Raw genomic sequence first — 144,179 nt, 5'->3', positions numbered from 1 at the left:
TATGGCACATATGCATTTAAAATGTTTCATCCATAACTATTAAACAGTGTACGGTACAGTATTGAGTAAAGCAAATACATGCTCCACGAACTGTTGTTCAAGGCACTCATACAGCATGTGGGAGATCCCATGTGATACAACTGTTAAATCGGAGACTCTCACAGAAGACACGAACACGCCAGGCTGCAGGTAAATTGTTATTCCAACACAGCTTTTTCTATCCACTCACACACACACGCACGCGCACACACTGCTCACATGCATACACACAAACACACAACTTTAACCCCTCATGGTTATCACAGCAACCAAACACAGTGCAGTAAATAGCAAACTGTTTACAAGCTGCCAATGTTATCACATGAAAAGCACAGTGCAACCTGAATCCCAGCAGTCGTGGTGATAGGGCTGTGAGTTTGGGGTTATGTTGCAACTGAGCCCCTCACAGACAAGAAACAGGCCTGCTCTTTGTGTTTTCCCAATGAAGTGAGGAAGAAAAGCAATCACAAGTCAGAAAACATACACCACGGAAAATCAGCATCAGACCTGGAGAATTTATCACAAACGTATTAACTTTTTTCAGGGTCTTAAATTGAAACCAGTCCAATCATCAGGTTTCAGAGGTGCTGAGTGCTCGAAGTGACAGAATTATATTAATTTAAAAAGATAGCTTGCAGGATTGGAGGCAGGGATTTAAACAGGGACATTGTGCCAGAAACGAAACTAAATTATACTGCATGACAGCTTTTAACTCTAATGCTAGTATAAATGCATAATGTAACTATGGAACTAAATGGAGGTTCTTGAGAAATTCTGTGCAGTAACGCTTTCTATTTTGCAAAACTGGGTCCATTTCATGATCTTCAGTAGTATTACGATACATACATGTATACACCCACAGATAAACACCCATTACTCATACACACACAGGTGCAAATATATATGTGGCTTCAAATAATTGTTTTTATACTGGTATACGAATTCCCTGAGATGCTGTAAGCTATTGTGAACACTGGCTCAATATACAGTAGTATGAGTCTGTGGCATCTGGGCAGAATTATTGTAGTGTACTTTAAATCTTAAGCCACCACACTATAAATATGCTTCTATAGAAATACAGCTGTTTACTGAATACAATCTCTGTTATTACTGTTCTCTGAGGAATATTGCATCCACAGTCTGAATGTGACCAATACTTAATTTGCTTCACTTTCATTCGTCTTTTCGCAAGTGTATTCTCACCTAGATGCACCGCGTACTGTATTACAAATCCGTTAAAAATTCTGTCTCAGGTCCTTTGAAAAATTGATGCTAAATTGTTGCTAAATGTAAGAAATTCAGTTTTCTTTATTTACAGCTGTGTGGAAGTGAAAGTGACAAAAGCAGCAAAAACATAAAGCATTTCTGCTTTTAATTACTTTGAGAAACCAGTGACTAATACAGTATATATATATAAATAGTATAAAAAAAAAAAAAGTTTATTACTTATTGATCTCTACTTAATCTGGTACTCTACATGTGTGCATTAATTGAACACTAAACCACCCCTTGGGAAAACAGCACCAGGCTGTATACAGGCTCAGCAGTGTCAATACAATAAAGCAGACCCCAACTTTACTGTTATTTGCATGCGTATTGAAATCACTTGTGAGTAACTTTGCTACAATGTGTATTGTACAGCAGAGGATCAGAGTCCTTGTAACTGGAATCACCCCTGAAGTGAAGCATTTCTATGATTTGCACTGTCTCTCTGGTTTAAAGAGGCCGGGTCAGCATATCAGCTAGCGTAGTCGGTTCACTGCAAAGGCTTCCACGTCGCTGTATGAGTTACACTCCTAATTGGAAATGCAGTTCTGTAGGTTCCAGGCTGGAGTGCTTTTGTGAATCAGCCCCCGATGCAGGAGCAAATTGGAATGTTGTATTGATAGAATGCGTTTCTTTGTGTTTAAAAATGTGTTGTTTCTTTGCAACAAAATCAAAAAAAAAATACATAGTTTTCCATAATGGTATGTGCATATGTGCATATTTAATAATAAACTGGCTGCATGAGCCAGCTACATGACATAAAAAGCAATGCTTACTTAAATCTATCAAAGGGGGTATCTTCACATGAGTTCATATTTAGGCAAAAATTGCATTTTGCATTGCTTTTTCCATATAAGTTTCAGTGATTTTGTTTTAAATAACATTGAGTTAATGAAGACTCCAGGCTCATCTCAACACTGGTAGCAATGAGAAAGCATGAGTAAACTAGACAGATCCCCTGATTTATATGATCTAATTAGGCTGGCGTATTTTATTGATCTGGTTCTCTCTGCCATGCTTCATGCACTCCCCTTTGTTGTGACCATATTGGGAGCTGCTTTAAATCACTGTGCTGACGTTTGCTTAATGTCTAATTAGCCATGGGTGGGCATGTGCTTTGATTATAGGAAGTCCTCGAGGCTACGGGCTGCAGAGTTTTGACAAAGCATTCTAGACTTATCAATCATGGCCTGACAGATAGTTTAGTCCTGGTTTTGTTGCATCATGTATTACAGATATTTGTCTTTTAAAAAAAAAAAAAAAAAAAAAAAAAAAATAAGTTAAAATCGTTGATGCAGCCTTAAATTGATGATCGTCTCATTTAGGTTTTTCAGCACTTTAAAACTATGGTCACTGATTCATCTCCACTCTAATAGAATTCCACTGGAATAGCATCTGGTCACCTTCTGTTTTCCTGTTATTTTTATAATTCATCTTCTAACTTTTTTTAAATGGCTACATGTTTTTAACTAGTTCATCTGGTACACTGGTAGATAGTCAATTGTAATTCATTTTCATCTTCTTACAGAGCAATTAAGTTGTTAATACCAAATGCGTTATATCTTCTAACTAATACCAGATATTTACCAACCATGTGCCTTCCAAATTTGAGAACCATATCTACATATACATATATAGGGCGGCACAGTGGAGTAGTGGTAGCACTGCTGCATCATAGCGTCAGGGTCCTAGGTTCGAATCCAGCCTAGGGTACTGTCTGTGTGGAGTTTGCATGTTCTCCCCGTGTTCGCGTGGGTTTTCTCCTGGTACTCCAGTTTCCTCCCACAGTCCAAAGACATGCTGTCCAGGTTGATTGGTTACTCTAAATTGCCCTCTGTGTGTGTGTGTGCGGTGCCCTGCGATGGACTGGCGTCCCGTCCAGGGTATAGTCTTGCCTTGTGCCCTGTGTATGCCGGGTTAGGCTCCAGCTCACTGCGACCTGTAAAGGAGTAAGCGGTTAATGATGATAGATGGATATATATATATATATATATATATATATATATATATATATATATATATATATATACACACACACACACACCTTTCTACTGAAGAGCAGACAGACAGGAGTGTTTTTTCTGTTCTATATTTCTGTGCTCAGAAGGTCACATAGCATGGTCTTGAATATGGATACAGCATTTGTACCTTGGATTAAAACTACCAAACGATCTTCAACCACTTCACTTTTTAAACTGAAACACCCTTTATTTTCCCAAAAGGATGCTAAAGCAATGCCTTTACAAAATTGCTGTTCCTTTATACAAAATACCAATAATTATTAAATAAAAAATATACATGATTTTCTTTTATATTGTTTTATGTTGAAATAATAATAATAATAATAATAATAATGATAATAATAATAATAATAATAATTTATCATGCTTTTTTTTTTTTTTTAGGTTAAAAAATGTACCAGTATATAATTTTGGGATAAAAAACCTGGTAAAACCTTGCTGGCCAGTCTCTTCAGTGATAATTCCTTTGTCACAGAAATTCTACATTTATTGGGTCCCGCCTGAAGTCTGTTTAACTTGAGCTCACTTTGGCTTTTGTCATGCCTGGAGGCTTCAGGATATAGGAGTGAAAATGAATGACTTCTCTTCGATTTTATTAAACTTGAAGGATTTCTTTTTTTTCCTTTTAGTAAAACCAACTTAAACACAGGCCAGATGGCGGAAGGTTTACTTTTGTTTAAACCTTCTTTCCTTCTTTTTTTAAATTTTTTTTATTAAGTAGGTCCTGTGATTCCTTCACCCACAGACACTTCGGCTCAGTGACAATACCAAAATAACACAGTGCTGATGGGCGAGCAGGGGGGATTAGGGAGTCTTGCATTGTCTGATAGGCTTGCTAAAGTTTTAATCTCAGCGAAGACTCGACCTATAACATTTATTTCTATTTTCTAAATTAATTTTCTTCACAGTGCTTGTGAATTTATGTGCTCATGAGGGGCAATACCAATTGCACCATGGTATTGTCACACTATATTATGCACTACTGTCTAAGTTGAAACCACTAAGCAGTATTTTTTTAGCTTATAACCTACATTTTAACTGGAGCTGCCTCTGTGACACTCCTGTCTCAACCAACTCTAAGAATTCGAACAGCAGCTGTTATTTTCACCGCATGTGGTTTATTTTCACTTTTCTAAAACGACAACTAAAACAGTTATATGTAACGGCCATCACTGAACGACCTGCACACAAATTCAGGTTAATCACGGAAGGTTTGTTTTCTGTCAAATTGACACCTTTTTCGGCGACACTAAATTAATTTATGTACACAATAAAAAAATTAAAAAATGCATTGGAGAATATCTGCTTCCCTGTTTCCTATGCGCAGTGGGATCTCCCAGGGCTAGCAAAAGGTTCAAAAACCAGATTCTCCTGGGCCATCTGGAGGCCACCAGGAGAACTGTCGCTTTCTCTCTCCTGACCTTTTCCAGAAAGGCAGGGAGCACCGGTATCGGCGGAAAAGTGTATAAAAGCGATTTGGGCCATTCGTTGGCTAGGGTGTCGATGCCTAGTTGACCGCCGCAACTGTGGAGGGAGAACTACAGGGGGCAATGGGCCATCTCTGCCGAGGCAAAGAGATCGACCTGGGCTTCCCTGAAGCGATCCCAAATGCACTGCACCACCTGAGGGTGGAGTTGCCATTTTGATGGGTGAGGAAGGTAAACAGCCTGAAGGGACAATAAATGCTTTTGTGCCCAGATCAGCAGCCAAAAGGCTACACGGTGTAACCCCAACAGCGCCATTTTATCCGCATCGGGGACCCTCACCTGTGACAGCCATAGCTGTCTGCAAGCCATCACCAGGCTTGCCAGGCTCCGGCCCAGGGCTTGCCCTTGAAGGCTGGAGAATTGGAGCAGCGTGCCTGAAAGGAGTAATTCGGAAGCCAACGGCTCAGGCAGCGGGGCTTCCCATAGTATACCATCCAAATAGGTGGTCAGGATACTCGCTGTATTCGCCAGGCGAGTCACCTGTGCTTCAGCTGTGTAAACCCACTTCAAATGCGTCTCCGTGACCCTGCATTGCAGGTTCGGGGATGCAGGGTACTTGGGCAAGCCCCCCACCGGCGGAGCCTTAACCAAGGCTGCAATGGTGGAGTCCATTGGGGGAAAACCCGCCAGGCCCAGCTTGTCCGTGCCCTCTAATGAAGCGAGAAGGGCTGCCTGAACACGGACCGGCGTAGCTCAGCTGCTGTCGCCCAAGGGACTTGCAGAAAGTTTGCAGTACGTCCCACTAGGGCTGACATGGAGCTCGAAAATGGAGGCGCACTAGCTTCCGAGACAACTTCCATTTCAGTGGTTAAGGAATCCTCATTCCCGGAGGCTGCTATAGAGAGCGTGTCCTCCTCCTCTGCCGTCCACGTCAACAATTCTAGCTCATCCTGAACTCCCTTGGGGGAGACAGGGGCTGGTATTGGCGAGACAGGGAGCGGCTGCGAGAGAGTGATGGCTGAACCTGTGCACAGGGGATACTCTGCGAGGGGCTCTGGGACAGTTTGAGGAGGGGGGGAACCGGGGCTCCTAGGGCCTCAGATGGCTAAATCATAGGGGATGAAGATTTGATCCCCATGGCCCTGTTAAGTCTTCTGTGAAGCACCCAGGGCTGGAAAGCCGCACAGATGTTGCAGAACCTCTTGTCCCCTAGGGCTGAAGTGGTGTGCTGGACACCCAAGCACCGCGCACACAATGTATGCCCATCCTCCTGGGGCATATTTGCCCTGCAGGACGTATAAGCATGGAACCAAGACATTCCTGGCACTGCACACCATTTTGCACTTAGTGTAAGTATGGGAGCGCCTAAGCACTGCATGTACCGAGGTACCAAGCACCGTGGGTACCCCGCGTATCAAGCACCGTGCTCGCCAAGTGCACCGTGTGCATCGAGCGTGCTGAATGCCTTGTATACTGATTATCGCGTGCACCGAGTGCCCCAAGTATGGTGTGCATCGAGTGCAGTAAGCACTGAATGCACCGAGCACCGCGTGCGTTGTGCACCAAGGTGCTAAGTATGCCGAGGCACCACAGTACTGTGCGCACTGATCACCGTGCTCACCAAGTACCTTGCACAGCGAGTGCACGGGCACCGTGTGCAGCGAGTGCACTGTGTGCACCGAGCACAGAGGCACTATGTGCATCAAGGCACCAAGTGCACAGAGCACCGTGCGCACCGAGGCACTGAAGTACCAAGGGCTGAGCATGCACTGAGGTACCGAAGCACCGGGGCAGGTAATGCAGTGGTGCCTACCCTAACCGCGTGTAGTCAGCCATCTGGTCAGCGCGCAGCATGCACCAGTGGAGACACACAGGCCGATGCTGCAGCGGATGAGAGCTCAGTTAGTTTGAAAAAGAACAGAGAAGAAGGGAGAACACTTTTTTTTTATGGCCCAAAGCACCCGAGGCGGGGCAGGCTAAAGCCACGATGGAGGAACACACGGCAGACTTTTTTTTTTGCCCAAGCAGCTGACAGAGTCACTCAACGACGTGGAGGCAAGTCGAGCCCCGGCGGAGGAATGGTGTTCTCCCTGAAGGTGTAGGCTGAAAGACAACACATGCACACACCAATACTGCACAGGCAGTCACACTCATACGACGGACAGCCGAGAAAAGACACTCAAAATGGAGCGGCTGATTCCATGAGAGCGGCAAGCCGGCCCTCACCATGAATGCAAGGGAATTGCAGTCAACTCAGAAGAGCTATTTTCGAAAAACACTCTGGTTAGTGACACAGTAGCGTACCTTACCATAGGTGAGAGGTAAAAGAGGAAGTGAGCTCCGCGGAACGACTACTTATTCCCTCGGCACACGGGACCGAGGACGTCATTCCACGGAGGGGCTCAGCGAATACCTATCTAAGGCAGGCATATCCCAAAAGTATTGGTTGGTGGTCGTCTTCGAATTGAAAGGGAACTGTATTTATACCGATAACGAAAGGTTTCAAGGGCATAAAGTACAAACTGCATTTACCAGTGCAAGCTCTCTCTAGTTAGAACTAACTGTGTCCTGATGTTCTGTCAACTGTTTTCATCATCTGTGCTCTTAGAAGTCACATGAGGCTGTGTGTCGACAGAGTGATGCTATTATTATGCATCTTATTAGATTTTGAGGTTAAAGGTTACAAAACAATCAAGATAAAATTGTGTTATGTGGCATACCTCAGCTTTCATTATAGTTAATAACAGGTTTGGGTCTATTTCCACTATCTTGCCATTCTAGGATATTTTGGGAAAACGTACTTCTGATGCAAATGTAATTTACCACTTTTTGTTTGTTTAGAAGTTTAGTATAATATTGCATACTTTTAAGAGTCAGTAATTGGAATCAAAATTGAATCTACATCAAGGATAGTTGGAGGTTAATATGTTAAATACAATGTAATAAAGAGTGCAGAATGTATCACAGATTGATGGATTGTTTATATTACAGGACTCCAATAAGAAGATGTGGTAGGTCACTTATAATTGCATTTGATGTACTGGCACTTGATGGTACCAGAAAGTCTATTAAAATCATATTGTTTGTACTTTGGATATAGATTCCCTGATCCATACAAGTCACACCCTCACCCCCACCCACTGCATACAAAGCATGGTTCCTCCTTCAATAACCTCTTGGCCGCAGGTCCCTACTTCTTCCACCCCTTGAATAGAAAGTAGCCAGCACTTTAATTTTTCAATACATGGAATTCCTCAAAGGGAAACTGAGTACAGATCAGTAACAATGGGAAGGGTGTTGGGGGAATAGGACAAAATGGCCATTTAACAGGTGTGCCAATGTGGCTTCTCGCTGTTCCCACACATATCATTCAGCCCTAGCCAGCGCCCGGGGGAGTACCGCTGAATTGTCATTAAAGATCAGGTATCGATCAATTAAAAGGCGAAGAGAACAAGGGGGCTCATGATCCTGCCATGCAGGCAATTTCCCCCCCTCTTCCACAAAAACGCTCATTTGCAACTTTATCTGTGCTGTTACTTCTAATTATTGTGTTCAGGCAGGACTGGAGATGCTATCTGGTGCAACTGTGAGAAACTGGGACGATATTTAACTGCCTTTTGTTAGAGGTAATCGGGGATGTCAGGTATAAAATCACTCGGCTGTTCAGCTCAGGTCACTAATGAAATGGGTGACATCGCAGCTCAGCCCTTAGTGGACAGTAGTCTGACTCCGTGCCACAAAGTGACCCCCCCATTGGGCACAGTCTTTGCTAATGAAGCCCAAGATCGAATAATAGGGAGGGTGGTTGTTCAGGGCAGGATTATTGCGTATTAGGGAAGCTCACATAGCTATTGTCCCCCACCTTTAATGAGCACCAAAGGAAATAAAGAAAAAAATTAGCTTGAGCAGTTCAGAAGCCTTGCTGCAGAAAGATGGCTGATGTTGCTAAGCAACAACTTAATCTTAGCCTCAAGTTTATCTACATAGGTCAAAGTGGACGGGAGACAGCTGAAATTGAGAACTCCAACGGTAAGCTTAAATAATGCCCCACAGTAGAGAGTGGGGGGTATTAATGTTAAAGAATGAAAGATAGACTTACTTAATCAACAGAGACAAAGCCTGGTGCTGAGTACCAAGCAGTTACAATTAGACGGGTTGAAGGTTAAGGCTCATCAGAACACATCATGAATGTAACTTTTGTTAAAACAAATAGACTGTACAGTAGTAATATCTCATGCTAAAAGAAGGTTATATTAAACATACTGTATAACAGCTTCATACTGTAACGAGCAACATTTTCACTTTTAGATTTGGACCAGAAATCAAAGTCTTGACTCAAATTAAAATAAACCATGAATAACCAATACGGTCATTTGAAATCACAGAGGTTAGTTGCATGAATTTCTAACATCCCTCAAAATGTTCCTCAGTCTAAAACTCATTGAATTCTAGGCTGAGTTTAATTTATCTAACATGATGTAATGGTGTGTGTACCATGGTCACAAGACAGAATAGAGTAGCTAATCTTTTGTTCTGGTTTATCATTCATAGGCAGCTCAGTTGCCCTGAAATGTATCAGGTATTCAATGCAAGAAAAGGGACTTCTTGGGTGTGGAAAGAGTTAAAGCTAGAGGAATGCAGAAACGTATTTTAATGACATTTCCTGGCTCCACTAAGCTGAAAGACTGCTGTCCGCTTTCAGTCTGCGTTGTAAACATTTACCTGGAACTGGAAAGCATGCTGACAGTCCCAGCTCAAGTCTGTTTGAGTTAGTTTTGATTTTCAAAGGATATCTGGGTAAAATAAATCTAGGTAATCTAGCCTGAAATAAAATCAACAAATACATACAAATTAATTTTAAAAACAATCATAACATTGCTGCTTTGGCATGTAATTGGTTGTTTGTAGATTTTTATTATTATTATTATTATTATTATTATTATTATTATTATTATTATTATTATTATTATTACAGATTACAGTAATCTATCGAATTTACAAATCAATTATTTTATCACAGTGCGTTAGGAAAGCTTTGACAATATAAGACAACTTTTTTTTTTTTTTTTTTTTTTTTTTTTGTGGGGTGGAGAACCTATGATCACCTTTCCAGTCAAATGATTAAAGAACTGCAGCCTTAGGAATGTATTGGGGACACATTTAACCCTTTCCTCTTTGTTGGCAGTTTTTTAAGTGAGTGAAAAGGAACCCATAATTAATCTTGACAAGACAGCCTACAAATTAACCTGTAATTACATCAAATGGTGCTACAAAGCAGGGAACAAAGAGACCCTGAGACAGTTAAGAAACAGCGCAGGTATATCAGAAGAGGCATTGTATCTGTCAGCAAGGGAGAGCTCATTTTTCTTTGCAGCAGGGTCTATATTTCAAAGAGTTGAACATTGTTAAAGGCATGTGCTACAGTACTGGTTTGAAAACAACAGAACTACCCAAGGCAAGAATCACAATAATCTTAACCCTAGACACAGCCTCTGCCGTGGAGCTCAGCTGTGACAGGGCATATATTTCCTCTTTGTCTCTCTATCACAAAACCGCAATCTTATTATATTGATGGCCCCTGATGAAGGGCCTAGCTCATATATTGATGGCCTTTCTGTCAGCGAAGAAACAGATTTTTAAATCTCAATATATAACCTTTATAAAGAAATGAAGGCTTTTCGATTTCTTTAAATAAAACATCACTTTATTAACTATTATTATTATTATTATTATTATTATTATTATTATTATTATTTGATCATTTAAATACCATTTTGACACAATTTTCCTCAAATTCATTTTTTCTCCCACAGATGATGATGTGTAAAATTGGAGCATATTGTCAAAAGGTGTGATCCAGTCCTTTTTTTTGAAAAGTTTATTTGACAAAATTAGAATCAAATGACCAGCACGTTTGCAAATATAATTATCATTGACGCGAGTTGTAATTGATTGTGCATTATTTGGGTAGTGTAGATAGGGTATAACAATATAATCGAAGGTCTCTTAAACACTCAGGTCAGATTTAATACAGTAAAAAGTGTGGATTTAGCATACAAGTTACCTAAAGCATGCTTGAGCAGTGGAAAGATAGATGTATCAGAGATGTTTTTACTCCATGTAGAACATAAGTGTGTTTTTAGTCCCTTCACTCAGTTTCGTCTGTAAAGGAAGATCAGTAGCTTAAAAAATATCTATTGTATATGTATTTTTAAAATACATTTATTTAACTCAATGTTTTCCTTTTGGGAGTAACCCCATTTTTGCAGTTAATTTCAATTTATAAGAATCACCCGAATGGAAAATTATTTCTTTTTTTGTTTTATTTTTTTTATTTTGGTGGGGGCAGTTTTATGGCTACAAAAACAGAATTTGTGGTTTTGACGGTTAAGGTTTGATGCAAACGGCTGTGGAACCTTTTACGCAACCTGGCGTCCTGGAGACTTATGAAAATATTTAGCTTTCCACCCTTTTGAGCCATTTAGCCTCTGCTAAGGGAAAAGCGCGTGCTTGAAAACCGCACATAGAAAAAAAAAAATCCACAAGGTCAAATGTCCTGAATAGGCTGGGTGCCATGTCTTAAGAGAAAATGAGCACAAACACTGACGGTCCAGTAAATGTAACAAGGTCTCTTACTGAGACAAACTGAGATCTCCCAAGAAGATTAGGTTCTTGCTGTAGGTTTTTTTTATCTTTTAATAAGACAGGGAATGTTGGAAATGATAAAAAAAGGAAAACAAAATGTGTGGTCTCAGGTTATTAGGATTTAGCAAATAATGTGTAAACAAAGTCTATCCAGATGCCTGTAGAGGCAGCATTGTCAAGTCTTTATCAACTTTTGTAAGATGAGCAGGCATTAGTTTAATCTTTGTTGCATTTTTTGGAAACTAAGAAATTATAAAACTGTCCAATAAAGTATTTATTGTGCATTGCAAAGTTAACAAGTAGCACAAAGGAAATATAGTTTTTAACTGATGCATTGAGACAATGGGAACAATTGATCAAAGTCTACATAAAAGTTTTTGGAACGTATAATAAAACATTGTATTGTTTCAAAAGTTTACATTTTTTATATATATACCCTTATTAGAAATTTTAAAACAGTTTGTGTGAACTCTGGAGTTTGAGGAATTGTCATAATTTTGAAAAAAATCATTCTGCATTATAAAATAGATACATAGATAGGAAACTTAACATGGTACAAATTTGCACACAGTGACTGAAGGGAATATACTGTATGTATCAGTCACACTTATTTTTTATCTTTCACTATAAAATAAAGCACATGGCATATAAACCTTTCAGTGTTTTGCTTTGGGCTGTCGATTTGCTATTGCAAAATAGTTTTAGGGTGGTTGTGTAAGTTATACAGTACAAAAGAAAAGAAACCTGAATATACAAACACAGTGTTATTGCAGGTGTATGTGGAATTCATTGGAATTATGTGAAACCTTGCCCCAAAACAAGAAAAACAGGAACTAATTCAGTATGTGGCAATACATTTAGAAGATGTGCCCACTGTTTAGATGAAAAGTCATGAGCTTATGTTTAAACAGTTCAATGTCTACACCACATACTGACTAGAGGTAATCAGCTTAACTTGTTTTGTTTGGGGTTTTTGGCATTGTTTTAAAGGATGCTAACAAACATCACTTCAATGTAAAATAAAAGTCTATTTACGTTAATGTAACCTACATAAATCTGTTTATGCCACATAAATAGCCATTGTTATTGATCTTTTTCTGCTTTAATACACTTCTACCAAAAAATCTCTAGCTTGTAGTCCATCATATAGTGCAATGGCACTCAGCTCTAGATAAACAGCACTGTCACTGCACAGAACTAGTAAGTTAATAGTTTTTTTAAAAAAACAAACTTAAATAAAAAAGTAAAAACAAACCAAACAACAAAAAACAAACATTTTAGTAATACAGAAGAACAAAGTAAAATAAATGGATAAATATACTCAATACCAAGATGCCCGAAGGGTTAAATAGGAATGAATGGCAGAGTGTTGTAGCATTATAACTATGTAGTAAATTACATCACAAACACATTAATAGATTTAAATAGAAATAAGGGAATGTAGTTACCGTGGCATCAAAAGCCTATAAGTAGCTCCACTGTTTGTTTTCAAGCATACTTCCCTTTGACAAAGGTATGTTAAACATACCGAGACATTGGGAAGCTGGGTCTTATGAGTAAGGACATCCTCCAAAGGTGAATCATTACATATTCTGTTATACCACAAGTATATTTTTAAAATAAATAACAATACAATGTATACATATTAAATCAGTTTATTCAAGGATTATTTTACCTGGTTGAATTGCTTTAAAATACAAAAATAGCACAAATTATGTCATTACATGTATGGTTCATAGGTCCTAGTTTTTGCACTCTTTTAAGGATATATATCTCTGTTTTTTTGTATTCAGCTGATGAAGGACTTGTAGTCCGAAACATCTTGATAATTGATTTGTAATCAATTATTCTACCTTTTTAAGTACCTTTTTTCTTTTTTCTTATTGATCATTTTGGTACACAGCAGTTTTCCTTTCCTCAAACTATATATATATATCTATATATATATATATATATATATATATATATATATATATTAGTCAATTTAATATAAAATCAATTAGAAAGTATATTTTCTTACAAACGTATATTACATTTATGAGTAGAAATATGAAGCAGAATATATAATGTAATTGCCGATATTTTTAATATAGTTTCCTTTCCAATTGGCAGATATTGTGCAACCTGAATTACTGACACTTCTAAACTGTCACACATTCAATTCTTCCCAGTTCTAGTTTCTTACCAACAGTTATCTCTGAGAATGGTATTTATTTATATCTATGTTTCCTTAATTACAATGACATCAACTCTGCAAACCAACAGGTACTCTGCTTCATTGCACATAACAAAAACAGGAGCTGACCACATACATGGAGCAGGAGGGGGCTGGAATCGTTTTCTCACAGCCCAGCTGCCACATGAACAGGATATCCTCGCTCTGTGTATGTTTTAGGATTCCAGTGTATCATGCAGCCAATCAGATTGGGTGACAGTGAGCACAAAAACAGAACAAAAATAAATTACTAAACAAAAATGGGGCATTACAATAAAAAACAGTTTTTATAAATGGGATGGACCCTCATCAATAAGAAATATATACCTCTAACTTGCCTGAAGAGTAGTAAGAACAAGATGGGTTCACAATCAGAATTACTCTCAAACCACACTTATACCCAATTCACACTAACACAAGCAAGAATATTATTCACTTCAATCCTGTTTTTTTAACATGTGTTCATCACTCATTATCTAGGTAGTGCGAATAGCGTATTAATGAACAGAAGTTTAACAATACTGTAAATGTAGATAGACTGTTAACAGCTACAATAGTTGTTATTTAATGCTAACAGCTAAAAAATACAGTAGATTCCAACAAAAAGCTTTATTCCCTGCCAGAAATTCCTGCAACTGCTGGTGACAATGGATCTATTTTATTCTTGGACCATCTTAACCATAAGCAAGTATTCTGAACCAGCAAGACACATTGAAAACCTGCAAACCACCAGTTCCGACCAGCATACACCAGCGCTGGTCATTAATGAAATTTCCATCAGGGATCTCCTTGCGGACATCTCAATATGCATTTCCCCTGATGAGAAACTGATGAGAGACCTATAGTACTTTTTCTTTTTTTGAGGTGGCTACACAATGAATGATGTTCAATCTGTACTTTATTGCCAGACAAGTCTACTGGGGCACATTTCTTATGTACATGGAAAGCTCCATCCTAGACATGGATGACGGGCTGGGCAGACTCATAAACACAATAGCTTGTTCCGCGCACTTACTTATTCTCTCTCTGCTGATGTGCTCGAGTGTCATCCAGCAGGTACTCTGCCTCATTAGCACATTCACACGTTGCAGGGGAATTCCTGGCACTGCGTGTTGTTTTTACAGCAGATTCCTCATCACTATTCCCGTCGTAAACGCTCCAGCAGCAGCAGCACCCTGTCTCTGATTACAGTGTCAGCTGTGACTCAGCTGTGTGAGGTTCGTCCAGCGGCGCCCACACTGCCAACCAGATGGTGAGACTGAGATTCAGTGATCAGAGTTATCAAAATGTATTAAATTCCTGTACGGGAACGTTCCCTTCATTGGATACGTAGAAAGTTGGGATTAAGATGTGCGCTCACTTCCTGGCCACACTGTGTGCTATGTTGCAATACTACAGAAACACCAGTTGACTTGGCCACTGGTCAGAGCTGATCCACTGGTGAGAACTGATATACTTTATTCTGTTTGTAGTCTATCTGTCAATAAATCTATTCATTTCAGTCATCAAATAATTAGTATGCTTGTCCTTTGAGAACTTATGATATTTTGTGGGACTCTTGCGCCTACAGTTTTGGGAACTGTTCATTTCAGTAGTAGTGCAGTAATTTTATTCATTAAATAAGAAGTTTATTTAATTTGAAAATGTGTTTACACCTGAGGTAAAGCTGTTTTCAGGAGGGCCCTGAGGTATATTTCCGCTACCACCACCACACTGACTTTCAAGAAAGTTCTTATGAAAATCGAATGTTTTTTTAAAGCCTTTGTTATTAAGGCATTTATAACAAAATAAGATGTAAAGATAGATTTATTGTCTTGAATTAATAAATAAATCTGAAAATGTTCTGAAGCTTATTTGTTTTTCATTAAAAGTGTGTAATGACGAGTTGAAGCACCACACATCTGCTCTGCATCCCTGAGACAAGGTTTCACCACAGCTTCTTTCAGCATGGCCGGAGCGCTGGCTACTGTTCACCTGCACCTGTCATTTCATGGTAGTTAGAGATAGAAAGAGCCCAGTAATTACACAGAGACATGTCAACACCGGGCCACGGAGAAGCGCTTTTGTCTTTTTCTCCTCTTGAATGATCACAGGTGATGGCCGCTCAGAGCCCATGGCTGAAGGGGTTTGGGGGGTTGGAGTTTGTTGAAGTTTGTTTTTTGCAATCAGTTTCTATTAGCTCTGGGAAACAGCCTTTAAAGGTACAGTCTGCGTAATTACAGTAAGTAACAGGTAACATGAGTTTTGCATCCTGCTCCACTTCCTACAAATTGACAGCCTAAAGCACAACAGATCTCAGGAGCCTGGACTGCTAAAGTTAAAATTACCGAACATTGTAACCAAGCTGCTTCTGATAGTCACTATAGTCTCTAAAATATTAGATGCAATTATTTTTGCAGGTTGTGCTTTACATACAACCTGTTAGAGAGCAGTACAAATGTTTGTTGTTTTTCTCAAAGACATGTTTTTTCTTTAGGCAATTTAAATGGGCATCATGTGCTTATTGACAGTGCAGCAGAGTAAGGTACATAATTCTAAAAACATTTTATATTAATAAGATTTCTACTAAGCATTTGAGTACAAAAAGCAAGTTTAAAAAAAAAAAAAAAACACATGTAAAATGTAGATTAGTGCACGACCCATCCCCTTCTTCCTTTTCATTGTATTGAACAGCACATAACATAAAATATACCAAATGAACACCTAAATACATAGAGTACTACAGAATAATTAATAATATCTTATGCTGATTATTAATGATGATTTGAAGAGATTATTATTATTATTATTATTATTATTATTATTATTATTATTATTATTATTATTATTATATTGAGCAGTATATTGAGCCAGCCGATAGTAACAGGAAGCAAAAAAAATGCAATCCAAAATCGTTACAGACCAATGAAATACCTTTAAACAATTTTTTTTTTTTTTTGCCTTCTTTATAATTCTCATTTTTAACAAGGTCTAGAAGCAGCTCGGCACCATGTGTTTCTCTGCACTTTACTCCGGCAGCTGTTCCTGTCCCTAGAGACACAAGTGGAACTCATCAATTCATGGATGTGCCTGAAGGCAGAGTGCAGGCCCCAGGCAGTCTCCTCTGAACAGTCATGGAGTCATTTGGAGCAGCCTATAGCAGTGCCTTGCAGTAATTAACCCTGTTAGAAATTCCAGCAGTGGATGGTACTGGGTTAGAGCTAATCAGAATTGATAGTTGTGCAGGCTTCCAGCTAGTCATGCTGGTTTTGGAGATTTGCTCAAGAGCTGGTTTGTGGTCTAATGTGGTTTAATTGCTCGCTTTGTCCTAAATGAATATATAAAGACTTTATCAGCCCTTAACTACTGGGGTAGAAGGCATGAATACCAACAGTTAAAATGTTTAAGGCAGTTTTGGTAGTTTTGTAATAGGTAGGTTCTGTTTAAACGCTACACTTTAGGTGTTTTTAGCAACTTGTTTCGTTTAATTATATTGATCGATAATACCCGTCTGAAAGATTTTGACCAAACAATCAATATTCTTGTGAATAATAAGAGTATACTGTACTGCACAGAAATGTGAAAGGAGCGTACTGAAAAAAGAAATATAAATTGAACATGAATATTTTGGACCTTTCCCTCTCCTATTTCTCAACACATCTCTTCACTAACATGTACTTGTCATTTCTTTCTTAGCAACATTTCTAGAATCCGCCCTTTTCTATCTACCTATTCCACTCAACTCCTGGTCCAAGCTCTTGTTCTTTCTAGATTGGATTATGGCAACTCTCTCCTAGCTGGTCTCCCTGCTTCGGCTATTTGTCCTCTTCAACTTATTCAGAATTCTGCTGCTCATCTAGTATTCTCCCAACCCCGCCACTGTCACGCTACCCCTCTGCTTCGCACACTCCCCTGGCTACCTATCTGTGCTCGAATCCAATTTAAGATCCTTGCTCTTGCCTACCGCTCTACTCATCATACTGCCCCTTCCTATCTCCAATCCCTTGTGTCTCCTTGTATTCCCTCTCGCCCTCTCTGCTCATCCTCTAGTGACCGACTTGTTATGCTTTCTCGCTCTTCGCTCTCCTTCCTCCCGTGCTTGCTCCTTCTCCTTGTCCCCCTGTAGTGGAACCATCTACTGGTTATCCTCAGGACTGTTCCGCCGTCTTCTCAAAGTACACTTATTCAACCTTTATTTGTAAATTCCTATTTATATATCTTTTTGTATTTTCCTTTATTTATATTTATTTTGTATATATTGTATATATTGTGCTTGTTTTGCATTTTTATTGCCTGTAAGTTATTTACTTTTATATTGTGTTTAATTTCGCTTTGGATAAAAGCGTCTGCTAAATAATGAAATAATAATAATAATAATAATAATAATAATAATAATAATAATAATAATAATAATAATAACATGTTTCATTTAGGAAAGATATTAGGTTAAGCGGCATTTCATTGTCCAGGTGTTTAAATTGTCAGTCAGAGCTCTGTTTTAAGCAGAATCTCATGTTAATGAAATGTACCATAATCGATAACATAAAGAGATAGCCTTTAAAAAAAATGTAATTGGTGAACTGTGCTGCTATAAGTATCTTACCACCATACAGTTGGTATGTTTATTGTGCCCCTTTTTTTACTTGTAGTTGACAAAATGTTATGTGCCTGTTTTTGATTATAGGAATCATTGCAACTTGAAGAAATCTTAGCTGTAGCCAGTTGAAGCCCACTTCAGTCAGTGAGTGCGTTAACATCCTTTGCGCTTTAAAGGTTCAGATTTTAAAGGAAAAATCCTTTAGCTGTCTGTGCCTTTCTCATATAGAGTAGCTGAATGCTTCAGTGCCTGTTACGCAATTAAGATGGCTCACATAAGCACATTAGAATGATTAGTTACTAATTGCGGTATTTAAAAGCCTGAAAGCAGCATGGCGCACAGAAGGTGGCTCAGCCTCAGCTGTGAATTTACCTCCAAGGTAGGACTGAGTTCTGCTGGAATCTCATCAGCGTCTAGACTGTTGAAGAACCACTTAAAAAGGAGACCTCCCGGGGACTGGAGGTTGAAATCAAAGAAGAGTGTCCGCAGGACACTCACTTAATAACCTTCTCTACCACCAGCTTCCCAGCAAGGTGATGGGTTCCAACTGATCTCTCTTTAGCAGTCCTTGTCACTCCTTTCTTTTATACTGGTCAGGGTTAAAATTAATAAGCATTGCCAAAGCAACACACAGGCATTTTTTCTGTTTTTCTTACGAGCAATCAACTGACCTGAAGGTCGTAAAATAAGTGCCTCCAGATTGTAATGTCATGGGACTAATGTCCAGTTACGGTTGACTGACTCTATCCATATGTTAATTTAAAATAAAACTCTGGGGTAGGTAGGTAGGTAGGTTGGACCTTGTTGTGAAGGGTGATATGCCAAAACCTGGTGAGAATACCCGTCTTAAATTAGGCTTCTCCCTTTGCTAGAAATCCATAGTTCATTCTAGCTGGGTCCTACTTGTATTTTGTCTGTGTGTTCCAATTGAAATATTTTGTTGCAACAGTACGGAATGTCCTTGACACTCTTGAAAAAGATATCTTGGAATCATGTGGAAGGCTTTCCTGATTCATTTAAAATAAAATAGGGATCCTGCTTAGTGAAACCCTAGGCGCTAGTGCTGTCTATGCAATAATTCTGCTGCTTGTTCTCCCATTGGAACTCAGCATGTGATTCAGCCTTGAGCCGAAAACATTTAGGAAAAAAAAGACCTGGAAGGGTTTTCCTCGGAATCACATTTGTATGCATTCCAAAACAGAATGCATTCAATGAAAAGACTGGCTATAAATCAAATGGTAGTACATGTAAAGGGGGATATCGGTGAGGTTCTGAGACTTGTAAAAAAATAACCTTAAATCGCGCTCGCTACAACACACATGGCGCTGTCAAAAAAACAGTGCCCTCATGTCGGTCGTTAATTCCTTGGTTAAATGGGCTGTGTCTCTCACTGGCAGACAAAAAAGTGAAGATGTATAGACTGCACATCTGACTTCTCCCCAGCAACTGGACCAACAAAAAGGTGGTTGCCACTACACAGTGCGCTGGGATGATCATTAATATGTGGTGGTTACTGCAATATCTACATGCCTATGAGGTTTCTGTATGTAAAATGCTGTAGTCTTTACACACAAACATCCACCAAGAATGAAGTGTAAATGGTTTAAACTAGTATATACATGTTATTTGCTATTCATAACCAGCAATATACATTAATAAGGTTTCATACAAGACATGCAGTTTAATAAACTGCTTAACGTTTTATGTGAGAGATGTAATTTCCTCTGGAGTGTAAACCCAGGCTACTAATGTTAACTAATAAATATGGATATGACTTTACAGTGTAAATCTGTTTCAATAAATGGCCTGTAGCCATATAATCCAATAAATGGCCTGTAGCCATATAATCTTGGATTGAAGTTAAGCAACGTTTGTCCTGGTCAGTACACAGGAGAATGCCAAATGCGTCAAACAGGGGTGTTGGTGGTTTTGTTAGGGAAGATTTTAAATTACTGTCCTGGCAACTTTGCGGATGGTCATTGTAATGGGCAGTGGTTGTGTGATGCAATGCCATAACTGATTCAGACCGCTCTAGGTGAAATGAGGTTCAAAGCTGTAGAACTGCCCACTGTGGATGTGCCCACTACACTGTGGATGTGCCCATCTACAACGTACATTTCAAATGAAAAGAAGAGAGTTAAATCACTTGTATTATAGCTGGCAAACCTTAACTTTATAGCCAAGCCTTTTATTAGGTTAGTTGTGTATATGATTAGACAGGATATATATATATATATATATATATATATATATATATATATATATATATATATATATATAGAGAGAGAGAGAGAGAGAGAGAGAGAGAGAGAGAGAGAGAGAGAGAGAGAGGCAATTGAGATATGCAAATGTCAGCATATCACGATTACCCATAATTCAAGAGTTACTGCTTTCTCCCACCTTAACTCGAAAGCTACTTGCTTCTAAAGCTACTATTTATGTATATATGTGTGTGTGTGTGTGTGTGTGTGTGTGTGTGTGTGTGTGTGTGTGTGTGTGTGCGTGTGCGTGTGCGTGTGCGTGTGCGCTCTCTTAAGGGCAACAGCCAAAAACACAACAAATACTAAAAATAATTACTGTACTAAAAAATAACCTTATAGGATCTGATCTTTGCTGTGTAAATAAACATGCTTGGCTTGGATGATCTTTCCATAGACTGACCGTTTATCATCAGTGTCTTTGGATTGAAACGGCTGGCTTTGATCAGTAGCCAGGGTTTACTTAACCTAGATGTAGGACTAAAATGGGACCGAATGGCCAACTGCCTAGGTGGTTGGTAAATCCAACTGCCTTCATAAAGAAGGCTTCGCTGGGACCGGTCACGCTTTTGGTCCTCTAGATATTGATGAATAAGCCTATTGAAGACCAAGTGGCATAAGCGCATAGAAACCCACCATGCGGTTTAGCCCAGAGCTAGTAATGAAATGGTGGTTGGTACTTCAACCACACAGCAGCACAGTCTCTGGAAAACACCCTTTGTAAAATCCAGTTTTGCATCTAACTGTTGCTTATAAACTAATCTGTACTTCACCTATCTTGGTCTATCTAATACAATTAGATAGATTAATTACGGCTAGTCCTTCATCTTTATTTAAAGGAGAAGAGGAGGAACATTTATCTCATGCATCTGTAAGCAGTTTATCCTAATTTCAAAGTCTCATAAAAAGATAGATCAAAACAGATGGACTTTGACATGTGGTTGCAAGCAGCAATTTAGATAGGCTGCCATAGAAATATGTATTTTTTATTATCAAAGTATAAGAGGACAAATCGTCTGTGAATGCTGAAAAATGAATTAGGCTAATTCATTTGATTGTCAAGTAGGCTTCCTGTAACCAAAGACACTTTTTAACGCAATTAAACAATACAGTATTATTCACGAATGATCCATTATAAAACCAAGATGATGCCAGATGAAAACAGTTATCTTTATCATAGTAGTTTGTTTTGTTATGTTAAAGCCCTATAAGGATAGCAGCACCATCATTAAAACAAAAAATAAATCAGCATGCTAGTGCATGTACAAACATATACAGTATGAGCCTTTTACACGGTGGTTGTGGTTCTTGCTTGGGGCCTGTGAGGTAGGTGGTTTGTCCCCATTTGGCCTGATACACACTAAACAAAACCTTTCATTAATAAATTGCCTTTCATGTGAAGCATTCCAGGTGCTACACACAGCAGCTTTAAATATAAACCCAGCATCTTGGGCTAATGCTTGCAAGCCTTTCCTCAGCTCTTTAGATATTGACAGGCTTGATGTCCTTGATGTCACCTGATAGAAGAATCCAGCAGTGGAAAACCAGGGATGATAATAGCAAATCCTATTTATCTCTTGCTGGGCGAGATGAAATACTGTACCTGGGGGCTCATCTACTCTCATTACCAGCCTCAGATCATATACTTGCCAAAGGGGTTAGTAGTAAAAATCGTTTTAATGGTTAACATTCTCCAATCACCCCCCTACTGGGTGAAGTTAAACTTCTGTTGGCTATAATTCAGGCTATTGCTCCTCGCAGCCTCAGGTATTCAACCCCACTGCACTGTTGATCACTATACTGACCCTCAGGGCTGTAGTGGAGGGTCCTTGGCAGAATGAGCAGGACTCATTATCCAGACAGTAAAAAAAATGTGACTTTTCTAGCAGTACTGCTTTACTCTAATGGAGCACCATCTTGTTTACAAAATACTCTACAACATTATAATCTATAAATACAAAGTCCAGGTTCATGTAGCTGAAGTATGATGAATACATGGAAATAAGGGTCATTTTATATTAAATAAGTATGATAATATATGTACATTTGACATATTGTAATTGGGTTAATAGACTGCCAACAATGGGACTGTGTAAGTTGTATTAGGAACTAGTATCACTAGTTGATCAGGTCCCGGAGGCACTGTACACCTTTGCAAGTCTAATTGCTGCAGCTATGAGTGCTGGCACACCCCTCCATTTCACTGTTCCTGCATTAACTGCTACTGAAATTATAAAAGCAAATATTAATTCAGATTTGGGCTGAGCCCTAATCCAGACACAACAGCCTGCACTGGTTTTAGGTTCCCTCTTCTGGATTTTTAAAAGCAGACCACAGTGATCTCTCCATAAGAAGGAGGTGGCTGTTTGTGATGTGCAGCTTAAAGTAAACTTTGAATCAAATACATTTGCAGCAGTAAAAGCAGCTACTTATTTGGATTAGCAACAAACAAAATCAATGCTGAGCAATTTAGACAGAACAAAGAGGCATAAAAGCTGTTCAAGATGGGGCTGTTTCCAGGGTTTGTCCCCTGCAACCCCATTGCTGTGGGATGATAAAGGAGAGCCACATTTGGAAACATTTATAGAATCAAAAACAATTTGAATGTGTTGAGAGACATATGCGTCGGCGCCCCATACATAAAGTGGATGCAATATTCAGAGATTGAAAGGAACTGTAAATCATTTGAGTTTGGTGGGTGTTGGGAACACTTAGGAAATAACTGGAATTTCAAGGGGAGGTATCATGTTGACAGGGGGTAAATTGAGCTGAAAAGATATATTCAAAGGGGTAGAGGTGTCAACTCTAAAGCCCTAGTTCTAGATATAGGCATATGAGAAATGAGTTTGGGGGTCTCAATGCAACCCACAGTGGACATAAATCCAGAGTCAGTGTTGGAATTTAGCCAGGACAGCGGGGGTATACACCCTGCTATTCTTTGAAAGATGCAATAGGTTCTTTATTGTCTACAGAATATGACCCAATACTGTACATTGTATCACAAGGAAAGCTCCTCATGCCATGCTGGGACATTGGTTGAGTTGTAGCTCCAGAGAGTGTACCCACTGAGCTACCTACCGCATGACCTGGTGTGTGAAGGCGGCACGGTTGCCATATGGGGAAAAAAGCATTGAAAATAAAGTCACATTTCACTATGATGTTATACATTTCAGAAAGCAACACATGTATCAACAACAGCACATTTTAATGATAAACCTTAAACAATGTAAGGTGACAGAATATTCATGGTCACTGAGGTTAGATACATTAGACAGAGTGGTTGTATATACTGTAGTACTGCAACACTGACCAACTCACATGGCTCCAAGGCAAAGCTGAACCTTGAAATTACACCAGCAGGCCTGGTGAGGAGAGGAGAGGAGAGGAGAGGAGAGGAGAAGAGCAGGCAGTGGTGTGAATCATTGAGAGCAGCAATTAAAGCTCCATGCTCCACTGCTGTAAAATAGAAGCCTGCTGGGGAAACAGGCTCCTGTCAGGGAATCCTGCCTGCCTGTCTGCAGAGCATGGAGTCTAGGCTGAAAGTACTGGTTTGAACGACTTGGAAAGGAGGGGAGTAGCTAATGATAATAAGCAGTCAGCTAATGAACGAACATTGCTTAATTGTGTTAATTTCCACATATTTTACATTTACTGTGGAGCTTGCAGGACTAGTAATTACCACAGTAATTACCAGCTACACAGTAAAGGAAAACTGGGCCAACGCAGTTAAGGTTTTAGGGCAGCGCTTTTTTTCTCTTATTTATAATAATTAGAAAGACCAATTTCAATGACAAGCATGCATGCTCAGTATGATTGTGCACTTACTTTGTGTAATAGCTTTGATTGTGAAATTGCAGGGCACACTGCCTTTCTTTCATCATGGGTATTTTTCTATGCTGCAAGAATGTCCATAAGTTATTTGGTCATATTCTATTTTATTGGACCATCACATTAACAAATAGTAACTCACTTTGTGATAGCAGTTTTTATAAACCAATTTATAAACTATAAAAAGGTATAATATAAAGCCTACAACAACATCTTTAAAAGTGCCTTCAAACAAATTGCATTGGAGTAGGGATCTGATATTTGCTGAACCTTTTTATGCTATAGAATACCGCTATGGATATGTAGTTTCAAAATAGATACAGATACATGTATAGACCCCCGTTAAGTTCCATTGTAGAAACCAGCAGTACTTGAAATTTGGATAAAAAGTGCCATATTTATATAGCTTTAATAGTACCAGGTTAATAACAAAATGTGGCTGGGTTGGCCTTTTAAAAACACACAGTAAAAGCATAGCAAAGTGTAGGAAAGCACAGCAAAAGCATTTTAGCAAAGCATTTTCAATCATAGCGAAGCATCGTAACACATAGTACAAAATAATAATAATAATAATAATGATATATATATATATATATATATATATATATATACATATATATATATATATATATATATATATATATATAGCCATGAGAGCAAGATAAACTGCAAAATTGTCACACAAAATGTAAAGTGGTAACCTTTTCTTAGGGGTGGAGCTCCAATGCAGAATACACCATTGTTATCAAGGCACAGTTGTTGCTCTTCTATCTAAATCAAGTGTCAACACCAGCACCTGTTGATAATACAGAACCGGTAATATCTCCAGTATATTGGCCTTTCCTACTGACCCAGTAACCAAGTCCAGTATAGCCCTGGAGGGATGGCTCGTCTTTTGACAGGAAGCTAATGATCTTAATTGTGTGTGTCGCATGCATAATGTATTAGCTTGCATAATGCAAACAGGATGCAGCAGGAGTGGATCCAGCAAGCACCTGTGGGACACAAAGATTTCTTTTTAGCTCGATGCGGCTTGCTCCCCTTTGTCGTGCGGGCTGGCTGTTCCCAGCTGCACAGTATTCAGACTTGCATTATGTTCCATAAATCTGATGTTTTAACAGGGCCAAAAAGTGACTGCCCCAATAAAAAGGTCTTTATTTGATTATAAATGATAGCGAGCAAGCTGTGTAGAAATGTGTAGAAATGAGTTTATTATTGGACCTCCTGCTCCCCCTACCTCACCCTGAGACAGTTTTGTTTTAATTCAGGGAGGCACATTCCTTAGATGAAGCCAACTGGTTGTGCAGGCAATGATAGAATATTTTGTATGTGTATTGTTTTAGGTTATATTGTTACATTGTTCTTTTGTCACATGCTGTCAGGTTTGCTGGATCTCATTCAAAGATAGCACAGGTCAGCTTGTAACCTTGTATGTTTTACATGGAGAAAGCTCTCACTGCATTGACATGACAGATGATACAGTTTCCATGCACACAGTCCTAGAATACCCAACCAGCTGTAGAGAATAGGAGAGCAAATTGGTTTTTTTCTTTATTATTTTGTGAGAAATCAATTATATGTAAGATCAATCTTTAAGTGATACAATATTTTATATAATATAATTATTATTATTATTATTATTATTATTATTATTATTATTATTATTATTATTATTATTATTATTATTTATTTCTTAGCAGACACCCTTATCCAGGGCGACTTACAATCGTAAGCAAATACATTTCAAGTGTTACAGTACAAGTAATACAATAAGAGCAAGATAAATACAATGACTTTGGTTCAAGCAAGTACAAGTGTGACAAAATACAATTCAATAACACAGCAGATAACAGTGACAGTGATAGTTACATCAAGATATGATTAAATACAAAATACTACAGAATAAACACTTGGCAGATTACAGTACTCTGAAGTACAGGATTAAATGCAGTAAAATAGGGGGCAGATAAGAGCAAATAAAGCACATTTAAGGAAGGATGATAGTGTCCCAGGGGAAAAACAGAGGAGTTCTACAGGTGCTGTCTGAAGAGGTGAGTCTTAAGGAAGCGCCGGAATGTGGTCAGGGACTGGGCGGTCCTGACATCTGTAGGTAGGTCATTCCACCACTGCGGAGCGAGGGTGGAGAAGGAGCGGGCTCTGGAGGCAGGGGAGCGTAGAGGAGGTAGAGCCAGTCTTCTAGTGCAGGCGGAGCGGAGAGGTCGAGTGGGGGTGTAGGGAGAGATGAGGGTCTGGAGGTAGCTGGGTGCAGTCTGGTCAAGGCATATAAGGTCCTTATATGTGCACCAATATAAGGTCCTTTGTGCACCAAAAAGACACATTATTATATTTTTTTGTGAAAATACTTTTAAATCTAAATGTATTGAATGATCCGATAGAAAACTACATTGCTATCAGATGCATCACATTTCTGTTACATAAGTGCGACATTTTCTTACCTCTTATTATCACTAGCAATATTATCAGGGCCCCCTTTTCTTCTGATAAATATATTTTTGACTGAAACAGAAACCATGATGCAGCAGTTTCGTCATTGTTTCTATTTTAAATAATCGCACGCCCTGAATAACCCTAAATAATTATAGAAAAGATTCCCTGTGTAATGAAAGTGGGACCACAAACAGTAAAACTCAAAATGGGGTTTAAAACATTGGTTAGAATGCAGAGATACGGATACCAAGGAGTTACATTCAAGTATAAAATTATTAAACTACAAGCCGCAGCTGTAGCATTTCCTGCAGGGGATCACCTCATCACACCTTCTTCAGGAATTTCCAATGCTCAGACCACCAGCTGCATTGCTGTGGAAGAACAAAACCATCCCAGCTGCACTGATTACCATCTCCTATCAACCCCCACTGCCCCTCACCCTTGTTCTTCTGCACATCACATAGCTGGAAGGGCATCATGGATGCTGTTGTTATGCTAATGACTTGGCCCTGTAGAAAGAAGAGATGTTACCAGTCGCATCCAAGCAAAAGAAGCTGGGACACAAAGGGGTACAAATTAAAAGAATCCTAATTAATTACAGAATTTTCATTCCACAAAGCGTTTTTTTTTTTTTTTTTTTCCCCAGCTGTCAGCTGCACAGTGCTGTTGCTGTGCGTTCCCACAAGGAGACATCAGTGCTGGGTGAAATCTGTGCCTTGCATAACTCAGTGAGGTGGGGAAGCATATCAGTGTTGCACAATTCTTCGTCTGTGGGCTTTACAGAGCAGCGCTTATATGCTTCCCCACAGTCAGCCTTCAGGAGTTCTTTTAGAATACTTTTTTGTTGGAATAGTCAGTAATGATTGCAAACATGTCTTCAGCAGAAACAAACAACCAGAACACACATCATAGGATATTAAACAGGTATGAAATTAAAGATTATGAAAATCACTAAACATGAATTGCTCAAAAAAGTTGTACAATGGAAGCGACGTGGTAGCAGTTACGGTTTCTTTTCTTCAGTTTTTCTTCCCTCTGTTTCTCCTTCATAAAAATAAAGTTTTGTGGACCTTTACAAAACAAAGCTGGCGCGGTTGGCAGGTTAGTTATGAAAAAATAAATAATAAACAGAAGCAGCTGTGGGTATCATTTCTATTGACTACCAGTGAAAATGAAGAAAAAACAAAACACAATATATTCTACATGAAGATATAAGCAAAAGTGCTTGCCAATAAAATACGTAGTTTTTTTTATCTCAGGCCCACAGAGAAAGTGGCTTCAAAATATCCTTTTTGGCACTGTTCAGCTCTGTTGTGTTTTTCATGAAGCTTGCTGAAGACAATCAATCCACAGTATGGGCATGGATGCATTGTTTAGGACATGATGTCAAACATTATGAACAAAACACTCCAGAGAAACAATAAAATCACAACAGAGCAGGCAGACCACAGTTCTTTTTTTTAATAGGAAATAATCCAGTTGTTTTAAAATCCTCTTGGTTCTTTTTCTAATGATGACAAAATAGTTTGATACATAAAATCATGAACCATAACAAATCACTTCGATCAGTTTAAACTAATATACCATTTCACATTTCTGAAAGACTGCAAATTGTTTTTTTCTGTATAGTTTTTTGTATCATTTCGTGACATATACAGTATTTTCAGGATGTCCATTAGGTATACCAGACATTAATAATTACAACAGCTTGCTGGCTGTTATCAAAACCATCCATATTGTTTTAGTAAATCAGATTTAAAAACATAAACCATTTTACTAAAATAACTATAGCATAATATATCAGTACACTTTTCCCGCCCCTTTTAACAAGACTCAATGTAGAATAATATAGAATAATATTTTTTTTTCGGGGTTAAATAAAGCATGTGTCAGCTTCGTCTCCCATTGCAGTTCCAGCGCAGATCTATGAAGCAGATTACATGTGATATTAAACATATGGCAACACTTATGAGAAAATGAGTTAGGAGATCCAAATGTAGATTTATTAGATATCAAGTTTTTCTAGACTGTGACAAACTACAGTATCTAACCTTAAACATAAGTCTGTAATACGGGCAGCAAGCGGTAAGATCAACATTTTTCTGCCATGCGTTCAAAATTATATATATTACATACATCCCATCTTGACTATTTTGTCTGGCTGTAGAAATCATTATTGGACCACTTCATGCAGAGTCACTGGAGCCCAATTTGTGCATGTATAATAGCATGTGTGAGGGCTTGCATTCTGGAAATAAAGATCTGGATATGCTCACAAGCAGAATGAAACTGGGAAAGGTAGTTATTCAGGCATTTTTTAAATTATTATTATTATTATTATTATTATTATTATTATTATTATTATTATTATTATTATTATTATTTTAAAGAGTTAATATCATTACTGGTCAATACAACCATCATTTTGGTGTCTGTTGGTCAGTTTTACAAAACATTTTTCCAAGGATTCAAATTATCAAGTGTATGAAAACATAAATTCCTGGAGAGAATGTACTGCAAGGGGAAAAAAATCTCTAACCTTAAGAGCAATTTAATCTGGACTGAACAGATCCTTGATCAATCAAAATGATATAAACCCATAGATATAAACTATTTAATTTACTATGCTTAAAGCAGCAACAAAGTTTAATGCAAAATATATAAATGCAGCTTCTCTATGGCACAAATACTGAAACAAAAGCTTGTACAGGTGATTCAAATGATATAACACCCTACGGTTTGTGCTTTACTTAGGAGCTTAAATGCTGGATGTAGTTTTAAGGGAACGTCCTTGCATGTTCACTTTAGGAGATTTAGGCTTTTCCTTGAGGAAAGATAGCCCTGGCACCCAACAAGGGCAGGGTATTGGTGTCGAAGCTTCCATACTGCCAGGATTAAGAATGCCCATTAAGTGCCTTTCCTACTGTGCCACAACATGTAAGCTTTGCTTTGGATCTCTGGGCATGGTACAAACCCAAGAGCTAAACCCACTTAAGATGCCTTATGGGAAGTTTTGGGGTACATTTCTGTATATGTATCTATATATAACTTACCTAGTCTTATTATAGGGAACTATAAACAAGGTGTTTCAGCTTATATTTCCTCTGGTGGCAGAGGGATAGTTCTTTTTTATGCTGCTACAGTAGTTCTTGGAATTCTTAAACCAGTTTATACAGTGGATTTGTACTGTACAGTGCAGTATGAATCTAACCAGCAGTAGACTAGCATTCAGTCGAGCTTGACAGAGCTTGTCAGGTCCCATGCAGGAGTTGCATGTCTTACCAGGTGCTGACCACATGATCTCTGATTAGGGACATTTGAAAGCTATCTAGGTTTAGTGATTCATCCAAGCAAGGACAAGCCTGCCCAGTGTTTTGTATCCTTTTCCAGCAGGACAGCATCCTGCCATGGCCATCTCTTAATTTGTTCCCAATTGAAGACTAGTGAGACGAGCATTTAATAAGCTATGGAGCCATCTTCTTACTCAATGAGCTGTTGCACAAACGCAATACAGGACTTCCTCATCAACGTTCAAGGCCATTGCATGGCCTAGCAACGGCCCACAGGTGTGACTGTCTTTGTCACTCTCTGTTAAACATGGTCAGCAGTGGAAATACATAGCTTGTGAAGAATTCATGTTTTTACCTAAAATGTGATAGTCACTTAATAAAACAAACAGAAAGCAAGTGTTGCTAAACTATATATTTATATACACAGCGTATGAGTGTGTAGCATGTATATAAAACATACATATTCCTCCCAGACGTGAGTAAAGCTTTCCTAATTGTGAAGTCTGAATTGAAGGCCCCGGGGGAGGTATATTGCCTCTGCTTTAAGTCTGTATAAATCAGCCTGTAATAACCTACACCCTTCCCTCCTCAGCAGAGTATAAATAGCTTGATTGCGAAATGGAATCCAGGTTAGGTGTCCCGTTAGGTCTTTATGAGGTCACCATCAAACCCAACCCCTGACAATTCCCATTGCCAATCTCCTTGTTCTTGACACGCAGTACAGTTTCTTTGTCAGACAGGAAAATAAAGAGTTTGAGGTAAAAATAAAAATCAAGTTGAGCCATGTTTTGACCACTGCCTTCATCAGTGTTATGAAGACATTGTAAATAGTTGATGTGTGGAATAGTTTACCATGTGAAGTTGTAACAGATTACCAACTGCTCCTTGTTCTCATCATTTTATTATGTTCTTAATTTGCAAGAAGAAAAAAAAACTAGGCCTCAGCCTGGTAGAAAAGGTCTATCAAAGGAGTTCACTGGACCATGGCAAAGGTATAGTATTTTCCGTGGCATCTAAGCAAGTCCATGAAAAATGTGCTGAATAATGCTACAGTACATCTGTTACCACATTACCAAATATCAGCATTGTGGGCTATTGTTTTACTTAAAAAAAATATATATATATTTACAGATTAGAACCATATTAAATGCTTAAACTATGGAAACAAAATCCTACAGTGTTATTGTATTATTTGCATGGGTCCACTGCTTCTAATAAGTCTTTGTGCCAGAGGCTTCATACTGTATTTGCAATGTTTTATTACTCCGTGTTGATACTTAATTTCGAGATGAACAGGAAAACTATGAACCTATAGCTAATTCAAATGTGGCCTCACTGGTGCAACCCACTTTAACAATCAGCAGCGCTGAAGATCAATGGGCAACCTCCATTCCAGCTGCCAAGCCAAATGCATCTTTTCACCCGCCGAATTTAAACAATAGTGCTACCAAGTTACTGAACAAGTTTCTGGGCTCATGCGGCACCTGAAACGTGACGTGGTCACGATTTCACCACCTTTAACCCCAGACGACTTAACTCCTCAAGGCCATTGCAAGAACTTTAATAGGGACCAATGTGCTAAAAATATTTAAAACAGCGAATCAATGAAAAACATGTTAGAGTAAAGTGCAGTGCAGTTTACTGTCAACATGATCTAACCGTTAAATAAACTGTTAGCTATTGATGGAGCGATGTATTGTCTACAGTTAATGTACTAGTACTTTTAAACAGATGCACTTTCTGTATAACAACCTGTGCAATATTTTTTAGTTAGTTGGGTAAGTAGCACATTTTTGTTGCAATTGACAGATTGTCTAAGCAAACTAATACAAACCAAATCTTCAAACCTGCTTGCTTTCCATAGCTTTTAATAGGCTTGGTAAGGTGCTGTATAAACAAAAATGTCTTGTTGTTTAAGCACAGCTATTGATAGAGAGAAGACAGGTGCCTACAGCGAGGGGAAAAAAACCCAGAGAAACTCAACTAAGCCCCTCTGCAAGTCATGTTCTACTGTAATTTAACCAAGAAAGCATGTGTCTGTTTATCCTCTGAAGTGACCAGCTTATTCAAAGAATGTAAGATTTGCAGCTCCCAATAATTCTTAAAGGGTTCCATATGTAACCATAAAGATTGGTTGTTTCTGTTATTTTCTCTTTCCTTTCTGTTTATTGGTTTTGACAGAGAAGAAAGACTTTAATGATGACCACCAAACAAGAGCAGAAAATGACCCTGAGATGTCAGTTTTCTTTCTTTTTTTTTTGAAAATCTAAATTAATGTGGTTGTAATGGTGGCTTATATGAAAGTTCGTTTACTGAATATTGTCCCTGTGTCTTCCTGTTTTTGCGACTATAATTTGTGCATGTCATTTAAAATGAAAGGGGTGTCTTTGTTTTGTCGCAGGGGAACATATTTCCAAATCGTTTACTTCTATCCTTTGAATGGAGAACATTTAATGTTACTGTTTCAAAACTAAGAGGCAAACAACTTGAAAGTGCTTAAGTGACCTTATACTACTTAATTTCTTGGTTTGAAAATGTCTCAGAGCGTATTACTTACTTGAGTATAGTCTAAGTGTATTTGCCAGTTTTGCAATAGTAACATTACAGGTGGAAATGCTTGGCTTTTGCATCATTATCTTGCCTTTCACAATATTTAGTATTTTTTACTCTTCTCTTTACCATGCAATCATTTCAATGTGTCTTTAAGCATGATAATGTCTTGGATTTTCCCTTACATTCAAGGAGCTGTTAGCTGACTGCAAGAGCCTGCCTCTGCTCCCCCAGCATAGGGTCAAATTTAAGCCCTAACATACTCACTGGTTGCTGCTGTATAAGAGTCCAGGAGAAAAGTTTAATTATACATTTATTTTTGCTTGCTCTGAAATCTGTCCCATTGAGTTTTCCTGTTACAGAGCTTCACATAGCTGTGTGCTGCTACACAGTATGGAAATGGATATTCAGCTAGTTGTCTGTGCTCATGAAACTTTGTCTGTGCTCATGAAACTGAAACTGGGGTTTTTCAGTGCCAGGATAAAGGTTTGCACTACTGTACTGGCTCACTGAAATCTATTTGCAGAAAAGAAGAAAAAAAATCCTCAAGAGACTCTTCTTAAACCTAAAGCTTCTAAAGACCCATTTTGTTTGTTTTTGGCAAACCTGACATTGTTCATCACTTCATTCCATTCATCACTCCACCACCATCTCAACCGAATCAAATGATCGTTTTCCGTCGGGCCATAATAATTTAGTCAAGAAACAAACTCCTGCCTGTGAAAAATATTTTATCAGCATCGGGGGAAAAAAAAAAAAAAATCTTTTTTTTGCCGCGCCTCTTGCCAATATCCACAAACCCCCTTCCAAAAAGGCACTCATTTACACGTCTATTTATTTGATTTACATGGCTGTCTGAACATTGTCCTTTGTTGCCTCTGTGATAGCTTTATTTCTGCACAACGGAAAAAGTCTCAACCTTTCTAATCCCTGCTAGGCTGGGGTGCAGTATACTATACTTATGAGGCCGGGTGCAGTCTGCACATTGAAAATGTCCACTGCTTCCAAAAATGTCCACAATTAAGTAGTTAGTGAAGCACATTCTGCTGCAATCAAGTCGGTATTGGTTTGCACCACTATATACTGACACCCATAAACCTGCCTCAGACCTTTTTGCTACTTTGTAGATCCTTAAAGTACATATTTACAAATCGAAATGTTCTTCTTGATGCCTGCTGTGCTTGCAGTCTCTGGTCTAGGGTCTGTAGAGTACTGCACAGGTGAGGTGCCTCTGGAGCCACCTGCATCCTGTCTGTTCTTTGTACCTACAGTAAGGATGCGCTGTGATGTATTGTGAGTGATGGGGGCCACCTTCCCTCTACCTACTTCCAAACAGGTGAATTCATGAAACCCACCCTAACGACACCCCTCAGGTCACTTAATCTCATAGACCCATATGAAAAATATTAAATAGATCTCACATATATTTGATTTAGTTACCATCTATTGACTCTGTAGTACAGGAGTGTCCAACCTTGATCCTGGACAGCTACAATCCAGCATGTTTATAGGTGAAGAATGCAAGTTGTTGATCAATTTAGCAAGTTAATGTGTTCAATTAAATCAGGCGTGGTCAGCTCTGGTCCATGAGAGCTGCAGGGTGTTCAGGTTTTTGTTTCAAATTGTCTCTAAATTACTTAATTGAACAAATTACCTGCTCAACTAGTCAAAATGAAATAGTTCTTTAGAAATTGAATATGAAGGGTTACCTATAAAACCTGCTGGATTGTGTCTCTCCAGGACCAGGGTTGGCCACCCCTGCTGTAATACATTAAATATATCTAATATGTATTCTGTAATACATTATTTACAAAATATGACATATATAGGCCCTAGAGTTACATAATGGGTATATTTCAAATATATTTTAAAAGACAAATATTAATATTTTCAGAGATTTTCTTTAAGTTTGTCAGCAACAAGATCTAGAAGTTGTCATCACTGCTAATAAAGGTGCAGAAGACTTTAACAGCCGCATACGATTTTATAAGGCTAGGCTTGTTTGGGTCTTTCACCTATTTCTGCTTGATTGAGATACAGAAACGGTACAAACCCCAGTTGAAACATTTACAGTTCAGCAGGAAATAAAAGTGCAGAATTCCATTCAATTCAAGCTTGAAGTGTTTATATTGCACCTTCTTCCAGGCCTTCCCAGTCTTGCATTTTACAAAGTAATATATTGCAGTGCTGACGTGCACGCTTCAACCTCTGGACTCTATGGGACTTTGTGTATACATGTATTCTTTAATCGGTTTGAAAATAACAGCAGGTTACCGCAGGTGGTAAATGAGAGGGCTGCTTCATTAGTACCTTTGCTGTGATGGTTTTACCAGCTCGTCTGAAGTTCAGGTACCACCTATTCTGCAGCTCTTTGCAGGGATTTTAGTTTCCTTATTTCCTGTGGAGAAGGTTTTGAAACAATGGAAAATGGATAGGCTTATTATTCAAAGACTCCTGCTGCTAATTCTTTACACCATTGAATAGCAGCAGTTAAGCACAAAAACACTAAAGCCTTAAATGAAATGAAGTGTGTTTGAGAACGTGTTTGTAAAACCTGTTTCATGGTTAAATCCCCATCAGGAGGTTTAACAAACACATACTCCTCAAACAACAAGGTTTTGTTTATGCAATTAAGGGGCACCACCACAGACTCAGACTTTGCAGTTTGTTTGTAATAACAAAACAACAAAAAAACACTCTAGTTTTAGAACAAACTGTCCCTCACCCCCCATTTTTTTTATGTAGTATATTGTAAAGTATTTAGACCTTTTTCACCAGGAGTCTGTGTTGTGTTTCAGACAAGGGTCTGTCCCTTTAAATACACTGGAAGTACTCTTTAAAACGCAGCAGCATATTTTTATTTGAAAACAAACAAAACACAAAACAAAGCCTAGCCCTCCTTTGGGCACTAACTAAACAGGTTAACAGTAGTCCTATCTAACGCAGGGCAGGGTAAGCCTGGTCCCCTGTTTAAACCAATTCCACAAATAACCAAATCCAAAGCACCAGCCAGCACTTCCGTTGTCAAAAACCTGTACCTTTATGTATCAAAAAATCCTTCTTTGTCCAACACACTTTTTCCACTGTTCAGTTTTTTTTTCCACTTCTCTCCACTTCAGCCTCCATCACTGAACACACAAACCTTAACCTTTTTATTCCCCAACTTGATCAGTTGCAGCTGATCAGCATTAACCGATTGTTACCTTTGATATGATGAAGTGTATGTGGCTAACACCAGGGTCCTAAAGCCTCCAAATGAATGTTCGGCACATACACATCATCACGATATATATATATCTTTTACTAAAGTAGTTCATTTGGTGTTGAAACTAACTCAGGAGGAAAAGCTTAGGCTCTCCTAAAGTACTAACCACTGGGCCAACCTACTGATACAATATTAAGAAAACAAAATATAAACTATGAATTTCATGGGTTAAAATCTTTCTTGGATCACAAGTAAAAAAAAAAAAACATAAAATTGCATCCCTGCTGTATCCTGACCACATTCCCATATATGATTCACACTTAGTCAGAATTATTTAATATCAAGAGCATTCCTTGATTCCTGGTATACCAAAAGAAAATTGGTAACGTAGCAACCCTCTGTAAGAATATACTTTATGCTTGTATTATTTTAACAGGGTTTACTGAAACTCATTTTAAATCTATATATTCTATGCATGTCGAGTGGAATCATATTTAATTATAGAACCCTTCTGTCTTTGCCTGGGGCAATTAGCCCAGTAAGGTAACGATCAAATTAGTCCATATGAATAGGAAACTTTTAAAGATCCTATAGGAACATTACAACTGATTCAACGAATATTTCTATGTTCTCTCCCTTATAAAAGTTTACTGTAGTTAAACCATCGCACATTGTAATAAAGCATAGTGAAAGCATAGGTAAACTGTAAAGAATATCAAGATATGGTAAAGCATATTAATAAACATGGTAAACCAGGGTAAACTATATTAAAGGCACAGTACTGTATAACCATCTTGTAAGTTTCTATTCTTTATGAAAATCTTAAAATAATAAATGAACCCTTTAATGCAAGATATGGCAATGTTTGTTTATAGATGTGTATTAGATTTTTAAATCCCTTATTTTCACGTATTATGGGTTTAAATAAAGATTTTGTGTTTGACTTAAAAAAAAAAAAAAGTTTTTTTTTTTTTACAAGAAACTCTTACAATCCCTGCTAACTCACCTAGTCCACTAGAGGGAGCCACAGTGCTTGGTGCTGCCATCTGGTGAGAGCCAAGTGAATTGTTTAACATATATAATTGAATACGGAGATTTTCTTTTTTTTAAAATATGTATGTACAACATGCACTGATCATGTTTAATATACAGTACACCCTCGCTATAACGAACCTGTTGGGGTCCAAGCCTTTTGTTCGTTATATCGAACCATACATGTAACGACAAAATGTGTGCTATGTAAAGCCATCCAGAAAGTAGAAACCAATCTGTAAACTCTCACTGAAAGCAAAAGAAGCGTTTATGTGGAAAGCAATGTATATGTCTGCACAACCTAAAAAATACCATTGTACATACAAGCAATTCCACCTTAAATCATCTTCATATTCAAAAGAACCACTGGACTGCCCACATATCAATGGTAACTGTCAGCAGCTATGAACGCTTGTGTCAGATGTATCTCCAGTACTTTCCTCAGCTGCACCACACATTTAAACTGCTTATTTAACAACCTTCTGTTCCTCAGCTGCAGAGAAAAGGATGGCTGAGCCACAGCACCATAATGGATAATGGGGCTTAATGAAGACATTATGCAACAAATTGGAAGAGGGACCAATAATGCAACTATGCAAAAATATGAATGAGAAAAGACACCTCAGTGGTAATAAAAAAAGGACTGTACTCCCTAATTCTGTCAAGACTGAGTGCTTCGTTCTTAAAAGTCAAAACATTCCCTTCAAAGCAATTGATTCGAATCTGAACGCTTAAACCTATAAAGCAAACACGCTGTACTTTTCAGCTCGAAAGGCTGGAGAAAGAAAACTTGCAGTGGTTGAACTTGTACACCTTGTGTTCAACCAAAAATGAAACTGGTTTACATGAGCCTGGCTAAATGAAACATTTGAACCTGTCAACCAGTGCAGGTTTATTGATCTAAGATGGGCCGATAGCATGATACTTAGGGTTTAAAATGTGTACTTTGGAGGTAAAATCCACTCTATTCTTTCTTTCTTTTTGTTGTGTGGTATTTATCACTTGGCGTCAGTCAGGGACGCGCTAGACCTGCTGGGTTAATGTTGTCTAAATAAACTGATGCATAATTTGTAGCCTTGTGAACATGACAAGCGTGTATTTCATAAATCCTAATGTGTTTATAGTAGCAGCACTTACATCGCTTCTCTGGTATCACCAACACTGGCCTTTCAGGCAACAGTCGGAGTGTGTTTCTGACACAGTACCACAGGGTTAGCCCATTACCTCTATTCTACCTGCTTATCACCTCTAACACTGCACTGATTTATAACAAATCCAGTGTTATTACTTCTGACAAGTTCAGGGTCTTTGCAAGAAAAACAAATGTAACTGAACTGAAGAATGATGATTAGAGATTAACGCAAAACTCAACAATGATGCGCCCTCTGTAAATTTAATTTAGCGACTTTGTAACTTAGAACTTTGAAGTTCTTTTAAGATTTGCTATTGTTTTATATATTAGTTGTTGTGATTAGCAAGTATTAATTTAGCAAAAACAGTAAATGGATAGCTAAAATGTAAGATTGTTTTTACAGAATTGGAATGGCTGATCAAGTGCTAAATATATAATGAATTACTTCATACATTTGCACGCTTAAGTTGTACCTTTTTTCCTTTGCTGTCATCCACAATGAAATCCTTATGGTCACGGGCACATTCTTCCGGGGTTTTTGTGGGTAGGTATGTTTTTACATTTCACCACAATTTGCAATTCTATTTTAAATCCTCCCTATCTTAACTGTTAAAGAGCTTTAAATCCCACGAACAAGCCTCCATTCCTAATTGTAATCTCATTTTAAATCTTGCAAGTGGACTCTACAGTAGAAATGTTGGAATGTGCTGTCACTTAGTAGTTGGGGCGGGTTTAAAGTATTCAGAATGAATCAATTATAGATACAGAAGGGAGGGAAATTGCCCAGTGGCACTGGGAAAGGTACAGTGCACTCCGTTTCTAAGAATCACATGTGTCCAGGATGATTTGATTCTTATAAGCATTTGATTCTTAAAAGTGGACTGATATGATTACAATTAGCAAAAGCGTGCCTCCACGCATAAGCAGTTTAAATACAGTATACAAAGGTCAATGGTGCTCAGTCACGGAGGACAATACATCAAAACAAGTCCTCGTGGGTATGATCACGATTATGTTTACTCAAGGCTGCAGAATCCTATTTTACTACAGTATACTTGAGAAGTGATCGTCTCGTGAGGGTGCTTAGTTTAACTGCCGTGCTGTGTTACGTGTGATGGCCTTTGAATTGAAATGACATCACAATACAGTATTTTACTGTCAGGACTACCACTGCCTTTAAGCATCTGTGGCTTGCTTTTTTTCAGTTGCGATGCAAATCTCACAGTTTTTCGTTAAGCGGAGATGCAAAGCTCTGCAACCCCTGCCCTCCTCCTCCTCCTCCTCCTCACCGCGCCGCTATCCCACTCCCTCTACATGCATATCACACAATAACAATTCTGTACTCAGTATGTATTCAATGAATGTGTATTCACTTTATTAAAACACATTTTCACTAACCGAGAACACAAAAAATACCTGTACAATGCAGTCACGCGTCTTTCTTTTTCCTGCCATGTCGACACACATAAACTGCATGACTTGCTTTTTTTCTACTGGGAGTCGCTGCGGACCAGGAACTATACTGCACACGCTGTGTACGTGCCTAATCATGCGAGATGTGATCAAATTCAAATTCAAAAACAGCTTTATTGCTTGTACACGTCATTGCACTTGATACAGTATTGTATTACATGCAGTCAGTTCGCCCTAAAATGATTCTTATAAGGGGATTGCTTGATTCTTCCAAGCGGTGTATTTTAGCATGGCTAGCATAGGAATGATTTTGTCCCAGTGGTTTTGATCACTATATGCGGTTGCTTCTTATATCAGTAATTCTTATAAACGGAGTGCAGTGTAGTTTGTTTTTTGTGTTTTTTAAATGGGAAAGGGGTGGTCACCAGTGTTTATTGGCTATACACCGATTTCCTGTTTTATTGTTTTTTATATCACATATATCATATAAGGCTTTCTGTCTGTATCCCTGTCAGTGATCAATCATTCCAGTTGCAGCACTGGTAAGTTAGGCTTACACACTTTAGTCTCGGAGGTTAACATAGTTTTCAACAGCCAGGAAAGGGAGGTCTATCTTTTTTTATTATTGCAAACCCAAATGAAATGGATGTATAACCAGATTATTTTTTTCTATTTTTTCATTTTATTTAATGCAAACACAGTCAATGCTGTCATTTTGTATTTCTGCAATTTGCCCAGTGAAAAAGTTCCTTATGCATAAACAGTTGAGGGATCAGTTTTGTTATACAGACACCAGAGCCAGTATAAATAGCTCAGAAAACCCAACTTGCAGATTTTTGTAAGTTGCTCTACAAGTGGCACATTGTTACGCTTTATAAAACACTTGGAAACCTCAGATGGGCGATATGGAGGGCTATTCAGGTAAGTAGGTTATATGTACAGTACTAATAATGATTGGAATTAGGGCTGTAAAAAAGGGACTACTTGTACCACAATGTCTACTGCCAACTAATGTATGTAAGACATACATGAATGTGAATGTGCTCATCTAGACAAATGTTAGGATGTCTTTATCTGTTATAATGTGAGTTCTGTGTTTTGGATTGATTGATGTTCACAGTGTTGTGTTGGCCCCTCCCCCAGATGGGCAAAGTGTTATGTTTCCTTGAATAGTCCCATTGAAAGAAGCTGTCGACGTGCAGCTTTAGTGTGCTCTGAGTGAATTGTCCTCTTATTGTTTGGTAATGTTGCTTGTTGTTTGGTTACTTAGACAGATGGGTGAAATATAATGACTGAAGCGATTGATATCCCTTGAGGAGTTCATGCCACAATCTATCAAAGATGTCATCAGAGGAAACGGTGGCCCAAACCGATATTAGGTATAGGTCCTAATAAAGTGGCCAGGCAGTATGCTAAATATGTTGGACAAATATTTATATTAAAAAAAACAAAACCTTGAAAAAGTATGTGTTATGATGAGTGCAAAGAATAAGCAGAGTGACATTGTAGCTGTCTGGAGAATCTGGCCCCAAAGTGGCAACATAAACATACAAAAAAAAAAAAATCTGAATAACAGACTTTGGCCCCTGTCACACAAAAAGGTAGGAACACAGTACACACCCTGAAACTGCTGTGAATCAGTCTGGAGAAGGCAATAAAGATAGAAACTGTTTTTGATGTGCCGGCCGACAATTGTTTCCTCTGATAACTGCAAGTTTCACCGGGAGCCTGTGGCAGAGGTGTGTGAGTTTATCCCTTTACCTGCTCCTTACAGGTGGAGCGCATCAGACTTGCAAAATAACTGTGGTAAAGTGTAGCAAAGTCTAGTATTGCATTGGCAAAACACATTGAAAGCAATTTAAATTACAAATAAGTATGGTAACAAGTTATAGGAATACATTTAACCGTAGGAAAGCCATAATAAACTACAAACCTATGGACGTTTGTATATTATTTTTAATAAGGTATCCCAGTGTTTAAGGGAATAAGAGCATGGGGCCATATTAAAAAATAGCATTGCATTTGATCCTAAATGAGGAGAAAATAGTTCTATAACAAGGAGAATGCCCACATCTTGCTACAGTTGCTTAACAGACAAAAGGGTGTTTTAATGCAGGGTTATGGTCCTAAAGACCCCACAATAACATTTCTAACTATATAGTCACATTTGGGATGGGCTGGGATGCCGCAATGTGTTATAAATATATCTTAAATATTAATGTTTTTTTAATCATCTATAAATTGTATTAATAACATATTTATAAATTACGCCTTGTGGCCGGGAGAGGGTGGTGGAGTCGTAGTTCTTGTGAACCCAAGTATGAAAATATCCTGTTTAATTTTCCTAGTAATTTCATCCACATCTTACTTTTTGGACTGTACTCTCATCAATACTCGACTTCAGACTTTGAGGTCCATGACTCCAGAGCACTAACACGGCCACAAAAGCACTGATAAGAAGCATTCCAATAACATTATCTGCGTCACTGGCTGTGTGGGACTGGCACTGTATTAAGTCCAATAAGCACAGTTTAAACCTAACCAACTAAAAAGGCAATACAAAGGTCTAGCAAACATGGGGAATAATTATTTGCAATGCAATGTAATAATTATAGTAATTTTATAGTTCGGTACACATGGAAAATGCATATATTTTTTACTATACTGTATATTGCTGATATGTCCAAACTGTATTTCTCAGCTCCTTTTGGGCCATATTTTCAAAGCGTTTCCTCTGTTTTTTGATTGACTCTTATTTTTTGAAAGGAGAAAAAAAATATAGAGTATAGTCACACAAATTGTACATGCATGCCCATTTCTGCTCATCTTTAGATACCAGTTAATTTAATTAAATTTAAATCCTGGAACTGCTTTGGCTTGCAATCACTAATACAGTAATAGCAAAATGTATCCTTTAAACATGTTCCTTTTTTTCTAATTAGCATTAGCAATTCAAATCCCTAACAAGTAATTTCCAATTGATTATGCATATGAAATTATATTGGCACAGTATTACTGGTGTTCTGTTCTTTTCTTTCGGTGCAATCTATGTTTGCTTCTTTGGGTTTGGGTTGCCACACTTTGTAGTCCTTGTATTTACTCAGGAGAAGTGGGCGGGGCCAGTGACGCTAACTGCAAGGCGATTGGTAGGGAGCACATCAGCCGTGTAATCTGCCCACCAGCTGCACCCATTAGCAGCTTTGTTTCCTCTTGGGTTTCTCTTGGCACTCCCTCTGAGAACCTTGGCACCGTGCTCACCATGCCTCCAACAGGCATTTAGTTATTCAGTAAATTCTTCTACCTACTTACTGTATCTCTCTGGGTCTGGGGTGGAGCAAATAATGACATTGTTATTATTTGACCTTTGACATTCAATCATGTTTGTCAGGGCATGAATACTTCTCCCGCTCATGGTATTAGGGTGCACATTTGTTAAGCTATCTTTTGCTCTAGGATTAATAAAAAAATAAAAAAATAAAAAAATAAAATAATAATAATAATAATAATAATAATAATAATAATTTTCAATTTTTATAAAATGTTTATTTAACGCCCATAACATTTACTACAGTCTTCATTTGTCTTACAGTTTAACTGTAGTCTGTCTTTGGAGTAAATATCCAGTTTCCTATCTGAATATCTTTTAAAGCTGCAATGCAATCGCAGATGGTAACGACAAAGGCTTATTGAAGAATATGGGATATTACTGCGTTTTGTACCTTCTTCTCAAATAAAGTATATTTCAGCTTCTTTGATGTATTGAACATGAGTGATTGGCACTAAATTCTTCCTGTTGGTATGTCCACTAGGGAACTGGGGCGTCAGTTTTTTTCCTTTCATTGTAATATGGTCATACAATATATCTTGCAGCGAATATCAATACCACATAGTCAGTAATGTGAAGTTGGGTCTAAAGTCTTCTAGCTCTCAGATGCTTATGTAATCTTCTAGGGGTCCATGTGATTTAGATGGGGCCATTGTAGAGATGGATTTACTGTCGGGACATTAGCTGAGACATATAAGCAGGAATCTAATTAAAGAACAGTGAGCAAACTCTTTGTTCCTTTTAAAATATTTTTGTGGTGAGTTTAGTGTTCTTGAGACACTGACAGCCCCATATGCATCTGCAGACCCCAGATTGCCCCCTTGATGACTAAAATACTTTCTATAGAAGACATCTGAGAGAACATACAGTTTTAATTGCAGCGTCCTGCAATCATGTTCAGTTTTATACGAATATCCTTGTAAACCTGGATACCAGTCCGCAGTGAAAGTACCCTAAACTCGCCCCGTAACTCTTTTTCAATGTTTTTCTCTTTGACAGTTAACTGTTTCGGAATTGGGGTTAGGGTTGGGGTTTTCCCATAGTTTGTAATACTAAAGAGGCTTTGAAAGTAGGACACAACTAACAGATAGGAGACAGTGGTGGGTGGGGCCTTTTCAAAACAAATACTGGTATATTAAATGTATATTAAAAAAAGAACGACCATACAATTGGTGGCAGCTTTAATCACTGATGGATAAGACATCAGATGTTGCACCTGCCATTGTACTAGTATGTAAGGGTGAGAGCCAACTGCATATGTGTGCACACAGGAGGCTAACAGAAACCAGATGTTAAGAAACCCTTTCCAACCCACAGAAAGTCCTTAAGTTCAGGGAATGCATTTAAAGCCTTTGACTAGATGGTAAGGTAATTAAGTTAAAAAGCTTTGAAATTGATAATGGCTTGTTTAAGTTTATTATGTGAAGCATTTAATTAGGTGTTACCGCATAGCCCACGTTACCATGTTAATATCATGAAACTAGCAAGTAACAACTCATATACTGTAGTATTTCACAGTAATGACCAAACACATTATAGTTTACCATAGGACTCCATAGTATACTATAGTAAGCTATAGGGTTTTGACCGCACCTGTAGAATACTACAGTATGTATACCGGTATATATAATTTTTTTTGGGAGCAATAGATGCCTTTATTATACACTGTATTTGATTTCCCTAATTTATAATGCATATATATATATATATATATATATATATATATATATATATATATATATATATATATATATATATATATATATATACATACACAGTATACAATAAAAACCCACAAACTGGCCCCATAAAGAATGACTTCTTGATGTAAATTCCTCCCCCTTCCCTTATCCTTCATTGCTAATACAGTATGTGCATGCTGGTGCAAAAATTAACACCTCACACATTCTCTTCATAAAATTTGTCATCTACTGTTTCTTGTATCACGAATATACAGTCATTTTTCGATACTCAATGTCAGATATAATAACTTTATATAATTGTGTCACGAGCCTGCAGTAAAACCATATGACAAAATTAATCTATAAAACAAACATTATGCAACAGCTCTCTAAGTAACAATGTACGGCTTTGACATCCTATATTACACATAATCGCATTCAAGAGCAATTTAAAAAAAAGAATAATAATAATAATAAAACCACCTGTTCTACACATACGTCTATTTAACCAATAATGACATTAAATATGGGTGATTGTTAGTCATTTTAGGACACTTGAGATGGGGTTTTGGCCCAAGATAAAGTCTACAGAATTTGCTTGGCATTTTGATAACTGAAATTAGTTCAGTAAGGAGAATCCGCAATGTGGATGATTTAAATTGCAATTGAACAGACGAATTAATGATGATAATGAATTTGGCCGGAGACCTTGTCCAAGGGTGCTGACAGCTATCCGCAATGAAAACATGATTACATCATGTAGTCTAGTGCCGCGGATAGGAAGTGGCTGGCAGGGCCTCCTCCCTCCAAAAGACAAAGCCGCCAAACCGTGACTGGAAAAATGAAAATGATGAATGATTAATGCAACAACTGTGCAGGGGCGCAATGCCACCTACCCCAAAAATAGGAAAAGGATGAATGACAAATAGGCAGCTGAAACACAGGCCCGCCCCCCACGCATGAGGGAGAACCTGGCCTCTCCGGCCTGCCACGCACCCTGCAGAAACTAAATATGAACCGATCGGCTCTCAGGTAAGGAAAAAAACCCTATTCGCTGGTAAGAGGAAACCTTAGGGAATCCATGGCTGAGGTTAGCCCTTCCTCCAGACTCTAAAGACAGCCATCTCCCTGTTTGGCCTCACCGCACGTGACTGATAGACCAAAGAAAAAAAGAAGCGACATGAATGCAAGCCACACAGAGTTTTTGTGCTTGGATATGATGTGTTGATTAATGGGCGGATTCTCTTTCCAGAAATACAACCAAGTTTTCCAGGAATATGGGGTTTGCTCAATACAGAGAAGTGCCACGCAAATAGTTATGTTCAGGATTTGTTTTTGTAATGTATTTATTTATGTATCAATATGCCTACTGTCTTGGAGTAGTAAAAATTAGTATACGATTGTTGGAAGGTAGTGTGTATATTTTTATTGTGTTATTATGCTTAACTAAACAAAAAATATATAATTATTTTAATGTTTGATAATAATGTAACCAAACTCAAACGTCCTCTATTCACGGTATTTCTGTATATTACTTACCAATTTGTTAATACACGTCATAATACATTATTCACTTTAGTAATTTGGTATTCATGCAATCCCTCGTGAATGTGTCCTTTCTGAACAGTGAAGTTACTTTAAAAACACTTTTGTTAAGGGGCCTCTACAGCTATTGACAAAAGTTTTGCATCAACCTATAGAATTAACTAATTTTGCTTCATAAAGTTGAATGAAACCTGCTGAATAATGTAACATTAACATATTGAATTACATACAGCTTTGCAGTTTTCCGTATACTTAACGAGCTATATATTATAACGGTGTCGTCATAGTAAGAGTAACAGATAGTTTCTTGTTTAAACCAAGATAGTTAGGCTTTTCTTTGCGCATGCGTGGTTTGTTTTTTCATAACAAACTATGTCTGCGTACTTCGGTCAAATGTTAGAACGTTCGGTCGCCCATTGATTCTCTTGTTAATTTATATGTCTGAGCCGAGCTGAGGAGTGATCCAGAGTGCATAACTGCAGGCCGGAGACCCCCTTCACAGTACCTCTCTTTTACAAAGCAAGGGCTGCATTAAAAAAAACAAAATAATAACTACAAACCTGTAATAAAAAATAATAGACTTCTCAATTGTTTATCCTAGTGTAAGCAGAAATATAAAGCTGAACATCGTATAGCAGCAACGCGTGTTTATGGTAATAGATGAAACTCATTATTATTATGTTTTATTTGTATAATTTAAGAGAATTGGTAACTTTATTTTGTAATATTGCATAAGCCTTGTTGCTTTTGCTAGGGGGACTTAGTCTAAAAAGTAATGTTGTTGACTGCATTATTTGACAGGATGTTACTTCCTGCTTTGCTGTTGTGGTCTACACTGGAGACAGACACACAAGATGGCAATGCAAACAAGATTGAACTGTTGTTGGGTGGGACAGTAGAATTTATTTAGTGTTAAAACTATTTCATTGATTAACGATGCATCGGAGTCCTTAATAAATACCCATGCTTACACAAGCTACATATATAAATTTACACAAAATCTCAGACTCACCGTCGGTTGTACATCAAATTAAAAATCCAGTGTTGTGTGAAAAAGTTGGAAGTTTTTGTATTTGTTCTTTTTTGGACTGAATTCATTGAATTTTGTATTTTGCTCGTAACTGTACTGTAATTCATGATACGTATTTTTTTGTATGCAACTGTAAGTCGCCCTGGGTAAGGGCATCTGCTAATAAATAATAATAATAATAATAATAATAATAATAATAATAATAATAATAATAATAATAATAATAAACGGAGACAGCATTTTCAGTCCAGTTGAAGAAGGGCTTGTAATCATTTTGAATGAGGACTTGTAAAGCATTTTCCTTCCAGTTGAAGAAGGATTTGTAAATTTGTAATCCAAAAAGTCCTAATTGATTTTTTTCTTTTTTATCAATTAATATTTTTGTGTACCTATGTTACCTTTTTAATAACTAAACCAAATAAATCTAAAAAAAAAAAAAAACAATGCAAGTAATCTTGTGAAAGCTGCAGAGAGTGGCTCAGTGTGGCGCCCCTGTAGCAGTGTCTTAACTCTTTCAACCAGGAGTCTTAGCTGGAAGAGCATGACTCGAAATCAATCAGGGCAGAAAGTAATGTGAAACCATACATAATGCTGGGGTAACCGTTGTGTGATAGACACATTAATATACAGTACAAATGAAGAAGTGTAGTGGTGTTGGCTTGTTACAAATATGGTTAGGAATTAGGGGTGCAACAATTAATCGATGCATTTATTGATCATCTGTCCTTAAATTTTACCGAGCTTCGATTACATTTTGGTGAATCGACGCATCGAATTAGTACCCAGTTTTAAGTCTCCTGTTGCTGGTTTGCACTAAAACCGTGAGTGTGATTGCGCTGCTTCTAGTGCTAGTACAGTAGATTAGAGCGTTGCTAGGATACACACTTCAAGTTTACATTACGCGTTGGATAAGAATAATCATAAGTAGGCCAAGTATTCAGGATTTTTAATTTTTTTATTTACAAATTAAGTCAACATGGTTTTGTTTTTATCTATTAAATCTACCAATTGCCTTTTGTTTCAAAGCATGTTGTGTTTGGATTATATGGCAATATTAAAAAGAAGCTGAATTTAGTACGATAGTTACATTAGTCAGGGTTTGTGAGATTCATTCAAATGCTTTGCTTTTGGACATAAAATGTGAACAGTATTGAGCAACCATAGTTCAGAAATTACTTCTAAAATATAGTATTTTTTATTATGACAATGTTAATCTGATGTGAACGCACGCATAACCTAAATCGTTTGTATTTCTTTTTAATAATCGGAAATGTTCTAATTTGAATGCAATGCCTTTTTGTTTAACTATTATTATTTGTTTATTTAGCAGACGCCTTTATCCAAGGCGATTTACAGAGACTTGGGTGTGTGAACTATGGATCAGCTGCAGTCACTTACAACAACTTCTCACCCGAAAGACGGAGCAACAAGTAGGTTAAGTGACTTGCTCAGGGTCACACAGTGAGTCAGTGAGTGAACCGGGATTTGAACCGGGCACTTTCTGGTTATAAGCCGTTTTCTTTAACCAGCAGACCACACCGCCTCCTGTTATGCACAACAGTGTTTTTAGTTATTAAATCTGTTTAAAAAAAAAAAAAAAAAAAAGTATTTTGAAAACTAAAACATCAATGCGTCGATTATTGTTGATAAATGTCTATACGATAATCGAATACGAAATTAGGGTGCCAATTACGTTGATTTTAAAAATAGCCTTTACTATAAATAGGGTATTGATTTGATGGTATTTGAATGAAGAACATACAAACACTGGAGTCTATAGGCTTACGCAGTGTGGGTTACTGTCCATTACCCTTAGGCCTGCATGTTACAAAGGGCATATTCTCAATACTTTCCATAGTGAGTTGCAAGAACCACATAATCAGCAATGCTTTGTGTGTCTGAAGCAGTAATTCATATGCATGTTAGTTAAATGCATGTGTTTGCATGGCGGGCAACAGACTGGATAGACTGCCAAAATACCTCCAACTCAAGCTGAGAGAGAGGCACCACCCAGTCCCTGTTTGTGAAAAATATCAAATCCCTAGGAATTCATACCTTCGGGACTAGTTACACAGAGCTCTGAAGTTAACCACTAGCGCAGTGCATGGCAAAGCTAAAATACAGACTACATATATTGTCTCCAGTTCCAGAAGTTGACTGGGGGAAAGAAGATTTACTGCTGTAATCAAAAAATGCCCCAATGCTGGAAATTGACCATGAATGATGTCATGAAACTGTCTTCACTCTGATGCTTTGATTTATACCATAATATGAGATTCATAAAAATACCTCCCAATTTCATGGTACTTCATATATAGTGTACACATCATAACATACATCTCTATAACCTGATCTGCTTCGGATTTTGTGCTACTGCTTTTGTTTATTTATTTTATCCTATATCCAAAGTCTCTGTCTCCCAGTGATGCATCGGGCCAGCTCCCCTTCATCAATATAATTAATTATGATTTCAAACTTTATTTCCAAGAAAACAGAACTTGATGCAAATTCAACAACGTTTGCCCATGTCAGCCATCTAGCTTCGGGCTGCTTAGAGCCAGGCTGTTTGCATGCAACCAAGCGCATCGTCTTAATCAGAGCTTATCTTCCAAGAAGAAAAGCATACAGTAGTAAGGTAAACCAATGCCTTGGCACCTCATTTGCAATTGTAAGAGCCGTCTAATTTTCACCCAGGGGCTTTAACGGAATGATTTTCAATGACTTGATTTACCCCCCCCCCCCCCCCCCCCCTCCTATTTGAAGCTTTTCAGAGACCCCGTCTGCTGAGGGCCTTGTGTGGAACAACACTGCTGATGTTACTGGAAATTAAAAAATGTTCTTGGGTTTTTCTGTGGCTGATGGTGCTTGTTTGTGTTACGCAAAGGCCAGTCTTAATCATTGCACCCTGATGGAACATCTTTTTTAAAGTATAAAGCGTATTATTTTTCTTTAGTGAGAATTAGGTAGACACTTCTCTATTCTACAGTTAATCCTTCCTGAGAAAGCAGTTTGAAATTAGGTCACATTTTTATATAAAGGTGTTTTGTTGGACAGTCCTCTCTATTAATCCACAAAGCAGGAATAAAACCAATAGTAGCAATGCAGATTACCCCATGAGCATCCCACTAACCTGTCCTAGAGAAACAAAACTCACTTTATGGACCTGACAGCTAGTAGTAAAAAACAACTAACGCTTTAGAATACAATGTATTCTGCTTTAGTATGCAGCTAAAATTATCATAGTTATATATATATATATATATATATATATATATATATATACAGTATATATAGATAGATAGATAGATAGATTTAATTATTAGAATCAAAGATTTAACAAATGTTTTGTTTTTAAATATATAAAGGGGGTGTTTGCATGCCACCATTAAAAAAAAAAGAATTAGAACACCATGGTGCTCTCTCATGGTTACATAATGGAATAACACTGAGATGTGTAACTAATGCAGCTGTGTGGGATCAGATGTTCCTTGCTCCATGTCAAGATGGTTTCTGCCTTCCATCAGAAACAGACACAACATTGTAACTGGCCCACTTCCTCTCTTTGCTCTGATTTGAAGGTATGCAACTGGAGCCTTACTTTACAAGCTATTCTGTATGGAATTGAAGTTGATGGATTGATGGAATAGTTATTGGCTTTACTGCAATCAATACCATCACTCTGAAGTAAGCAGCAGACACCCTGGAAGTGATACTGAAATAACTTAATTGGAATTGTCCTTCTAGGTAACTCAACAACCGAAGGAAGGTGGTCTGAAAATAAAACAAAACTAACTACATTTATTTGGTCAGGTGGATGTAGTGTAATTTTATATCTATTTCAGCTTATAAACCATAAAAGGAATCTGATTTTAATGCCAGAACAATGCTTACAAAAATGTCCAGTATATCTCTCGTCTTTTGCAAGTTCACCACTTCAGATAGGTAGAAATGACCTGATATATTGTCTTTACCTGTCAGGAAATGCCACAGCAATCGCCTTAGTACCACACATACAGTAAATGAAATAACAATAAATGGAGGATTAACATATGAACGGAATTCACTAAACAATTAAAGGGGCTTTTCAGGCTCCCAATGTACTCTGAATGCTTTTAAACTTCCAAATTGTGATTAGAAATGGCTGGTTCTGACAGTGAAGGTACTGCAGACAGCCTATTGAATTAAAAATGTCAACAGTAGGAGGTGTATTTTCAGTATGATGTTTATTTTTCCCACAATGTGATGGGGTGAAAAACCCTCGCTTGCTAACAGTGTTTATTTTTGTGATTTATTTTGTGTTAACCTATTTTTTTCATTCATTCCCATATTCTGCAGTATAAATGTGTTTAATTCCACCAGCTCCATCAACAACAGTAATATCTTTATTTTCATATGTGTTTACTTTTAGTATAAATGTTTAATAGTGTTTCAGTTAAATGTGTGTGCATATTAACTGGCCGCAATAAAAGGTTAAATGTGGGCCTTGATTTAAAATGTTTACATTTCCATGTGAGAATGTTAAAATAAAGAAAACTGTGGACCTTGATTGGAGGTCCAGTTAATGAATTATTCAATTTGTTTTAAATGATGCAGGTGCATAAAGGCTGCAGCCAGGCTGTGTGTTCAGTCCTGTAGAGGTTGGGGCGCCGGTTGGTTTCTGCCAAAAAGCAACCAAAACTGTGACTGTATATTGTTATTGTTTGTTTAAAAATCTTGTTTTGTTTTATTTGGTTAAATAAAAGTCCTCAGTAGCATCACTTTTTCAATGGCTGCTTGATGTCCTGTCGTTTTGCCTGATCGCTTGCACCTAACCCTCACACACAGGCAGGGGCAGCCAGTTAACAGTGTTCGCTTGCTCGCCAAACCCTCAGTCTCTTATTAATGAGGGCGATGTGCGTTTAATTTCCCCCCTCTCATGTGACACTGGCATATCAACAATGCCGTTCATCCCATCTGTTTAATGGGCTGAAGCTGGGCTGTGCTCGCTCAGAAATGCGAGCGCTTAGATCCGCCGTGCACATGCGTAGTAGCAGCCAGGACTTGCTATGAGTTTCCACTGCTATATACAATAGCTCCCACCGTACAAATCTTCCCACCCCAACTTCCGGTTCCATCGCAGGATTTTTTTGCCGCAAGGGAAAGTTAATCAATCGCCAAAACGGTGTTTAGCAATGTACTCATGCTACATTTAAAAGCTACAGTTGCTGGTTTTATTCCGTGTAAAAGAAGCAACGGTATCGGAAACAAGTAACTTACAATGTTTTAACAAAATTGCATGTATAACACAGTCGTGGCAAAATATATAATTAACTGCATTTCGTTCACTTTATCTACTGTATATATTCTTCCTTGCTGGAGCAAAGAAGCCTAAAGAATTGGCTTACAGGTAAATTATCCTTCACCATCTTAGGTTGGAAACTGGATGCCAGAAGAGTATTTCTGTCAGTTATGTTTCTGTAAATCGTCGTCTTAAAACCCAAATCACTTTTTAAGGTCTTATTTTTTCCTATTCTTGGTCTTTGAACTTGATTTAGATTCAGGTACAACTTAAATTTAAATAGTAAAGTAATCAAAAAATTTGCCACGATAAGACATCGCAGAGCAAACTTTTTGCATCGCTTCCAACAAGAAACTGATCCACTGGACAGTGCTTCTTCCACTGAGGTTGGGCCCTGGACCCCACCTCGCGGGTCCCCATTCCCTCACCTGCATCTGAGGTGTGAACACCCAAACATTCTGGCCACTAGCCACCGCTGCACACAGGTATGTCTTTTTTAACATATACAGCTGGTTTCACAGACCCTGATTAGCACTAATATTGGACTTTGTAATGGTACCTTAGGTTATGTAGTACTAGTACTAATCAGGCTCTTTGAAATCAGCTGTTAGACAGATAAACGCCTCCAGCAGTATTGTGCCTCTTAACCCGCTTGGGTCTTTTTGCAGTTCATTCACATACCAGTAAATGAGCCCCACATTTTGTTTAAATTGACACAATATAGGAAAACCATACTCTCATTTAAAGTATTTTAATCCCTCGAGGGTACCATTTGAACCAATGTTGCAAAACATGGTCCTTCATATACAGTGTTTCAGAACAGAATGTGATACACTTAGTCTACATTTGGTTGCATGTAACACACTGGCCCTTTAAATAGGGGTACTCTGTCTTTAAAAGTGCAGCAAAGCCGAGCAGGATAAATGAAAGGAAATTAATTAAACGTAGGGCGGTTGGTGCGGCGCCATGGAAAGAATACACAATCTGGGAACAGATGCCAAATTTGAAATGGATTAAAATGAAGGTGATCAGTCATATTTCGTAGAGTTTAGACAGAGAATATATGGTTTCAAGAGTTGACCAAGTAATGCAGACAAATTGGGGAAAACTAAATAGAAAAGGCCCCCAGAACGCTTTAGTTTTTGTTGTGTGATTCATGCGAAGTCTTAATTTACCTGTATTTTCAGAACGCTGTGTTCCACATGAAGGCATTTGGCACAGTTCTGGCACTGGAGCTGTCTAACTCTGAGCGTGCGACTAGCCTGCTTGGTGCCTCAACACATTAATGTGCTTCTGTTTGGGACCCTTTGACATTAGATGTTGACTACAGAAGAACATTTTAATGACAAGGTACAGATGTAATTGTTGGATAAGCATTTATGTTAATGTTCCTCTCGAAGGACGGTTATGGATGGGTTTTGTTATGTGAGCGAGCATGCTGGATTTGCCATTTTGACAACAAGACAGATGACCCAATTGAGTTTTTCCCAGTGATAACATTTTAAGAAATACATAGTGAACAGATGAATGTAGAAGACTCAAAGAAGTCTTTCAAAGGTTGCCCTTCATGAGTTTTATAATTACATTTTTGAGAAGGGGGATTGTATGGTTATTTGGTAAGGATTCGTCACAGTTGGGGGGGGGGGGGGGGGGGGGGGAGCCAGAAACGTATTAAAAAAAAAAACCTTCCTCTCCAGATCTCTCCAGACTATGCGTTGAGAGGGATTAATTGAGGTCAGACTTTAATTTGCCATTCCCACTCTCCCAGCATGGGTTAAATGGGTAATAAGAAATGCACAAAACCAAAAAACAAAAAAACGTTCTCCTCATAAAAGGATGCTGATACACTTTATAATGCAAGTACATTAACTGTTCTGCTGCAGCCTTTTTAAAGTTTTACTATTGTGCTTAATACACCACTGTGTTGCATGCATTGAAATTCATTTTCAGCAGTTTAAATGCAATTATTAATGGAACTTTAAATAAAGCAGTACCAATATCTAAAATAAAGAAGTCCACTCTACCCATAATCCTGATCACAAGAGGTTTCCATCATGATTGTTCAGACAGCTGCAGACTACAGCTTTCTTGGACAAATCCTGAACACTACAGATTCAGAAAAATGTAAAAAAAAAAAAAAAAAAAAAAAAAAGGAGATCTGGGGGCTTTAGCGCTGCACTAGGAAATGTTCCAAGAACTAAAAGACTTTGGCAAGACTGCTAAACTCCTGACTCTGAGCCTCTCCTGTCAAGGCTTCAGTCTTGGACACATTGGTGCCTGTCATTCAGATCCCAGCTCCTCCGCTGGTTTACAGCCAGCTACACAAGATGCAGTAACATCAACACTTTCAGTAGACAAGGAGGTGTGAAATAAGGACAGGACTTGTAGGTCAAGGTATTTGGCCAAGCTGTTAATGCGTTTATTATGATGGTGTTGACAGTACTGTACATATGTAAAATAGTAACACTTCAGTTTAGTGATTATATTCTTTGAACATGTTATTAATTAATTATGCTTTTAAAAGTTGGAGTGGATGTAAATACAAGTTTGAAGTTGTTACTGCTATATTTTTCAGGACTTTCGCTTTTTATATACTGTATGAAATGATTGTTTTCAGTTACTTTCCAAAATGCTTTGGCTTTTTTGTCTGTCACAATAGTAGTAACTCAACAGCACTGGCACATGTAGATGTACCTTCTTTCCTTTGCTGTCTTCCACAACAAAATCCTTATGGTCACGGGCACTTTCTTCTGGGTTTATTGTGTGTCTAGGCATTTTTTTTTTTTTTACATTTCACCATAATTTGTAATTTTGTTTCAAATTCTCACTATCTAACTGTAATATATCTTTAAATACTGCAAGCCTTCTACTGTAATTGTAATCTCGTTTGAAGTCTCGCAAGCATTCAGAACGAATCAATGATAGATACGAGTCAGGAAGGAGGGACATTGCCCAACTGCATAGAAAAGTATTTTTTGTTTTTGTTTTTTGAAGTAGTTTGTTTTGGAGAAGCGGTGAAGTCAATGTGAATTGAGTAACCATTTCCAGTGTTTTTCCTGTGTTTATTGGCTAAACACCAATTTCATTTTTTTTTTTGTACCTGGTGTTATATCGATTTTTATCGGTTAAAACCAAAAATCAACCAAAAGCCCTAGCTATAACATATTACATATACCTGATTTATATATATATATATATATATATATATATATATATATATATATATATATATATATATATATAATACAAAAATGCTATTCATCTTTTCAATATTTATGTACTTGCTTAGGATGTCTTAATTTTTGGATTGATTATGGAATTTGATCATTGGTAGAAGACGACAGACCACTGCAATAGTTCAGTTACTTGGCCATAATATCAAGGATCATTAAAGCAGAATTATACATATTGCGAATTTGTCTTTGACAACCCAATAGTATTAAAAACAGTGTTTTTTCCCCACATTAGGTCACTGAAGGGTTGTGGTTTTTCCATAGGCAACAATAACTTACTTACAAGTCTATCGTTAGTTAAGTAATGACTTAAAGCTTTGAGTGTATAAGAAGTCACAATTTTTGGTTGTTTGTAAAGTGATAGGTCTTTGTGGCCACAGGTAGGGACTGGGTTGAAAATATATAATGAACACACAGTGGTTTGCTATGTGAAACAGCATTAATCAAGAAACAGACCAGTAATTGACTTACCCACAGAACTCCAATTTGCTTTGGATAATAATGGATAAGTATTGTATTTAAAGGAAGGATCAAAAGATTCTAAAATCTGTTCATTTCTTTAAAACATGTTTTATAGAAGAAATTAAGGTACCCTGCCAAAATAGCAGGAGTGTAAAATAACACCATGGGCACTTCATGATCTGCTTACAGATTAATATTACAGCACATATAGAAAGCAGGCGTTTATCCTTGGGTAGATTGAGGCCAGTGCCAAACATGCTTGAGAGTGCTGGGCCTCCTCAACCTGTCATCACATCACCAGATTGTCAGTGTGTACAAGTTTTGGCTTATAGGCCAGCATTCCATAATTTCTTCTGCTGTATAATTATGACATTGTGGAGTTATCTAAGCAATGTATGGCAAGACAGGAAGAGACTGGTGTAGATTATAAAACATAAAGAAATAATTATTTCTTTGCCGGTGGTATAATTAAAATCACAGCGTCTGTGTTTTTCTTTCGTGCTCACAAATCCAAATATTTTCCATCAAATCCTGGAAGTCCAACTCTTTTCATTTATTTAATATTCCCTTAAAATCCCTTTTCTTTAAAATTGTATTTTTGCATATAACCATACTGCCCAGTCACTGTCTAAGGGATAACAAGTATCCAGAAAGACCTGCCTTTGCTCAGATATTGGCTATCACAAATCAATTATATGGATTCCACCAGGTTTCAGGAGAGATTCTAGACCATTTTTCCACCACATACAGTTAGCCAATGTTAAGTGCAAGGATGACAGATGACGAAGGTCTAACTTACCTTGTACTACAGGTTTAATGGGGACTGCAAAAAATTCTCAGCTTTAAACAAAATCCACCACCACACTTCAGTTATTGGCCCAACATCTGGTAGTCTCATTGTGAAAGGTATGAGATTTGAGTAAAATGCCACCACAAAGAAAGGTGTTGCATGGGTTTGCTTGGCGAACTGTGATAGAATAGATTTGCAACATTTATTTAGAACAGTACTTATCAGCACTTTCAAAACTAATACAACACATTTCAGATGAGTCATTGACTATATTGCACCTGACACAGAACACTAGAATACTGACTCACAATAAAACTAGTCACCACATCACTCTAGTTTCCTATTCGATTCAAAGCTCTGCTTATAGGTCCTTGGACCTGCTTATCCAGGTGATATTCCCTGACCGCAGTTTTACATCCTTAGGTTGTCCTCAGATTCCAATTTGAATTTGTGTGTTATGTCTTTTCTCTGTGGACAAGTAGAAAATCATAGATGAGACACATTTTATGAGGAGTTGAACCAGTGAATAGGGAGTTTTTAGTCTATATTTATCCACATAAACAAGCATAGCACCACAAACATGCTTTGCATTATTTATTGTTCAGTACAGACTTGGTGATTCTTCTGTATTGTGTAGCAGGCTTACATCATTGGTTCCTTACCTACTAAAGAGTAATCAGAAGACTATTCTGTTAACAGTCTTGCAGCTTTGAAAGATTTTGTTTTAGGCGGGATTTTTGATTTTCTTTTTACATCTTTCAGCTACGGAAACACAGTTGAAGTCTGACTTTAACACATAGGTGACATGTTGTAAAACATTGTGTTATTTTTTTTTCCTTTTCCAGAAGATTGTATTCAGCATTGTTCCGGTAACAGGCAGACTGGAAATAACATATTCACTTCTGTATGCATGGATATCTGTTTAAATTTGACGATGACTTCCACCGTTCACATATGGCATGAAATATTTTACAGTGTATTCCTGCCAAGTCTGTCAGGCTAGATTTCAATCCAGACTGACCAAATACATGTTGATTGGCTGTTTTGACAAAACTGTGTTAAATGTTGGCACAAGATAAGCCAACTGAATTCTATACCTTGTTTTTTAGAGCAAAGCAACATTGGTAAATAAATAATAAAATGTATCTTTATAAAACATACAGGTGCATATGGGTATCAAGCAGTAGTTCAAATACAATATTGCATGATCCAAAATGTTGTTGATTATTTTAATTATAATACTTTATGGTTGTATTATTTCATATTGGTGTTGTCCTGCGTGCTGGTATAAAGATCTTTAGATGATTTTGTTTGATTGTTCATACTTGTACTTGTTTTTACCGTTATTGCGGTTTTGGACTCATTCCATTAAACATTGTGCTAAAATTTTATGAACACTGCTACAAAAAAAACAAAAAAAAACAGTGCTGTTGACAATCAACAGCTCAGTCTCCAAAGACCTTAGAGAAAAAAATGTTAAGAAATATGAAGACGCATTTGAGAACCACCATGCATTTCAAATGGCCCTGAGGGGATCCAACACAGTATGACATAGACTATATTATTTACCAGGTTTTCTCACACTTAGAATGTACTGTATGTCTGTGTTATACGCAGTAGTCATATTAACAGTTACGCCATGTCTGCTGCTATTTTGGTTCACTGATTGATTAGTTGTGACTGACTGAACCTCCATCTCTCACAGGCTTTAGATCATAGGGGCATAACTGACAGACAATACTGTAGCTATCGGAGAGAATGATTCAGAGTCCGGTTTTGATTTCTGAAAAACTCCTGAAATCTATAAGGCCTTTAATAGTGTAATTTGTAGCGGCTGGGCAAATGCTTATTAATCAATATTTGGGGGGGATTTGGGGGCTTTGCTGAAATTATACCTGACCTCTTCTGAAGGACCGAAAGTTCGGGCTCATGCTTTTTCAATATTTGGCCGTTCAATTTAGTGCCTGTGAGAAGCAAGTGCCTGACAGCTCTGCAGACTGGAGTCCTCTGTCTAACGCAGGCATTAAAATGAGTTTTTGTTACGACACGCTTCCTCGCTCCACTGGTCTCCTTTCACATCTGGGATTGGGGATCTGGATGGAAGGGACTGGAATGAAAGACCAGTTTAGCCCAGTTTACACAACATAAAAACAGCAATGAATGGATACTCAGTTATATAACATAATGCACTAAGTGGGGAGTAGTGTTTGAGGTGAAGATAGGGGCAAAAGCTTACACTAGGAGGCACTTTTTTACACAGAGAATTGCGAGGGTCTGGAACCAACTTCCCAGTAATGTTGTTGAAGCTGACACCCTGGGATCCTTTAAGAAGCTGCTTGATGAGATTCTGGGATCAATAAGCTACTAACAACCAAACAAGCAAGATGGGCCGAATGGCCCCCTCTCGTTTGTAAACTTTCTTATGTTCTTATGTTCAGCATAAAAGTATCGCTGTATATTATCTGACTTTTTAAAAATATATATACATAATATATATGCTTATTATGTATTTTTTCATTTAAACAGTGTAACATGTTTAAATAATAGCATTTAAATTGAAGGATCAATTATTTGTAGGTCTGCAAAACATCCCTTTGCATGAGATGTGACTCAATCATATCTATTTAAATATTATTTATACAAGAAAATAACAATCTTAACATATCTACATTTTTCATCTTACGTTATAAAATAAAAAGAATAGTAACGTTAATCTTCATTATCTTTAAATATATGAACTGTAAGACAGAACCTATACCAATAAATCAATCTGCCATTTAAGCTTTTTCTGTCAATCACTTGCCCAGTGGATTTTTTTTTACCTTTTTTTTTTTTTCTTTAACACAGTTCTAACTTCTGATTAACTTCAAAGTCCTGATTGAGTAATGGAGATCAAAGCCCTCGGCAGCTGCTATCACAAGAAGGAGCCTTCCGAACCCCCGCCCTCCGCCCCTGAAGCTTTCTGCAGAACTAATGGGGCTTTGCTACTAGAAAGGAGCAAGCCGTCACTCTGGTCGGACGCCAGGCCGTGGTTGTAAGAGGTTAGTGCTGATAAGGCGATGGCTCAGCAGATTATGTTGTCTTCTTGTCAGCCCCTGCCTTCTGATGCAGTATATCAAAAGGAACAAGGGACAGGGTGCCTGTGAGGAATAAGGAATTTGGACAACTTCCCCACCCTGTCTTAACAGCAACCTCTGTCTAAATTAGTCTGACAGAGGATGGCACTGACAGAAGAACCCCCCTCTTTTAACCTCTTAACCTCCAACCATCTCGACTTTGTTCTCTGTCTACCGGAACCTAGCAACGGCAATAAAATGCCACCAATCCACAAAGCCCTGTGCATCTACAACTTCAAGGGATGCACATAGAAAAGTTAGTGTTTTTTGGGGGTTTTTTTGCAAGTGTAAACCTGTAAATTTTTTCAAATGTCAAAAAAAAAAAAGTGCATGCAAATTAAAGTTTTCATTGCAGTGGTTTTAAAAGGGACAGGTGTGCATTCTTAGAAACAGACAACTCTTGGTGCAGGCCAGAGATAGACATGAGGATTAGATAAGTAAAGGTGTTAAGATGCCAAGGTAGGTAGCTACCTCCTGGAAAGACACTGAAATGCAAGATTAAAACATTAAAAAAAACTTTTTTTTCACCTATGTTCTTCTCCTGTGTGTGAAAAGCATTCACATTATAGAATATCCTAACTATGCCCATCCAACTGCTGTTTTGGAAATAAGTCCATTCCTTTTTCCCTCTTAAATTAGTCTAAATACCCCTGGTCTTTATGCTCTGACATCCTAGACAGATTAACACTAACACTACTTACTGCTCTGGTGATTTAATTTGCCCATTTTCCTGCCTGAGGATTGTCAGATCTCGGAGACATTAACATTGAGACCCATCTAGAACATTAAGGGTGATTCAGCCGACATGCCAGGATAGGTTTGGTAACCTTACAGCTGAATTAAGATATCATGTGTGCTGCTGGGGTGAAGACATGTCCCAATAGTAAACTGAAATATTATTTTACAAAAATACTACTAATAACAAAACAAATAGGAAAAATAACACATGCATTTCGATAAAGCAGTTAGAAAGACCTTGAAATGTTAGTGTTTTGTGTTGCCACAATGGGTTGTAAATATAATGAACTTGAAATATGAAAGATGTTGTTTTGAAGCTGGATCCTATAATTCTTTACTTTGCCAAATGTGACAAGGGGGAGTCATGCCTTTAATGTTTATTTGCAAGACATTAGTAGACAAATCACAATACACTCTGCCCCACAGCTGGCTGAGATAAAGGACTGGCTTCTGCAGTTGTATTTTTTGTCCCAGCCCCAAGGTTGTGATGTGAAAGAGAAGCCAAGAAGACAAATTGAACTCAATAACCTTACATTATACCTATTTAGTTCCTAATGCCAAGTATGCCATTCCATCAGAGCCAGTCCAATATAGACATCAGTCACGCATACTGTACCCTTATCACAAATTTGAACTGGCAAATTATGAATGACAGGATTCTGAACTGGAAGTTGTTTTGCAAACGCCCTCATCAGTGTTAAGGGCAATGATTATTTTATAATTTGATTCCATATTATATAGCCTTTATTGTTCCAACGTGCTGTTAAAAAATGTATTTTATCCGAAGCGAATCACACAGCGAGTGCTCTGAACAGCAAATTAGATTTTCTTTTATCCCAAATGGAAAAATATCAGCAATCAGAAAAACACATGTAAGCACATCACAAGACTAGAAATTTGAACAAGATCAAGAGGTTACATGAGTTTTTTTTTTTTTTCATTTATTGTCTGTGGGGGAGAGGGGGGGGGGGGGGGGTTCTGTGTACAGATCACAAATGGTGATAAATTGAGCCCTTGGAACTCAAGTTGTATTTGACCAAGTACAGTGCCGTTTTAATCAATTGCTTGGTTCAAGATAATGTATTTCCTGTTCTTTTTTAGTTTATTGATAATGGCTCTTCCGTCCGTGCACTTAGATTAACCATGTCCTAATAGCGTCATTAATTTTAAAGCATTTCAATGTGGGTTTAATTAATCATGCCTTAATGTTTGTTGATATTCAGAATTGTGTTTTTTTAGCATAACTACATTGTTATGATTCAATACAAATAAGCGTACATAATACAGAACTGATTAAAAAAATAGGCAAGTTCTACCCTAATAAATTATAAGTCTTTCTTATCATGGTTTTAGTGTGAAACGTTTCAAGGCTAAGCCAATCCTAAAGAAGAAAGAAACTTAACAGATAAAGAAATGGAATCAACACCCAACATTCACCACATCTGAGCATTATGGGAATCAGGAATTACCTGAGATTACGAACAGGCTTTTGGCCAGAAATTTTTGTACCATTTTATTTTTATATTTAATTGTTTTTAGATTTTGTATTCTTCTGATGTGGGTAAGTAGTTCCTTAAAAATATGCCCCCCCCCCCCCCCCCTCCGTTCTCTTTGTGGTGCGTAGGGATATTACTTCAAGTTTCTGGTGATGAGGCTGGTTTTAAAGGATTACACACCAAGGACTCTCAAGATGCATCTAATTAAGGGACTGAGCAGAACTTTCCAATTCCAGTGCACTGAGTTTCAGTCACATTGAATCTTGAATCTGTAGAATAGAGACTAGAGCTTGAGAGGATCCCTAGGCCACCCATTCCAAATGGAAAACATAAAACAATTCTACTCTCAACAATGTCACCTTGTATACATTGGATGGATCAAAACCCATTTTGAAGTGTTTCTACAGAGTACCATTTTATTCCTGACATTTCATTGAGACTGACTTCACAGATTCGGGCTCCAGATGTCTGGAGCAGAACCGTTTTCATTGACAAACCTCAATTTAGTACAAGTGGAAATATTTTTTTTAGTTTGTATATTTATTGTACCTAAATGAAAGAGTCAATCTTGGTAATTAGGCGCAATAAGTATTTCATGATGTATTCCTAACCACATTATATTGTAATGAGGCATGCAGTTACTACTGTTTCTGCTCTTGTGTTTATTTGATTTCTTATTGTAACCAAACTCAGCTGGCTAGTGTTTACAACAGCAGAAAGCAATGAAATTATTTCTAATTAGCTAGAAATAGGTTTGGAAACTGGTATGGAGGAAAGCACACATTTTCTAGCTGTGCCTAAAATATAACCTCTCATTTATTTTCATTACGGCGAGACACAATATAATAGAATGTTTCCTATTAGTACCCGCATGGCGTTTGTGCCAGTCACTGTTTGCAATTATCTCATGTTGTGCTAAGATTTTGATTTTTATATTATTGCTCTGTTACTGACTGTGTCTCTGGGGCCGATATTGTTTCACAGGGTACCCTACTTAGTCCATTTTGGAAGTAAATGTACTATACTTTGCTCTATAATGACCTTTCACTAATACACTACCCCCAAAGTCAGATAACAAAATTACCAGGAGCAATGTACTTTGCTATACATGGCCTTGCTATAGCCACTTAGGCAATTCAAGACTCCTATGTCTCTGGGGATCTACCCCAAGTTTTCACTTTTCCACTTTTCACAGAGATTGCATACCTCAATTTAATGATTTCTGAATTTTCTGCTGTACTCTGAATATAGATTGCTACATCATTCTATCTTATAACAAGCAAGACACTTACAAGTTACAACACCATAGGAAAGTTAAATAATGTACTGTATAATTGACCAAAATGATTAATGCTTTTCCTTTACAGCTTGATCACCATAAATATGCCAGTAATGCATTTACATGATGTCCAGTGGTGTTTCTGGGCATGTAGAGGTTATGAGTTAGCATTTAATGATTGATTCAGATTTTTAAAGCAATGGAGTTCAATTATGTGTATAGGACTCTGCAAAGACAAAACAGAAAAATGGCTTGTCTTTGTGCCTGTGTGTTATACTGGTGAAAGACATGATGGTGTGCTTTGTCCTTATTTGTAAGTAACAAGGTGTATTCCACATTGAACAGTTGGGAAGAGTGAGCATGGCGATGGGTGGTAACTTGCATCATTTTAAGAACGACTCTTTAGATATTTTTCACTTTGGTGTTTGGACATCAATAGTCTAGTAGTTGAAGGCTCACAGGCACCACTGTCTAACATGTAGGAAGACCTGACCTCAAGGAGCACAGTGGGGTTTCTTAGGGTCATCTGGACCTTTTTATAAAGGGCTTTCCTGCCATTCTCACAGAATGATTTCATAACAAATCTCTATCATTACCTTACAAACATACATTGGACATTTGGGAACTTGCGAATGGAAACAGCACTAAAATGTACTAAACTTGATATGCTTGGTGATATGACACAATTCCATTCGATTCTGATGGGCCAATATATTTGTCTCAAGAGATTGGCCTTGCAAACTATCACTCTTCTCGATCCATGACTATATTAGTTCCCAATTGAACGTGCAGTATAACATGTGTCCCCCAAAGGGGAGCATTATGACTTGAGTGTACTTTCTCCCAGCTCCTAAGGCAAAGAAAACACACTGTTGAATTCTTAAATTCTAGAATTAGAAGAAAGGAAGCCGAAGAAATTTTCCAAATTAGGAAAGTCGACTAATTAGCTTTGACAAAGAAAAATAATTCACTTAAAATTGGCGATAGAATTCCGTCTGCAACAGTTTCTTAAAAAAACTGAACTGACTGAAGAATAAACCAGTGCTAATGAAGGAAGGGAAACTAAACTCCATGAGACAGGCACACAAGAAATGAGAGGCACAACACATTATTTCCACTGTGATACCTCTGGGGACCCCGTTCCACATAGGATTACTAGGGTCAGGCTACTGAAATGTATCAAAGCTGGTGTTTGTTTGCGTACATAAAAGTATATGCTTCTTATGCATACAATTTGTATACTCGGTCTGCTCAACTGCTTATCATGGTCTACACATAGTGGCTGGATTGACAGATTTTAAACAACAGATTTAAATAACTCATTTTACGCAAGTGCTTGGGGTTGTACACAAATCAAAATTATTTCTGAGACAATCACCTGCAGGAAGTTAGTTACCTTTACTGTTTTTTCTTGCTGCCACATGAATACATTGAATACTAAAAAACATATGGTATGTCTGTCTAGGGAATGGAAGAGTTACATTGAATGTGATGGAATCAAAAAAATAAACAAAAATCGCCCTTGTAAAATACGCACAGCAGACAGATCAGCTAATGTTTTGAAACTATTACCCTTTGTTTCCTTGATTGTTTCCTCGATCAACGCTGCCATCATTTGTGGAAATTGCCCTCATTTCATGAGATTGAGCAGTCAGGGGAAAAAAAGGAGCCCGAACAAGACACTCTGATAGATGGGGAGCAGAGAGGCGAGAGAGGCTTGTGTAATATGGAGTGTAAAACTAAACCCTGGCACGGAGAGGAAGTGCGTCACATGCCGCAATGGAAGTGTGTTTTGAATAAAATACAAAATAAATGCTCGCCTGGCACTTTTCAGTGATTAGCTGCAGGATCTGTGGGCTTGTTTAAACATGAAACTTCCACTGTGGGAAATCATGGATTGAGAGCACCTGGTTTACAGGTAGGCAATGTATCAGCCCCCAGCCCAACGCTAACTTTTAAGGGTGCATTACAAATCTTCTTCATTGTGCAATTATCAGAAAGGAGAGACAGTAGCAAAATCAGACTCTTTAAGAGTAAGTAGCTTTGAAAGGATTAGCTTTTTTAATATCCCCCTGACTATTTGATCATGTTTACTATCATTCTGCATTCTCCTGGGTTGTTTCTCCAATATTGAGTTATTGCTACTTTTCTGTAAATCTAACTTTGAGCTTGTCAACTCCACCAACTCTGTCTATATACAGTATATGTACAGTAGGACAGGCTAGCAAAAGTTGGAAGCCCCATTGTGACATCATTTGAATGGAATGAGGAAAGCTGTCCAGCCCCTTCACTTCCAGACAAGCTCAAAGCAAGTTCAAGGACAATTAAAGGCAGATTTAGAATTAGTTTTGTAATAAAAAGTAATAAAAAATGACATTTAAAGTAACTTGCTCTTTAACTTTGAAGAGTGGTGCGGTACATTGTTATTATTTTACTTCACATGGTTACTGGGTTCACATGTGGGGGTTTGTGGTCGCCAGGCAGTGCAGTCCTTTCTTTGTTGGCTGCCCCATCTTCCTGCTTGAGATGCTATCCAAACTCAAGCGCAGTCTGGTGTAACAAAGGATCGGGGCTAGGGTCTCGGATGGAGGCGTTTCCAGCTGCATTTAGTTGAACACAAGCTCCATTCTGCCGCCATATAGAGTGCAGTGAAACCTGGGCTAACTCCTACACCTGTCTGGTTTAAACACAGGATCCCAAACTGGTTACACAAAAAAGTACCACCTAACTATTTCAATTCTATAAATTGAGTATAGCCTAGGCACATCTAAATATGTCAAGTTAACGTTTGGTATTTTACCAGGATAAGACATGTACCTCTAAGTATCATATACTGTGATATTAAGGCATTATTTTTTAAATATATTAATGTCTAAAACATGATGCTATAATCACCCTCTCTGTAATTACACCTGTTTCATATCTCATTTTATCTTTAATAACATTCTCATATGCTGGGTTATTTAACTTAAATGAAGGGACCTTTTCAATATAACTTAAGGGGGTGTGGGAAATCCAGCTCACTGTTTACAATCAGTCAGAGATTCACTGAGGTCCACCAAGCCTAGAACTGGTCAATACTAATTAAGTCCATATGCAAATTTAAACCAGCTTGGACCTAAACCTGGACTTGAAACTCTAGACTTGAATGTATCTCTGGCACATGTACTGTAGAAGTGATGTAGCAGCAGTAAGCAGCTTAAGCAGTTTATAAAGGCTGATTTGAGATTCCACACTGGTAGCTGTTCAGTGGGTTGTTCTGGCTCTAGTGCCAGTACAAACTCTCAATGAAAGGTTTCATTTATCATGCATTGTGGTTTCGGAGCTGCGCTGAAGGTACCCAGGCGAGTTCTTTCAATATTTCAGATGTCTATAGGGATTGGCTTGACTTAGGAAACGAAACCCTCCAAGTTTTAATTTACTGTTCCGACTGACTTGTGTTAGTTCAAAACATGATTTATAGCTTGTCAGAAAATATATCACAGTTTTTTTTCTGCTTTTTCTGTCTGTCTTCGCCTTTATACAAGTCATAACGTATCTGTGGTTTAAAAAAAAAAACAATAAGGTAAAGTGTAATAAAATATAATACATAAATCAGCTCCAACATTAACATTTTAATGCAGAATTCAGATTTTCAATTTTGTGCTTGCTTTTATCCAGTTTCAATTCTGTTTAAGATGCGGGTGAAATACTGCAGCCTATGAGGTGAAAGCCTGAAAAAATCTAAATTTCTTCATTTAAAATGGAATGTATCTTGGATTCTATCCGTTCGTGAGATGAGATGAGGTTAAAAGCTCTATAGCCATGAATGCAGAGGACTCCAGATCTTTTGCAGTGGTTAAAGCGCTCTGTTGCGGTGTGTGAGGTTGCCGGTTCATGCCCAGACTCTGCCCCTGTGACACGTAGCTGCAGATAATGGTGGCTAAACTTCCAATCCCAGTTCCCAGAATCCCAATGTCAATGATCTGACACCCTGATACCTAAGGCTGTATTCAGGAAGCATGCAGTCCTATGAACATACTAGAAAAGAACAATCAGAGAAAGAGAAAGGGGTCAAGTTTTCTCAGCCTTGTTCGTCAAAAAGTCTCATTTTAGCTGCCGGCCAGTATTGGCAAACCCAGCTGTCTCCAAGTGCTCTATGTTTCTGTTCATTTTAGTGTTCAAGGAATGCAAAACAATGTACAATACAAACCATGCTATGTTATAACTTATGAAGTGAGACATGTCAGAGCCATATGCCAACTGGAGTGTGTGTGGTTTTTCGTCTTGTTACGAAAGTCATTTTATTTTTAACTGGATGTTTTCAAAAGAGATTTACCATTATTTTCCATTCCCCGTCCCCCAAAAAAAGAAAATGCTGAACATTTGCGTTTAATCTCCGTGTCTATATTGTCTTTTATAAACACACATAACCTGTCAAATTAAATACCTCTTCAACCCTGTCTTTTCGGAAAATGTTATGAATCATAAAGTTGAGTTTGGAACATTTATCTTGTGCAGTAAGTATGACTTGGTAGATGATTGCTTTTGAAATGGCAACCTATCCCATCTTTCTACTTGAATTAACCCCAAGGTTTGTCTAGACCTATTTTAGAAAATAAGACCCGCTTTGTGGTCTAAACAAAGCAATATATTTAAGGTTCTTAGAATAAGCCATTGTGTGAGTTATCCTGCCTGTGAGTGCTAGAGCTGGCTGAGTTCTTAACTGGCCACTAGAGGGATAGAGACCCTACGCAGACACTAAAGCATATTCTCCTTGACACCTGGCAAAACCGAGATCAAGGTGGTATACAGACCATTGATTTTTATACCTATGAGTATTTGGGCACTAAAAAATTATAATAGAGGGCCAGCTTTAATGCAGGAGTTGTCATCTAGTCCCGGACAGGTAGCCACATCAATCATGTATACTTTAGACAATGCAATATACTTGTGTATATAGTCTGTATGTTCACATGTACGCGCATCACCTTAACTAGGCGAGAATTTAATGTGGAAAAAAGTCTGTCGGCCTAAATGTGGAAAAGGTTTGTTCGTGCAGTGATGTCAGTGCATTTCTGTAACTTGTGGGGAAAGTGTAACCACACTAATTAATGCAGCAAACCTCAGCCTTTTTTTACGCTTTTCGGTGTCTAATTGGGTTTAATTCAATTGGACAATGGGCATGGCCCTTGGCAGTGCCTCTGTTTTGATGCTTGGCACCTGTCGCTCCCGCCACTCTGAAACACATGATAGCAATTATGTTTGCCTAAGAAAATTAAGAAGTTGCCCTGCGTTTCCTAGTGCATAATTCCATCTGTTACCTAATAGAACAAACAGGAAAGGATTTTATATAACATTCAGACTACTGAGCAGATGTGTAAGAATTATAGACTTAAGATATACAAAACTCTCTGCCCTTGATAATGCAGTGTGGTTATTTGATCAAAAGTCAGAAGTTCTGAAATAAAATAAATAAATACGTAACAATAAATAAGTCTGCTATAATACTACTAGTTCGCTTTGAAAAACATGGTGGGAATGTTGGCTAGTTGAGCTCTATCATGGTTTTAAAATGTAATCACGTGTGTGTGTATGTGTGTGTATATATATATACTGTATATACTGTATATATATATATATATATATATATATAGTAGACACAATTATTCAAATGCTTCTCGTGACACACATTTTGTTTTGGGTAGCTGGGGTAAATTGTATATTATTTTATGTTTTATAAATATAAGCATACATTAAGTACTGAATGCTTTGGAAAATGTATTTACATCCTTTCGCTTTTAGTGCTAATTAAATATATACCACCCACCCCACCCCTGGAATAAGAAACCCACCACAGATAGTACTGCAGGAGCCATGGTGTGGCACAGAAACCGCCAATGTCTGGTGCCATTAGAGCGACCAGCCTGACTGCACGCGAGAATACCCCACAAACCATTGGTTACTGATGCAATGTTCGGTCACTACTGATGACGATGCGCATGATAACCACACTGAGGAATCTCCCATTGAAAAGAACAGTGAGTCACTGTCAGCATGGAAAAAACATTAACCTCTCCAGAGGCTGGGCTCTTCCGGACACCAGTCATGGCTGTTCTGTCAGCCTCGCTCAATTCCTACCCACAGTATCTACCAACCAAAGCAAAGTGTGTTCCTGCAGCAGTCATGGTCTGTTCCAGCACTGGTCCCCTGTTCACTGGACAGGAGCAATGTCTACAAAGAGTCAAATAGTATTGTGCTGGAGTGGTTTTGTATTTGCGTGGTTTATATGGATTTTGCTGGAATCTGTAGCAGTCAGTCTGGTGAACTTAGCCTGCCCTCTGTAGGGAGATGCAGTTGCAGAGGTGCTGATCAGGGGATAGACTAAGAGTTTAAATAGCAATGTTTGAAGATTGGAAGGGGGCGGAACCCTTACTTCTGCCCCCTGAACAACATTACGGTCACAATAAAAGTCCATAAACTAATTCTTGCTCTGTAATTAATCTGTACATAACTTTGGAGTGGTAGATGAAAGCGGCTTTGAATTACATTTTATTTTTGTTACAGGCAGACTGTAAGGGTGTCATAAAAACATTTAAAATGTTTATTAAATCATGTATTTAAAAAAAAAAAAAAGCCTTATCTAAGATGGAGCAGGGAGGTTTTGAGCTGTGCACTGCAATAATATGTCAAATCAAATATATTTGAAATAAATAAATAAATAAATGCTCAATAATTAAATACTTTTAAAATGTTTTTTCACCTGGTGTTTTTGCATTTCTGGTGATCTAAGGGATAGATGACTTTGTGGAGAAAGGAGCTGTAATGACAGACACTGGTATACTACCACCTTGCTTATTAAAAGTAATTATGGGGATTCACACAAAATTGCTTCCAAATAGTTCAAGGTATTTTTCCAAAGGTTTCTGCTGTGGAAAAAAAGTAGCCCTCCGCCCTGGAAAGTACTCTTGCTTGTTTTACTATTTATATTGGTGTTCTTTCTTTAACAAAAAACTAAAATAAACTATAGTTTGTACTTTTAGTACCTGTACCCATTTCTCATGTCTAGTCTTTAATTAAAATAATTTGGTTACACTTTGAAAATAAGTGTCAGTAATTCAAATATAATTATTGTGAAATAAATAAGCTGTCATGATAACTGTTCAAAGTTTTGAACATACTGTTGAAACTATTCTTGTATTTGGTCAACTAATCATACACTAGGTTGTATTCGTACATTTATAACAGAAACATTTTTTTTCTCAGAGTTGCTTACCTGGTAACGGCATGACTGTGTGGTGTGCAGGGTGTCATATACAGGGCCGGATTAACCCATCACGGGGTCCTAGGCAAAATACAATTCTGGGCCCCTATCTTCTTATATGAATAACAACAAATATATGATTTTATATATATGTATGAAAAACACAGTTTATTCATCATATATTAACATTTTATAGCAATTACAGGTTTGAAAACATTATTATTATTATTTTCAAAATCTGGTACCTGGGAAGGGGTTTCATTTTTACATCTGGAGTTAAAGTGGTTAATTATGAAAAAAGTTTCACGCACTGCTCTGAACTGAACGACTGCGGAATGACTGACCGAATCTGACAGAAACAGTTTAATTGAAGGCTGAAGCCTACGTGAGCTTGATAACCACCTCTGTCGATTTACTGAATAAAAATACAACAGTTCGAATATTACAGTGTAGTGACATATTTCATTGTGTTTTATTTCTAATTTCTTGATATGTCACACAAATTAATGAATTATCTCTGCTCTTGGCCATCGGTACTTTGATACTAATTCTGAGTCTGTATACGCATCAAAAGGGTTTGTCTGGTCTCTCTTCTCATTCCTCTGCCATATCGACGATGAGCTAGTACTAGTATGAGAGCTGTGATATCTTCTAAAACGATTTGTGATGAAAATTACGACTTGCGGTTGGCCTCTAGTTCTCGCAAGTTTCAGGGGAAAACCTGCGATGTCGCAGCCCTGTGAAAGGTTTATGAAACACAAATTGTAACCTGCGAGGGGTCTGCGACAGCGATTCCTCGCAAATCGCTTTTATGAAACGGGCCCCTGTTTATTTAGAATTTGCTGGTTGCAGAGCGGAGGTTGTCGCGGATGAAAGATGAGGAGGGAATGGTAGATAAGCCAGTGGAAAATCCATTTTGGAGGCTGTTGATGAGGTAGGAAAAAGATTGCTTGTTTGGCTCCGAGATCTGCAGAGGATATGAAATAATGCCAGTCGATTGCTTCCTGATGGAATGGTCATACCATTTTTAAATGGATATTTCAGTATTTTTGCAATTGGCCAGTCCTTGTAATGTAGGGCTGAGCTGTGGCGCTTGGATCTGCAAAGACTTTTTTAGAATGAGAAACTTCATATACAATGCCAGACAATTACATGTCTGCAGCCTCACTAATACCCAGACTAAAGATTATGAAAATTACCAATATATTATCATACCACTACTTGATGTTCACCTGAGACTTCCTCTTGTACTGTGATATCCTTTTCTTACCTTACTTTTTTTGACAGGAATAGAATTTAAGTTCCTTTCTGAAACACATGGAAGATATTTTCTTTGTGAGTTGTCTAAACTAATTCCCAACAGTAGTAGAGAAAAGGAGTTGCATTTCAACTGTAGGAAATCAGCAGTTATTGCCCAGTCATTGAGGCCTGTGGTGGGAGCGATGTTGTCAAATGTCTGCACTGAAAAGACTCTTAATTGACTGAAACCTGTGAAGAATCAGAAATTTAGGTCACAAGATGCTCCAAATCACAACTCGTGCCAACATATCTCTCTCTCTCTCTCTCTCTCTCTCTCTCTCTCTCTCTCTCTCTCTCTCTCTCTCTCTCTCTCTCTCTCTCTCTCTCTCTCTCTCTCTCTCTCTCTCTCTCTCCAGCCTGTGTGATTACCTGATGACTAAACCACTCCATTTTTGGTTTTATTTAAGGTTTGTTTAACATTACATAAAAAAAAGATTTCCTTTTTTTCCTTTACTAACTGCTGTGATTACACTAGTGTAGATAATATGTTGGTATTTAAAACCACAGTTTGGTAAACTTGGGGAAAGTTGTGGAAAGACAATCTGACTGGGAAATGTAAAACACATTACATTTTGGAGCTTTAGGGAGATGTTCTGTTTTGGTTTTGGCCGGGTTTTTTTGTTCCACTAACTGAAAGAACAATCATTTAACAACTCCTTTCTTAAACTAAGGTGCTTCTTCTGCAATTTCCTGTTCTTCAAAACAGGGAGCCATATCCCTTTAAATCTGGAAGTAAATATTTTGAAATGTTCTGTGTTGAGGTTTGTGTTTAACTCAAATGGGAATGTCACTGGCATTTGGATTGCATATGCAATACAATAACCTCACTGCTGACATCTAAATTGCAGGCAGTTAACAGAAACACATACGAGAGGGCCGACTATAGGATTTCACAAAACAATGTAATCATTAAACGTCTGTTCTAGGAAATGCATTTATTTTGCAGAAACATTGTAAATGTTAAAACATATTGTAATTATTTTACAATTTCTGTTCCTCAGAGGAAAGCGGTTCACTTCAGTAGGCCAGCATTGCCTAAGCTTTCCTACAATTTCAGGACACCTCGATTAAGCTAGTTTACCCAGCAGTAGCATGTTCATATACTTGTACAAATACGTTTTAAAGTATAGGGCCGTACTGTGTAAACAACTCCCGAGCAAAGCAAAGCTGCATGATAAATGAAAAACATGCAGCTCACAATGCCTTGTTTTTATTGTTTAACCCTTCTCAAGACAGGCAGGCTGGATAACACTAATTAACTCTGACTTTGTGGCAAAATAACACTGCATTTGTTGTCTATTCGTTCCACCCTAAGAGTGTCTCAGTGATCTCTTGGTTACTGTCCTGGTTTTGAATCCAGAAGATGAAGCCAAAAACATAATTTGTAAATAAAACTAAATTGATGTGGCGTGTCTTGTTCAGTGTAGAGAGTATTCTCTGAAATTGATCTGGACTCCAGTTCTGCAAGACCTCTCGCCCATCTTTCCAAACCAGAAATCCGGAAGTTGACCATCTTGCTCAAGTGTCTGTGCTGCACATGACCGTGTGGACTGCAGCTTTCTTTAGGCAGCACCATGTTTTTAATGAGTAAAAGACATGAACTGAGACTGTCTGTACACATTGCACATCTAAATTGCCCTGTCATTAATTCATAACATTGCTGTTACAGGCTTCTTTTGTACTTGTAGTTAAAGTTGCCAATACTAGGTTAAGACAAAATGTGTGTTAAATTATGAAATTAAAAAGGTCAATTCCTTATATATATATATATATATATATATATATATATATATATATATATACATTAAATGCAATGAAATGCCAGATCTTCTGCTATTTGTTTGTGGCTATGGGATTAAAAGCATAGCAGTGAAATGTGATGATATGGTATGACTGAGAAAGAATGAATCTTGGTTATAAATCCCCCTCCTGACCTGTGACGGTGCTGTGTAAAGGGAACAGAGTGCCTCGGGCTGGGTGGTCTGACAATTCATTCCAGGGAAAGGTGGAAGTCGGCCATCTAGAAAGGGGGCGGTGTCACGGTACACCAAGTCATCGCCCTAGAAGAGAAGCGATGTGGCAACCGCGGAGGAGAAATTGGAGAAGAAACTTACATGTTTGTCATTACTTCAGCACTGCATCATCTCTACACCTGTGCACTTCAACCCACTTTTCCACATATGGATACCTGAAAGATCATTTGAAGAGGTAAAAAAAAACATATAATGCAAAGCAAACGAATACTAATACTGCCATAACAAAAAATGTTCCTTTTTTCTGCAGTTTTATACCTTGGTAGCCATAGACCTGTTCTACTGAATTCCATCTCCCAAATAAAAAGGTGACACAGGCACTCAGGTTTTAACTTTTAAATGGCATGCATTTTCCATAAACACCTTATGAAATGGCTGAACTATAACAGAGGAATCATACAAACTTTTTCAGGATAATAAGCCTGTGTTTGGATATTGGGCCATTTTCTAGTTAAGGGGAGCTTAAATTGGATATTTTTGTAGAAAACAAAGCTGAAAAAACAGTTAAACAGTTTTACCTATTTATATTGTTTGCAACAGATCTCAAGTGGTCAGAATGCCATTTCTCATACATTTCATTTTATTCTTATTTTGAGTGTGGTGGATTTAGCGATTCTGAAACTGCCAATTTCTCTTTTAAAAGTGAATGAAATTAAATCAAATTTAAAAATGTACCATTGCCATCTAGGACTGAACTGCTTTTCCAACCGTGTTCGTCTTTTGACCTGTTTATCTCCGGAAATAAAATGGAAGCCATGACAACCTCCTCATATCGCATTGTTGTTGCTGTCATCCAAAAATGCTATAATGACAGGTAGCAAAAGCAGAGCACATTCCCACAATGAGAAGTGTTTCCAGAAGAATCTCAGGTATGTGGAGGCGAATGAGACTTTTTGTCAGCCATGGCTCGCAACAAAGGATGTCTGAAGTATATAATATATTTATAGGCGAAAATAAATTGTGGTTTTCTAATGTGCCAGTCTTATAGCTTCTCTATCAGGCAGTTCCAATGTACATGCACATGGAATGTAGTTATGTGTTACAGGCTTTTTGATGTATGCCTTCATTGTTCTTGGAATAGCTGGTATTTCTTTCATTGTGCAGTCTTTGACCTCCAGGGCTATACATTATGGAAGGAGGATGTATAGTAACCTTTACAAACCTGTTTGAGAAGACAAAACATTCAAGGTTGTTTATTTGGCAATCCCATACAGTGTAAAACAATTACCTTCAAAGCATATTAAAGGCTCGATTTCACTGCCCCACTACATATTGCAAAAATAACATCACTCCTTGTCATTCATTCTTTTTTCACACCAAGACATGAATGACATTCACATGCAGGTCTTCGAGTTGATTAAAAACAGAGACAAGAAAAGAGTCTGTTGGTGTGTTGTGTATCATACACCCAACTATAAAACTATCAACAGTAAGATATGTGGTAACACAAAAAGAAACAGTTAAAAGCATTTTGACTATAAATGTATTCGCTGTCACTCAGCCCACTTACCTGAGGAGTATTTGGCAGTTATTGATTTACACCTGCATAGGTCAAGGTTCACTATGTGCCTAATCAGCCCTGCATGTTCTTTTAACCCTCTAGTTAACACCTTATCACCTGCATTATACTGAAAATAATACAGAAGAGTGTTCCTGGAAGGACCAGCCCCTTATGAAAACTGGAGATGACAGTATACTAGACAGATCATAAGAGTTCACTTTCAATACACATCAAAGGCTGATCAAAAATATATCGGGAACAGCGACAAGAGCTATAGGCCTTTCTTCTGTCACTCAGCCACGGTCTCAACTTGCACTGAACTAAAACACAACTCATTGAATGCTCTTGTCAGGTGTAATAAGTTGTTTGTATGCTTTTAAAAATAAACATATTGTCATTTACAAACAGAATAAACAAGAGTGTCATTAGTAATATTCTTCAGACCCTTACTGTATTCATGATATTTGCAAATACACAGGTATATTGGGGGACAATTACATGCCAAGGACATTTGGTGCTAAGTTGATAACATCACTGTTATTTTGGTTTCTTTTTGTACCTTATCATTAAAAAGATGTTTCTGAAAATAAACCTATGACCTGAAAGAAGTAAAACCCTTTATGGTGAAAAAAGAAAAAGAAAGTCTTGTTTGTAGGGCTGTGTCACAAAGACGGCCAGAGTGGGTGGCGTCAGACCAGAGAGGAATACACAGACAGAGACGGTGGTGATGATGAGCTGAGTGCAATGGCTGCACTCAGCGTTTATTAACAAATAAAAAGGTTTAACAGTACAAAAACAGGACACGGCACTGGTAGCCAAAAGAAACATATAAACAAAACGGACTAAACACTTAACAAACGGTGCACGGAGACAAACAAACACGGTGAGTACAAACAGCTATTATATTTACGATCTTACTTTCAATTACTCCTCTCTCTCTCACCCGTTCTCCACTCCCGAACACCTAACCCTGACTGAACGAAATGTGCGTCTATATATACTATTGTGCTGGGATTCAATTACTAATTAATTATTCACTTGAATCCCAGCACGTGAATTAATTCTGTGCAACCCCGTGCTCACATATTACATTTAACCAGCACGTGAAGTGATTTGTGCTCTCCTCGTGCCTAAATACAAATCTACACTTTAAATACACGTGAAACACAGACCCGTTTATATCCCGTGTACCAATGACTATACACCAACATTAACACACACACGCATACACACAAATGCACACAGGGGCGGGGCGCTTTGCCACAGGCTGATATCTTCCAGAAAATTAAACGTCTACAGATATTTAACATCCAAGATGAGTTTGTTAGTAGGGTTGTTTGTAAAAACCATATATTACCTTTCTGCAAACTGTTTATAATGCCAAAGGTGTGAAAAGCCCTTAACTTTATGACACAGCAGCGTTACATCTCAGCTCCACAGCTGTGCAGTATGCTGTTAAAAGGCAGCTGGGGACTTTTAAGTTATCAGATTATCTTGATATTGTGAACACCTGTACAATAAAAATGTGGGAAACAGCCCCTGTTTATAACCCTAATCCATGCCAGTGGAAAGTTGTTTGTATTGTTTCACTGGCTTCCCAGATGATACTTTATAATGGTAACGAAGATAAAAGGACAGGTTTGAACTTCATGGCAGAGCAATGCCGTGCTATTTCATTTTATATAGCTTGTTTTTCCAGAATTATACCTGCTAATTGGGCCTCAACAGCCATGATGGGAATGTAATATATTGTGAGGGCCACAGTAGTCTAGACATCAGGATAAACTGAACAACAGGCTCCCTCCAGCAACAATGTTTGTTTATCCCAAAAACCTTTTATTATAGGAGACAGCATGATGAACATGCTGTAACACTTTAATACTTCAATGTATACTGTCAGATCAATGTAATTATCTCAAAACAACCATTAAGAACAATGTAGTAAGACTGCAATATATATGGAGCTAACTTTATGCTATCTTACAGATGTGCAATGTGTTTGTATGAAGCTTCTCTGATCTTAAAATAAAATTGCATTATGACTGCAATGTGGATAGCTCACAAAACACACCCTTTAAACAGAATCCTAAATTTATGGGGATAAATGGTAATAAAAGTGAAGTACCAGTGAATTCACAATATGTCCTAGCTCAGATGCTTCAGTGTCTATGAAAATGTACTGATTGAATCTCTTCTCAAAGTACTGTCATCACATTCCACCCAGATTCCACCCTCTAAAGCTGTGTTTCTGCCAGCTTTCTCTGAAGTGTCGCTCAGAACAGTCTGCAACATATCCACAGGGGGTCTGATCAAGCTGTCATCTCAACCAGAATGTGGAATCATCTCCACATCCTTCAGCACAAAGGAGTCCACTGCCTTGCATGTCATCATCCTCCTGCTCACATATGTAACTGAGATGGATTTACCAGTGAGCAGGAGGATGATGGAAAATTTAGTTCTGAGAGGTCCATGTGGGTACATGTGAAGCCATCTTGAGGCAGGGAATTAAATTTAAAAGTTAAAAAAGTGGTCAAAATGTAAAAAAAAAAAAAAGAAGAAGAAGAAAAATTAAAACAATACACACACCTTATGTAAACAGTTGTAGCAACACATGGGAACATGTAACACAATAAAAAAAGGTCCTTATATACCCTTTAAATGTAGTACTATATGGTTCACAGGCTGGCGCTAGGACTGCTTGAAAAATATAGGTTTTGAACTGTTTTGAAATGTGAGTGGCCTGTTGGACAGGGAAGGTTTGAGCTGGTAGTGGCCTGCTGGCCAGGGCAAAGGACAGGGTCCGAACTTTATACAGCAAGAACCTCGTACTGCAGAGGTCGGCCCCATGGGCCCCCGGGACCCCCTGAAAACAGAAAAATCCTCTGACTCTGCAGAGAATCCTGGAGGTGCTGCCTCGTGGAGCGGGCCATGCCCTCAGAGGATGGAAAGGTCCATAATCTGGAAAGAAGGAAGGAAAGAGAATCCCTGTCTCCAGGAGCCGCCCTCAAAGAGGTGAGGTGAGTCCTCCAAGGCCAGGCACTGGAGTGGGCCTGCAGGGGTATCTGAAGGATAGAGTTTGTTAGTATTTGGACTTTAGTATTTAAGGATTGTAGATGACTATAGCTCTTACTGGTACAGTGAGAGAGAAACAATAGAGTCTCTGGGTGAGACAAGAAAATAGCACATGAGCTGCAAAGAACAGTGTGGTTGGTAGTCCCCTCTAACTTGCTGCAGCGAGGACCCTCCTTTTTGAACTAAGGCATGACTAGCTGCGGCTGACTCTAGGCCGGAGAAGTGAAACTCACTAACCCCCCAAAAGGGCTCCCCGCAAGAACCGCACCTGTGAAGACAAACAAAAGACTGCGTGCCAATGTGCAACATAAAACAGAGAAGACGGACAAACGAGGACTAAGAGAGAGATGTTTAGTAAAACGGGCTATGTGAAACCCTCCGCTCAGTGGAGAGGAAGAACCCCCTCTGTTAGGAGGAAACCTCTGGTGGTGCCCCCACTCCGGGCATACTAGCAATTGATTGGTGAGCTGCTGAGATGTCTGCAGGAAGAGAACGAATGTATGAGTGGACTGCTGCTGATGACCAGCGACCCTTAGTTTTTATAAGGTGATGACTAATGTTGGCTTTTGCTTTGCCGATCCTAAATGAGTGCGGAGTATAGAACTGGGGAGAGAGACCTTCTTTGGAGATAAGAGAAGAAAGGAGTCTTGTAATGACATTACGGGAACAATCGATAAACAGCGTGGACGATCAATGCTACAATCCAATTTTCATTAAATGGGGTAGGGGATATTCGGGAATTCTAGTCGGGCCAATGGTTTATCTTGAGGGTGGGGTGCCTACTGAAAAAAACAGGGATCGCAGATTGAAGATTGCTTGAGCGAGGGGGTCCGAAGGTGGGCATATAAGGAGAAAGTTGTCTTCCCTGCAGATCCCAAACAGGTGGTGGATGGACAGATGAATGGGCATGATTTAAAAGACTCTAAAATATCCGCTTTTGTGATCCAGGTGGCATGGCCTGCTGCTTTGATGGATCTAATAGTGTCGGAAGCTGTAATGTAATGAAGGGAGAATTGATCGTGGGGAGTTACAGCGTTGAGACTGTAGTGGAACTGCCTCTCGGGGCTGAAAGATCGATGATTAGGCGCTTTCCCCGATATTTTGTGGGTCACTATTCTGATGGGGATAATTCTAAAGACAGGGAACAGAGCTGGGAAGGAGCCGGCCATGAATTCCTCAGTGAGACTCAGTGATTTTGGGTTCGGAGGAAGATTTTTGCATATGATTGGGACAGAGGGAGATTACGAAGGGGGCCAACCAAGGATTAAATGTATGGCAAGTCTGTGACTGCGGGGCGGTGCAGAGCGAATGTGTGTCAGTGACCGTGGGGCGGTCCAGAGTGTATGTGTGTATCTGTGACCGTGGGGCGGTCCAGAGTGTATGTGTGTCTGTGACCGTGGGGCAGTGCGGAGCGTATCTGTGTCTCGTGTGTGGAACTTGGCTTTCTTCTATTTCTTGCCTTTGGATCAACGGGGAGAGGGCGTGACATCGGTTGGCGGCTGCTGATTGGGAGCCTGAAGCAGATGCTGTTACCAGGTTGTACTCTGGAATGCTGATAGGTGGGGGCGGGGCCGGAGCTGCCTGGGCTGGGGCGAGCAATGGAGACGTTGAAACAGAAGATGTAATGAAAGGGGGCGGAGATTGGCACATGAGAGGCTGAAAGAGGAACTGCAATGGTGCTGGAGCAATTGTCTATGCCATCTAAACGAGTGTTTATTGTTGACAAGGCGTTGCTGGTGCTGCTGAGCAAGCAGGGGTGGGCGCGAGTGAAAAATTTGGCTTTGCCGGGTCAAATCGAAATTATGAAAATATCTTTAGATCAGTAGCGGTGAAAACTGGAAGTGTACAGGATGGAAAAGTCCAGTAAAATAGCAGTGTGAAGCCCGTTTCCAAAAATTAAGCTTGACAGAAACAACAACTCGGCCATTTCTTAGTATTTGCAAGCAGTCTAAATTAGAACTGTACTTGAAAATGTTCCCTTTCGGAAAAAATAAAATGAAATGAGCTTGGAAAATAGCTTTGAGAATCTAGCCCTCCATGTTGCACAAATATCAAAAATAGAAACCATATGTGGTGGGTGAACTTGATTTCTGACTACAGGCACTTGCTGTGGACCATTGAGAGCGGCTGATGCCCAGTTGCAGGTCGTAACGTCAGCTGTGGGGACCGGAAGTGCTGAACCCGAAGAGACGGTGACCATGATTGGAGTGGCAAATACTGGCTTGAAGTAATGGAGAAGCAACCCATTTGTCCATATCGTTGAGCCGTGTATTAATTGAGGCAATTGAGACGGCGATGGGGTGAATGAAGGACTTCATGTCCTCGAAAATGTTGTTATGAAGCTGAAGGATGAGTTTGGGTGCATCTCCTGGTTGCTGCGCTGCTGTGCTGAGAAGAGGCGATGACCATGACTGGAGAGGAGGGGCTGCTGCAGCCTGTCCTGGAACTCTGTGTGAGCGAGTTTGCGGAAGCGCGCTTGTGAAAAGGAGGCAACGTGGATGTAGCAGATATAAAGGTACAATTTTAGCCAGGATGTTGATATTGTTGTTGTGCAGTGTTTTTAAGAGTTTGGCGAGTGGCTTTTGAGATATTTTGAGGAGAATCCGGCAGGGAGGTTTCCTGCAATGTATGCAAAAAAGCAAATTCAAGAAAAAGAACATAGATTGTGACATGGCTTAAATAGGCAGATAGCTCCTGCCCCTGAATCCCACTTTAAAGTTAACATTGTAAATTTATTTTAAAAATAATAATAAAAAAGGTTCTGGGTTGAAACATGTTCAGTGATGGAATGAGTTAATGTCCTGTGTATGTGAATGAAGGATGAGATAAAATGCAGTGCTGAACCATTGCTAAATAGGTTTCTGGTGAAGCTGCTGTTTGTGATCCATTTTGGCCCAGATGCAAGAGTGTTTCCAACACCCTGCTGAGGTGTGAATGTACAGAAGGGAAGAAAAGGAGAAGAAACACATGGTAGGTGCATAATAGTCATTTGAAAAACTTAATGTTTATCTTTGATGCATTTGCCAAATGCAAAAATAAAGAAACTTTTGATGATTTTGTTTGATGAACAGGCGCCATGCCAGCTTCCTGCTGTCCTGGGACCAGGCTGCGCAGTGGAGGTAAAAGAGTAGCGGCCGCAGATTCATACAGCTTCAGTGTATTCGAATGTCTTTCTCTCCCAATCACAGCTTTTCTAAAGCCTGCTTGTGAAAGGAAGTGAGGAATAATCTGTGCACTGGGCCATCATATTTGGGGATATTCCCAGTTCGGTTTACAAGTTGGGTGGCACTGTCACGTTGAGCTAGGCATTTTGCTGCAAAGTTGTTTTGATAAGAATGAATCAAGGCGATGTGCCGTAGCAAACTGAGATTATAAATGCTGGATGCAAAGTTCATTTTCAGCTCTGACTGACATATCTTGGCATTATCAAGTTGCAACCAAACTGACTGCTTATAGCAACCCAAAATCAAACCTCCATCTGCAATCTAGGTGGCTTCAGATCTGCTGTTGTTTATTATAAAGAGCTGCTTTTGTTATTATTCCAACATACCAATATATGTGTTGGTCACTTTCTTTGTAACACAGTTTGTTTTCCTTAAGAAAGATGCTAACTTTGCACTGGAGCATCGCTTGTAAGTAAATCCAGCTCTCAGAGCCAGGTCAGAATATTTGACCTGTACAGGAATTTAGTCAGGATGGCAGGGTCAAAACCCTTGCTCTTCCCTAAAATGGTGCCATGTGCTCTTTATTGTCCATAGACTGGAAATAACCTTGGTTTTAAGCTGGAACTTCATATCCCCCCGCCCCCTAATGCCAATTTGGGGAATTGGTTATATTACAGGCTGGAGCCTGTAACACCACTCAATGGTGCTCTGTGTAGGTTTTCCATCCAATCCTGACTTCATTTCTGATATCTGACGAGATCAGGACCACACATGGTGCTGCTAAAGGAACCATTCCCATGCAACTGTCCCCAAAGGTGAACAGGTTAAATACATGAAGCCCCTCAAAACCAACTGCTTGGCCTGGGCTACAAAACAACATTTGAACTCCACTGTGAGTTTTTTGTAGGAAAGTATCTGTATCACATTCCAGTTGTCTGTGTATTTCAAACGCACTTCCGAAAGCAAATACTCCAGGAGCATCCACACTTCCAGATGCATCCACACATAAACCGAATTGTAACCTTCAATTTCAATTTTACCATCTTTCCTTATCAGATTGCAAAACTTCCATCCAATCACCCATCAGCATGATTGCAATGGTATTCTATATTAACAATGGTTCACCACTACAAATAATCTAATCTTTTGTTCACATACACAGGACATTAACTCATTCCATCACTGAATATGTTTCAACCCAGAGCTGTCCAACCATTCTTTTAAACAAATCTATACTGTATAGAACTATATTTAAGAATGTCGTAAAAAGTCAAGCACTCACCAGGTATCTGCTGTTATATATTTATTATTATAACATCATTATGAAAAAAACAAAGAAGCAAATTCATGCAGACGTGTTGCGGCCACTGGCCTTCGTCAGTGAAGTAACGTAATTTGAACTATATTTAAACCAGAATATATTTAATCAAAATCACTAGTTTTCAGTAAAAGTTAAAGTTTTTGTAGATATAAACTATTCAAATACTGTAGCAAACTTCAGAATTCAGCCTTTGTACTCTAACGGTTTAAGATTTCTTTTTTTTAAACAGCTGTTTTAAACTTTCTTTTTGACATTTGACAAATTTGTCACTTGAAGTTGTGGTATATGTTCGGTTAAATATCATATAACGTTATTCAAAGTGTGGAATGCATTTGGTTCCTAAAGAATTGTAAACCTGCACTTCAAGCACACTGTACTTACTGCAAATATTCTTATCCACCAACTGATCCAGATGAGAACTAAATCAATAACATGTACAATATAATAGAGGACTGTGAAACATTCATTAAACTTTAGGGCACCTGTAAATGTACTGCATTCTGTGTTTAAATGTTTTATGAATAGGTTCAAATACAGTATATGCAAATGGGGAGATGTAGAAGTGTATACAATTTGTTGTTGTGTTTTTAGAGATGTGTTTCTTTATGTATAGAACGGCTAGTTTACAAGACCCAAGGGGATTTCAAAATCATGATTCCCCTGCAAGATTTTATTTTTTTAACACTTCTCAGCCTCTACCCAAAGCAAAACATCTAGAATGATATTTATATTTTAGACATATTTGGCACTGTGCTTGTTTATTCAGATGCAGTAACTTTTTGGTGAAAATATTTGGACAAATTTGCAGTTCAGAAAAATAAATATTTGTTGAAAACTTAATGTAATATCCCATGAATATACCTTAGTTTTTGTTATGTGTGTCAAATTCAGACTCCCCAAGTAGGCACATTTTGTATATTCAGAAAGAGGAAAAGTATGCAAAAACAGTAACTGTGTAAAATGTCAGGTGACACTATATCGGCGATACTTACTTTCATTGCCTGTCCTGTAGAACTGGAGAAACCTACAAAGAGATATCTTGTTATCACTTATTGATGCGTAGAGCTACAACATGAAACACGATGTCTACCTGGACAAGGATTGCTGTTAGGCTGTTTTGTTGCGGTGCTATAAGCGTTTTCACTCTTCCCTGCTGCTTGCTCTGCACCCACCGTTGCAGACAGACACAGACACACACACCCACAGATAACACAATGCTTATGGAATTCACTTACACCTGTTCTGTCTACAGTACATGCAAATGACAAAGTAATAATAGTGGAGTCCCATTAGAAGTTGACAATCTAAACCACATCAATAACACCCAGAATAACCATACTGTAAATACCTTCTGGGCAGATGCTACATGGCAGCTTGTGGAAATCAATACAAATATACACTGACAGACCAACAAGTTAGAGATTGGCATTCAAATCCCACAATGCATATAGCAGCTTGCCTTGATCTAAGTTTACTTACATTTTCCGATTTTTTGGCCAGTCACTGTATAACCACAATTACTTTATATGATAGGCTTCCCACTACAGGACCTACCCACCCATACTGAAGCCACTGAAAATGAATTACTGACCCAGGATCAGTAGTAGTGGGTATCCCACTTTTCTCTGCAGGTGCTGCTATTGGTCAGCATTGCTAGGTTGTGGTTTAGAATCTGACATGGACATTTGGCTGTAAATACTAAAAATATAAATATTTCTTTAAAAAGAAAAACAGTTACCCAAGCCATGATTGATCATGGTGTCAACCACCACAGAGACCCCAGCTCGTGACTTGATGGATACACAGCAGGAATCACATTTCTGGTTTAAAATATGACGCTGTTCCAAGCCGCCAATAATAACAAGCTAAACTTCGTCTACAGACCTTCACGTGGCCTGAGTTGGGTGTCAAGTATTGTTTTAATACCTTTTTCCCCTTTGTGTTATTTGAAAACTATTCTGACAACTATTCCCATTATAAGCGGTCTTCGCCGACAGTTTGCACCAATTGCATTCCCAATATTTTTTTTTAAAAATATATTTCTTTTATTTGCCAAAGACAGATTATTTCACCAAGAGGATCCTTCACCTGACAGGCTGGCAAAATATTTTCGTTCTGTCACTTGGACCTTTCTTTCCTATAATGTTAACTGTTTGAATCCAAGAACAATTAATTGGCTTGGAAATTATTATTATTTTTACTCTGAAAAATAATATTGCTCGCAGACGGGGGAAAAAAATACTGATTTAAATGATGGGAGCAATTAATCATTCCATGCTTAGTTTTGTCAGCAGCTGCTTAAAAAATAGTCCCTTTTATTTGCTTTTAAAATTAATTTCCTTCTTTATTTTTGTGGTTTACGGTTGCACTATTAGATGTCGAGTATGCAGACCAACGGTTCGGAAGTTATATGATCTAGACAGTCCTCTAATATGAAGGGGGATTTTGATCTGACCTCAGGGGTCCAAAGATCAAACTGAGTATCAAATATTTACTTATTTTCCATCAACCATTTTTTTTTGGATGTACACAAAAGGGTTAAATGATTTATTTCAGGAAGTTTTGGAAAAAGCCCTTCTTCAGTTGTGCAGAAAGAAAAGTAAACACAATGCAGAAAACAGGTTATTGTTTGAGACTTCTGTGGGTAATATATATATATATATATATATATATATATATATATATATATATATATATATATATAGATAGATAGATAGATAGATAGATAGATAGATAGTGATTATGTAATTGTTGATTGTTGTGATTCATCCAAAAGTAACAAGAGCACTTACACCACAGCAATTCAACCAAATCTAACTATATGGTACATACAGAAGAATGCAAAACATTTTTAAAAATCACTAAAGTTTAAAGATTATACCATTTTTGGAGTTGGTTCTCTTACATACAAATACTATTTATTCTCTGTATAAAGTTGGACATTTTTCTTCTTAAGACTTTTCTAATAAACTATGACTATAACTTATTAATTTATTACTGTGTTAACCTACAATTTTCATGTGTCATATTGTTATATTTTTTAAAACGCAGCATTAATTGGTCCTTTAAAAATAATTATGTTTATTTTAGATATTTCTTTTTATTATTATTTTCCACCAAAAAATATATGAACTGCCTTCTCTCTAGGGTACAGCTAACTAGACAATTAATGTTCTTACAAAAATATGAAAAACTGCAAATTGCTCCTAAAGGATATACTACAGTCTTTGTTTTATATACAGCAAATAATTACAGAAAATCACAAGTGTAATTTTCTGATGTAAAGTTCAATGAGTCTAATTGAACCTATTACGCAGTTGATGAAGGAGGTGTTTTTGAGGGCAGCAATAGTGGAAAATAGGTTGAGTTTTAGGGATAATGGTCTATGCAAGCTGGGCTTAGCATATGGTTTAAAAAATAATAATCTGAAATAATTTTCTTGCTGCACTTATGCCACACTTGAGCCAATATACTAATCATATTAATGGCGTCTTATTGTTTACGTCTCTATTGATAGTGCAAAATTACAATAGTAACTCATTATTATTATTATTATTATTATTATTATTATTATTATTATTATTATTATTATTATTATTATTATTATTATTTTAGTAGTAGTCATAGTAGTCGTAGTAGTAATATTGATAAAACCTTATAATTCAGCCCTGTAAATTCTTCATGATTTCAAAACATTTAGGTCCACTTTGCCCTTCATTCGTTCCTAATGAATTCAATGTTTATGCTTCACTAGGGGACTGTGAGAAGTGTTCATTTATGCATAAATGCATGCCTTATTCATGTGATCAATAAGATTTCTTACAAAGGAACGGGTCATTTAATCCACATGGCTATATTATGACGTAAATAATCTTATAAATGCAAACGTTACAACTAAATGGGCCTGGGTTCTTGTTTGACTTGACTTCAGAAAAGAAAAAATTACAGGTACGTTATTGGGGACGTATAACGCTATATCGGAACCAAAACTCTAACATTGAAGTTTTTCCAGGACCCACAGTGGGAGGTCATCATTGATCTGGGATTTCAAAACCAGGATCTCATTGAGTTCACATTTAATCATGCCAGCCTTCTACCTGCCATGCAGACTGTGATTCTGTCCTTGGCAGTCTTAGCAGGAATCCCAGCAGTGTTTATTCACTTTAGCAAACCCAAATAAACAGGTGTCAGTGTAGCTGGTGACGTGATGGGCTGCTGGAGGTGATAGTGCATCACTAATCTCCTTTATCACTTTTCAATGAACACAATCCACTGGGCACTAATCTTCACACCTCAGTGACAGAGGTACCCCTTATTGGGAACACGCTGGGAGGTCTAAGCTGGTCCGTTCTGTGTGCCTCTGTGTGGAAATGTATTAAAAAGTGTACTATTACCCTGAAAAGGGTCTCATGGTACCAGTGGAAGTTGTTGATAATCCGGTATTCTTTTTTACAAGTACTTGTTCCCAGAAATGCTAAAGAATTGCCACCCTTAAAAAAGGTGCTAATTGGTACTTCTATGTTATTACTGCCGCTACTAGCAGACCTGCTACTTCTATAGAACTAAAGCCAATTGGTGAAAGTTCAAGTACAGAGGTATAAAGTTCAAGAGGTTAAAAGCTCTAAAACCACGAATGCAGACAAGCGGTTCGCGCCCAGCCTCTGCACTGTTTCACAAGCATGGTACCAAGTTACAAGTAGTACTAAGTTACGGTACTACTGTAGTAAGTACTTCTTTCACTACTTGAGGTTGTCTAACAGTCTGAAACCAAGTACTTCATATTATTTATAAGCAAGTGTATACTAGGCAAATGTACTTGATATTTGTAAGGTAAGGTATGATAATTATGGTAAGAATTCTATAAATAATATAAATACTGTAAATGTGTGTCATTTTTACATCCTCTCTACCCAACTTAAATTAATGTATATTATGATTAGATTAGTTAGAACAGTTAACTGGGTTTGGCTGAGTTAATATTTAGAGGGAAACAAATCCTCACAACAGTATTTTGCCACCCTGGAAACAAAAATGAGCATTTTAAAATAAAAAGCCTCATTATTTGTGATTCATTATGGTTTATTTTTGTTTGTTAAAAAATAGAATTTCACCATCCAAAAATAGTAATTATGGATGAAAGAGGGGAGGCAGCGTCTTGATTCCACATCCAATAATCCACATTCAGAAAATAAAAACATTTTATACAAGTACTAAACAGTATAGCATGTGGGAATCACCTTGTCTGGAAGTTTAACATTTCAACATAATAATGGCTCCCCTTCTCAAACCATTAACTCATAAGCTATTTGAGAATGTTTTTTTAAGCAGTTTTGATGAATAAAATCCTGTTTGATATTCATGAAACTGTTCTAGACTGCTGTTGTGGCTTTAACAAAACTGAAACTCTGGATATACTGTAATAAGCAGGTATTTCAAACACACCCTCTTCAGATGTGTGCACAGGTGCCTGGATTGTTTCTTTATCCTGTGAAAGAAAATCTTGAACATTACAGTCTGTATCATTAGTGTCATGAGGCAGGATGGAGTTTTGGAATTCCCCAGGTTTTATTACTCTCTGTTCCAGTGGTTTCAACCAATACCACCTTTTGAGGGAGGGGGGGAGGGGAGGGGGGAGGGGGTGGGGGAATAAAACTTTGTTGCTTTTAAAAAGTTAAAGTGCATGAAAAATTGCATTTGTATTTTTTTTAACCATGTCATTTAACCATTTTTGACAATTTTATTTTTCAGGTGTTTTCCAATTTTATTTTTTTTCCTGTTTTTATTTATTTTGTTTGTTTGTTTGTTTGTTTTCTCAACAACACATGCAAACCACCGGCAAGCAAGATACATGTGGTGAAGCACAGTGAAAACCATAAGCATGGGGGGGGGGGAGCTGAGAGAGAGAAAGCGAAAAAGGCCAGCTTCTTTACAGCAGTTCCTTTCGTCATCTACCCCAAGTCTGCTTCTAAGAAGTACAGAGACAGGGAACATGTGCATTTGTGCTTTAGGCAGAAACCTATCCCTCGCAGGATTCTTTGGTTCTTTCACCCCTAAACCATTAATTATATTTTCTTGTTCTAAAACATTTCCATTCTCCCCAGTGGGGAGTGGAGTTTCTTCTGCCGGCTCTCTGTCTCTCGGGGTGGGCTGTGCTGAAGCGATGCAGTTGACTTCAAGTGGCGTATCGTCACATTGTTAGCAGCACCGGAGCTGACAGTTCAGGGAGACTTCCCGGTTAATGTGACCGAGCAAAAAAAAAAAAGTTTTAAATAAACTTTGAATAAGACTTCTTGACGGCATCTAAAGGCCCTGGCTGCTGAGATTTTTTCCTCGTATCCAGATTTTTATTCGCTTGATTTAAACAAAATAAAAATAGAAATCCACTACTGTACATGCTTCCTCCTGTTGTATGGCTTGTTATAGAAACAGAATACCACGCATGCCTTCAGGACCTGCGGTGTATGGGAAGCAGCCTTGTAATTGGGTTACTGCTGACGCACTGATATATTTTCAGTACTGATGACACTTTGTGATATAATCACTAACATCTAATGGAATAACATAGTTGCTCTTTTAATCAGATGGGTAACTTTCTCTCTTAATAACCTTATGGTCACATTTCAGTCCCTGAACACCCGCACCCCCCAACCCCAACCTCCACACTCTTTTGTTTGGTCAATTTATGACTAAAAATTACATTTTGAAATCATTTTCCTACTTTTTGTTAGCTTCAATAGCATTTTAATTGCTACAATTGTGCTGTTGAACTTTTCTAAAATTGTATTTTCATATGAAATGTCTCAAAAGCATTGAGAGCAGCTCTCGCCTCCATGTTGGCCCTCCACTCCTATGTGCTCCCCCTTTGAGCTGAAACTGAGGGACAAGTGTAACAGAGCGGTGACTGGGGGCGAACCAGCAACCTTGCCCTCTACAAGTGAACGTCTCGTCATCTCATATCACAAGACAGAATCTGTTATGGCAATGTATCACACAACACTGCCTGTTACACAAGTGGATGACATACAATGAAATCTTGTCTCTTAAAAGGATACAATCCAACACAATGACGGGACTACGTTGCGGTTAGGGCTGCTCTATAGCTTTCTATCAGCAGTTTCCAAAAACATTCAAAATTAAAAAGGAAACGTGCAGCTAAATACAGGCAATCTGGGTACAGGGTGTTGAAGCTTCACTGCACACCTCTAACGAAGAGTCTTTCCTGGGTGTCTGGGAGTCATGTCTTTACAAAACGATATACTTGAATACTTAACTTTGTTCTTTTAAGTGGACGCGTAAATCTACATTGGTTTTAATTAATGCGTGCTATATTGCAAATCTGCAGTATGCTTCCTTTCCAAAGGGTGCTGCAGCTATAACATAGAAAGCACGTATGTGTCAGTGGATAGTTTTGCTGCTTTTAATTGTCAAGTGCTGTAGGGGAGTGGGAAGAGCTGCCACTTTAAATAACTATGAAAAATTGTTTGATCTAGTTGAAACAGTACAGTAGGTCCAGGTTTACTAATTAAATATCTATATCTATAGATAGATAGATAGATAGATAGATAGATAGATAGATAGATAGATATTAAACTGTGTTTGCAGTAGCCCAGACCAGATTTTCTCCTACAGTATGCAAACATTGTTCTGTTTTATGAGTTTTATAGATGCACTGTGATTGTGAAACAGATTTGCTTCGAAATGTTTCCTTTCCGACTGTGTCCGAGGATATCTCAAGTTAATAATTGTGTTTGAGTTCTGGAAATGCTAAAATAAGACACGCTAAATCCTGGATATTATGCAGCTATGCCTTAGAATGTGCAACCAACTACGGTATATAAAGTTATTAAAAGAAATTCACTTTCAGCTGAATTAGCTGTGACAATTCAAAAGTGGCATTAAAAAATACTTAGTACTTTGGGAAGTGTTTTTCTAAAATGGCATTGTTTATTAGTATTAGTAGTAGTCGTAGTAGTAGTATTTTCATGTTTTTTTTTGTTAATATGATAATGTAATTATATTTATATGTATTAAAAGTGTATATATATATATATGCAATTTGGATCATATCCAGCGCATGGATGTTATTAACAAATATTACAACACATTATGTAAATTAGCTGTCATTAAACGCTTGCGTGCACACATTTACATTTAAACGCAGAGTTGAATAAAGACAGTGTCTGCTCGACCAGTGCAAAGCTGTCCCGCCATTGAATTATTTATAGCCCATTTATCAAACAAGCTTCCATAGTCTCAGCTACTTTCACTCTTTAGCAATAACAACACGTGCTGTCCATCGCAGTGCTTGAAAACTTGTCAGGACGACTTGCAGCTGTGATTTCTGTTTGTGGCATTTCTGTGGAATGCAAGATGGCTCAGAAACACACAAAAGCCTTTTCATCCAGTCACTTGTTTATCACACTCCTAGCAATCCTACATTTAAACAAAAGGAGTGGCTTAGCTGTCTGGCACTACAGTTGCAGTTGTCATAATTGTTTTCCGAAGACTGTCCTTTTTTAAATAAACAAACTCTTTAGGACCTAACTGTGTGCATTGGAACAGCTTATATATTTATTAGCAAGTGGCATGTTTAGGCAGGGTAAGTGCCCGCCATCTATTTTGTTTTGTTTTTATACAGACATCCACTTGAAATGATATCACTACCCTAAAAAAATATTTCCAATTCAATAAATTGTAACATAAATAGCAAAACATATGTATACCATGCATGACATCAGTGAAATTACAAACAAGCCAAACTGTAGTTCACCCACAAAATCGGATATGTTTACAAGTTTAGATAACCCAATTTGTTGCTCATCAGTTAAAGTCACATACATTTGCTGAATTTTGAAAAAAATATATTAAAAATAACTTTAAGGACCAAACTCAGTACATCGTACCCAGTTCAGATAGGTGTTTCCTTGTTTTTCCAAGCTAAAATCATTTGTGCATGCCCCGGGCAAACGCAGTACACGATGCACCACTTTTTAAAGCATACCACAAAATAACATCACACCGGTAACGTGCCAAGATCGAAAATGGTTGCAAAATACTGTGTATAGGTGTTAGGATCCATACTGTTAGTTTAACAAGGTTGAAAAATTGCTAAAGAATGTAGTGTTACGACATACAGCCCATGCAAAGCAGAGAACTTGGGTATAAAGTAATATAAAATAAAAATATAAACCGTATTGTATATTCAACAAATGCAGATGCAGCAATTCTAATGTTTTGCTTAACTTTATATAATAGACATATGCAGGGAGGGAAAAAAAATCATAATTAATCAAGATGACAGATACCACCTTGGCTGGTCTTTGTTTTATGTTTTTAATCATTCAAAAACAATAAACATTGTATAACGTACAGAGACTGCTGTAAACATTTTACACCCCTATCATTAAATTGTGATATTGAAGGTGGGTTTGTATTTTATTATGATAGTATGATTTAGATTATAGATCAGATATAAGGATCAGATCAGGAGCGTTTACTGTATCTATGAAGAGACCTCCCAAGGGAAAGAAATTGCTGTGTCAGCACCTGCTGCCAGCTCAGGGTAATTATGTAATGGAGCAATTGGGTTGATCTTTTGATTCATATACGTATTTAGCAAAATTCTCTCCGTTCTAGAAAACTGATAGCATTGATGTGAAATGTGTTTGGGTTAACTGACATGTATTTATTTGAATTCAATTAACATAAAAAAAAAAAGTTAAAATCTAATTTTTGGACACCTCCACTTCCACCTCCAGTTTTCTATGCTTTGCTTTCACTGTAATTGATTTTACAATGTTTTACTGCTCATTGTTAGGAGTTTACCATAGTATGCCGCAGTCAGTTTTTTTTTTTTTTTTCAAATGGGTTAAGCTGTGGTTGCACAGGTTTTGAAATGTTTTGTGGTCTTCAAGACAAATCCTTTTGACACACTCTGGGCTGCAGGCAGAAGGACCATGCTTGCACATCACACACATCACATCCTCAAGATCATCAAGTTTATAACTCCTACACAACTACTAACAGGCTATGTAGCTGGATAAACAATATGATGGACATATTGATAATTTCATATTTGCAAGTATAAATAAACAGCACCTTTGAGTATTAATAATCCAAAACTTGTTTCACAATGGTCTGTAGAATGTTTCACTAAGGAATAAAAAGAAATACTCATCGTAAAATACAAATAACGCATTTAGCAGTGAACGGAAAAATATATATTTATATTGAAGTCTTGATCAAACATGTATGACGCATGAACAAACAACTGGTCTTGTATTATTTTTAGTGAAAGTGAGTGATGGAGAGGTTGACTCGTGGCTGCATGGTTGACAGCTGTCACTAGTTTAGAAATCAGGGCCAACAAGAGAAGCAGAACAAATGGCCTCCTTGGTTATCTGCGAATGGAAGAGGATCGAAACACAGGAAGAGCATCTTAGTCCCTGTGCTGACATCCGCTCTGCCCATTTAGTTCTCAATCTACAAAACTATATTTTACATTATGAATCTAAAGGTGAAAGTTTAGTCAATTTAATCCTAGCATTTTAGCTGTTCTGTTTTGACTGTATTCTTCCATAATGTATCATTCTGTAGACCCAGCTACCCCCAAACAGTCCATATTGGTTGTCCAATTTGTTTACACTTCCTTCAAGCCTTCTTGAACTAAACAGACACGCTTCTGCCACAGCTAGCAAGGGGTTATGGATATCACAGGTCATCTGCAAGTACAATCTTTTTTTATGTTATTTTTGTTATGCTAATTACATTTTACAAGTAACTGGTATTGAACTTTATGGATGCCCACAAATTCTTTTATCACATGGGTTGGAGAGTAAAGAGTTAAAGTCTTCACTGGGAGTCCATTGCAGGGCTGTAATATCAAGTCTGCGTTTAAGTGCTTTCTTGTGTTTATTTGAGTAAACTGTGCCTATTTTTCCAATGTTTACCTAATGGAGTTTTGGGCAGAAGTGGAAACATTTCTGGCCATCCAAATCTTACTCACAGAGATTTGTGTGGCAGGGAGTCACGGAGACAGACAAAATAAATGAAAGCAAGCAAAAGAGCACGTTTTCTTATTTTAATCACCTCGTATCACTACTTAAAATCATCAGTAAAACTTAAAAAAAACACATCAGCTTTTAAATAGCTTTTTAGCACTGAAGGATTTAATATCTGCTATCGTAACATAAAGCTTTTTGTCAGATTTGGTATTTTTATTAACTCTTTACACTCATCACTATTTTTGCCTGTTTTTTCACTGTTTTCATTTATGCATGTATAATTACTGGATAGTTTGTGCTGCATGTATGTAACTTATATCAAATGAAAGGCCACAAAATTTCCTTTCATATTATGTAAGTTGCAACAGGCATACTATATGTTTGGTCACTGCTATATATTTTGTAATCATTGATGGCTCAAAAAAAAGAAAACACTACACCATTGAACTTCAATATGAAATGAACATGGGGAAACAATGTGAAAAACAACTGTTTTATTACCACTTTTTCCAAACGAGCATTATCGCAACTTTTTTGGAACAAAACAGAATATGGAACACTGAAGAGAACTATTTACAATGTTACATGCTCAGGCCATGTCCCATTACTTTCTGTTCCACTCTGTAATGCAGTCCGTCTCTCAGGCTTACCTTCATGCGATCGTCGCTCCAGCTAGCGGATAGGAATATCCACTAGAAACTGTCCTCAGGGCATCAGATGATTCTGGGGCATTTGCCAAGCACTGCCACCTTTCACTTGCTGACATCAACCAACCCTGACCCTAACCCAACCCCAACCCTAAACTTAAGCAACCCCAGCCCTAAAACCCAACCCTAACCCAATACCGAACCCTAAACCTAACCATTAAGAATCATCTGATGCCTTGAAGACAGTTTCTAGTGGATATTCCTCTGGCTAGGAGTACTGCAAGCACTGAATATGTCATTGGAAGCGTTAGGAACCTCATAGGTGGTGCAACCCTCCTTAGGACCTCATTGGAAATAGAAAGTGGCAAAGAATGTGGTAAACTGGAAATCTGCTGTACTCATTTTTGCTAAAAAAAAACAAAAAAAAAAACTGTTAGTTTTAACATTTAAAATTGCAAGTTAAACCTGTTGATCTTGTAATCTAAACAAGACCTGTTAAAGCAACCCTATCCCTAACTCTAAACCTAACCCTTTTCTGATTAGAATTGTGTACTTGCATATACTGTGCAAAAAGATTTACACATTAAGTACATTGTAGCTGTGCATAATAACATTGTACACATGTTTAGAAACACAAGACACTGTTTGCATGCGTTTCCAATGTAGATCAATGGGTGTCAGCTGTAAGGCAGTGTAGCACAGTGTCAGCTGGTCTGTACACTTGTTTTCATCCTGTATCTGTGATGTTCAGCTTGAACCCTTTAACCCCATTCATAGTGCGTGTCTAAAAGTTTAAAGCATATTGCTAGCGACGTGGCCAGCTGCTTGAGTTAATAGAGAAAGCAGCAGTGTTTCGTAAATTTACAACGCTATCTCTGCTACCAAGTTTAAATAACTCCCCGGCTGTGGAAATCTTCACGTTTTCACAGTGCGTGTTGTGAGATCAGCATAAGCATATCCTACAATCAAACTCAAAGCATTGAAATTTGAGAAACATACCTTCAAGACTTGAACAGACCCTCTATCCTACCTGATACTGGTATTTGAAACATTTATAATGAGCTATAGGAATCAATTGTATAACTGTTTTGTTATTTTAATGACCGGGTTCCCCAATAGTACTGCAGTGACTATATTCATTTGTGTTGTTCTGTTGAAATAGCAAATCAGAATAGAAAAAAAAAACACATTTTATATCAGGAGAAGTTTTTATTTCCAATATTATGTTCAATTTAAATTCAGACCTTTTGAGTGTTTAATGTGTTCCTTGTTGAAGTTGAGTGTACCCTGATGAAGACATCCTGCCCTGGTTTAATTACCAAGTAATTATGAAAAGCTTTTTCTTATTATTGATGGCAACATTATTCACAGGCTGCTGGAAAAGAGTTGTTTTTTTATGACACCACAAGCCAACATCCAAGTGACACCACAGACTGGAACAGCATGTGCAATCTGTGTGTCATTCAGGACCCAACAGTTATGAAACAATGAGGTAGCAATGGTAATCCAACACAAGTAACAGTTCTATTTTAGACTGAGACATCAGGTTCTCCATTCTGGCCCTACAGGTCGTATTGAAGCACCCTACCTTTGACCTGAACGATTCTAAATAAAGATTTTAAATGCTTACCATCACTCTCTCTCTCTAGACCTGCTTAAGCCCCCAGCAGCTGTGCTTTATACTAATCACCTTGAGACAGCAGCTGATAGCTTGAAAGCTATTAATGTACCATGTCAAATTATAACATGTCTGTAGGCTGTGAAATTCGAAATGTTATGCAGAAATGCTTGTCTGCTACCATTAATCAAAACATGATCAGCTACTGTACAGACTAACCATTATTTGACTGTACCCATTGGGATCTGTAAAATATACACAAGGGATACTTAATCAGACGTCAAGAAGAATGTTTCCCATTTTATTTCCAAGACGATTGCAGGCTGGCCTGTCCAAGTTTTGCTGGACTAAAATGAAACGGTGCATTTCCATTGAAAGAAGCCTGTGTCATACAATAGGAAACATGCATTACACATACTCAACACATTGGTTCAATTTGTTGATGCATTTCTAAAGCATAGGTGGAGTGGTTCACACCTGTGACAGGGGAAGTGGGGCTTTGTAAGAATTCTTTTTTTTTTTTTAAATATAATGTGGATGGGATGTGGTGGATATGACAACATTACTGTGCATTCATAGAGAATGATGATTTAATGTTTAGTAGTTCCTGCTGCTAATCCACATGACATGTTGAGACCGAGAAGGGAGGGTTCAATAGTCAAGAAAGCATTCAAGGTGGCTTTAATACATTTTCTAGATGAATGACGATAATGGGCCAAAATAAGCCTGGTCCTCAAGGCGTTTCTTGATTGGAGAACATCTGAAACTGCAAACATATATTTACAGATCTATAGGCTGCCTTGAAGAGATTGTGAGGGATAATAAGTAATAGCATAGCATAGTAATAGTATTTTTGGAAGGGTCTCAAGCACTAGGTTGTTCCTGAAGAGATTTGGTGCCAAGTACAGTAGAAAAACCCTGCTGAATTTCACAAGCCCCATTCATCTTTGAACATTCCTACTGTCAGCTACATAGACACTACAACAATAATCCGACAGCTCTGGTATCCATCTTAGCCCAAAACGGTGTTTAATCAATTCCTCAACAAGCCACCTTCCTACCAGCATGATAATAACAATAGCTCAAAATAATAGCATGAGAGGATGCCAAGAACATATCACTTTGGGCTCACAGTCATAATTAAGGGATGATTTGTTCTGGCTTAGACTTAAAACAAAATTGAGGTCATCTGAACATGATAAATGTGTTTAGGATGTACAATACTTATCATACTTAATATTTTAATAATAATTATAAATTAATAGATGCTTTCAAGTATCACGCTATTGATCTAAATATATATTTGGCAAGTTTTCAAGTCCAAAAAATCTGATCAAGTGGTAATAAGATATTAAGATTCCTCCCACACTTGGTGGTATTGGTAAGAGGCCTTTCCCATTTTCAATACATCAGAATGTATACATTTTTTCAGCATTTCTTTGACGATGAATTTAGAACACGTTTCAGGAGCCGATTAATTGAATACATTAATCTCCCACACCACATACAACCCCCAGGCCACTTATTACAGTAAATGATGTCATGCCAGTAGCTCCCCTAGTGAATTACAATGCATGTGTAATTTGTGCAAACACTCTGAATTATAATTAGGGTGCAATCATGCCATTAATGCACCTACCTATATTTTAAGCTCCTTCAGCAAATGTGTCCCAGTCAATTTCCTTAAGTATTGCAATTTTAAACAGTGCTAGGGATGTGTGTTTCTAAAGAAAGCACTGGTTGCATATGTGCTAATAATAGCCAAATCCACAGATTAAGGGGGCAGCTACTTTAACTCTATTCAAACTGGACTTGACATCACTTCTTGCATGGTGAGCAAACACAAGTAATAAAGCCAGAAGATCAACGTGCTTGAGGGTGAGTAGATTAATAAGATGCCATAATTTCTAGTGCATGACATTATTTCATCTTTTAAGGTCTGAATTCAAACCAGGCAAAAGTGGAGGGACTGGAGGCTGTTCAGTTTACCAACAAATGTAACAAAAGTTCACCAGAATGTGCAACAATTCATTTGTATCTTTGTACTGTATAGATATTTATTAACTTGAAGATATTCACTCCTGAATCTCCTCTAACATCTCTTCCCCAGCGATGTCCCAGGAACCTTTTATAAGAATGGAGAGATGATGACTGGGGAGGGGGATTTTAGCCAGTTTGACCAGTTTTAGAACAAAGACAGAAGTCAACATCCTTGCGGGGGGTTTTTTTGTGTTCTTAAAAAACCACAGCCCCTCTTCAATGTTCTCCACTTATTCGTAGTCAAACAGGGTAATTCATGGAATCTGGTAGCCATGTTCTGCCTGTGCTCTGTGTCCATTCTAATTCACAGGTTCCATGGTTCATATACATAACAGTGACTATCCAAGGTCTGGCAATGTCTTATTTATCATTAATGATTTTATATGGGCCACCATGGTTAGAAACATGGGCTGGGCTCGATTTGATCGACCTACACCTAGCGGGAATAAACCACAGATTTTTTAAAGAACATTTTACAGCACTGGACAATCACCCTGGATTGCATCAAACGACCCTTAATAATAAGTCCAGGTGGATTCCCTGGTGCTATTGCTCTAACTGATTAGATCAACCCTGTCCTTAGCATCACTCCATGCAATGCAGCACCTGGTCTTCTCTGCAGATCCTGAGAAGGACCATCTATTGTAGCTTCTGAAGAGAACAGAAACCAGTTCGATATGGTGGCAGGCAGTGGCACTAGAAGTGTGTAAAGAATAAGGAATGTCTGGCTGCCAGTAAGCAGCCTAGACCTCTCTCAATGGGATTTAGTTATATGTCTGCCACATTAATAGTCAAGCAGTGTTACCAACCCCAGGAATGCTTAGTGTTGGCCAGCGAGCAACACAAATTAGAGTTAAATCAGCAAAAATGAAAAACAATGAAAACATTAAACCAGCATTTTGCTCTTAAAACTTGTTTTTGGCTGGAATGGTCCTGTAAAAGGAAACACAAGCCTACCTTTATAACATCCCTAGCTCTTTTTTACTGTGGAGAGTATAGAGAGAATTGTGCTGTAAATCATGTCTGTTATTCCCTCCAGCAGTTGATAACTGAACTAGGGTCAAAATAAAAATACAACCAATTAGTTTTCAGTAGTCATGGTGGTTTAGCAGGGACTAGTGTGCAGGTCAAGGAGTTATACATTGCATGTTGCAACATGACAAAGTGCGATATGTGCCGTTGTTTTTAAAATAAATGATTCAACACAAGGTTTGCCAACTCAGATCCTTTTTTAAAATATAACTGCAATATTTTGGTTCTTGTGATTATAATCAATCATGAATGACTGTAGCCCGGCATGGTGGATTTGAGCTAGTTAGCTTTCAAAGTTCTGTCTGTTAACGTCAATCCCAGACTGTCAGCAATAGGCAACTCCTAAGCCTGAATATTGTGCCAAATTGTATGGTGGCTTTGTTTGAAAGACAACCTGTTCTACTTAAATTGTATTTGAACCCGGGCCTTGGGGGGTACTACTTCGTGAACCCACAGCACAAGCTAGACCCCATTAAACTTGAAATGGAAAGTAATTGCTGCTGCTTACTGAGGTGCCTGTCAGTTTACTAAACGTAAAAGGGAATACCTTTAACTAGGTTTGTTTCTTGGGGAAATAAAACAGGGGGTCACAGGCTAGGCCTTTCCTTGGAAGAAAGTGTTAAACTCACAGTTTGTACAAGGGGAGTGCAGCTCCATGCACATCACCTGCTAGCACAGCCCCAGGGTCAAGCAGTGTTTCTCACCATCGAGCATAATTAACTCCAAGCGGCTCAACTGCAGCAGCCTGCCTACCGAACACAGGCCAACACAAGCAAGAAGCACAGCCAAGACGAATATCTGCCTCATTATTAAACCTGATCGCCAGCGCTCTGGGTCTGTCTGTAAAAACACAGGCGACGGAGGGAAAGTGAAACCAGCGAGCAGAGTCTGAGGTTTCAATAAATGTCAGAGAGCGTCAAGACTGTTTGGGTTGCAAATTATTGCTGGCTGATGGTCTATTATTTTACAACCAGTGGTCGCTATTGAGACAGGGGGTGGGGGGTGGGGGGGGGGAGGGAGGGGGCTCGAATCTCTGCCTAAAGGGGAAAGGGATACTATAATAATCTTTAAAAATATTACTGGAGCGGCCACATTGTTTGCTAAGAATAAGCCTGTAATAGAAAGTCTGAGCTGTTATTGTAAAAGAGATATAAGAAATAGGAGGGAGGTCCCAGTCATTTTCTTAAGATCCACACCTGCGTTTAAGTTTATATTTTACAAATTGAACTATTTTGATTTGAAAGGTCAGTAGTTTCTATTTAGTTGTGTTTACACAGACTCTATAACAGAGTGCTATGTTCAAGTTTGGATTCTGAAGCATGCTTTAAACTGCGCCTGAATTAAACTGTTCTGGAAGTAAAGGCCAAGCATATGAATAGTACATTAGTATTACTAAAGAGTTCCGGACCTGATATTTTCTTGGTACCTGTGAAGATTTTTCTGGTCTGAATCCCTTGATAAGTCGGTATAGAAGTTAATTAATATATGTAATTTGCTCTGTTACATTAATAATGATAGGTTTAAGGGTAATACAAGATGTAATATAAATGTATATTATTCTTAATATCCTGATCTTAATAATGGTACTTGTAATTGTTGCATGTTTAATAAACAAAGCGTAATGCATGGCCTGTTGTAAAAATTGCTCAGCAGTTATTATAAGCGTTACTTGTGTAACCTTTGAAATGTACAGCGAAACAAATGGTAAAACCTCTTCAATGTCACGGATCACAATTTTAAACCACTATACTACAATGCGATTCTACTGTAACCAAAGTAATATACTCCTTAATGAAACATAACAAAGGTTTTTGTTTAATAATTCCTGTATACAGTGCAGTAGATCAATGTCTGATTTGGAACAAGTACAAATAGGAAATCTGAAAACACTGGAAACCCGGATCAACTTAAGCATGAATCAGGTAGTAATTTTTAGCAATACCTGGTGGTGCTGTGATTTATTACTAAGCCCATACTTGACTCATAGACCGACGGATCGGCTCTTGTTCTCAAATGACAGAACGGCACAGATGACACGTGTAAGAGAGATGATCAGCAATGCTTAATCAAAGTCTGTTGGAAAGAAGGAAATCAACATTTTTTTTTTAAATGTAGTTTGATCACATAGATAAGACCAAGTCTACTATTACTTAAAATTTGGAATTGTTCTTATGATTTTATTTTGCATTACTGTGTTTATGATTGTGTTACGTGTTTTTGTCCTGTTTGAATGAGTTTTCTACTTGTGTCATTGATTTTATAATGTCTTTTCTTGCCGCATTCTCCTACCAGGGCCCCCTTGATATGAGAGGTATATCTCAAGGGTTCTATCCTGGTTAAATTAATATCATTTGAAAATGTTAGATTGACACCAACATTGATCACTGACCTGGATAATGTTTCTTATGTTACAGTGCACATAATATAATGCACGGCCATAACATATTAACACAGTAGCTGTATTGATAATTATGTTACATATATATATATATATATATATATATATATATATATATATATATATTAGCATTGACTCTCCCAGTACCGCCGAGTGGTCCTCTTTGTGTGCTGCGTTGAACTTGTGGGTGGACCAGGACTATTACTTCCCTTGTAAATAGTGTATTTCAGTGTGTTGCTGTACAGGTGTGTGTGTGTGCTGTCCTGTCTTCCCTTCCGTTTGCGTGTGTCACCCTGCGTGAGTCTGTGAGTGGAAAAGTGTTTCGTGTCTAGGCAGTGCTGGCGTGCTGCCTGGGGTGTCACATGCACAGTGCAGCTGCATGTAGATGGGGTCTGTGTTGGCTGCACTGTGATTTGTGTTCGGTTCTGCCAGTCAGCTGCTTGCGCGGGACCGAGGGTCTGAGCGATTGGTCGTGTGTATGGAAATGTGCCCTTGTGTGTGTGAGCCAATAGGGCTCGGGGGGATCTCTATTTAGGAGCTGCCTGCAAGCAACTCAGGGTTGTGTTGTGTTGTGTGGTTGGCACTGCCTAACTGAGCTACTTATCCTGTTGCTAAAAAGAGCGTCCTTTTGCCTGCTGTTCCTGTTTAAATAAAAATAGCAGTTTTAACGGCATCCTGTGTTGCCTCCGCTACAATATGTACAGGTAATAAACTTCCTGTAGTGTATATGTTCATAAATTATGCTATCCCTAACTTTAACCTTAACCCTAAATCCAAACCATGGCAGAACATAGTTCTGTAAAAAATTCAAAACAATGACATTGCATTTCAATTTCTCCTTAATTACCATATGCATTATTTCTTAATTGTGAATTGCATTCAATCAACTATGTAAATATTAATTTAGGCTTTGAGTGATTATAAACATTTCCCTGATGTTTTTATAAACCATTCTCAGCTAACCTAAGATTTAACAGACGACTGCATTATCTCAGCACTGCATATAACATTTCAATTTACATACCTTTGGTTTGTACAGCAACTTAAATACAACTTTATATTGTCAACCCAAGCAGGGCTGCGTTGCTGGGAATCAGTAACTTGGGCATTTTGTAGTTCTCAATAGAGGTAATAAATTGGGACTGACAGCTAATTTTAGCTGAAATTCAATCCCTCACAATAAATTACAGGCATAATGGGACCTTTTAATCAAACTGTGTCTGGGATTCGTACAGTTTAAAATATATTATAAAATATAGCCCTTCCACTCACATGTTGTAATTATACAGACTTGAAGTTACCCCATGCATAGCTGTAAGCTCTCAGGCAGTTGAAAGTATGGTAACACTGCAAATGGATGACTGTAAATCGATTACCATAGGGATAACACCTTGTGGCAAAGTGGTTTGCAGTGCACATGTGTAGAGGTGATGCAATGCTTAATAACAACAGGCCAAAAACAGTTTCAAGGGTAAATTACAGAGTTATAATCACTCAGAATCAAGTCGCAATTTTTTGTGTCAACTCGACTCGAGTTATTGCCATCAAATGACTCGACTCGACTCCCTGCTCAAAAGACGTGACTCGACTCGAGTCACGCAAAAAAAGTCAATGACAAACTTACTTCATTTTCAACACATGCAGCCCCTCTCTAACACACGCACTCATCTTGTCATTTTGCACATAAACAGGTTCCTGCCATGGTTGTTAAGACCATTGCTAAGGAAATAGAAAACACCTTTCTAGCCTATATCACCGTTCTGCGATCATAACGTCACAAGCAGCAGGGAGCCCCGGAATCAAAATGTGTATGCGGGAAGCAAAGATTTGATCACTGATCACAGAAAATCTTGATGAAAATCGTGATTTTTCAGTTTTGTCACAGACACAAAAAAAACAAAACAGCAGCAACATGGAGAGTACACTAAAAGTACCTGCAGTGGTGGAGTTCGCTTTTAATAATTATACAGTTGACCGGGAGAGAAACAAGCAGGCTGCATCCTGCCAGGACTGTAAAGCAACAATATGAATTACTGCATTCAAAACATAGCACCGGTAACTTTATTTATACCAGTAGGTTTTTAGTTTTTTTCAACATTCTAAAATAAGATTCTGAATTAATTAAAAACTCAGGCAATGCAACAGCTGTATTTTTCCAAAATTAGTAGGTATTCGATATTTAAAAAAAATAAAAAATAATGCCAGGGCAAATTAAACAACACGGCAGAAAATGCACTGATTAGGAGTTATTTTTTGAGGTTTTGTTAGCACACAAATAAAGGTAATGAGCATCTAAAACGTTTCTAATAAGTAACATTTTGCCTAGTGAAAGCTTGAAAAGTAAATAATTTGGGAAGTATTTGGTGCTCACTATTCACTGTATGGTTGCATGTATTTTATCTATTTATTTATGGACACCATATCTCTTAAGGGAGTTGGTGCTTTGTAGCTATTTTTACATTTCCCTTTAAATACAATTCTGAATAAAACATTGTTTACAGTACATACATATTTGTTAAGCTAATGCAAACTACAAACATTTGGAAGTTTACCTAAACTAATATTAGGTTGTCCAAGGTCAGCACCTATCAGGGCTTGTGAAACTAGAGGTTTATGTTTAAAGTCTTAAAACGTTTTCTTTATATCTAATATTATTTGTTTATTTAGCAGACGCCTTTATCCAAGGCAACTTACAGAGACTAGGGTGTGTGAACTATGCATCAGCTGCAGAGTCACTTACAAATACGTCTCACCTGAAAGACAGAGCACAAGGAGATTAAGTGACTTGCATGGGGTCACACAATGAGTGGCTGAGGTGGGATTTGAACCAGGGACCTCCTGATTATAAGCCCTTTTCTTTAACCACTGGACCACACAGCATCCTTTGTTCTTTATTTCCGGTCACTTCTTACATTTTAACATACATATACATAAATCTTTAACAAAGTTTGATGTATATGTATATTAAGTATAAGACGTGACCAGAGAAAGTTTAAAATATTCATTTGTTTTGTGTTTTGTGAAACAGTATCTGTTACTTAAAAATGTCTAGTTGACATTTAATGGAAAAGGACACTCCATAGCTCAGCTTACACTAAGAGGAGAGATATGTAGTACAGATTCTTTGTTACCTGTAATTATATAAAATTTTGCCTCAGTTTCTTTATTTTTCTATTTGTCTCCTATGTGTTAAAACCTTGAAGTAATATCTCAACATGAAATTAAATGCCACCAAAATGTCCTTTCTTTTGGTTAATGTATCTGAAACTAAACTATAAGGGAGTGTCAGTGTTGAGAAGTGAGAAAATATTTAGATATGTTCTTTGCTTTGTGGTATCATTCATTACTAAACATCCAACCCAATTGAGCACAGAGAAAGGGGTCTTTATACAGTGGCAAAATGTGCTTATAAATAGATCAAGGAATCAAATTCACTAAAATGGAAAGACGAAAACAAAGCAGAAACCGTGGACTTTCAATGGTGAACATAAGTGGGGCAGGTATGACCACATTATTGTGCATCCTAATTTTGTATTTAACAGATTTTTTTAAATGTATTGATTGCTAATCTCCTGTTAAACTAATCTGATGAAATCAAGATATCTTGAACTGTCAGAACTAATGATTTGAAGTGACTTGAGCCAGATTGGTGACTCGACTCGAGCAGTTTAGTTACTCAACTTGACTCGACTCGAGCTTGGCATGTCAAAGACTCGACTCGTCTCGTAAATAACTAAGCTTTATTAAGGCTTTATTAAGGCTTTTAAATAATAACACTGACTACACACAACAATGTGTATAGTCAGCAAAACCACGGGGTTCAGTCCCAAAATAATAATAACAAACACACACTTTAGGACACCTATATGTTTACCAGTCCAACAGTGAGTGCTCTGGATGCAAGTGGTGTTGTGAATGTTTACAGTGGTACAGTGCAGTCCGGGTTTAATGCTGGCTTGACAGCGACAGCTCCCGGATCTTTAGCCGTCCACAATGACAAACAAGACACAGTTAAATAGACAGACAGTACAACACTAAACACTCACGGTTTCTCTTTATTCCTCACGGTCAGTCCATAACCATAACGGAGGAACAGATCACTGGGGCCACTTGACCTAAATACCCTCCGTCACGGCCTCTTTCGGTGGCGCGGCCAATCACGTCTCCTCCAATCCGTGACTGACACATCGTCTACCGCATTAAGGCGCTGACTTCTGGTATCGTGGCCCCGCCCCCTTCCTGAATGGCCGGCTTCCGACTGACCCTGGAATGAACTGCTGAACCATTCATAACAGGGCAGTCTGCTCCAGTTATACAACGCCCTCACAGATTGGGAGGGAGATTGTTGACTAGGATTCATTCACTCTCTGACACACACTTGCATAGCTTGTGACCATCAATCCATAAATCACAAGGTATAAATACCCTTATAAAGTTAACTGCTGTATACAAAAAAAAGTTATCTGTACCTATACAGTCAACAATAATGTAATGTTTGAGTATTCATGCAACGAAATAGTAAGTACACTGTAATTAATGAGAGTTATAATAAACTGCTACGCTAATGATTAATCAAAGCAAGCCATACATTTTTATTCAGCTTGCATAAGTTGATTTTGAAAGGTTATACATGGCAAGCAAAGAGTTTAACAAGACCCTCAGTATATGAATTAACTTCATTGGTTTACATCAACAACAGAAACAACAAATTGCCTTTGCAATTAATATACTGCCTCACCCACTCGCAGGGACATGTTGAAATGATTACCAGCCATCTGAACCAGCCAGGAATTAGCCTTTGGGTGTGATCAGTAATTAAATCTATTAAAAGCAACTTAACTGACAAATACATTGATAAATTGGATCCTACTCTCTGAGAAAAAACAAGGAGGTAATCACCCAAAAGTGTTGCCAACAATTGCCTACATGTGTATTTGCACAAAGCTCATTGTAATTGAAGATCCAAGTGAGCAATTCTCCATTGTTACAGGAGGTAGTGTCCAAATCCTCTGATAATTATTGTCTGGGTGGTGTATTTAGAATAACAGGGCACAAAATATTAGCGGTCTAGAGATTTTATCTTCTGAACTTCTACAAACATTCATTGATCGATTAATCACCCTGCTGTCCAATGTGGAACCTTGTGTATGTATTTAGATACTAGCACATGCATGGTTATGGTCATATGTCAAGGCTTTTGTAAAGCATCTGCACATTGTTCTGCTTCTTACTTTTGAAAAATGTTCTCAATACCTCGATTATTGTTAATTCTCACATGTCCAATATTCAAATGCAACATTGGTTGCTGATTGCACTACCTTTGTGTTGTAGATGATATTTATTCAGAAGCAAGGGTCAGCATCAATTACAGGTTTTTTATCTTTACCATGTAGTGTAGGTCCAAATATGAGTCCTTTTTTTTATTTGTCATTTACAACATTTTCAACATTCCATTTGGTACTGAACCTATTTAAAGGTGTACTAAACAATCTTATAACATTCTGTCCTATTAAACATCCTCATTTCAATTGTGATTTTGGTCTAACCTTCATTTAAAAAAAAAAAAAGCACTGAGGACCAAATATTGTAATTGCATTTCAGACCTTAATGAAAAATGAAATACAAATGATCTCCTCCACACTCCTCCAGACATCACCAATACTAGATGAATACACTAATCACTGACAGCATAGTGTTTGGTAGATAACAGACATATGTAGATAGAACAAAATGTGCTGGCTGACAACGACTGAGCTAACAGCCCTGGTAAAAGGATAAACCAGAAAAAGGAAAGCAATCCACTTTCTTTGTTTCTTTTTTACAAGCTTCATATCTTTATGAGCTGCTTTTCTTCTGAGGAAATCCCATGTGACATGTTTTACAGTCTTTCACTGAATGCCCATGTTGTGAATCCATCTTGTTAAATCATAAGACATACAGCACATGTGCTGCACCTCTGTTTTCCAAGCTGCTGTGGTTTTGTTTTTATGCCTGTTAGGATCTGAGAGCTGTCAAGCCTAGCTTCTGTTTTGTGTATTCATGATAGACTGCACAAGGGTTTCTGAAGACTAGTGTATTGGAAGCGTTAAGGTTCTGTGTTTTAAAGTGGAATTTTGTAGATTGTGTATTGGTTTATCCCTTTATTGTCCTATTCATAATCTTTAAGGTAATAAAAGTTTTGTAAATTACTTTTTTTTTTTATCATTTTGATTAATAAATAACCCACAAGTTTTATGTCATGAAACCGTTTTTTTCAGCTGTTTTAAAGAAGGTTAGAAGTTACTCAAAATAAAAAATAATAATAATAATAAAAAAAAAAACATTGAATTTTCTCCTGAAAGGTATTTGTCCTTTTTGTATTGTAACTGCTTCAATTCGTTTCAGGGCACAGGGTGTTCAATATGTGACTTGCTTTCACCCACCTGAATGCCAGACCAAAAAAAAACTGACCCCAAAATGTGGGTCCTGGATTTGTGCAATGCTAAAATATTGCAGTAACACAAGGCTCTTCAGCGAACTTGCAGAAACATAGTTAATGTTTTACTGGTAGCTATTCAGCACAGATCAGTAAAGGCACCCAATTTCTAAAGATAACATGAGCTGCAACTTCAGTTGGAGTTGTTGAAGTGAAAGTGTTGATCCTTCCAGGAAGACGAGGGTTCAGGTGGAATGTCACCTTGATAAAAAACCTCTAAATCACACTCATTGTTTGTTCTCAGATTGCTGGTTCAAAAGCTACTGTAGGTGCACAATTCTTGGAATGCTAAGCATTTTAAATGAGGCAGTTCACAGGTGCAGATAAAACATTTAAAAACATAACAATCATTATTATAAAATTAAGGGGGGAAAACACCATAATTTACCCTCCATATATTGTTGTAAGTAGAGGTACCCTCTCAGGATCAATTATGAAATGTTTCTATTACTGCATATAAAACTTATTTCAATAGCCATATAACAGGAGCCTGACATGGAATAAAAGAAGCAAATTACAGAATAACATTCTCCCAAAAAGAGAAAACACCACTGTTTTACCTCAACCACACACGTCACAGGACATTTGAGGCCTCCGAACTTTCATCAGGAAAGCTCCATTTCACTACCACACGGTTGATAACTGGTTGCCTTCCCAATGCGAACAACTAGTAATGTTTTATTACATATTTAATGCCTCCTGGTCATTTGTTGTTTTGATACATCAGTTATTGCAGTAAACACATGTAAAGTCATTGGCAACCAGGTTGCCATGGACGTGTTGCACTTGATGAGGTAAACACTGGTGTTTTTCTAACTAGTCTCCCACCTAATTTACATGAGTCAAGGCCCCTAATGCTGTAATTTAATAAACAAAGGAACAAGAAGCATGTCCAACTAAAATGTGAGTATCTTTTATAAGTAAACCAGCGACGAGGACAAAACTTCACTACCTGTGTAATTTGGTGAAGGGAGGTCAAGATAAATAAATATAAATATAAACTCTATTGTTAGCTTTAAGAACAGCTGTGAAGTTAACCATATTGCTTTTAAATATAATTTAATTTTCCTACTCTATCATTGACTTAGTACTTCAGCAGATGTTGACCAGAACATTGATTCCCGTAAATTGCTCTGGACCACTATAAAAAAAACAATTCAGTCTCACCGCAAAAACTTTTCTTAACCTTAATATAGTACAAATATATTTAGTGTAGTACCCTTATTGGAATAAGGCAGAGGAGCAGAAAGATGGTTGTCCAGCCCAGACAACCCACCCTGGGCACTTTTATTAGCAAGAGGCAAGGCACAATAACAGGGACCAGTGGCCTAGTTCCCAATACATTCCCTGTAACTAAACCAGAGCTAACCAGTCTCTCCTCGATCTTCCCTTCTACGCACATCTCTCTGTCCGGTCCTGTAGCCGAAACTCTCACCCACTTTGATCAGCGCCACCTCATGGAATTGCATTATGGATATTAACCTGGGATTTTTGAAACATTATATGTGGGCCAAGTTTCCAAGGTGATGCGTTGTTTTGGGTGTTTTCTGGGAATTAACAATGTAATTCATTGAGCATTTCTGAGCAAACTGTTGTAAAAGAACCCACCTGGCATAGAAGGGACACCCACCATGGCCTCAGGTGTGTGATGTTACTCATTACAATGAAGCACTAGAGTCTTTAAGCTCGGCACTACTCATAATGAGCTGGTCCAAAATGTTTTAAAGGTGTCTGAATATTTATGTGAAATTCTTGTTGTACATCCTGTTTCCTGCAACATATCGATTTAGCAATATGAAAAAGAAGAACTGTATTTTAAGTAAAACATAGTACTTGGGGCATGTTTGGTGCCCTCATCATTTATTCATACATATGTTGTCTGAGATTCATTTCTCTAATCATAGGAGTAGCAGCTATATAATTGGAATCCATGTGGATTTGTGCTCTGTTTTTATATTCTAAAATTATTATTATTATTATTAAGACTTTTAACCCTAATTAACATTCATATAACATTTCTTTTTTTAACTAAAAAAAGACCTAAGCGATTACATCACTCCAGGTTTTTAATGTTCATGCCAATAGGTGTGACAAGTGAGGTAATGCAATAAAAAAAGAAGATACTCATTTGACTTTCGGCAGAACGTATTTTCAATATGTTCCACCCATTTTGTCACAAGTCATCACTGAGATGTAACAAGAAACAAAAAAAAATAACCAATAATCACGTGACCGCGTGCCTCATTTTGTGGTACACCTTTTTGCAATTGCCAGTATATTAAGATCTGTTTTTATAAGCAATTAAATACAGGTTCCCCCTTGGCTGTTGTCCACTGCTGGGAGGCTGTGGTGACTGACTCATGCTTACAGATTAGCAGTGTTGAGGTGAGAAGCAGCCGAACAAACACCCCAAGCTTTGCTACACCAGAAGGTAAACAGCCATGAGACTGAGGGCCCGATTCATAGCTTTGCCCTCCAAATGTGTCATTTTCTAGAGTTAGTGGAAATTCACACGTCAGAGAAAAACAAAAAAATTTACAAAACATTACCATAAAAAGGTGTACTAATACAAAAAACATTTGTACATTTTCTTATACCAATCAATATTGCAATCTATGATAGAGCAGGTGTATGCGGGTGGCAGTATTTCAACGTGTGTGGGTTATCAAAATAAATTCCTTTATTTGAATTTAAACTTAAACGATGTGCAAAACATTTCAGATGAGTGCACACATTTCTTTAAAGACTATAATCAAACTTTTTCACTTTGTTTGCCCAAACTGCAAAAGATGACAATTCATCTAAACAGTGATGTGTTACTTATTCTATTAAATATGAAAATACCATTAAGAGAGTCACCTTTTTAATGATTTAAACAATGGCAGTATTTAGATCTGCCACCTTTTAGATGAATTACATAGACCTCAACATCTGTCAAACAACAACTCCATAACAGCGTGCTAACTGACAGTATAGCTTGGTCTGCAGTTTTGAGGCAGCACCCAGCCGCGCTACAGATTGGTACTGATGTGTTTGTCAACCATTCCTGCCTCGTTAATGTGTGGAGTATAGAGCAGTGAAGTTGCCACTTTGTGTCACGTGGTAAAAGAATGAAAGGTTGGATTCTGTTCTACTTTTCATATATGCAACTGTCTGATCTGATAATCTCAAATAGACCTTTACAAATCCTTCAAAAATAAACAATATTAGCAAACTGAATGGAGGCTGTGATCCCATTGAAACCACAGGCTGTGTGCCAGGGTTTGCTGATCGTTTACACAGACTGGGCAAGGTTTGCATGTAACTCTAATTCAGGCGCCACAGAGTTAAAGAACTCGGGCCTACTGGTAAGACAAATACTGCACACATTGTACAGTAAGTGAGCCTTAGTTTAAATAAATTAAGAGAAATAATATTTTTCTGTCATTCACTGATGCAAGGTTTTATGAAGGGGGAGCAAATGGTTGACGCAGAGTTCTCCATCTTTGTGTACCGCACCACAAGTCATTTGAAATTGAATGAAAAACTTTTTTCTTGTATATTATATTCCTTGGCACTCAACCAGACTCTCAAATAAGCAAAGCAAACAAAACTAATTGGATACCAAAGGTGATTTCTAATTGTACTCTTTGGAAGCTAAAAGCTACATTATATTATATAAAAAAAAAGCCTAACAATTAACGCATTCTAAAGAACTTGGAAAAATACTGTAGTTTCATAAGAAATATATATTTTTAAAAAAGTATGCATGTCATTAACATAGTATGCCATTTTTCATATGGTTTCTGGTTGCATTTTATTTCTGAATCTAATGCATTACAACAATTGTTGTAGATGGAGGTTAGGCGGTGCAGCACACTGGTGTTAGATACTGCTCAGGTCCAGTTTGGACGACTCGTATAGACCCCATTGGACATAGTTTTGTAGAATTGTCAATCTCTGTTTGAAGTCCTTCATTGCTAGGAGCTGTTCTGGTGTTTGCCGGCACTGTAATTGACTGCTTCCAGTGTCATTGTCCTTCACCATAGTGTTGACTTACTGTATATGCTAAGTAAATCCCCAAGAGAACACAAGCAATCCCTAGTGAAATCAGTAGCTATTTAGGGTTGTGTAACTCTTTAAGTAATATAATCAAATGACATTTCTGTATGTGCTAATACATTTACTGCAAAGAAAATATGCACGGATGTATCGTTTTTACAAAGGTTTGCAACAGATGTAATTTTAAAATGACTTTCATTCACACTCATGTGTTTAATACAAATGCAGGATGGGTCCTGAATCAAATAATAGTTTAAGTTTTTATAATGTAAATGATGCCAACATAATTAAATCACTGGCATACATACATTTTACATTATTGCAATGATATCCTTATAAAGGCTTTAAAGAAATACCACAATACAAAACATATAAAAACTAAGATTTTAGGTGTTTCTTGGTGGTTGGTGGTAATTAGCAGGATTAGTATAAAATAATTGCATCTGATTTCATATAAAAGCCTCCTTCAATCAGCGGTAAGGTTATTGATGCCATAATTAAATTATAATCCCTTTCACTGTTTTCTTGTTATTTAAGAACTACATTATTTCAGCCATGGAAGCATTAGGTTACTACTTGAATTTAATTACCTGGAACAAAGTATTGTATCTGAGTAAACTGGCATATACAACTTCTACTAATAAGTGAACACACATGCAGCAGTAACTTAATGGATAAGGAGTGTCATATTGTGGTTGTTTTAATGTATTGCGTCAGATACCTGTGCAAGGACATTTTTAAGATACAGTAATACATTTTCAAAGCTCGAAGCCTTTGGCAGTGGTGTGATTTATCTTACTCCTACCTTCATATCACACCGTCTGCTTTTATTGGATACAAGCCAGTGCTGATGTAACAGGCAGAGTTAAAAACAGCCAACAAAGCAATTGCTAATTGCAATGCCTGTACATTTACAGAAAAGAGGATATGTTATGAAGTATTGATTATTTTCAGCCTGCCAAACAACTTGGGGTGGAAAAGGGACAGAAATTTCAAATTCAAGTCGAATAAGCTTTTTTTAGCGTAAATAAAAATCGGTATAATAAAATTAGAAAGAAGCTTAAAAAAAGTCCACATGAGGGAAAACTCAAGCAGAACGGATCACACACACACCCACAGACCTCGTAATGACTACTATCTATAATCATATCTAGATTAGGAATTAGCCTTTCTGAAACACAATTTTGGTTTGCCTCACTTGCAGTAATGCAAACCACTGGATTGGCTGTGCTGGTAAACACCTTTTAACCAAGGGGTAGGCAACACTTCTCATTTCCTGTGCTTACAATTTGGGTTTAACACTGCAAACTGGTGTAACCACATCTAAATGGCATGTCCTTTAGATTTTTTAGTAACATGAATGAAGGTTTGAATGCTAAAATTAATATTGTGAGAACCGAAAGGAAGGCTGGAAAACCCGCCCAGTTCCTTCTCACATACACGAACAGGACTTTTGGGGATCTACATAATAAAATAGACAATATTTAAATGAGCAAGCTTTTCATGTTTTTCACCTCTGGGTCGTATTCTGGCTCAGGAGCTTTCTTGAGGGAGGCAAGGGGTGATCAGGTAAGACCAGCAGTGTGCTGGGAGAGCTTGCTATCACTGTGCCTGACTGTAGCCAGTACCACTGCCCTTCAAATTCCACAAAAGTACAGTGCAGTCAAGAGACTAACAAAATGTGTCATTAATACAGTAGCTGGGTGGCCTTACTACTGAAGGGACATAGTCGAAACTTGTCATAGACTTGTTCAGAATGCCGCCGTTAGAATTCTGACTAAAACCAGAAAAAAGTTTACATATTACCCCAGTTTTGGCCTCTTTACACTGGCTCTCAGTGCAGTATAGAATTGATTTTAAGATTTTGCTGTTAACTTACAAGGTCCTGAATGGATTAGCACCTAGTTATTTGCAGGAGTTACTGACCCTGTATCTTCCTGGTTATTCCAAGGGTCAACAAAAGCAACACGGGAGGTATGGCTTTTTCTTGTAGAGCTCCTAAATTATGGAATGCTCTGCCTTCGTTTATCAGGGAAGCTGAGACTGTTACAGTTTTCAAGTCAAGACTAAAAACACACTTTTATAAAATGTCTTTTATATCTTAGTGGGTTTTAATGTAACTTTAAAATTGCTGCTTTTGTATTATGTGTATACTGTTATTTAAATATATTATTTAAATGGTCTGATTATGGCAGTTGTATGTGTGACATGCTATACAAATGTATTGTGGTTTGTTACTATGTACTGTACAGTGCTCTGTGATACTTTTGTATAAAAAGCGCTATATAAATGCAATAAATAAATAAAATAAATAAATAAATAAATATATATTAACAAGTTGTTATTCATTTGCAAACTTTTCTAATTGTTTGCTTTGTTTCTAATAGTTTCTAATAGTCAGTATTAAACTCCTATTTGGAATGAAGAACGCTCTTCCTACCAAACCCTATTATCTGCACACCTGTATAGCGAGTGAGTCAGACTGTGGGAACTGTGCAGATAACAGGTACAGACACAACCAGGCAGGGAAACGAGAATAAACTTGACAATGGAGGCTTAGTGAACACCACCTTCAGGAAAACCACAGGAGCAAACAGCGGTTACTCATGTAGACGGTTAACTAGAGGTGAAATGTGTCGAGAAAACATTTTATTAATAATAATAATAATAATAATAATAATAATAATAATAATGATGATGATGATGCATTCCCTTTTATGAACATGATAGTCAATACTGGTTTTAATGTGTTAAAAACAATACACATCAGAAGCTGTTTTGTTTAAGTTTGTGATAAAACAGTATTAACACACAAATACAGAAGTCCTTTTGACACTCTCCATAACCCTATTTCATAGTAAGGGCTTAAGAAGTGCTAAGGTTTTAAAATCAATTTCTCTCTTATTAGCAATGTTATTACTACTTCCTTTTCTTCAACTGAAGATCATTTTGTCACACCGTGAAAGCCCATGATATGAAACAATGCAGGGTCATGCACCGTGCTGATCTTTTATCTTCCTGGCAGCACCTCTGCAAGGATGTTTCACAGGATTGCTGCACGCTGGGTGGAGGATGAGCACCTTGCAGTGGCAGCTTAGGATTCATACAGGACATGTGAGGCTCAGACTGCAGATCATACAGTCAGACATGTACAGTATAAAGAATAGGATGCATTTCACTCCTGCAGCTATTTGTCACATTTATTCAGATACGCTCCTCAATTTAGGATTCTTTGTAGTGATGTGAAGATAAAATACATTAAATTAATTTATTAACCCCTTTTATGCTGGGTACTTATTTTTGCCAGTGCACTTGAATCCCATGTGCAGTCAGAACTATGAATTGAGTTGTATCATATACAGTGTTGTATAACCCACTATACATATTTCAATTCATCCAGTAAAAAAGCATTTGATTTTAAAATTCTGGATCTACAATATACAGGCTGTTTTTGCTGTTTGGTCATAGAGGAACTTATTATGTGTTTGCGACATGGTATCTGAACTTTTTTTTCTCTAAGGTTTCCTACACAAACAAGTGGTTTTTTTTTCTTTACCTGAGTGCCGAGCGGTTCGTATTTAGTTTCTGCAGGATGCGTGGCAGGTCGGAGAGGCTGGGCTCTCCCTCAGTGCAATTCATGCTCTGGGGGTGGGCTGTGTCTCAGCGGCTTACTTTCCATTCATCCTTTGAATGTCTTTTGGGGTAGGTGGCAGTGCGCCACTGCGGCTGTTGCATTAACCATCATCCAGCTTCATTTTATGGTTCATGGTTTGGCGGCTTTGTCTTTTGGGGGGAGGTGGCCCTACGTGCCACTTCCTATCCGAGGCACTAGCCTACATGATATTGTTTGTGTATTCGGTAGCCACCCAGCATTGCGGGTATCTGTCAAGCACCCTGGGACAAGGTCTCCAGCCAAATTCATCATCAGTCATTAATTAGTCTGTTCAATTGCAACTTAAATCATCGACATTGCGGATTCTCCGTCCTGAATATAGCATTTATTGAGATTATTATTTTTATTTATGTATTTATTTATTAGTATTATTATTATGGTAACACTTTAAAATAATGGCTGCAAATTCCTAATGAATTAATGTATGAATACCACAGGAATTCCATCTGAACATGTCATGCACTTCCCCTGAGTTCTGATGTTATCACATGTATAAGCCCTAACCTCAACCCCTATCCCTAACCTTAACCGTTATACATGTGATAACATCAGAACTCAGGGGAAGTGCATGAGATATTCAGGTGGAATTCCTGTGGTATGCATACAATAATTCATTAGGAATTTGCAGTTATTATTTTAAACTGTGACCATTATTATTAACACTCAAAGGAACAAACCCAAATGTTTTACATTATAATGATTTATCCACATACTCTTACAAAAGTCATTTTTAATTCTAAACCTTGATTCCTGCTGACATAACCCAGGAAGTCTCTGCTGTATCTATTGCTGTAGTCTGGCTGTGCATTTTTTGGTCTTGAAAATGTGTTTAAAAATAACATTAAAATGTTAACTCGATGCTCCCCTATAAGAAGATTTACAGATAAAATAATGAATGAATACCACTATTGTTTGGACCAGGACTGAAAAAAGGTTGTTTAAGTAAAAACATCCACAGTCATAATTAAGTCAGCTGGGGAATAAGAACATAAGAACATAAGAACATAAGAACATAAGAACATAAGAATATAAGAAAGTTTACAAATGAGAGGAGGCCATTCAGCCCATCTTGCTTGTTTGGTTGTTAGTAGCTTATTGATCCCAGAATCTCATCAAGCAGCTTCTTGAAGGATCCCAGGGTGACAGCTTCAACACAACATTACTGGGGAGTTGGTTCCAGACCCTCACAATTCTCTGTGTAAAAAAGTGCCTCCTATTTTCTGTTCTGAATGCCCCTTTATCTTTATCTAATGAATTGTATTTTGTCACACTTGTACTTGCTTGAACCAAAGTCATTGTATTTATCTTGCTCTTAATTGTATTATTACTTGTACTGTAATACTTGAAATGTATTTGCTTACGATTGTAAGTCGCCCTGGATAAGGGCATCTGCTAAGAAATAAATAATAATAATAATAATTTCCATTTGTGACCCCTGGTCCTTGTTTCTTTTTTCAGGTCAAAAAAAGTCCCCTGGGTCGACATTGTCTATACCTTTTAGGATTTTGAATGCTTGAATCAGATCACCGCATAGTCTTCTTTGTTCAAGACTGAATAGATTACATTTTTTAGCCTGTCTGCATACGACATGCCTTTTAAACCCGGGATAATTCTGGTTGCTCTTCTTTGCACTCTTTCTAGATACTCTACAGTATTTCTCAGGATGAGCAGAACTTGTCTTCTGTGTGTCATCGCATCTGCTTCATGGATTTGCATCCAAAACTATAAAACACTCAATCATGCTATATGTAAATGCAACGAATAACATTTTGACAAAAGTTGCGCATTCAAATCAACATCATTAGGCCTTTTTGTTTACAAGTAAAACGATATGTTCTTTAAAATAATAACTGTTCCTTTTATTTATTTTTATTTTTCAGCTATACAGGATGTCTCCCAGCTCCCACAGCTGTGGTTCCACACTCAGGTAAGCACAGTGTGTTCTTTTAACTTTTGTTTTATAATTGGATTATTCAGTTAAGCATCATTGTCAGCTAGTAAGCAATTTTATAGATCTGTAAACACAGGTCTTTAAATGACATGTTTCAAAGTGCAGATTTCTATTTAAAACAAACAGTCTTTATGAGGGTTTTCATAGGGGGTGTTTTATGGGTGATGAGCTCCTTCATCACATGCCCTATAAACAGAATTTCACATATTTTTTGTAAGCCAGCATGTATTTGGGTTTCGTTTGGTTATCCTGTAATTATCATGTCATTTTCAGTTTGTCACAAGTATGAGAGCATTATAAAGGTATCTTACTTACGCAGTGGAACAATAGGGACAGGTTCCCAGCCACAGGGTAGATTAACAAGTATAATTCCCTGGCATTTATGAATCTCCAGATATCTGCCTGAAGCCACAGAGAGATACTGAAGGAGAAATGGAGGCCAAGTCAAACATAGAAAATAAGAAACGATCTTCCTTAACGCAGATCGGTTTCTGTTCGTCAAAAATGTCGAGGTTTTGTGGGTTCCAATTTGAAAGACTGCCAGCTTGTCATACCAACATGTCACAGCTAAACTGTTTTACAACATTTGTCTTTTAAACATGTGTTCTTTGGTTTTCTTAAGGGTTTTTTGTGCATTTTAATGTTATGGAAGCAATGAGTTACAGCTTATTTCCAGTAAGTGCTTGGACTTATTTTAGAAAGTCAAACTTAATTTGAGGCCAAAGTATGAGACGCTTTAATTCCTAAAAAGTCTTCCGATACATTTTTTTGAGATCATTCATATTGCTTTTTTTTCTTAAGACCAGTAGAAATTGCTTTAAGTTGCATCAGTTTGTTGGCTTACATTAAGCCAATTAATCACGCTATTGAAAAGCTTTGTCTGGAGGCAGTAAGACAGGGAAAAAGGAATTTACTATGCTGAAGATCTCCATTCGTGATCAAATGGAATGGCATTTCACCAGATTTCTATAGAAACCATATGAAGCTGTAATGTAGGTGACCATAAACTAAGAGGGCACTCCTAAAAAAGTAGAACTGCAATGCCATTCTAACAATATTGTCTGTAGAAGTATAGGTATGTGGCATGATCATCAAGACTTGATCATGGAAATACTCCGACACAATCCAAAACCTGACAAGCACTCAAGTCCATTTTCAGTTCCCTCGCAAAGACGTGCAGGCTAGACACTGTGACACTGTAAAGCCACACAGGCTGTGACACTGGCCAGCACCTCAAATATTTCGGGAACCTTCAGGAACCCACCCTGTCGACAGGTTTGAGAAACACAGTGCTACAGGGTGGGTCTGCTGGAAAAAGTGACATGCCGCTCATTAGACTGGCTGAGTCACAAGGTGGAGGAGGCTGGAGAGGTCTAATTGGAGAATTGACACTGTTTTGTTTAATAGACACGCCTTAGAATGACATCATAGTCAGGGTTAAAGGCCCACCCCCCCCTTTTTAGGTCATATCACCTGCTATTGAAACGTGAGCTAACTCACGCAGTATGAAAACTGCCACCAATTTTATTATTATTAGAATTGTTATTATTGTTAGTAGTAGTAGTCGTAGTAGTACTTTTTAATATATTCCGTATAATGACATCATGGTTGACTATATAGCATTTAAAAAACAATTAAGTACTGTAAATGCCTATACTATGCAAGCACAATATTTGTAGAGCATTAATATAAGCAGTCTAAAATCATTGTGAAGGATATCATTTTATTGGTGTTTTCTACAACTTTGGCAATTTTAATTAAAAATATCTTTCCCGCTCACAGTTTGCTCTATCTATAAGCATTTCAAGTTCCATATGCTGATGTGCCATCATAGGTGTATAATTTAGTCATTTATCATTTTTAATGACTTGGTTCAAAGCCCTGCTGGCTTCATAGGAATACTGTCTGCTGAGTGATGGGGTGGCTTTTAGAAAAACAAGCAGCGAGCTCCCTCTGAGGACCTGTGTGAGGTGGTCTTCTGGACGCCTGGTCTGGGGGTATCCCGGGCTTTTGTGTGGGGGGCAGTTTGACGGGACGTGTTGTTACCGCGGTCCGTCACATCATTCCGCCTCAGTGACCATCAAAGCATGGCCTCTTGTTCATGCTGCTTTTTCACCAGGAATCTCCCCCTCTGCAGTGTGGCAGGGGGAAGGCTTCTGCTGAGATGGAAAATGATCTTTAAAACAAATTAACGCAGGGGCATGGTTTTCTGGTGGTCCTATTTTTATTGTCCTGTCAATTATTATGTGCGGCTTTTTAATAGCTGCCCAGCTGACTAAGCATGACTGTCTGGTCACACTACATAAAGCATGGTATATATACCTGGAAAAAAAAAAAAAACTATTGTAATGTGAGTACTGCTGGCTGAATAAACAAAACTGCTTTCCTACGCAATGATTGGTCATTAACTGCAGTAATAAAAATACTGTATACATGCAATATTGAAATAATTGTGTGGCTTTTTTTTTTTTTTTTTTTTTTCTATGATTATGTTCCATGGTGTTCTGGCCTGGATTTTTCCCACTGAGATAACCTAGCACAGATTTCTGTGTCTGGTGTGTCTGTCTCACTGTCTGAATAAATGTAACTAGATCTGCGTTACAGAAGCTTCTGTAAAACTTAAGTATTTTTACCAGATCGGAGTTGATTTTGCCTAACTGACATTAGTAACTGCTGATGTATGTAAAGATGTATTCTTTTTCACATGCCCAAATTTACCAAGAGCTATCAAAATGTACGCTGAATCGATTTAGAAGAATTTATACAATGCTCATGGTCGTTTTCTAAAACATCTAAGATAGAAGGAAGCGTAAACTTCATAATATCCCAAGTGTTGCACAGATTAAATAATGTACTGAAAACTGTCCAAACATATCGTGTTGGATATGGAGTCCATTGGATGTCTAAAGAAACCTTACTAGATCTATGTCTTACTAGACAGCATAGCAGCTGTAATCTGGGGGACCAACCAAGTATTTATAAAACATAAATGCATTGTAAATTATTCTGGATTATACACACCAGTGGTATCAGAGTATCTGTATACTGTATGTATTGAACATGCATTTCAGATAAGATGTAATGGCTAGCATGCAGCTGCCAACAAATTACACACCTTTTCTTTCCACTTGCAGGCCTTTAAAATCATCCTATAAATTAGGTGTCACATAATTTTCATGTTTCTTGCAAAAAACCACAGACAAATATAGTTCCATTCCTTGTCAGAAAAAAAGAGCTAGTCAAAGCCAAAATAACGTTAGAGGTTTCCTGGGATTTATTTTCCTGGATCTATTTTTAGGCTGTTGTGACGTCAATGGAGTTTGCAGGTAATTTTGTTTCAGCCTTTTCATTTTAATAATTTGGTTGGGGACAAGGAAAGTTATGGGTATGAAGAACAAATAACACTTCATACAATTCCTGTTCTTTAAGAAAAACAAGACGACTTGGCTAGGACACTTGTTTTTCATTAGACTAGCTTGAGATGTAGACTATACATATAAAGTTTCCTTTTCTTGCTATTTTTAGATACAGTAATGATTAAACTTGGCAACTTCAAACTCAGATGCACCTATCCCTAAAGCAAAAATATAAACTTTCAGGTTCTATTAAAAGGACAAAAGATAATACATGACATCTTATCTTAAAAGCAGTGCTTTTCAGTATGTATTGTATATCACAAAGTCTTTGTTGTGATAGAACCGTACTTCATGGGAAAGTATATTTATTTATGGTAAGTCTTGACTCCCTTTTGATTTACTGGGCTGGAAGAAAACATGGGAGTCACTCTGTCATTCGACTCATAAGAGACACAGCGATTGGAACAATCCTATACTCCCTGGAGGATATTTTCAGCATTACTGAGAGTAAGAACATGTTTAAAATACACATCAAGTGGTTTAGAAATGTGATTCCGTAGTTCAAAAATGAATACGTAAATACTGTTTTCGGTTTAGTGCAATAGTAGCAATAGTCTGTTTAATAAGCATGTGCACTCACAACAAACAGAAGCAAGTGTCCTTCTTCTATTACCCCTGATATTTACCTGTAAATCTGGGAAATGCCCTTACTTTTACAACATGATGCTCTCTCACTTCATTAAGGAAGACGGAGCACTCTTATTGGTTGTTGTTTCTGTTGCCATGGTTACTTGTTCTGACCTGAAGTTAATCGTGTTTCAGTCTTAATAAGTGCAGTACATTTGTGTGGAAGTAAGACAGGAGATATATACAAACCAAACATTTTAGTGTGATGTAGCAATACACCTTGAAGGACAAGTCAGTCAGTGCAGTCATGCAGAGGCTGAAGCTGTAATTCAATCAGAGCTCATGCTTCCCCATGTCAAATTCCTTTATTAATTAAAATAAACAGTGGATTCCTTAGCTTAGCTTTGTTTATATATATATATATATATATATATATATATATATATATATATATATATATATATATATATATATATATATATATCTTTGCTACAATCAGATGTTAAGAATTAATTAATAGAAACTATTATTCTTCCAAAGCACATGGTCTGGTATCCTGAAGTTCAAAGTCCTGTCAAAGTATTTATTTTATACAGGAAATACACATTTGTATCTTGTCACCTCACAACCTACACAGCTGTTTGCTATCCAAATTCCAATTAATTAGGCAACAGGCAAGTCACAAAGTAAACTTTTTATTTATTTGACTACTATATCAGCAGTCACAATAGTAATGAGGCAATTTGCATTGAGTTTAATTATCTTAAAATAATAACCTTTAAATCTGCTGTGTTTGACCCCCTGAGAGTTGCTTTTTTTAAGTAGTAGAAATTGTGCTGTGTTCCCATTAAAACCCCAATCCTATCATTAGTAACTAAATTTACATTTATACCTTTTTGAATGTTGTGCTTTGCACAAATAACATAATCAAATTCTGGTAATTTACTGGTAATGTAAATAACGGGACAATGTAAACACCTACCCTTGAGTCAAAATGTTCTTCATTCCTCTCCACCAACTCCAAGCAAGAAGCATTACTGTATCTGACATGGCTTTTTAAACATTTTCATTACATATTGCATTCCTTTGTAACAATGTTTGGCGTGACTGACCTTACATACAAAGAATACTCAACACAGCACTCTTAAAGCGATATGAGGTATCCAAGTGACACACCTTAAGATAGTAAGATATATAACAAGTACAAAATACATAACAAGATATGGGTTTCTTCTCATGACATACAGCAGTGCAGTTGACCTGTAACTGGTATGGAAACTTTAAGATTAACACGATAACTTATAAATGCTCTGTGATTTATTTAAAACTCAAACTTCTTCATTCCTGTGAGGCCCAGAGGTACCTGTAATGTAACAGCCCTGAAAAGTTATTGTACTTAACACTTAACCTAATCCTCAATCTAGAAAATGAGCTCTTTATTTAGTAATGTTAGACCCTTTTTATTCACTTATTATTTTGGCCACTCTCCAGTTTGAGTAGGCAAGATTAATTTTTTTTTTTGGTCTACAGCAATGGCTGCTTGTTGGACACCTGTCACACCTGCCACTGTCTGATTCATCGTTATAAGCTATTGAAACTGTGAAGGCACTTCACAGTGTTGGTAGGTGCCATGCTTGTCATTACAGAATGGGAAAATAAATTAAACTGTTTTTTTTAATTTAACCGTTTTAGCATGTGGAAACGTATATGGTCATTTTGCCATTTTAAGAAAGTATAATAGGATATCATAAAAATGTTTGGAATAACTAAATGCTCTGATTGGACAAGAGCCAAGTACACTGGTTGGGCCTTCTTACCTTATTTCCATCTCTTAGCCATCTTATAGCCATTGTATTAAGCAGCAGTGTGGAGTAGTGGTTAGGGCTCTGGACTCTGGACCGAAGGGTCGTGGGTTCAATCCCCGGTGGGGGACACTGCTGTTGCACCCTTGAGCAAGGTACTTTACCTAGATTGCTCCAGTAAAAACTCAACTGTATAAATGATAATTGTATGTAAAAATAATGTGATATCTTGTAACAATTGTGAGTCGCCCTGGATAAATTAATTAATACAATAATTCACATCTGAGAAACAAGTATATGGCACAGCCATATCAGCTGTGGTATATTAACTTCTCATCCTGTCTAGTGTTATTGACTATTGACTTGGAGTTCTTTATCAGAGATGCATTACTAGACTTCCTAAATGTTATTAACATCATGGTTGATTCACGATACAAGTATTTTATTAAGTGTACAATATTTTTTTTTCAAATCATAATGATAATGTCAAGTAAGAACAAGAGCAAAAATATAAATACATATTTCAGATCAGTTTTTGATGTTAAGGAGCTAACATAAGGTAGGGGTTGGTATTAATAATAATAATTCTAATAATAATAACAATGTGTTGAATGCAAGCCAGAAGTTTCACTCCCACATAAATATCTTGGTGTTTATTACAAAGCTGATAAGTCTCTTTCAGTTTCCTAGAATTAAAGTACTTTAAGAGAGGTTCACCTGTCTGAAGCCACAGTGACTGATCTTTATCTCAGGCATAAAGCAGTTCTTCCGTGCAGAAGAAAGAGCCCATTATGCAATTAAGACTCATCAGATCAAATTGAATCTCCGCAAAGATAAACAACTGCCAGTCTTCATCGGATAAAATAGTACGTGCTAAATGATTTGCTGACTCTATTGTTTTCAAGGGAGACAGAAGCTCTTTTTAATCTTTTTTTGCCTTTTTATAGAATTATGTCACAATGCCCATGCTAACATTTCTTTTGATAGCTGTCCAGTAGTTAATGCACCTAAATCACAACATTTTTTTTTTAAAGGTTTGGTTGCAGTGGCCCCACCAGTTTGAAGGAACAAAAACAATGCTAGTGTTATGAAACACTTTCGAGAAAGTACTCAGGCACATGCAGGGCAGTGGAATAATGGTTTTTATTGATATTGGAGGCGTTTATTGCTAGTTTCATAACTTTAAAATCAGAAAACATGGGGAAATTATGCCTGTGTGAACATAATCATGTACAAACTGTCACAACTGTGCATGGGGGCACAAACTGCAGACCCTCCAAATGCAGATAAAGAGGCTATTTCATGAAAGTTAATTGATACTGTAGTTAATCCAGGAACGAGGATGGCCGAATAACCAACAAACCCTCGAGTGATATTATGTTTATACTTAAATTCAACAGCTGAATTTAGAGAATTGTTTTCCTTAGATCAAGCAGCACAGAGTAATCTAGAACAGTGCCATTCGGCCAGCCATTCTTTCGCTGGATTTGATTGAATATAAGGATCCAAGTAAATGAGTGGAGGAACTGTACATGTATTCCAATAAAACCTTTGCATTCTACTCAGTTTGTGTATTGCATGCGACTTAGATATCATCTATCCAGGGGGTTATAGTACGCTAAGCCATGAACAACGTGCTATTCACGCTTTCAGCTTTTTTTCAGTCCTCAATAAAACACACTGATCTGAAATCCGACCTCCAAGGCTATCATATGTATAGGTATTATCTGCAGGGATTAAGAAACTTCCACATCCTGGTGTAGAAACATTATCAAAGCCTTGAACATCTATGGCTTCTGTTCCCAGTGCTTGATTTTGTGTCAGTTTTCGAGTCAGAAAATTGATTGGTGCTCCATCTTTCTCTGCATGCATGCACTTCGAGTCTTCAACAGTTTGCTGTGCTGCCTCTAATTGACAGTGATCACTGGTCTGAGTGCGTGCTTCTCAAAAGGACTTGTTGATTATGTGGTGAGTTTAAGTCCCAACTCTAAGGGTATCTATATTAGAAGCTTGTGTGAAAATGTCAGTGAAACAACTAGCCTAAATCATTCAAATGCAGAGTGACACGAGAGCAAGTTATGCTTTAAAACAAGGTCATTTTTCAGCATTAAGATATATTAATAAATGGTCTCTCTTTCAGAAATGAAGTGGATTTCCACTGGAGTGCACAGGTAAGTATATATATTTTATTATTTTCATAACTAAGCTAAGAGTCATCCTGTTGATCTTAAAATGACATTGTGTTCTGTTAGTTTTATTTATTAAGGATGCTGTTTTACTTTTTCTCTAAAACAAATTCAGGAAGATTTACTCAGCATGTAGAATCAAACTTTTAAGAACAGGTCCAATGCACAGCACAGAATGTGTGTCACAAACTTTCTGACCACGCTAGACCACTGACGAGCATTTTAGAAGAAAACAAAATGAAGATAATAATAAGAATCTGAAGCCAGCGAGGAAGTGATTGTCTGAAATTACCTGACAACTAAGACGATCAATTTCAGCTCCAGGAACAGCACTGCTTCTCTCAGGTTACCGTGGTTTGCTTAAGTGTCACTTATTTGCTGGCAAAGCCAACTATTTTATTACGTAATATCTTATTATAATTTCGTCTTCATGAGTGAATATGTACATTACAGTCATACAGTACACTACAGTACCTGTAAAAGTTGCAAAGTACGTATTTATTAATCCAATCAAATTAGTCACAATGTTTGTGACCTTGCTACAGTATCTGTATGTATTCAGTCACAAATACAAATACATATTGATTCCTTTTAAAAGTGTATTTTGAAGTTAATGCCAAAGAATAAGGTGCCATATTAACCTATTTTGCACAGGTATTACTGGCCCAAATGTATATTTTGTTTTAATAGATTCTAAGACCTGTCAACTCTCCCATATTCACCGGGAGTCTCCTGTATTTTGGACTCTCGGACATCTTCCAGGACACAGCATGGTAAATTCATGTCCCTCTTATATTTGGGGTGCACACTGTCTAGCTAAAAAACAAACCTGAGTTCCTCAGCTCCAGGGACCAGCCTTTAGATGTGTATTTAGCAGAAGTGCACGGCAGGACCAAGGCTCCTGTCAAGCGCTCGACCTACTTGTTTCTTGATTGTTAGCATCCTAGCAACAAGACCTTTCGCACTGGACCATTTTGCATCTTGACAACCTTCACTGCTGTCTAAGTGCTCCCTTATAGGGCCTACAATCCCTGACTCTCCTCTTAGCCCCTGCCAGGAAGAAACAGCCACACCACTGACATGTTGGAAACTGATCCGAAGGAAGGAAAACCAGCACATTATCACAAGAACTGAGATAGGCTAAAGTGCTCCTAATGCCAAATAAACAAGCGTTAACAGAATCCTTTAGAATACAACATAAACTTATCACTGTACCTATTGGATATATTGGACCAAGAGCAGAATGATGTATTCTTTATTCAGGACATTGTAATTTCCACACAGTAGGTGTTACAAATAGTCAAACAATAACAAACCCTTACTGCTAGATAACTCCCTATTACAAGGCCTCTTATTTGCAGATTAATACCAGTTATTAACTAAAACATATGACATAGTTCATTAGTTAGTTAGTAAGTGGTATACACACCACCTGTCTATACAGGCTACAAGTACCCAGTGCCTACAATGGACACATTATTCAGATATAATGTTTTTCTGTACAGAATTGTTATGCTAAGGCTGGTGTATTGAAGAATAAAGGTTAGGACTATTTTTTTAACTCCCCAATGCATACACTGTCTCCCACAGTGGGGCACTGCTCCACACTCACAACAAAATATTATGCCTGTCTATCTCCACCACTGCACATTATGTTCTTTCTCCCAAATTATCCGTCTATGGGGACTGTGATACTCTGTGGCATGCTGTGACAAAGAGTGATTCTTGGTGAAAAATCTCCTTCCCAACCTGTGAGGGCACTGTGTAAAGGTAACAGAGTGCCATGGACTGGATGGCCAGACAGTTCATTCCCTAAAGCATCGACACGGAAGGGAAACGATGTGGCAGCCGCGGATTGGAGGAGCGATTGCTCTTGTTAACCAAGAGGTCATGATTGACGGTACAAAAGGGGGCGTAGCGAAGTGATCTGTTCCTTTGTGTGGTTAATGCTGAACTGGAAGGAAAACCTGTATTGTTTTGTTTGTCTTTGTCGTGTCTAATTATACTTGTTTGCTGTAATTAGACGGCTAACACGATCCTGAACTATCGCCAAAGGCCAGCACTTACCCGGACAACACTGCACTATTGTTTACAATTAACTGTATTTGCACCACGAGCACTATAGCACTCACTGTGGACTTGTGATTGTGTTTGTGTTACGTGTCTGTGTTAAAGATTGGGATCTATTATTTCAGGACTAACCCGTGGATTAAAAACGGAGCAATACACGCCGCTGTATTGCCTGTTATCATTATTATTACAAATAAAATACCATTGCACCTGGATTTTCGTTGTCTGTCTGTTTATTGATTACTGCAGCACTCCTGCACCTGCACACTGTTAACCGCTTTGCCACACATGCACATACACTGCCCAACCCAAGACAAAATGTACCCAACATAAAAACCCAGTTTCAAGACTTCACTTTATTGGGCAAAGGGCAAGGCAATGGTGTCAGTGGGGCTATGGTGACATTGGGGCTGTGTTAATTGACCAGTTTAAAAACACTGACAGACATTGGCACAGTCATCGCGTTAACAGTTCCTTCTACACTCCAGACAAATTTGTGTAGACTCTGAGCTACAGGGGATAACAGGCTGAGCAGTACAACTTCAATTACTGCCAATGTTACAGCTAGGGTTCAGCAGAGACTTGAGGAGCCCCTTTTCTGAACCGCTCCAGTCAGGAGAGAAGTTTAGGAGACTGGCTATAATTTCCTCCTCATGTCTAAGCTGTTTGTGTGGTCCAACCTTGTCAACTTACAATTCCAGAAGCTACTGGGGGATGCCACAATAAAAAGGCCATGCTGAAGACCTTATGGTTCAGCCATCTCTAGCAGCATCTACAAACTACTAAAGCATTTGAGAAAAGGTTGACATCTTCCACTTCTGCGGTGAAGCAGTAATTGCACCCAGATCCAGATCCAGAGATTATAGCTCACATAGGAAATGTAACCATTAACCCACTTTTACGAAAACAGCATCTGAATTAACTTGTTTTAAAAAATAAATACTTTTCAAATGGTTAGTCATTTATACCCGATTGTTTAGACATTTTAAAACATACACTAATATGCAAGTCAGTAGATAAAACTCACTTTCACAAGGGTTGTATGTTTATAAAACTCTTAAGTAAAAACTGCACTTCAGTTTCTTATTTTGTCTAGGTAGAAAATAGCTTTTATTACTAAAATATTTATTCCAAACAGATTACAGTACTTTTGAATGTAATCTATATTACAGCAGTGTGGAGTAGTGGTTAGGGCTCTGGACTCTTGACCGGAGGGTCATGGGTTCAATCCCAGGTGGGGGACACTGCTGCTATACCCTTGAGCAAGGTACTTTACCTAGATTGCTCCAGTAAAAACCCAACTGTATAAATGGGTAATTGTATGTAAAAAATAATGTGTAAAAAATAATGTAATTGTATATAAAAATAATGTGATATCTTGTAACAATTGTAAGTCGCCCTGGACAAGGGCGCCTGCTAAGAAATAAATTATAATAATAGGTACTATATAAACTAGACACGAGTTTATGAAAAGAATATTCAGTGACTGCTGCAGCATCACGCATTGCATCTTCTTGATAATAATAATAATAATAATAATAATAATAATAATAATAATAATAATAATAATAATAATAATAATAATACATTGATTTACTTACCACAACATGCATACCCGGTATACGTCAACCTGATCATTACTTCAAAATTGCCATTAACATCACTGATTGTTTATTTATATATATGTTTAATGTTATTGAATATTGTTAAATATTAATTATAGAACAGTTCATTTTGAAACTCCAAAGAAGTGCAAACAATATATAGTCAGTTTTCTTCAATGTGCACAATTTATTTACAGGCTCTTTGCCAGGAATACAACCTGCTGTCCTGCTGTGGATTCAAGGTGGCGCGTTACTGCTTGGGTGGCAGAAATACTGTAAATAGCAAGGCAGGGCGTTCGGTGCAGTTTCGTTTATAAGCTTAAATAATGTTCTTAACTATGCGCATTACAAACATGTAATTATTGAATCAATTATCCAGTATTTATATCCTTGTATATAATGAGGAATGGAATCGATTGAAAAATCGATTTTTCGATTTAATCATAGCAGCCTTAGTGTGTACTGATATGTCTTGAACTTTGCATAAGTTTACACTAATAATCAATTGGTAATACTCCAAGAAACTACAGTATGAAGTTCAATTAAAACATACTTTTCCATGTAGTATTTATATTAAGATAATGGATTCTCAATACATCAATCCTCACATGCCACCTAATAAAAAAAGGAGAACAGGACCACCAGAAACCTCTAAACCTACTGTATAAACCTCCAATAAACACCACTGAGCATATAGAACCTTATCTGTATTGCATATATGAATGTACAGTTCAAATTGAAATGTATTTATTTAACCGGGATAGAACCCTTGAGATATACATCTAATTTCAAGGGGGTCCTGGCAGGTTTTTTGAAGATTCTCAGTGTTTTTTCAGTGTAGGGACAAGCTATTAGTTAGTTAAAAAGTATATCTAAAATTTTAATCTTGTTTACAGTCCATTAGCAAGTTTGTGACTTCATGCAACAGATTCAGATCTCTGGTATCATTCTTCAAAATGGCCTTGGGGTTTGTATAAGATATAAGCCTATTGGGTTCTATGAGGGTGATAAGATCAGAAGCCATTTATGTGAAACATTAGTCAAATCTAAACACCAAGCTGCAAATAAAGCATACATTTACATTAAATGGCCTATCAAGATCACATTTTTATGACAAAATAAGATGGTATACTTTAATACTCTTAATACTCTGATGATCTGAACGACAGTGACTCAAAGTGCATTTTTAAATTGTAAAAAAAGCTAAGTAAATCTAGAATATATTAACCCTTTCTAATATTTTCGATTTATTTTTATTCCATTTAATTACTCTACTGAAATACCTTACTGTACTTTTGCAGGGAATAAAATGATCTGCAGCAAAAGTGTGTTTTATGTTGTTGTTTGTTTTTTTTAACACAAGAAATGAGTATATGGGTATATACAAAATTGCAAATAAAGCCAGATCGTTGTGGATTGTTAAATGTAGCTTTTTGGGTGTCTTAGAAAGTGATGGTTTTAGTACAGAACTCATGTCTGGAATGAATAATATGGGCTTCCAGGTAATTTTCATTCCTTCATTAGCATTGCTTTTTTTAGTGGACACCCAACTGGCAAAGCATACATTTTCTTGGAGTCAAGAAGACCTAACAAAATATGGTTACTAATCCAAAATATAAAACTGTGAAAGTACTATTTACAGTGCAGCCAAGCTTGATCTATATGCTGAGTTTACATTATAAATTGCATCTGTGGGTTACACGGCCAATTTCAGTTCTCAGAGAATCTGAATTCCTGTGAATACCCTGTGTATACAAACCTGGTACAAAAGAGAGACTTTATTTACCACAGTCTCATTACTGAGAATAGCTTATGGCTATGGAGAAAGGTTGCAGTAAGTTCAGGGTTAGTAGAGCAAAGATTATGGGGTTACCCTTTACAACATCTCAATTGAAAAATTCTGCAGTTTTTATTATATATTATTATTACACTGTGGTTATGTAATTACAGTGTGAATATTGTGTAATATACATGCTATTACATTGTAATTACAGTCACTGTAACCAGAGTTATCAGAGATGCTCTTGTATTGACTTTCAGTTTTCATTTTAAAAATAATTAAAATAATACCATAATTATTCTCTGTTTGGCAAGACTTTATGTTCATGGTTAATCCGGGTCAATATTGATAAAGTTCAAAGGGTTACTGAAGGAGTAACTCACCCCAATAAAGCTACTGTGTTTTCTGAAAGGAAATGTACATTAATATTCAGGAACTTTGTTCATATGAGTCCCATATAAGAATCTGTTTCTTATTAGAGGGGACCAATGCAATGGTCATGGCCCACTCTGTTCAGCCACAAGGGGTAGGAAAACCCAGGGCCTGTTAGTGGTTTCTTAAGGTCTGCAATCTCTTAGAAGAATTGACACCACTCCCTAACAAAGGCAGTGTTTCTGTCTTTAGTTCCAATAGCCCAGTGTTCTACGGGAGTCGGACTGCAGGCTTGCAGAACCCTTCTTCTATAGCACTCAATAGAAGCATCAGCCGATACTACAGACTTGGTTTGAGGAACTGATGTAGATTTACACCTTATACAGGATGTTTCCAATGATATCCACATATACAAGGTACGATCTTCATTTTCAGTGGAAACCAAAAAAATCCACTGACTTTGCATCCCCTATCAAATCTGTTTAAAAATATCCTCATTTTTATAACAATGTCTTCCATTTTATTCTCTAGCCAAGGGTATTTCATGCATAATTTCGTTGTTCCATGGGAGCTGTAAATAAATAGTGAGAATTTTGCAAGGTTTTATTCTCTTATATGTACAGTATGTTGTCGGTCAAATTTTGTGGTCAAAACTTTTAAATAGTATTGAAACTTTAGTGGCCAAGGTGGAACAAAAAAAACTAATAAGAATAATAATAATAATAATAATAATAATAATAATAATAATAATAATAATAATAATATACTGCCCAGTGATTCAGGTGAATAGAATCACCTATAGCATGGAAAGACAGAAGCTGCCGCTGAAAAAAAAAGAAGCAGATATTGATATTGGCCATTTTAAAACTGGTGGAAGGCAAACTGGTGGGTCTTTAAATAACTTTGCCAAAATATATACAGATTCAAGTTCATGAAAATGTTTCCAAAGCACATTTATTGCTACAGGTTTTCGCCTTTCGTATAATGATATACAACCTTGTTTAAGTCATCGTACTGTGCAATAGCCAAGCAAAATATTTGTTAGCTATGTTTTTATTCACTTCTTGTTCTCCCTTGTGATGGACTTTTGAAGCTTCTACTAATACCATTATTCCATAAAACACTGGCAAAAACAGGACTTCTGTGTTGAAATTGTAGTCCTTCTTGTTTTCATAGGAATATGGGGAAAGCCTGAAATAATATGTGTTTTTCACATACAGCGCAGTCCTGCCGAACAGTCTTCAGTCAGTATTTCGGTTTTCAATGGCTGGGTTTACATGCACGTGAAAATCGACTCTACAGTCGTGACTGTGTGACGTTGACACACGAATACATCGTGAAACAACAAAAGGACATCCTTTGGTCAGCGCGACTTTAAGGGCAGGGTCAATCGCTTTCTCACGATAAAAATTGCTGTAAAAACCCATGTAAACTGGAGCAGGAATTGTGCTTGTGGCTCATGAGATTTCAGCAGTCAAGAACCCATTTAACTGGGGGGATCTCACATTATTCCTCAGCAAAGCCGTACCAAACCACACACACACACACACACACACACACACACACACACACACACACGAAAGAATGTAAAAGACGCTGCAAATGTAAACCTCTCGTATAGCCTATTATTAATGTTTGTAAAAATGCATGTTGTTAAGCACAACTAACCAAACATTTAGCCTCATATTATTATTATTATTAGTAGTAGTAGTAGTCGTAGTAGTAGTAGTAGTAGTAGTAGTAATCGTTGTATATTTTCTTTCTATTCTTTTAAGATGTGACAAGAACAGAGCTCCACCTCTTCTTCCACCGCACAGAACTGGAATGAATTGTTAGCATCAATTGGTATATTGTGCAATAAGTAATGGATATAGTTAACAAACAACATTAATGTACTGTATCACTTTAAATAAAGACTTTTGTTTGAATGTTTATAATATTACAATACATCCACGTTTCATTATAATGTGTGCGTGCGTGTTAAGCGGATTCTGTGCCTGGCACTTTTACCGCAGCTGCAGACCATCAGTCACTGGCTTCTCTGAGCACAGGCAGGGTATAGGGACTGGCAGATGTGTACAGGAACATTAGGATGCTCAGCCTGGTACTCCACCTATAGAACTGCCAGTGCATGAAGCTACTCAGGAAACTTGTAAGTATTTTTACATATCCCCCTGTTCTCAATCTTATATTCATTTTGCCCTAAGGATCGTACCAGTTTTTTATTGTATTGTAGTGTAACCCCCATGTTCCCACATGTTCCACATACATTTATAGACTACTTTAATCAAATAAAACTTAGATGTTACACATATTATTTTTTAAGTAGTAAAACTTGTATTTTATATACTTTTGTGTGCGTGCGTGTGTGCATGCGTGCATGTGTGTGTGTGTGTGTGTTGGAAAGGTAACTAGACATAAACAAGTAATGCAGTTAATTCTTTTCTCTTGTTAATTTTTTTTAAATCTTCATGGCAACGCATGAAGTTCTCCTCACAAAATTCAGAGTCATTATTTTCCTAATTATTAGGCAGACACAGACATTTAAATATCCCCTCCCCTAAATTAATATGAATTGAGTAATCTGCTTTGGTAGGGCCGACTTTTTTTCCTAAATCAGAACAGCACGGCAAAAACATTGTGATGAAAACTGTCCCTCGCATGCATAGCCCTGCCAAACAACTGGGCACAGCAGACCTGTGTAATTGAATTACGTATGTTTGTTTTATATAAACAAATAGCAAAAACTGATAAACAAATACGTATGACTTCTGAGGTTTGCATATTTTCCTTCACGATTTAGTATAGTAGGGCTCTTAGCGCTTACTGCGCTGTTGACAGATTTATCAGTTTCATAAAAAAAGTTTTTTAACACTCACCAGCTGAAACCCCTCAGAAATCCATTACAGTCACCACTATCAGCCTAGAACGAGGGCTGGCCATTACTAGAATTTTTTCTGCAAACAGACAATAATTGAACCCAGTTGCATAATTTTGGTTTCAGTTTCTGTAGCTGGGGCATATAGTAATAAAATAAAAAATAAATGTTCATTCAGATTGGTGCCTTTACAGTCAGTGAATTCATAGGACAGGAGGGGGTATGTCACAACCACCCTCCAACAATAAGATCCCAATGCTCAAATAGAAAATAGTATTAAGACCATAGATATCTGAAATTGTATCACAATTGAGAAATTTCACAATGAAAAGAAAAAAGAAACCTCGTAGAAACAGTTCTTTACTACCGGGCTCTGCTTTCTCCTCTCAGCTTGAGGTCTCCCACAATGCACTGCACGCCAATGCTTCCTCAGTTGATTCAATGGCGTTTCCACTGGGTCCGAGTGGAAAACACTATACTGGCTAGTGATTATATGAAATAAACCAAAGCAACCTGCACAGTCACTGGGATTTTTTTTTTTTTATCTGAAAGAAACAGTTCAGCACAGTGGGGTCAGCGGAAAGGGTGTGCAAAAAAAACTTGCATCCGTCAAGTTTACTCTTCTTACGCAAGATGCAAAACATACTCCGACTAGCTGGCTTCAGCCCAAAACTAAAGTTATAAAAACAAATGTCAGATGGAGCTTATTGCAGGCTGGATGAAAGCCAATCTAATAATGTATGCAAAGCAGTGTAGAAAAGTATTGTGGGGCACAGTTGATGCCATTTCAGTGTGCAAGATGGAGGTGGGGGTGGGGGGCATGTCTTTGGTAATCTCTGCAGTATCTTTAAATCAGATACCTCCATCTGCATTTCAACACATTCTTTCGTACAGCTGCAATGTGAGGGGGACATTTCCCTGTCACTGAAAAGGTGAGGGGAACTTGTCCCTCGTGTAAGTGACACCTATGATTGAGCTAGTCCCCAATTCTAAAACATAAATGCTGCCAAGTATTGGACTACCTTATGTAATGTTGTTTGACTCAGCAAAAACTATTCTTTTGTAAGGGTTATAGAAGGGGTACCTAGAGTAATGTGAGTGTTACACTACAATTTGATACAGTATGGTTTTACTGAATCACTCACTTCTTTATAAACCCGAGTTAGTGCCTTCTCTTTGGAAGGTGAATTGAGCCCAAATATGTCAAGTGCATGTGGCAAAGTGGTTAGCAGTGTGCAGGTGCAGGAGTGATGCGGTAATCAATGAAAGGCAGTGTGGTGGAGTGTCCCGCCCCTATATATTTATTTATTATTATTTGTATTTTTGTTTGCGGCGCAGTTCAAAGCGCTGCGTATTTCTTATTGTTTTTATATTTAAAAACCCTGTGAGGATGCGTGGCTGATCAGTTACTGATTATTTAACTAGCTGACAGTCACGCATCCTTACTAAACTCGTGCAGACTGTGGCCGAGGGGTAATAAGATAATTAACAGCTAGTAAACCCCTCGGCCAGAGTATAAGAACCTGCAGCTGTCCGTGCTGCGGGGGAGAGTGTAGAGAGGAGAGTACAGGGAGCGGAGAGAGAGAGCGAGGAGAATAAAACAAACAATTGCTATATTTAGATATACTTGTTTCTGTTTATTTGTTTGGCTAACGTGCCTTTTGGTTTCTGTTTTGTTGTTTTGTTCAAATCGTTTGTTTTGTTTATTAATAAATACGCTGACCACAGTAGCGTTCAGCTTCACCCGCCCATTATTTTGTTTCTGGTATTTCCTGGTCTGTGACGTCACCACACCTCACCACTGCAAGCCATCCTGCCACAGGCAGACAACGATAATCCAAAGTGCAAGGAGGTTTACTTTATAATCCTTGTCTGGTGACCGTAAATAATAATCCCAGGCAATACACAGTATTACACTGTTCTAAATAAAGGGTTTGCAGTCCCAAATAATAAACACAGTCAAGTTACACACACAGTATACAAACACGGTCACCAGTCCTGGGTGCGTGCTGTAGTGCTCGTGGTGCAAATACAATATATATTGTGATACCAGTGCAGTGATGTCCGGGTTGGTGCTGGCCTCTTGCTGGCCTCTGGCGACAGCTCCAGAATGTGTTAGCTGTCTACTAATAACAAGCAGCAATTAGAGACAAAACAAACAAAACACTGAAAGATATATAAGCACTGGTCCTTCCAGAGCATATCGCTCCGTCATCTATTTGTACCGTCACTCATGACCCCTTGGTAAACGATTGCAACCACTCCTCCAATCCACAGCTGCCACATCGTTTCCCTTCCGGGTCGATGAGTTAGTGTACCGGAATTCCGCCCCCTTTCCAGATGATCGACTTCCTTTTAACCCTGGGAATGAATTGTCAGGCCTACTCTTTTCCCTTTACTTGGTGCCCTCACAGGTCAGGAGGGAGATTTACCACCAAGAATTATTCTGTTTCTGTCACAGTGCATTATTATCAATTTCAGACTATTCCATTTTATTAGATTTTTTTCCACCCATGCAAGGTTCTCCAATTATGCCATTTCCTTTATCGGTATTTTTTTCCTAAAAAAAATAAATAAATAAAATAATAATAACTCCATAGAAATCTAAATGTTGGTGTTATAAAAATACTAGCTATTGGATGTATCCAATAAAGAACATTCACTTTTAGAACGTAAGAAAATAAGCACATTTGTTCTATAAAAGACATGCCCATTTATTATTTTTGTGTTTTGTGATGCAAATCTGTATTCATTTATATAAATATTATATTAACAGATATGATCATATTTATGATACCAATATCTATACAGATTATGTAGTGGATTAGGTCACTGTGACTTTAAGGGCTGAAAGTCACATGACCTATACCAGCAGTATAAAAGGGAGGTGCTGGGCTTGTCATGTCTGCTGAGCCAGTTGGACACTGACTACTAGAGAGCCGAAGGAAAGGTTGGTAGCACTTTATTTGAAAACTATACTTAAAATCAAAACCTTGCAAATAAAATCCTGCGCCACAGGAAATAATAACAATGCCAACTACAAACTTCAGAGCTAATGTAGCAGTAAGGGAAAATTAATTTTCTGCGGCAGATGTTGACACTTTGTTGAAAATGCATGCAAATTTTTCTCTTAGTGATGAACGATGTCATTACTGGAACTTGGTTGAGGCGAAACACTACAGACGGGCCAATCAAGTAAAATCCTGACAAACTGGATGTTCAAAATGACTAAAGAGTTTAAAGAAAACTTGTCAATATTCTTTATTAAATCTATTAGATCTATTACATATTTTCTTTACAATGAAAGTCAGCGGTATTAACTAATATAATATTACTATATATAACCCTATTATTCCAAGATGAGGAAACATTAGTATCCACTGAAGCTCAGTGAGGAGGACATTGCTGACAATTTTGCCTCCCTAACCTGGGCTCCCTGTGGAAACTGGCAACTTGGGACAGTCAGGATATTAACTTGCTCTCCCCTGACAGTAAAAACAGAAATTAGTTCTAAACATTGCATTAGAATATCACTCAAAGTATAATTCAATAAAAAAAAATTTAAAAAAAATTAAAAAAATCAAAATCGATAGAAAGATACCCAGGGGGTTGTTTAAATAGGGCATTGCAGGACCACATCATGATTAAAAAAAGGTTACTGATGACATAACTGAAGAAGCCAGAAATGACTGCACTATTAAAATTACATCAAAATGATGAATAATGTTTCAGCAATTGTTTGAGAGTCTTAATATTTAAAGCAGATCAGATGTGGTGATTTGTCATATAAACTATGATGCACTTATTGGACATTTTAATATTTTAATATAAAAAAAATCATTTTCAATAATTTGAAAGCATACCAGATGAAATAATATCAATAGTGCCATTCAGCGCTATTTAATGTACCTGTGCTAGTGACTGGTGGCTGCTACTGAAAGACTATAGATATTTTTGACTGCTGTCTGTTCTTGTGTTTAATGCAAAACCAGCTGCTAGGATTTTAACCAGTGAGCTAATATAAGACAAGGCAATTGTTCAAAACCCTGGTAAAGCCATTACTTACATAAAACTTTATAATGCTTTAAACAACGGTGATCTGGAGGGGATATATTTGGATCGATTTGAAAAAGAGGATAATATATACACTTCATTTATTACTCACAGTATTGAACCTGCCCACGTACATGTCTGAAGGTGCTGAATTAAGAAACTCTGAGGTGTAATCTGAAATCAGCAACAGGAAGTGACAAGTCATCATTTTATAAAGGACTTCCCCCGAGAAGGCAGATTTTATAGTTTAAAGCTGAAAGCTTCCAAGCGCTGACAGGTGTAGCGCTAAACAAGAACAATAATGGCATTATTAAATCCTCTTCAAGCTTTTGAAGAATATTACCATTTAGTGTTTTTCTTTTAAAATAATTATTTAGTACTTGCTTGTTTCATTTGTATTCTTCACTTTGTGCACAACAATATATACTGTACATGATAGCTGGCCTGATACAGTATATATTTAGTTAGCAGTTTTAATGGACTATTTAACTTTCATATTGTATGTGAATATATGCATTCCAGAATATATATATTTTTAGCGATATCCTGAATTGCTTTGCTCTGCAAATGGATAACTATGTATTCTTTATCAATGCATAGATGACTTGGGGCTAAAATAATTTTTAAATTGTATAAAACAGAAGCATGCTCATTTCACCCTTCAATCAGAAGAATAATTTCATTGAAAAAAAAAACATTTCTTTAAGAAGCCACTGTCTGACCCCAGTTTGCCTTTCCTGAGTTAATTGAGCCTTAAGGTAGGCATGGGATTTGAAGAAATCTCTGCCAAGACACAGAAAAGACATTGAGCACTGCAGCAAATGGTCTTTGACAAAGTTTTTCAGTGTATCTATTTTATTGTGGTAAGTGAGTATTGCTTAAGAAATGTTTGCAATGGTATGGTTTCACTTGAACCATTAAAGAGTTATTAAGTGATGGTGAATTAACTCAGAGATACTGTTGTTATACGTTATAGTATCAGGGGATGACTCTGCTCGCTTTTGATACCATATGGAGAGAAAATATATTTAATATATTGTTTAAACACATAATAATATATTTTCCAAGTTATATTACTGTTCATATATTTTATACGCATTTCATATACTTAAAATTAAATGTGTGATCCATTGTGGCAATGTGCCTTGCCCTTGTGTGCATTTCTGTGTTGTATGTTGCATGCGTTAATGTTGGTGTATTGTAGTTGATACACAGGATATAAATGGGTGTGTGCAGCACGAGTATTTAAATTGTATAATTGTATTTAGGCACGAGGATGGCACATCACTTCACGTGCATTTAAAGTATTTAATATGTGAGCACAAGGTTGCACGTAATTAATTCACGTGCTGGGATTCAAGTGAATAATTAATTAGTCATTGAATCCCAGCACAACAGTATATATAGATGCACGTTTGACTCACTCAGGGTTGGTGGGTGTTCGGTGAGTGGAGAACGGGAGAGAGAGAAGGAGAAAGTAAAATAAAGTAAATTAAATTGATAGTTGTTTTCACTCACCGTGTTTGTTCGTTTGTCTGTTTACTGTTTAGTCTGTTTTGTTTATATATTTATTTTGGCGTAAGTGCCATGTCCTCTGTTTTTGTGTTCTCTTATTTTGTTTATTAAATGCTGAGCACAACCTCACTGTCTCTGTCTGTTGTGTGTTACTTCCTGGCTCTGGTCTGACGTCACCCACTCCGGCCGTCTTTGTGACACCCATATACACCAAATATAAAACAATATATTGAAAGAGATGTTTTCTATATAGGGTGTATTTTCTGAATGATTTTGCTTATAAAATATTTGGAATTATCCAAAACTCAGAAGGTCAGATTTTATACAAGCCCTTCTTTTGTTCAACAAAAAAATTCAGGATGCAGGGGGAGCTATCAAATACAGAAATAGAGGGGTTCATATTTACACAACAATGCCTGAAAGCTGCATTGAATGCTATCTGAAATCCTTCTGAATAACGGTTTTATCAATGACATCAAGCACACTTAAATATGACGTTACTAAACAGAATTTATTAAACTGCTGGACACAAATCATTTAATCATTTTACATCCAGAACTATATTTGCAGATAAATTATTGCAGTAATTTTAAAAAAGTCATGGTGTATGCATCACACCACAACAGCACCTAAGGGGTTATGGCGGAAGTGGAAAATGGTGTGTATTTTACATTTATGGAAATTACCTAATAAGATAGCCCCAGGTGATTTACAATTCAACAATGCCATACAAGTGCTACCCGTGATCGCTTCAGCAGCTGCAAAGCCAGGTAGATCTGCGAATCACATAAAGGGCAGGGTGCAGTCCAGAGAAATGAAAGGAGGTACAGTAGGACATGTCCTAGGAATTACTAGCCTTCTGGGGGGCCCTTGAACAGACCCTCTTCATGTGGAGCAGGCTGACTTGCAGGTTTGAAAGATGTGGACCTGAAATAATAATACACTGATCTTGGGACACCCAACCCAATGCCACTGCAATCTTTGTTTGGAGGGTAGTGTACGTGTGTGTGTGTGTGTGTGTGTGTGTGTGTGTGTGTGTGTAACCCACTATATCATCTCATAATGCCTTCATTGAAATTATAAACCGTATGAATGCATGAAGGGGCCTCAACTTTCATTATTGTGGTGATCCATGCCTCTCAATATGGGAGTCGATTCAAATGAAACACTAAAAATAAACATGTGTATGTGTGTAAACATCAAAGGACAAACAACAAAGTGCTGCGTGTTACATACTGCACAAATGCTTTATGCATATTTAAGAAACAGCAATGATGAAACATTATTAACAAGCTTGTTGTTGTAACATACATAAATTTTACATACAGTGCTTGTAGTTTTTTATTATACCTTTAAAGCACTTAATACATAATAAGAAGAAAAGAAGCGCTGTGTTCCATGATAAAACCCTGTATCCTTTTCATTTACAGGAAGGCATGACTTAATAGTCAGGAGCTGTAATGTTGCCAATATGTGTTAATCTGAGTGTCTGTTTCTGGATTGCACTGACAGTTTAAAGAGGTGACACCATTGATGACTAATCAAGGAAACCATTATCGTCTGAATCTTTAGTGTTGGGATCCAAAGTGAGAAGCCAAGGAAACCGTATCCACTCGGCGAGCCCTGTTTCCATTGCCTGGGACGCAATCCAGCTGAGGATCCAGTGACAGATCTGAAGTGAAAGCTGGGTGGTCCTCGTTCCAATTTGCTCCCACACAACATCTTCTCCTAACCACCGAAGCCATACATCTGCAAGGCATCCACCAGTGCCGGTCAACAGTCATCTCAAGCCAGCTCTACATCTAGGTGATTTGGAAGTGATCTGTAGGCGATCTGATCTAGCAACTTGTACATCCTATGTTCATTAGGAGAAGTGCAGTTAGTTAACAGAAAACACTGCAGAAAATGTGTTAATAGAAGCTTATATTGCCATACAATATTTGCATAAACTTCAAATTCCCTTCAATGTTTTCCTCCTGTTAAACAGTTTGCTCCCACACAAATGGGCCAGAGGGGATGTTGGGCATTGCACCGCTGATGCTTCCCAGGTGTGGGCGAGGTGGCAAAGTGGGTTAATGCATTAGCCTTTCACCACTGTGTTTGAGTCCAGTTTTGGCATAAGTGGTTAATTGAGAAACCACAATGCAATTCAGTGTAATTTGCTAATTGACACCTTTGGAATAGGTGGAGGCCAAGGATTGGATGGGCATGGAGACAACATTTCTACTTCATCCCCTTGGAGGGTGAACCCTACAAGGCAGGCCTGAGGAATGCCACTGGATCACTTTTCATTGGAGAATTCTTCAAAAACATAAATTTCCTCAAACATTTGATTGGAGCAGTTCATAGCAATTTGAAACTCTGAGAGCATCCCTTTCATTAAAGAAGTATTCCTTAAACCTTCATACCGTTTGTTTTAATTGATCTAATGTTTCAGTGGGCAGTATGGTTGCCACCAGCGTTGCAGCCAGTTTAATTTACACACACACACACACACACACACGTCTTTACATTGAACTCTCAGTTCTTTCCTTACCTTCCTGCTTTCCACAATGCTAACATTGCTCATGCACACGGCTTTCTCTTCATTTGAGAGATACCGTCTGGTGGATCCACATCAATAATTAACTAGAGCCTCAGAAGATCTCCAGTGAGTTCAGTTTTACTCTCTGACTCTGAGTAGATAAACCAAGCAGTATTTCCTGTAGCAGACCTAGACACACACACTTATTGGTTGTCAGTATAAGTGGTTTTGGCTGAGATCATTGCTCAGGCATCATGCCCATATACTGATTATTTTCATTGTTGTTTTTTTGTTGTACTCCACGGTACCATTATTTCCTGACTAAAAACTCATTTCAATTGTTTAAAAAGGTATTTGTCCACTTAATAGTTCTTAAGTTAATGGATATTTTTATAGAATAAAATGTAATTATTTTCTGAAAAATTGTGACAATTTTGCATAGAGCTAAAAGTTTTTTAAATAGCCCTGTTATCTTTACTCTAGATAAGCTTACATTAGCGTTTATCCATATTAAATCTGTAAAATAAACTGTTGAGTAATGAATGTATACAGTAATTATCTATACGTTTAATTTAACATTCATGCTCGCATATAAACTCCCATTTACAATGTTGTGATAATTCACTGCCACGAAATCCAATACTCTGCTCTTCATATCTGGCACATCCATTGGCAGTCATTGCCCTTGACAGTTTTGGTATTAATAACAAATTTTACTTGACCTAGCCACAGCTGGTAATCAGCCCATGTGCTTCACCTTTGACCCGCAGCAATATGGCTGACATCTCTGCCAATTATCAGCAATTGGTTAGCTTTATTTCTTTTAGCGTCAAATTGTTCAGCTGTGAAAAATACAAAAGCTGCAATACAATTTAAACACTTCCATCCGTAGATCATAAGGTGTAAAGTAACATGCTTGCTGAAGCAGATGCACTGCTGTCATTCAATTTTAATGTGTTTCGTTGTCCACTTCTGGTATCACTGTTAATTCTGAACCTCTGTTCTGTTACCTAGGAAATGCTGAGTGATATTTCTGAACAAGGATGCATATAAGAAGACAGCGGTTGCATTCAGCTTCATAACTTTTTCAATAAATAAAGGAAGATTTTAAGTTTTTAGTTCTCCCAATTAATTTATGAAAGTGGATTTTTCTGTAAAAAAAAGTATTGCTCAAGATGTAATGCAAAATAAAAATAATTTTCATTATTAAACTGAATCTTAAGTGCTTAAGTTTAACAACATTGCGCAAAACTGCAAAAAGTGCCTTGAGCGCCGATCACAGTTTTCAAGATAGAGTTTCAGGTTGTCTGTTTGTGACATTATCTAAACTATAAAAAGATTTACAAACCACCCAGGTATGCTTTTAAATCATTAGAAAAAAACACACCTCAAAACAACATAAGCGGTTAAAGACAGGGCTTGTTCATTGTGTACCAGTTTCCACAATGTATCTATTGTACTGCCTCAGTCAATTGGCGTCGCCTACAAAAAACACTGGTTGGAAGTGTCCCAGTTTATGCTTTCAGCTAACCCCTAATTTTCAAAGATAAGCTGTTTTCTTAACAAAACATTTGTCTCCGTT

General features: G+C 37.6%; 1 long non-coding RNA gene across 1 annotated transcript; it reads left to right on the top strand.

Annotated features, from left to right (window-relative positions):
• The first annotated feature begins 54,464 nt into the window (after positions 1–54,464).
• LOC131698740 (uncharacterized) lies at positions 54,465–142,828 on the top strand. Its single transcript, XR_009307751.1, has 6 exons — positions 54,465–54,599; positions 59,538–59,731; positions 117,760–117,806; positions 125,756–126,574; positions 141,646–141,879; positions 142,258–142,828. It is a non-coding gene; the product is annotated as an uncharacterized LOC131698740 (long non-coding RNA).
• Positions 142,829–144,179: the final 1,351 nt, after the last annotated feature.

Source organism: Acipenser ruthenus, chromosome 19 (assembly GCF_902713425.1).
Source record: "Acipenser ruthenus chromosome 19, fAciRut3.2 maternal haplotype, whole genome shotgun sequence".
NCBI classification, from domain to species: Eukaryota; Metazoa; Chordata; class Actinopteri; order Acipenseriformes; family Acipenseridae; genus Acipenser; species Acipenser ruthenus.
Note: the sequence above shows the minus strand (reverse complement) of the source record. Positions and strands in the feature narration are given on the sequence as shown.